A 139230-nucleotide genomic window follows, 5' to 3' on the forward strand; every position below is an offset into this window, starting at 1 on the left:
GGAAAATATTGCACAGAGCTGATCAAAGAGTAACAAGGAAGAGAGCTCCAGATGTGTGAATCTCAATGAGCTCCACACCTGCACCTGGTAAGCACATCAATTAATACGCCTGAGATTATTGTTTGGGTATGTTGGCCTCTACCAAAGTAACTGTTTGAGAGAATGTGCCACGCATCAAAACACTGATTTGGTTTAAGTGTAAATGAACTCATCATGAAAAAAATGGGTGAAGGTGTGAAGTGAATCCACGATTTTCACAGCACTAATCACTAGTAAGCTTCATGGGGAAAAAACTGTCCAGAAATTGATTGTAAATCCTTCCTCAAGTCATATAACGCCCCTCATAAAACGGATGCAACCGTTTCATCATGGCCTTTTTTTCTGAAAATATACCAATGGTGTGTCACAAACCTTGAGCTCATTGTGAAAAAGCAGGGGAAGGGGTTGAAGAAGCTAAAAAGGTAAGATGTTGAAGAAGCGATCTCGCTCCCTCTGCTGGTTGAGTTCATAGACAAACCACAGTAAAGGTCATGGGGAGTCGCACCCACATGCGGCTGACCATTTATAATAAAACACTAAAATGCAAACGTCTGGAAGATTTGCGATGGCAGTGGGGCACTGATTGGAGATTTGTGAGTAATAAATAGAAGGGTATAAGCAATCAACTTGGGAAAAAACAGCAGCAGCTGGTTGGCCTCTGGCAAAAATTTAACAAAAATAACAGAATCCACTGACTGCCAAGTCTAGCGCTCCATTCAGATGTTTTACAAATAGGAAGCATGCATATGCAAGACCTTTTCTTTTTGTTCGCGCCTTTACATTCTAGCATATAGGCTTGCTTGGTCATATCCATTTTTTCATTAAGCGTGATCGGGGAAGAAGTTTCTTTCCCATGTTGTAGAAGCAGGCCTACTACACAGTGCTCCAAATTATTATGCAAATTGGATTTAAGTGTCATAAACATTTATTTTTTTTGTTTTTCAATTAAACTCATGGATGGTATTGTGACTCTTTGGATCATCGAAATCAATCTCAGACACCTGTGATAATTAGTTTGCAAAGTGTGCCCAATCAAAGGAAAACTACTTAAGAAGGATGTTCCACATTATTAAGCATGCCACAGGTTTTAAGCAATATAGGAAAGAAAAAGGATCTCTCCGCTGCTGAAAAGCGTGAAATTGTGCACTATGACAAGGTATGAAAACATTGGATATTTCCCGAAAACTTATGCGTGATCATCACGATACTTACTCGTACTGTGAAGAAATGTGTTGCTGATTCAGAGCACAGGCGGGTTCGTGCAGACAAAGGCATAATAAGGAAGGTTTCTGCCAGACAAATTGATAAGATTAAGAGAGCAGCTGCTAAAATGCCATTGCAAAGCAGCAAACAGGTATTTGAAGCCGCTGGTGCCTCTGGAGTCCCGCGAACCTCAAGGTGTAGGATCTTCAAGAAGTTTGCAAGTGTGCATAAACCTACTATTCGGTATACAAACAGTTTTGTTTATGGATGAGTGCCGTGCAACCCTAGATGGTCCAGATGCCGTGCAACCCTAGATGGTCCAGACGGTCATGTTTTGGGCCGGAATCATGGGGAGAGAGCTGGTAGGCCCCTTTAGGGTCCCTGGCAGTGTGAAAATGACCTCGGCAAAGTATGTAGTTTCTGACTGACCACTTTCTTCCGTGGTACAAAAAGAACTGTGCCTTCCTTAGGGACTGTACGATATTTACCGGGGGGGGGGAGGGCCGGTCGTCGGGGGGGGAGGGCCTAAGAGAATTTTTAAGCCTTAGGGGAAGGCCCAGGAGAATTTGCCTGGGGGGAGGGCCGAGGAAAATTATTTTTTCCTGATCCATGATCCGTTTTCGATATTTTAAAAGGTTTGTAGGCCAAAACATGATTCACGTCTCTTTGACAGAGTGGGCGAGTCCAAAAAGTCGCAACCCTACCTGAATCTCCCACAACCCCACTCGTAAGTTTGCAGGTTTTTAAACATGGCGTCTAGCAGTGTTGCCCAAAATGAAGCGGTCACTTAAGCCAAAGAGCAGTATCTGCAAAAATGCGGCACTAAGAAAAACAGCTTTTTTGTGTTTTTCTTACACCAAGTATAAGCATCAAATTATATTCAACAACAAGGGGTATCATTAGATAGATCAAAGTGAGGTGAATATTAAACATTTTGTTTTTTGACATTTAGGCAAAATTTGTATTGCATTGCTGCACACCAAAACCATTGACAGCTTTGCACACTGCTGCTTATATTTGTCAAAATATATGTTAATTACTTTTTGTAAAATCTGACTGACTATTTTGAATGAATATGATACTTTCACTGGCATTTAATATCATGATAGACACCTAATGTATGTGAGTGTAAATGGTAGTGTGCCTTTTTAGAAGAAAGTCCAGGGCTTTTTTTTAGTCCCAGTCTGTCCCTGTGCACACACACACACACACACACACACATACACACACCCTATAAGAGTAATGGCAAGTGAAACAAAGGCAGAATGCAGTAATGGCATGTGAAATCAAGGCAGTAAGGGCAGATACTGCACTCTGCCTTGGTTTCACTCTACTTCTATACAAACTGCAAACTAAAAATGTAAATTTAGCTAAATTTATATATAACAGATTAAAGAGCAGACCATGTACTTCTTATTTGTGCAAAAACACTTTTTTTTTTTTTTTAAAAGTGCAGATACTGCTCTTAGCCTTTGTAGGGCAGCGCGGTCACCCGCGGTTATGAGTCATAAAATATCTTAATGATATTCGGGTCATTTGCGGGCGGGTCAGTTAAAATTAATTAAATATATATTTTCTACAAATAGGCCTACTTAAAATATCACGAGAAGACTAGCATCGATACAGTAAAGTCAACAGTAAAGAAGCTGAAGATGCGAGTTAAAATAATAAAGACACCCCTTCAGGAAAAGCGATAGGCTATATATTTCCATTCTCTATGTGAAGAACGGATTGTATGGTATACAATATGTTGGTGAATCTATTTTCACACCATGTGTACCCTGTTTATGCAATAAATCAGTATATCAAATGGAATTCCATTGTTTTTCTGCATTTTTTTTACCTGTTACAACCTACCTCAATAGGTGTTACAATCTACCCCAGTAGTTGGGTAGGTTGTAACAAAGGTACACACTGTATTTGTCATAATCTCACAAATTCTGTAATATAGTTGAAGAGATTTAAATGGTTGCCACTTGTAGTAGACAAATGTGGGTACTTTGCTAAAAAGTTCCAGAACTGTAGCTTTAAAAGAAATGGTAGTTTTAGGTGCTGAAGAAAAATGTGTTACAACCATACCCGGTCTCCCCCAGTATCCTACAAATGAGTCACATACACATGCACACATACACTTTTCCTTTTCTTCATAGTGTCTCTGTGAATAAAATCAAATCCTAGTTTCATTAAGATAGCCTAGTATCAGGGTCAGATGAAACTACATTTATTGAACTAAAAATATGAAATAATAGAATCTAAAAACAATAGGCCTACTAAACAATTAGGCTAAAAACAAATTCAATGCATGTACTATTTAGCCTAGGCTACTTGGCTCTTTTTATGTTTCCACAGGTTTCACTGATTATATACTGTTATACAGGCTTAACTTCATCAGACCCTTTTGTGCATAATATAAAAACAACACAGGATCTGTGCCAAACTAATTTCAAAAGGGCACAATAATTTATTCAAGATAAAATTAGAATGGACACCTAGGCTATGGACTGGAGTTAATCTCCTTGGAAATGACAATCGATTTTACCTCACCACAATGTAAAATAATAATAATAAATTATTTAAATAGAGAATTATCTTGCTAACTAACCTTGGTAACTAACCAAGGTCCACTTTACTAGCCTCAGTGGGTAAGTAGCAGGTATAAGACTTGACATGAGTTATGAAAGATCAAAACACGTGAAGGCTGTAAAATAGCACATTTTCAACAAGCTAAACGTCTGCTAGCAACTTACATTTACACATGCACGTCAGCAGCAAACCGAATTTAGCCTACTGGAGGAATCTACGTAGCGTTTAGTCATTCAACGTTGACATTTGCTTGAGAAGTTGAAGTCGTTCGTTCTCTATCTCCGTTGCTTCTAGCGCCACGGTGGTTAAAAATGGTAAGGTCTATAATAGGGGTGTCTGAAATGGCTTTACATTAAAATGTTCCTACAGTGAAAATAGAGTTGACTTGTTGACTTGTATTGTAGTTGACTTGTATTGTAGCCAACTGTAATGATATTTTTTCACAATATCAGAAAAAATATCTGATCCCCCCAAAACTGATATTCCTGTCTCTTTGGGGGGTACTGGGTCTTCATTGGGGGGTATAGTACCCCCCAGTACACCCTGTAATTCAAACTATGAGTAGGGGGGAGGGCCTAGGAGAATTTTTTGAGCCGGGGGGAGGCCCCTGGAAAAAAAATTTGAGGCAGAACATTTGAGGCCAGGCAGAACATTTTTAACCCGATCGTCTGGCGACCGCCCCCCGCTAAATATCGTACAGTCCCTTAGCAAAATCATGACAATGCACATAAAAGGAGAGAAACTCATGGTGTGGTCCCCATCTTCCCCTGACCTCAACCCTATTGAGAACCTTTGGAGCATCATCAAGCAAAACTTAATACTCTGGGAGGCTATTCTGACATTTTGGCAGCTCTGGGAGGCTATTCTGCAAAGACATTAAAGCAGAAACTCACAAGTTCAATGGCTGCAAGTTAAAAAATTGTGAAGGTGATATCAATGAAGGGGTCCTATGTTAACATGTAACTTGGCCTGTTTTTGATTGAAATAACTTTTGATTTAATTTATATCATCTCCGAATGCTGCAAATTCAACAAATTACCATTTTTAGTTCTTTACAACCTATAAAATGTCTTGAAACTCTGTTGTGCATAATAATAATAATAATAATAATAAGTTTATTTTATATAGCGCCTTTCTCAAACCCAAGGTCGCTTTACATAGTAGGAAGGCAGGGAAACACAATAACAAACAAACAAACAATACAAGAGACAAAGGCAGGGAAACACAATAACAAACAAACAAAACAATACAACAAAGACAAGTTATCTGTATGGAACTATGTGTTGGGTGTGGAGGAGAAGTGTTCATTAAACAGAAAGGTCTTGAGATGTGCTTTGAAGAAAGGAAGAGAAGGACAGGCACGAAGGGGTTGGGGGAGGGAGTTCCAGAGTTTGGGGGCCAAGGCACTGAAGGACCTGCCACCCAGGGTGGAGAGTCTGGAGCGGGGGATAGCCAAGAGGTTTTGGTCAGAGGATCTGAGTGAGCGGGAAGGAGTGTAAGGGGTCAGGAGGTCGCAGATGTAAGGGGGAGCAAGGTTGTGGAGGGCTTTGAAGGTGAGTAGTAGTACTTTGTATTTGATCCGGGACGGAACTGGTAGCCAATGGAGTTGATGGAGAATGGGGGTGATGTGTGCTGATCGTCTGGTATGGGTGAGGAGCCTGGCTGCAGAGTTTTGAATATATTGTAGTCTTTGAAGGGTTTTAGTGGGGAGACCAAGGAAAAGTGAGTTGCAGTAATCTAAACGGGACATAATGAAAGAGTGAACCAAAGTCTGTGCATCACTAGCAGAGAGGAAGGGTCGGAGGCGTGCAATGTTACGGAGGTGAAAAAAAGCAATCTTAGTGAGTGATTTGATATGAGGATCAAAGCTAAGGGTGGAGTCAAGCTGAATGCCAAGGTTTTTAACAACAGGGGTGGAGTGGACAGATGAGCCATCAATGTTGAGAGTGAGATGGGGAGATTTGGTGAGGATGCTTTTAGGGCCAATCAGCAGAATTTCGGTTTTGTCTGTGTTGAGCTTGAGAAAAAAATTTTGCATCCATAATTTTAAGTCAGAGAGGCATTCAGTCAGTGAGGGAGCGTGGTGGGGGGTCAGAGGGAGAGGGAGTGGTAAGATAGAGTTGGATGTCATCTGCATAGCAGTGGAAGTTGAGACCGTGGCTGCGAATAATCTGGCCAAGAGGGAGGATGTATATGAGAAAGAGGAGAGGCCCAAGTACAGAACCCTGGGGGACACCACGAGTGACAGGGGACTTGGGGGACTGATGTGGACCAAGTGTTACAAACTGCTTTCTGTTGGTGAGATATGACTGAAACCAATTGAGGGCTGTGCCAGAAACACCAATAGCAGACAGACGGGAGATTAGAACATTGTGGTTGATGGTATCGAAAGCAGCACTAAGGTCAAGGAGAATGAGAATGTTAAGTGAACCAGAGTCAGCAGACAGGAGGAGGTTGTTAACTATGCGTAGAAGGGCAGTCTCTGTACTGTGACATGAGCGGAAGCCAGATTGAAAGGGCTCATACAGGTCGTGTAGTTGTGAGGCCACCACTCTTTCCAGTACCTTGGCCAGGAAGGGGAGGTTGGAAATAATAATTTGGAACAGTGCATTTTGAGTTTTTTATTTTTGAAAAAAAAAAAAAAAAAATACTCTATCATTGGGAGGTTTGTTCAATAATTCAAATTATACTCTTAACGGTTGATGACTTACAGACTGTCATGTGCATCAACTAGGAAAATCTGAGAAAAATGTAGGCTAAATTGCATAATAATTTGGAACGCAGTGTAGGCCTACACTCAAAACACAGACTAAAGTTATTGCCATTAAAATGCACCCTACACAACAAACAAACATAGGCCTACATGGACATAAACAGAGGGAGGAAGTCTGGCAATGAATCGGAGGCATCAATCATTAACTCCGTTACAGCTCCAGTCTCCCTTTCTTGCGCGCCTCCTTGCCTGAATTAATTGAGTGGCACGGAGAGGACGCCGGGTAGCCTCGGGCTTCTTTCACTCCACCGTCTGTTCCTGAAATCTCGGAGAGGTACGGGCAGGAAATTGCTGACACAAAAACACCCACACAGCCGGCCAGAGTCTGCGTCTGGACTAGCACATAGCCTACCACACCACGCCTGGCACAAAACACTGATTACTTGTCAGTGCTGGGGCATTTTCAGCCACTGCTAGGAAAACAAGCTGCTGGTTTGACAGATGAGTTTAATTTTCTTCAAATGTTTTCTACAAAAAAGGGTTTAGACAAGCATAAGACACACTGAATTGTTCTGCTCCTTGGGCCTACTAAATCAGCCACATCAATATTCAGTGGCATGCCCCAAGAAAAACAAAGGATGCTAAATTCCACCTAAGAGGGGAGACATATGGCTTCGCAATGAAATTACAATCTATCCCTTCCCTGCAGGTTTTATGCACTTCTTTAGATGCAGAGATCAAGATTCTTTTAATCAGCCAGCCTGGTTCCAAATCAAGTTGCTTGATGCAGACTGAAACAGTAAAGATAAAGGCAGGTTGTTTGTAAAATGTGAGGTGGGGCAGACTGGCCCTCTGTGTTTACATCCTGACAGAGCCTAAATATAGGGCCTAGCATAGCGGCTTAAGGAAGAGAGCCCTCATTTGAGCGCTGATTAAGATGCAGGTGAGGAAGTATGGAAGAGGAAGTGAGGAAGAGATGAATCCACTGAGAGCATTAGTCAGACCCACAGGGGGAAAACACAGAATGATGATAAAGCAAGATCACCATGTCACAGCAGCAATAAAACTCAAAAGCATTCACCCTACCATGAGGTTGTATTGAGGACTTGGTTTGTGGGTCAGATGTCTGTAGACAAATTCATATATATTCAGATATATAAGTCTGCTTATATAACTGTCAATTTACATTTTAACATTAGATTAGGCCTGTATGGCTAAACTCGGACTAAACTATATAGAGTAGATGGCAAGCATAATCAACTACTAGGCTTCAATTTAACCTTTTTATTCCAGTTTTTTTTTAACTGTATTTCTTCAGTTCAACTTCACACCATTTTGCACTAAGCTGATAAGGTCACAGAAACCAGGTGAGGCCCAGACAGACAGAGCCACACTGAGTCTCTCTGTCTCCGTTAAATGCCACCCCACCTACCTCAACTCATCCTGTGCCGCTAAGCGGATTTCTGGCCACGTTTCTGCCATGAAGATGAGGCCAGGGCTAAGGGGATTAGCACAGGGAAACACAGGACACAGGTGGCCGACAGTGCGAGACAACCGAGGAGAGGTGTTCCGGCAGGAGCCCAGCCATGGCAAGCAGGTCTGGGCATCAGAGCCGCCTGCATCGAGTTATACTCTAAGCACAGAACAGTGGCCTGAGGACACAGCACAACTGGCTTTTGTCTTTGACTGGATCCAAAATGAACACGCAGAGCTAAAACAGAGAAATCAGTTACCTGGTTTATTTATTCAGCGCTAACGTTTAACAACATGATGCTCAAGTATTAAACTGCTGTGGCTTAAACAAAAAATAAAAAGCACTCTCATGCACTTGAAAAGGTCAAAGGAGGAATATCACATTGATCATTTCGTCATTTGAAAGTCATAAAACAAAGCATGACGCAAAAGTTTAGCAACCACTGTCTGAGAGAGAAACCGTTACGGATGTTTGAACATAATCGAAGTTATTGCTAGGCTAAAACAGTATAACATTAGCATTGAAGGTAAAAATACCACAAAAAAAACTGAAAAAAAATCTATCTATAATTTGGTTCATAGACAGTGCTCCATTATTATAGTTCAGATAAAGTCTTGATTAAATCCAATTCTGCAGAGGGTGAATAAAAATGATGACCTGAAAACATTTGACAATTGAACAGTCTGTATGAAACTCACTACTTTTCCCCTCATGTAACAGTCCTCAGTAAGAATCTAACCACCAGAGAGAGTGACATGGCTGACTGATGCAGATTAGGCACAACATGAAGGTCAACAAGGTCCTGGAATGCCCTGATACTTCCCCTGGAATGTCACCATTAACTTAGACAGAACCTAAGAGAACAGATCACCTTCCATTTTCAATGAGGCAGCTGGATCATTTTCTTAAGTGTATCTTTTTGCAAGGAATCGGTTTTATTTATTGCACAACTGTAAGGTCACGTCCACAACGGCAACAATATTGCACAATTTGGTCCATGGTACGGTTACGATTCATTGCATCGTTCCCCAGATAGGAAAGAGCAGTGTATTTTCATGTGGTTTTCCTATGCCACAAGGGTTGCAAAATACAGTACTCTTCAACCACTGCTCCCCCCAACCAATTTACTATAAGTAATGAATGTTTTGTTTTTCTGCTCAGAATGTGACGTGAACAGCTATGGCCACGTCAGCGTGTCCGCTACCTCTGATCCGACAAAAACTGACAGGTGCAGAATGGAGCCCAGCACAAGCTAGTTCGTATTACAAGATCCCTGGAAGCTTGCCCTCACTTTCTCTCGGGCGCAGGCCAAACGTTGGCATAATCTCATTACCCTGTGACTTCTGCTCAATGAACGTGGCCTCACAGTGTTAGCAAACAAGTGCAGACAGTCCAGAGAAGAGAGCCGCAGAGACAGACATATGATCAAGCATTTCCAAGAGGTCTCTGGTTGTACTCAACATCAATGATGGAATAGAAAAAGCAGCCAGCAAAATATGATGCACCATATATTGCATAGATAAGAGGAGTCATTACACCCACTTGTACCAAATTACCGATTAAGGTTGCGCCCTTTACGTTGAAAAACCAAACCAAACCAAATCACATTCACCCACAGACTAAAAGTGGATTTTCATCCTCTTAAAATGGCTGGCTTTACAAGTGGTTTACACTTGTGTCCATATGCACAGCAGCAGAATTTGTCATGAATGATGATGAGCTGTTGCTCCCACTGAAGACTAATAAATTAAAAAGACTTCGCCACAATCACTGCGGGTGTTTACGGCGAGTGAATTCACTATGGAAAAATGACTAGGGTTTCAAGCCACCATGGTGGAGCAACTGGAAAGAAGCACCATACCCAAACCCCCATCCCCTCTCCTATTACAGCTTAGAGTGGAGGAGAGGGGATGGGCTAGGGGAATGAGAGCCAGAGATTGGAGTTGTTGTTGTTGTTTTTGCATTGAAACATTGCACACCATTGCACATTTATTGCCGTTTGGAGTGGTGCATCAGACATGTTGCTAAACTTAAGATGTCAACGCATTGTCAGTGTGAAAGCGAGGGGAGGGGATGGGGATAACGGTAGGATGTGTGGCGGAGCCCTGAGTCCTGAACCCCATGGCATCACTCTAGAAGCCGTGCACCTTCAGCTGTTCCTCCTTCACAATGTTGATCTGAAGCAAACAAAGAAAAGGGAATTCAAAAACAATAATAATGTTAGAAAAGGCAGAGGAACAATTGGGCCACACTTCATGATTACTATTACTACTCCTACTATTTCATGTCTTCTCTGTAATAACACTTTGTGTAAGGTAAATACTGTTGCAGGCATGTTGAAGTAGCTGTAATGTGGTTCTCTAGTTATACTTTGGTACATCTTGATGCTACATAGCCCAAATTCCCAGCAATGCGGATGGGTTTGCACAGCTCACCTCCAGAAGGAACTGGCAGATGTTTTTCCTCTGGTCTCCCTGCAGCTGGATGACCTCCCCGTACTCCGGGTGCTCAATCACAGTGCCATTGCAGGCAAATTTCTTTAGACACACACACACACACACACACACACACACACACACGCACAATTAGCTTCCTCATGCAAGTCATTCCTCAGGTCCACACTCAACATAACTAAACCTCAGCAATTTGTTAGTTCATGTCTAAAGATTAATTAAGTGCTCTTTTTGCTAATTTGTGCAAGCCGAGCACAAACTAAACAATGGCCAAACACAAGCAAACACCAGAGGTCAGACTGACCCCTTGACCCCTGGCTTAGTGTGCTGAGCAGGCCAATGGCAGCCAATAAGCTCAGGCGTGTCTGCTTCGTTTTATGACAGTAAGCCTTAAATAAACCCTACAAGGGAGACAGACAGGATTATGGCAGTGGACGGACGCCCTCAATTCGGAGCCTTGCGGCAGAGAAGTGTTACCTTTTTGAAGGCTTTCACCAGTTTCTTCTTGTCGTAATCATTGGCGATGCCCTGCACAGTGGTAAGCGTTTTCCGCCCGTTCCGCTGCTGAATCCTTATGTGGATTTTATCTTCAGTCCCTGCCGGGAGTAAGTCGTCACCCTTGGTTGCATCAGCAAAGGGATCTAGAATGGGGAGAGAGGGTGAGACAGACACACACCAGATTATCAAGATGAGCTTCCAGTGTAATTACAGGCTGAGGGAAAGTCATAATAAAACTGTTTCAGAGGTAAAATGTCATGGAGGATTAGGGAGTGGTGTTCTGTTTCACTCAGCCCAACTCATAGCTGAATGAACAACATTCATCGATTAAACTATTGGTCAATCAAACAGGTTATGGTTATGTACCAATGCGCTCACCCTTATCAACAAGCTATCACAGCCTAGGGAAGAAAACTCCATTCAAGCAATAATCAGGCAGAAAAGCAAGAATAATATAAAAGCCAAATAGAAAGGAACTGGCTGCCACTCTCACACATTAACACTTATTCAGGAATAGCAGAATAGGGGATTTGGGGAAAATATCTTATTGCCATTTCTCTGACAGATATTCCGATTGTGATTTGTTATGCTACACAAGTCAAGCATCAATTCAAGATTCACTAGGCTATATAATATTTTTAAAATATGTGGTTAAGCATTATCCATTAAGATGACATCGAAATATTAACTATACTAATCCCAGGATGAAAATGAAAATATTCAAATTACTACGACATTGTTGAAATGGGCCACATCAGTGCTTCTGATCGATAAGCATGACTATCACACAAGGACATGATTTCAGAAAGAATGTGACAGGCTACGTGACATTATTGACTATTGTGTCAGTCACAAGCTGCACCATTAATCGAAGCCTTTGGGATTTGCATTGGTTCAAATCGAGACTTCGATTCAGCCCTAACGGTATGTCTGAACGGTAACTTAGCAGCTATCGAATACAATGGCATAAACTGGCCTAGATCCTGTTACTGCAACAGTTGACTCGCCTTCGCAATAACATTAGCTGCTAGTTTGTTGTTGATGCTACTTGGGCCTTAACATTAAACTAATGGCACCAGTGAATTCAATTAAGGTTTTATCAAGTCAGGTGTAAATTCAACTGGTTACCAACGTCACCTAACAGACGAATCTTCCAAGACAACTATCAAAATAGCAAAGCTATCAAATAAACACAATCAATGTAAAAGTTTGCATAGCTAGCGAATGATCCAAGTAACGCTAACGTTAGCGTCTCTATGTCAAGGCTAGCGAGCAAACACAACAAAACATCTTCTTTTGACTGGCTGAAGGATATCGGAACTCCCCCTATTACCGTCGGTCCCGTATTTCCACCGTCTTGCGTGTATGCGTCACTTAATATCAATTTCTATACAAACCAAGACACCAGACTCCTAAAGAAACGCAACCACCCACACCATAGGTGTATCTAAATTAGCTATGTACCAAAAATGACATTTTACCGTCACTCAAAGACAGTGTTGTAAGGCTGCGTGTACACAACCGCTTGGAGCTCCAGTGGAATTTTAATTTCACGACGAGAATTCTCGGTCTAACCGTTCATGTGCCGTTGAAACGGTGTAAATAGGCGACCCATCAGGCCAGCACTATAACTCCGAGCGTGCTAAACAAAATCGGATATTTCAGGCAGTAAATGCTCCCGTTAACAAACAAACCAGATTTTGTTCAAATCTACAGACCTATGGCTACTGAAAAATGTCAGGTTAATTTAGCAAATGTTATTCTGAAGTGTTAAAACACATCGTTGTTTTAGAATTTCTGAACAAAAGTGGTGATAATTGGGGGTGTTACGATAACTGGGTGACTTGCACCACACGAAGGCCACAAGCTTGCTAACGTTTCCGAACATGTTAACGGTAAACGTTAATTGGCTGTTAACATAACAGCCAAATTAAACGTAACGTTAGGCTTATTATCGCTATAACATAGACTGGCCCAATTTAATTAGATATTTAACCTTTCAAGTACACCTTTCAAGAACTATAGGTCTGAACTTCCGCAAATTTGCCGGTTTAACTTACACAATAAGCTAGCTATCGCTAACTAGCTTTTAGTCTGGCTAACACTGTTCGTTCTCTCCAAAACAAAACAAGGGGCTTTCTAGACGACATCAACGGTTAGCCATTTAGCTGGGTGGCTAAAGAGGACATACTTACCGAAAGTTTGGAGGTTCTGAATAGAGGACATGCGATATTAGGACGATTACTTTGTGGAGATGAAAGTCTCAGCGATCTGGGCCGCTTTCTTGGCGTATACAGGAGCTCCTTGGCTTGATAATAAATTTTATATGACTGGAAACGGCAGACAAACTGCTCTTGCGTCCAACCAGGCCGGAGTGCTCGGATAGAATGCCTGCTAACAAAAGGCTAGATTCTACTGCTTTGCAGAAACGTTACTGCCCCCTACACCAGCGGAGTGGAACGAGAAATACAATAAAATAAAATAACTCAAAAATCATACAAACATTTCAAGAGACTATTTCTTATACATTTTAAGACGAGATTCTCTATGATGATAATATTGCTGTGTGAGTTGACTTTTCTACTAAACTACACACTGAAATGCATTAGGCTCTATTAGGCTATTAATCTCATTAATATGACCTGGGGCAATCCTAGGCTGGTTACATTTTCAGACGTTTTTGTGAAGCCATTTCTAATATGGTGACAGCTACAAAGCTGCTGCATCATTTTGCAGCATACCCTTTCAAGAAGATATAGACCGCCATCTAGGGGACAGAATTCATTTTGACAGAATTAATCTGACAGGAGATGTTTACAATAAATTCACATAATCTGTTTATTTAGGCCTAGGCCTAGATAGATTTATTGACAATGTTAATGATCACAATGACAAATACCCAGACATTATGGCACAACACCAACAATAACAGAGTTTATAAATCATCTATTTGAAATTAAATTTGGCAGGATGATGTAGCCTACGTGATATTTAATAAACTGACAAGTTGGTAGCCTAGGCTAAACTTCTGTGTGTGGTCTTCTCTGCTGCTTTGGTCATGCCTAGGCCTACGCCATTCCAATACCAACCAGCAGGGCTACAAGAAAAGTCAGATTTCCCAGGAAAAACACTAACAGGAGAATCACCTCGATGTGTACCTACAGGACAGAAAAAAATTGGACTCTGATATGACCTTTGATCACAAAACACATGCAATAACATATGCACACAAGTAGGCTAATCTACACAGGCCTCTGCAACTGATAAGCTCACACATTTTTCAGTGAGTACTTACAAATCCTGAGACATCTCCATCTTCATCTGTAAGGATGCAAAAGCATCAGTAAGCTACAACTAGCAGAATTTAGAATAATCAAACAGGATATCCAAATCACCTCTCTCACTAAACAGCATAGAGCTGTGCTACCTTACCTTTTCGTTTCCACCTCATGTGTAGATCTTGCAAGGCAAACAGCAGTGCCTCCCAGCCCACAAACCCTGCCATCACCTTTTGCATCCACCTGTCCTGGGAGCTCTCCATTATTTGCAAGCCCGTAAATATGGCTGCCACTGGGGAGAGGGAAGGAAGGAGAGGTGGAAAAATGTTTAGACCTTCATGTTCATACATGATATTTTGCCAGTCGCTTATCCATGATATATTATTTTTCGCTTGCAATGCCACTGTAAAGATACTGACTTTGTCAGACAATTCAGAACAACTCAAACAGTACAAAGCTGAAATATGTATTACCTGCCAGGCCTTTGATTGCTACAGCATTCAAAACGTGGAACCAGTTGAAAACAAATCTCCTGGGGGAAAAAAACAAAGGCTAATAATGATGTAATAAACAGATGCGGATGCCCTCCAAATCATGTGAGAATTAATTTAAGAATAGAGAGCACATATGTTTTGTGTACATTCTAAATATTTAAATATTTGCTTACCATTGGTGTTGTGGGCCACAACGAAAAAGAGCTGCAAAAGGTTGAATAAAGGCCAAGATCATAACCAAAACGCCAAGTACTGGGTGTGCCCCCTGTGAAACACAAGCAACCCCAACACGCACGCACACACACGCACACACACGCGCACACACGCACACACCATTATTACAGGTAACTTATTCACATTTTTGTTTGCTTTCATTTTTCGAGAGGTTAATTGAACTACAAATAACAGCACAGAGGTCACACTCACCCCCCTCCAGCCTTTGAAGTAAGAGAAAGCCAAAATGAACGCAATGATGGTGGCAGCCACAGAGAGCCCCATCAGAGATACATGAGCCTGAGCAGAAACAGACATGAAGGGTAGAGCCAATCACAACTCATAAAACACCACTCTGATTCTCAATATGCAACAATAAGCATAATAATAAGCCACAGGCAATCAATACCAGAATACACTGAGACAATTTTACTTAAATGCTCCTGTATGGAGGTCATCTGGATGAATCAGTGTTAGTCACTGTTGCAATCTCTCTTTAGTATCTACAATAATTGTTTTGCCAAAGAAGCTCACCAGAAACCACAGGTCTTTACCCAGGCACCCTCTTCCCTTGGTGACAGCCTTCAGATAACGTGCTATAAGCATGCCAAGGCTTCCCGTTGTCATCCAAGCGATCAACATCAAAGCACCTGAATGAGAGGAAAACATGTAAACAGGTAATCCCTCTAAGGTTCAAGAGCATTACATACTTAATTTTCGCTCACCGTGTGCTTTCATAATTTGAGGTTTCTGTGCGGTGACGACTTGAGGTCTGGTGATGTTAATTTTTTGATCGCTGGCAAATCTAGACGTTCCATGATACTGAAGTGCACCTGTGATTTAAGAAAGTGTTGGAGAGAATTTTTAAGTTATTGAAGCTTGAAGTTCACTTTGCTACTGTAGTGTTACAATGCTTATGGTCTGATCCCATACCATTATTTGTACCGCCATAGGCAAACAAAATGTAGTAGATGGATCCAACTGCACTCCTTTGGGTACTGATGACATTCTTGGATACAAAGCTACAGCTGATAACTCCATCCACAAATGATGTTTTAATGTCAGAAACATTTCCCTTTCAGGAGGTAAGCACACAAGACTTCAGTTTGGATAGGCCATCCTCTCTGGTTTGCTAAAAACATTGAACGCAGTTACAGAGATGTCAGAAAAAAATAAGAGAAGTACCAGTGGCAGGATTTGTGGAGCCCTTCTTCCTGTAGAATAGGCATGCTGTACTTGAATAGTACTGTTGCTATCCATTCCGCATATGTAAATGTCATCATTTCCCTATGAGAAGAAAAATGGGAGTATAAACCACAGAACCAAGAATATTACCAAGAGGACAGAGAAGCCCACTCTTCAAACATGAGTTAAGTTGGTATCACGTTAGTTTAGGTTCAGTAACGTCTGTATTAAGTATCATTACACAATAAGAAATTGTTCAATAAACACCTAATAAATGGGGGTGTTGAGCACTAGTTTGTATTAATACATATACTAGTTTGTATATGTATTAATAGTTAACATGTGTTCCTGTGGGATCATTTTTATATGTTTCTCATTTACTGAAATGTTTAGTTTAACCATGTGCTACGAGAAAATGGTTCCCTTCATCCAAAGTCTCTCTCTCTGGAAATTTCCAGAGAGTGAGAAGACTGTTTGCTGTAGGGTGTCTGATTGTCTTCACCCCAAGGACACAAACATGTTAAGGGTATAAGAACTGGCTTCACCCACAGATGTGTGGGATTGTTACTTGACATTTGCTCTGGGTAACAGTCTTCCGGTATTGTGAATAAAGCTGCAGTCTCACACCTGTTGTCTTGGAGTAATTTTGACCACATTCCCTAAAATGTTACTATAACCTTCGGTCATGAAACATTTTCTCAACAGGAAGGTATAATTTAGCATTTAATGCAAATGAATAAGAGAGTGATAAGACAGTAAATCTAAACTGAGTCTCAGGTATAGCCTACCTTTAATTAAAGTCTTACACAATGACCTAGACAGTAAATTGTGTTTGAACAGAAGTGTTCAGCATACACTGGCATGATCAGCACTGCAAACATCTATATTCAGGCATATGGACAGACGCACACAGTGTGGGTTATGATCGTACCATAAGCTGATCATCAGAGAATCCAAAAGAGATGTACCCTGTTGATCTACCGTATATCTCAAACTTCACTGATGAATCAGCAGGTGATGTCATGGCAGACATGAAGTAACAGTCAGCGCTACTGGCAGGGTCACAGTCATTGGGTTTGCTAAAGCAGACCTTACTTTCTCCACAGTCAACACTGGAGATGGGTACCTATAGAGTGAGAGACATACAGACAGAGCACATTCTGATACCTAACACTACTGAGCACAAGTAAATTCCTTTAACTTTCAACACAAATATGACTCCAGGATAGCATATAACACTTTATCAAAATTATTTATTTATAAAAACCCTTATGCTTTTAAAAAGGTGAGCAGCTTGCAAACCCTAACATTGTTTCTAAGACCTTTAATTATAGGGAATTACTATGTTTCACTCAATGATCACATAATTTTCTTGGGATCAATCTAAAGACAACAGAAGAGATGGTCATAGACTTAAGTAAAAACGGAATAACAATTCCACTCTCCAAGAATGGTGAACTAGTGCGGGTCTCAAAACAATTTTGATGTGTCTATACACAACCTGCCAATACAACATAAAGCTTCTTTATATATATATATATATATTTAAAAACTATAAGAGAGAGAGCATACCACTTAGTATCTCTCACAGGTGGTCTTAACCACAATGTTCCATAACCTTTGTTGCCCAAACAAGTATGGAGGGGGTAACAAGAGTCCTGCATAATCTTAGCTGTCATTTTCTCCAGGCGGTCATAATATACTCTATCCATTGTAATTGTCAGCCCAGCCATTTTTCCTGCCCTTTGTTCAGTGTATAAATCTTCTCAGTAACCCCCGCATTCCCTCCCCATCCCACAACACAGTAGCTCTACACACTACATATCACAGACATAGCAAACATTTTCATTACATCAGAATTAACATTGAAAGACTGCAACTTCCTCATACAGTACAGGCGTGCACTCAATTTGTCCAGCAGTGATGAAAGCTGATCAGTCCATATCAGCGTATCATTAAAAACAACACCCAGGAATTTGGATGTGTTTGCTCTTTCTACAGTTGCACCTTTAATTTCCACTGCCTGCAGTTGCTCTCTTGTTTCTTCTAAAGTCAATCACTAACTTGACATTGAGCTCCAGAGAATGACTTTTATGGCTTTTATGGGATAGGGAAGGGGGCTTATGAGGAAAAAGGAGTGGCTCAGGGAGCAGTTGGACCCGGAAAAAGAAGGTTATTATCCACACATTATTGCATCACGATTTAACAACCGAGTAACAGCAGCTAGTGTGTCATTAAATTGCATTATCCAATATTATTGACTTCCGCTGTAGGTTCTTACATTTGAGAACAGACTTAATGCTGGTGGTCCAGAAGGTGGAGAAGGTAAGAGGGTGGAGATGGGCCGAGTTGTGCTTCCCACTGGAGACCTGCTGCTGTTGTAGACAACCACTGGACTTTTGATCCCAACCCAATAGTCACGGAAATTTTGCACAAATGTGACACTGGAAAATAATATCACACAATACAACTAGAGAATGTAATTCCAGGGAATTACGAGTGCATGAAAATGCAAAAATGGCTGCTGAATGAAATATAGTTGAATATTGTCTAAAATATAATCTAGGTAAAAAGATGGAGGTCAGATAGAGAAAAAAGCTGGCGGGGAGTCATAGTTGATGACAACTGACAGTTGGAATGGACGAACAGTTAAATAGTTGAGTAGTTTAAATAGTTAAATTACTTTAAAGCAAATTATTGTATTGAGGACTTATTTTGAAGTTGAGGACAGAAGAAACAGTTGGCGGGAGTTGTAGTTGATGACGACTGACAGTTGGAATGGCTGAACGGTTAAATGGTTGGATTGTTGCTAGGGTACTTGAAGTCGTTGCTAGGTTGTTGCTAGGGTATCCATGGTGGCTAAGTATCAGAAATAAAGGAGTTACTACAGTGGTTTGCTAGTATAATCATCTTGGTTGCTATGGAAACTGACATAGATGCTTAATTTCAATGGTTGCTAAATTGGTTGCTAGGTAGGTGGTGGTTTAATATAGTAGGCTAGAGGCATAGTTGATGATAACTGACAGTTGGAATAGTTGAACAGTTAAATGGTTGGATAGCTTAAATGGTTAAATTATTTAATAGGGAATTATTGTAGTGGAGACTTTTATTTTGAAACAGTTGTGGGCAGAGGAAACAGTTGAACAGGATCTGTAGTCTTAAGAGAGCCAGATTGTATGCTTAAAGCCTGAGACAGACAGTTGCTGGAGGTGGCCGGAACCATAGACTGTATATACAGTCTATGGCCGGAACCATATGGCTCTGGCCGGAACACTTGGCATAGGATTCCAAGTGCCCTATTGTGATGCCATAATCGCCAATGTTAAGTCTATAGGAACATTTTTAATAGTTTTTAATTAATAGTTCAAAAAGTATAAAAGTTACAAAGTTACGAAAAATACATTCCACACCTGTCTAAGTAAGACCTACGTAACACAGTTTGAATGAAGTTTCTACGTTAAACGGTTGAAGCCGCATCAAACGCGGAAAAAGCGTTAGAAGAAGAAGAAGAAGAAGAAATCGGATAACAGTAGATTGCATTTTCATGCACTCTAATTAACCGCATTAATCACAACAGACCAAAAATACACATCCCTATTTGATCTTGACTATAGGTTCTGGAATACGTTCTTAGATTGGAGCATAAGGAAAGCTTCAGTCTGAGCCCATTAAATCATGGGATCCTGAATCTGTGGCTTGATGTTAATAATTCAAACTCACTGTTTAAAACATTATTAGGATTAAAGACAATGTTGTTAACCAGTGTTATACCATATAGCTTATTCATAGAGGTTCTGAAGAGGTTGGCCTACAACAGGGGTCACATTATCATTATGGTTGCCCTCAAAGGGCCGGTTGTAACTGAAAGACTATCATGATATGTATAATACACATTATTGTACAATTGCCTCTGTATTACTTTTATTGATTACCAACAAATGAGCCAGCTTTGAAAGTAGACTTACCATTACCATGACGACAAGCATATATTCAAATGTACAACTATTTTACAGTTTATTATCCGGGGTCCGGTTCGCCCTGTCGGGACTTATTTTCCCAATAATGACCAGTGTTCTATACATTATCCCTTACTTTTAAAAAAAATAGTTTTGTAACATTTTGTAATATTCTGTGCATCAATATATATTAATTTATATACATGTAAAAATATACTGTGGTACCCATTCACATTTCTCTTTGTTATTATAACATCATTTATCAGATTAAGAAACCCTCATCATCACTCATCCATCAAATTTTCAAGTGCATAACAAAGTGTAGGCCCCTCTAAAAGCAGGCTCTCGCAGGTCACATAAAATGATGTGGAGGGCCCTGAGTTTGACACATACAATCTTTATGATCTACAATCAGAATTTGATTTAATCTGCAGGCAAAAATCCATGGCATCAATGGCACAATATGAAGCAGCTGCATCACCTGAACTCTATGTCTTTGAGCTGTCCCGACTGAGGAGTCTTCCATTTGCTCTGAACTGAGTTTTTGTTGTCACCAGATGAGTGAGAAACAGATGAGTTCTGCAAGTAAGAAGGACCAAACATATCATTGATTGTCAGTCTTGTAAAGAAATCACAGTGGCTCCCTCCCATTGAATTGCTTGTTATGATAATGACACTTCAGACTTGAGATGAGAGGGTTAGGTAGCCTAAACAAACTAAAAGGAAACTTTCAAGGTGTCATAACATTTGTATTGGTTAATTCAGTCAGTCAGTCATTCATCCGTATGGTGTATCTGTTTGGGCCTGTGATGCCAAGACACATACAGACAATCCACCACAATCCAGGAGTCTATTTTCAGCTCCGAACAAAGAGAAAGCCCCAACAGGACTGCTTCCTCCAACTTCTCTTGCTTGTAACAGGAAACCCTGGAATGGTGTTGAGTATGCCCTGAGAGACACTGGAAACACAAATCCATCTATGATTTTTTTTCTTTAAAGACCTAGTAAACAATTTGCCAAGCCAAAATCATAAAATAGTCCACCCAGATTAACTAGTATGAAGTAGCCTACTTCAAATTCAAAGACAGAATTCAATCAACTAGGCCTGCCACTTATTTGAAAGTAGCCTAGGCTTCCCACAATATCAAAACTTGAATCACAACCTGTGATTTCATCTCCTTCGCTGTAATCATATCGATCGATTGTGATGGTGAATGGTGGCGGACTTGACGATGGGCTTGAGTCTTGGTGTCGTGGCGTCATGTCATCGCAGCTCTCCGTCACTAGACCTGAACTATAGCCGTTTACTCGCGCACAGGCTAGGAGGAGCAATAATGGAGAGATGCGCATCTGAAAATAAGACACCATGTCAAACCACAGAAAAGTTTCTATTGGGGATGTTTTGCATTACATTAAGCTGTTCCTTTCAAGAGAGCTACAAACCCATTCTAGACAATTCTAGACAAACGTTAGGCTGTGTAATTTAGCCTATAATAGTTCGCCTACTGGTAGTCTAAACAAGTTTCACTTAGCTTAAACAAAGATGAAAAATGTACCTTTATATCCAGTTCCAACGAAATAAGAGTAGCCTACATGAAAGAAAGCACGGACCTTTATTTTCTCAAATGAATAGTCATTTGTGCTTGTTGTGGGCGGAGCAGACAAAATGCATACCCTCAGGTGACTCAGGGGGCAGGAACTTTACGTAAAGGTGCATCATTCTGGGTAATTGCGCATCATGGTCCACTTCTATGAATTTATGAAGGTAGAAAGTGTCCTTACAATCAGACAGCCGATGATGAAAATGAGGCAGCATTGTTTTAAAAAGCAAAGGAAACAATGCATTTTTCAACCAATAAATACAGCCAGGTGGTAATGGTGTCTATTGTAGGATGTACAAAACACGAATCCCCACTCCCTCTACACATTCCTACTGGAACTTCAAACACAAATCCTGTAACATCCTGTAAACTTAGCCTACTCTGAAAAGGGATAGGGGCTAGAAATAAACAGGGCAGAATAGAACACAATCCATGCGTTTTGATATAAAAAAAAAAAGATAAAAAAATTAAAAACACGATACAGCATGAGTAGGCTAATTCTTCAAATGCTGACATTGGATTGGCTATGGCACGTTTGTGACACCTTTGTCTGACAAACCATTACCAACACAGCTAGTCACTCAAGGCTACCACTGTTCCTAAAGGCAGTTATAGCCTAGATAGATAGATTGCACAAGGAGGGATTGCACACGTGTGTTTAGGCATTCCACCTTTGGCCAAACCGCTTTCTCAGTGAAAACCTCAGAGTTGTGGAATAGCATTCCTGTCATTATTAGACAAAGCACCACATTCACCATGCACATTTAAATTAGGCCTTAAGAAATGGTTGAAAGCAAACCAACGTTGCGAACATTTCTAGTCATTGATTCTTGTCTCTGTGTTTATGTTCATCTTATTTCATGTTTTATTTTCTATCTCATTACTCAATTTTATTATTCTGTACATATCACTGTGATGTGTGTGTTGGGTCATTGGCCCCACTCATACACTTTGTCTTTTAATTTGATTAACATCAACTCCTGTTCAGGGACAACAGATGTAAATTAGCCTTGTGGCTATAATCTGGCCCAATTACTGTATATATTGAGCATTGTCCCTGTCAAATAAACATACATACATACATACATACATACATACATACATACATACATACATAAATAAATAAATAAATAAATAAAAAAGATACTTTATTGATCCAAGGGGAAATTCAAGGTCTCAGTACAGTCATCACACACAACATGCACTTACAGCAGAAAAAGTAATATAAGTATGTAAATATAAAAAACTCCACTGCACAATAGAGACAGTAGAAGATAAAAAAAAATACTAAAATACTAAATATACTAAAAAAAAAAAAAAATAATCAAATATCCACATAGTGTGCTTGTAGTTCTATATGCAGGGTAAGAGTGAGTGTCACGAGAGTGAGTGTCATGGTGATGGTGTAAATAAGTAAGTCCAACAGTACAAGAATAAAGTCTAGAGACCAGCATAAAATAAAATAAAAATAGCTTGTTGCTACTTGGGAATTTGTCAGCCATCATGCCACAGACCACTATACCATCATGGAGATCCAGCATAATGTGACAACAGATCTTGTTACCTGCTTGTTTTTGTCATAATGGTCTGCAACTCCCCTCCCACCTGCCACACCTGTATTAACCTGACTCTCGCCAGATGAATTTCGCGGAACGAAATTCATCTAGCGAGACTCAGGTTACACCTGTATAGCCTACCTTTAGAGTGAAAAAAATGTAATCCACAGGATTTAATCCGCAGGAGGCCACAGAAGGTTTACTCCATTTCAGAGGACATGCCCTATAACACAGATAGCACAGATCTGAGAGTAAGCCTAAAACAGTCAATGATCTTAGACTTGCTACTGACTTAAACAAAGTCGCAATCCTTATTCTTCTAGATTTGAGTGCGGTAATCGACACCATTGATCATAACATTCTAATACACCGCTTTGCGAAGTGTGTGGGTCTCTGATAATGTCCTAAACTGGTTTCAAACCTACATTACTGGCAGAGATTTTTATGTTAGTCTAGGAGATCATGTGTCTGTAAAACATGACTTGCCTTTCAGTGTACAGTAGCCCAGGGGAGCTGTCTTGGTCCTCTGCTCTTTTCCCTATATATGTTTCAGTTAGGAAACATCATAAGTCAGCATAATGTAGACTTCACAGCTATGCAGATGATACCCAATTATATTTCTGCGGAGACACAGTCCAGATGGCCCTTGCTCCCTTATCACATGCTTAACCTCCATTAATGAGTGGATGAGCAAAATGTTTTTAAAGCATGATAACAAAACATAGATACTTTTGGTTGGATCAAAATCAAAGCGAGACATCGTTCTCCGTAATCTTGGGAACCTGGCACACCAGGTCAAACCAAAAGTAATAAGCCTAGGTGTCCTCTTAGATACAGAGTAAGCTTCAAGGCCCATATCAGTAACAGCTTATTTCCACCTGAGAAACATTGTCGTGCTGCCCTTTTTAACTACATACAGAATACAGAAACACATACAGAAAAACTAATCCATGCCTTTATCACTAGCAGGTTAGACTATTGCAATGTACTTTTTACCGGTCTCCCAAAAAACATATAAAGAAATTGGAACTCGTACAGAACTCTGATGCTAGAGTTTTAACAAAGACCAAGAAGAGAGTGCGCATCAACCAGCGTTAGGTGAACTGAAGGTAGCCTAATAAGGTGTTAATCCCCATAGAGAGTAAAGAAGTTATGCAATAGATTACATTTTTTTTACAGTAGCGAGTAATGTGTAGGCTTAATACATTACTTTTTTGAGTAACGACCCCAACACTGAGTAGCCACCTGCAGGCGCCAATGACTACAGACGCTAATAATTTCAGATAGGACCACACACGCATTTGCCAGGGGTTCAGCACCGCATGTCATTTCAAAAGTAGACAGACAAAGCCTATGCTATTTGAAGTTAAACAAAACATACCGTATTTGAGGGCGGTTTATGACGCTGCTTATGAACGCAGTAGGTCTCTTTCAAAATGTCCTGTTACAATTGCAGCTGCTTCCGATGTTGAATATTTAGAAAGTAGCCTACATGACGACATTTTTGAGCTAGAGTCAGATTTTTGGCTTATGGTAGTAATTTGCTAAATAACTAAATCAAGACTTGAGTGATATCACACAAGGCGCACAGAAGTGAATTAAATGAAATAGGTTAACATGCTTCATTTAAACATTGCAATAGGCCTACCCACCCAACAAACCCAGAGAAGGCTTGGTAGATGTTTCGGATAGATGACAGCACCTTGTAACCGATTAATAGCCCAATTCTCAGTTTTGCAATAAGCAGTATCATCATAGCAGTATTATCATATAGGCCTATCATCGATAATCGTTCACATTTTACTATAGGCTAATAACAACCACTGCACCTCAGCTGGAGTTGCAGAGGAGTCTCAAAAGTACAGGGAGACAGAACGCGAATGACTTGAGTATGAATATCACACTTTTTGAAAAGGGGAAAAAGACAACGAGTAAAGGGCAAGGCTAGAGTTGGCGAAATTGTGTCTTGTTGCTGTGAAGGAGAACGCGAGAATGACCTGCCGCTGTAGGCTCACAATTAAGAAGCATAAATCAGCCTTAAACTGCATTAAGATGTCCACACATAATGCAGCCTCATTTTTGTCAGCTGAAGTTCGTATCAGCAAATGTGGTTTGGTAAACGGGGACACAGAAGTGAAATAGGTTAACCTGGTCTATTTGAACATTGCTGGTAATCTTAAGTAATAGGCTATCATACAAACCTTGCGAAGGCTTGGTAGCTTACATGTTTCGGATATATCACGTTGCGCATGATATTAACTGAATCTCATGTCGCGCAATAGGCTAAATGTGGTTATCCAACAGATTCATAACTTCAGTAATTGTCATTAGCCTTTATTAATGGTGAACAAACCATACTAAACCAGAATAAAATTTTATTAGATTCGGCTACATTTCAAATCAATCTCATGTTGCATTGATTGAGAATGAACATCCCAGAGTGGAGCGCTGTCTGCTCCCTGGGGGTGTAGCCTGGGTGCTCTGCTGGTGTTTTGCTCATCGGTTTTGACCCATGGGCAGAAAGCTTAAGGTTTTGCAACAGTGACGCTGCAAAAATAGCTCTAGGCTATATTAGATGCGGGCTACTACCGCTATAATGGTTAACACCTCTCCGTTTTTTGCGCGGACGTTTTTTTATTTTTTTTTATCGTGGATGATTTTGTTTATTAAAATATATTTTGAGCCAAAAGTGGAGGGACCATTGGCTCCCTGGCCACTGTGCTTCCGGCGCCTATGGCTGAACTGCAGTGGCTCCCCGCCTCCTATAATTGATTTTAAGGTTATGGTAATTACTTACAAAGCTCTGAATGGCATAGCACCTTCATATATCTCTGAGCTTTTAATATCTTATCAACCACAAAGGAAATATTTTAAGATATTAAGATTTTCCAATGGTTTCTAAAGAACTTGCAGGAAATTGTTGTTACATACACACTGGAAAAGACCACATGCGACCAGAACCAAAGTACAATCCCGTTTCCAAAAATGCATGGCTGTATGGCTTCATTATCCTAACAAAACAATGCCATAGGGCTCTTGTTGTAGGAGGTTTAGCACTTACTAGGAGTTAACTTACCCAGATTTGTTACTTTCTGATGACCATTGTCTATGAACAGTTTGATGTTCCTTCCACAAATACTGGTTAAAACACTTACATGCAAATAATTTCTCTGTTTTAACAATAGATATGTTGTCTTGTGTGCTATTGTATACTGATTTACAAATCATTGGATTCTGTTTTTTGTTATATTTTTCACCTAGTCCAAACTTTTTTGGGGGGAAACGGGGTTACGTGCCATCAACCAGGGATAATACAAAGAGGATTCCTAAAGAATGACATGCAATTATATGAAATTCAAATATTTATTTTCTTCACACAGATTTTGACAGGATGCAAAGGAAGGTCTCAGTTCTCCTGTAGTAAAAGCCTTTGACTTTGTTATTCCCACATACCACGATGAGACCGGACAGGAAATTATACCTGGGCGAGTACGGCATTAAGATTCCATTCTGGAATCAGTTTCAGCTACGCTATACTCACAAAAATCACATATTAAATGCTTTACAGGCAAAATTGCATTCAATAGTAGCCAGACCACACAGAACACTTAATTCATAAGGACACTCTATGAGGACTAAATATTACATATGAGTTTTATTTTTTAATTATTTTTTATTTTCTAAGCTCACACCAAAAGCAGTCATATTGACTTCACCCAACCAGAGTTATACAGGAACAATGGCTTGTTACATACAAGTGCACAATTATAACATAATCATGTGCTAGACTGATGTGCGTACATTTGTGTGTTTGCGGTCTGTCTGACTTTCCTGCCACTCAACAACAACAGCGGCGGAAAGTGGCAGAGGTGGGTGACTGCCTCTCACATCTGGCCAGCTTAGTGACTTATCCAGCACTTCAATATGATACGTGACAACAGAGTATCACTGCTCCATTCAGCACCAAGGTTGCCTTGTTGCTAGATATCCTCATTGTTCTTCTTTAACAGGGGAGGCCCATCATCACTGGTAGGGAAAGTCTTCTTGGTGCGCTTTTGCACATGGTCCTCGTTCCTCTTCTCCAGGGCTTCAATCTATGGGCAATAAAGTAGCATAGGCTTAGTAGAACACTCATTGATGTCACAACTAGGAAATTGACAATGTACAGACCTCTAAATTAGGGAAACATTCCCAGTGTTGTACTGTAAACTTCATGGTGCGACCTCTAGACACAATTGCATGACCTTTGGCTGCACCCGTTTTGGCAGCTAATAGTTATGTTTGTAATTACATTGTCTTAAGAAGCACATCAAGAACAATGAACAAAAACTGCATTCTGACCTGAGCCAAGAAGTCTGCCTCGTTGTCACCGTTAATCTGGAGCCCAGACACGGCGTTGAAGAGTTCATACACATTCATGACATCTGCCACACCTGCCTTATCAAAGAACTGCAGCACAAAAAGGGAGATAGCTGATTAGAACTGATAGAAACCACACCACTCATTCACAATGTTCCTGATAAATTCAAACCCATCCTTTATTCCACAATTTAGGTTCTTACTGTACATTACAAAGAAAGACAAAATTGTCTAAAGGAAGGGGAACATTTTGAATCCATTACTTACAGTGGAAACATTCCTGCAATCACGGAACAAGAACTCCAGGCCATGGGGATGAGTAGGCTCCACGGACTGGCTCACATCAATCAGCCATACCTACCACACAACATACATTCAGATGAAACATTCAACACATGCTGGGTTTCTTTGCAGCTCATTTGCATACTTCAAGCACATTCTTAAAAAAAAATAAGGTAAATTCAATGAAAATACGTAATAAAACCATAAAAAAAAAAAAAAAAAAAACAGAGGAAGATGAACATAAATCTGTTTCTTACAGCAACATCTAAATAACCACACCAAGAACAATGATAAGCAGTTGGCTATTAGAAAAACTCACCTTCCGATCATGCCAGAGCATGTTATATTCACTCAGGTCAGCATGGACAAGGCTGCACTCCCGATACAGCTGTTGCATCATCTGGGACATCAGGGGGGAAAAACATGTTAAAACAATAGTAAAGAACACCACACAGAGCTGTTGTTGTAAAATGATCATGGACAGTGAAACCGTATTTGATGGCTTTGAATGTTTCCATAGTTTTGTATTTTAGTTTTACTATTTGTACCATAGTAAAAGTTAAATGTCATCTCTAATAGACTGTAACAATAGTTCCGACTATTTATAGAAAAGAAAAAAACAGAAAAAAAACAGACAAATAAAGCCATCACACTCACGACCGCAAAAGTTTTCACTCCGTTTCCCCATTAGGACATTTACTTAATCAAAGCTCCAAACTTTTGGTATTGGCACCCTACGTTAATGTTATCATGCAGTATAACTAGAACGAGTTCCTGCCTCCAGCTACTCACATCCAGGACTTGGTAGTAGGCGAGCTTCATGTCCTCACTGCTCAGCATGGCATCCTTCAGCTTGGGAGCAGGCACATGGTCCTGGCCAATAAAAGACATCACCAGGATGTGCTTTCTCAGGATCACAACCTCTGGGCACTGGATGCCTGCCTTCTTCATTCTAAAAGAAGCAACACAGCTTGAGCAATTTTGCCTTCATTCCGAGGGACACACAACTGCTATCGCAGCACGCAAGGCAGCTGGGACTTGCATTAGGGTTCCGTTTTTGAGACTTATTGCTGAAAAATTACTGAAGCGTGAACAGAATTTTGTCTAGGGATTGTCTCAGAAATGAAGTCTCAGTCAGCCAGGAGTGAAGTCAGAAATCTCAGAGAGCTTTATTCACGAATCCGGAGACTTACGTCGTGTTGCCAACAGACGCAGTCTGATGTTACAAACAAGGAAACATTTTTTATACCCTACTGACAGTTCAGACAAGACATGACATCTCCATTAATGGTACGCAAACTTGTTTACGACATAATTACCACAGAGTCAACCATATCTCTAAGGCTGTATCTATCCCATAACAACCAAGGCCTATGGAATCCAGTCAAGATTGACCCCAAGAGAGTAAATAAGGTCTTAGGGGCGCCAGCTCGTCGAACTGGGCCTACCCAGCCTTCTTGGAGGACACACATACAGTATGGCACACACACACAGCACACATACACTCAGCATGAAACACACACAGCGCACACAGCACTCAGCATGGAGCACACACACACACACACACACAGCATGGCTGCGCAAACACCTTGAACATGGAATTCCACAGTTGTTAACTCATAAATCTCTCCTTCACTTTCTGCTTACAGCAGCGCCTCTTTCTTTACCATTTGCACAGACCATACTAAAAGAGTAAATGGTTAAATATAACACACACTTATATGGGAGACACCTTTAAGGCCAGAATTTCTTACTACACGTGGAACTTGTCTCAAGATCAGGTTGCCTCTACTCGAGAACCTATTATCTAAAAATGATCATTTTGATCAGAGGTTCTCAACCTTTTTGGAGCTAAGGCACACCAAAGGTCAAATGAAAACGCCAAGGCACACCAACTTATGGTTAATGATTATGAATACCACACACATTATTAGAGGCCAGGGGTGTTCCCTCATATGCCCATATTTTTTCTATACATGCAAAGTTTCTGTTACAGCTGTATAGGAACGTCACCTATTACCAACCATCCCGTATTCCCGACCTCTTACGTGTATGTGTCACTTAATATTCATTTCTATACAAACCAACCAAGATGGCGGATTCCTAAAGAAACGTAAGCACCCACACCATAAGTGTTTCGAAATTAGCTATGTACCAAAAATTAAATTTTACCGTGACTCGAAGAGCTGTAAACAGTGTTGTATGGCTGCGTGTACAAATCTGCTTGGAGCTCCAGTGGAATTTTGATTTGCGACGAGAATTCTCAGTCTAACCATTGATGTGCCGTGAGAAAGGTTGGAAATAGGCACCCACCAGCCCAGCACTAAACTCTGAGCGTGGTAAACAAAATCAAATATTTCAGGCAGTAAAAGCCCCGGTTAGAACCAAACTAGATTTTGTTCAAATCTACACACCTATGGCTACTGAAAAATGTAAGGTTCATTTATCAAATGTTATTAAAAACATCGTTGTTTTAGAATTTTTGAACGAAAGGGTTGGTAATTGGTGGTTTTAGAATAGTGTGCTTGTGTGTTTTGCTCTCCTTTGTGACCTGGTCCCGCCTACTCCTGACTGCTGCATGGGGGGTTCTGATAGGGCTTTTAAAGGCCGCCCAATTAGCCCAAAGACATCATACAGATGGCTCCTTGGTGCCAGGCAGCAGATTGGTGGTCGTGTGGACTTTGGCTTTTTTGCTGTGTTCTTGTGTTGGTCGCTAAAATAGTCTTACTGTGTGTACACTGTGTTGGCAGTTGTGTGGCTTTTCTTAAGTAGACCGTTGGCCTGTGTGTGTCAGGGCTTATGTCTGTGTTTATTTTCCTTCTTTAACTGTAGCAACTGCAACCTATACTAACAACCATGCTTAATATGGGTGGTAAAGTAATGTGTATTGTATTGTTGTTTGCCTAGAAGGAAGAAGTTGTACATATCTGACTTCCTAAAATGTTTTTAAATTCAGAAGTTGTGTCATTGTTGCATGTAAAAATAACATTAAATTCCTCAAAAATCCACAGCACACCTCACTTTGCCTCACAGCACACCGGTTGAGAACCACTGATCTAGATCATCAACAGACATCCCCAACCCCACCCTTTTCAATACTCATTAGCTATGAATACAAATTTATTATGTTTATATGTACTACTATGAATATCAGAGGCTCAACCACAATGTTGTCCACAATATCCAATTCTGGTTTAAGAAAAGCCACTGTACATAAGACAAGATCCATTTGTGACACACCTGGCTAAGTTGTGCATCTCCTTCTCTGCCCACAGGCGAATGACCTTGCGGGGGTTCAGCTTGCTGAAACGGTCCTTGAAGCGGTAGTCATCCTTGATGTACTTGTCCCGGTTCTTGAACTCATTGAGTGTGGTCTTGAAGACCTTCAGCACAACCTCCCCTGGAACTGCTTTCTCCTCCATGCTGGGATCAAACAATGACAAAACAATAATAAAACACAGCAGTCTCATTTCTACACTATGCAAGATTTTCATCTTTGTATAACCTTTACGAAGCCAATTTCATGGTAAACGAACTTGTAATAGGAGAACCGTTCACCTAGCATAGGCATACAGCATAGCCGTAGCGAGTCGATAAAGAGAGAACCAGCCATGCAACCTCAAGAATAAGTCAAACCGAAGACATCTTGCGAGAATCGTGAAACATTACTTTGTCAGTAGATATAGCTCTTTGGAGATTGTTTTTGCCTGTTATTAATCCTTCGCCTCAAACAAAAGCATTTTCATTGTGTACAGGGGTAAGCCTCAAGAAGTAGGCTATTTACAACGGCAGAGTAAAATATAAATATATCGCGACTTCAAGGGGGAGCTCTACAGTCGCCAAAAATACCCGAAACTGCATAGTATACCTTTAATAAACTGCATAGTATACCTTTAATAATTTTTAGAGGTCCAAGCAGAAAAGCTGCTCTGATACTTCCTGTTTCCACAGCAAAAGACATTCTACAGCAAACCTTTTTTTAAGAACTCACTCTCACATTAAAAGCAAAACAGGAAAAAATATAAAATATGAATGCAGTTTAATAACTGAAATTCTTGTGATGTCACCTTTGCTAATAAAGGGTGGGTTGCAGCTTTAAGGATAGAGCTGGTGGTCATGGGAAGTGGCGGAATTGTGAGAAGTATGCTTCCGTAGCCTACGTGTAAGCTGCAACATAATTTAGCTTCATCCTCTGTCCCCTTACTAAAAGACGACTAAAAATAATGTTTATGGGCTACATCGCCCGTAGTGAGAGATGCACTTAATACATAGAGAGTTTACAAGCCAGTGAGCTGTAGGTCAGTCATGTTCCAAGCAAGACTAAAGGTAACAATGTCTTCAATGAGCTCAAAATTATGAATCTTGAATGGCTGAATAGATTAAAAGGCTGAAGACATACCAGCAGAACAAAAGTGGTCTTTAGCAGTGTTTTTTGTTGGTAGACTTAGGTTTTGTTAGGACATCTGTATTGGAGGAAATAATCTAAAATGTTCTCACCTTCCACCATCAGCATGGAACACCACAGACTCTTTCCCAGTGCTGATGCAGCCATTAATATTCTCCAGGATCCCAGCATTCACCATCTTATACATCAGCAGTCTAGTCTTTGGGTCCACTGCTTGCTCCTGAAAAAAAAGAGCATTACTTATTGATTACACAAGTGGAATATGGTAATACTTCAATGCAATGTTGGCTGTGTTATTTACATTCTTTACCAATGAACTGACTACAGACTCAAAAAAACAAAACAAAAAAAAACTCTTATTCTCTGCTCTAGTCATAGAGCAGTTACAAAACCTTAAAAGGTCGAATCAGCGATTTCAGGCCCAAATAAGGTCCAAACATAAATGATCACATTCATCTAATCTTTCCTAACGATCCGCTAGCTGTCTGCCCCATAAGCAGGCCGTCAAAAAAACACGTCTTTGTAGGCAGCCTAGGCTCTGAGATCTGTACACAAAAACAATTGCCATCAACAAGGGTTGGCAACCCACTCAAAGGCAAAACAAAGTGTTTCAACCGACGAGATGCACGTTTTGTTTAACCGACGAGATGCACGTTTAGGAGAGTATTAATTGCACGGGAGGGAGGGGGAGGGAGGGAGTAGCGAGCTAGCTCTAACATCAATAGATGTGACGTATCCCCGCTATCACTGATACAACCTTTAAATGTATCTTGTGTTTAGAGGTTGTGTTTACGGAATCAGAACAAAGAGATAAGAAAATATGGGCAACATATCAGTCAATGCACACACCAAAAACAAATAAAGTGGCAGTGGTGGATATTCAACATTGAAGTAAGAGTTTGCTGTTGAACGAGCAGCATGCACTCACAGCAGTGGAATGCTCCTTTTTCTCATGCAGCCGGGCACTGCGGCGCTGCTCACTGTAGCAGTGTTGCTTCAGAGCGTTGTACACCTGGTTAGAGAGCTTCAGGTCCATGCCAATCCCGTCACCGACCTGCACCTCTGGAGCAAACTAAAAGGAGAAAGAAAATTCATAACATTTCCATTGCTAAAAGGGATAGTTCCGATCCTTGATTATGATTGGCTGAATCGTGCTAGAAAAGCTATAAACCACTCGAGTCCGTAGGTTACATTGATTTTAAAAAAGTTAAAGGGGGTTTTAGGCCCTCCACATGCACATTGTGCCTAACAATGCGCCTTAGCTGTTCTAAAATCAGTGTAACCTACTACCTCTTGGGAATTATTGCTGTAACATTTAGTTTTCGATGAACAAAACAAGTACTGACAGTTTGCAAGAATACTGTGCTTAATCTCATACATGAATACCTGGATTACAAAGGAACATTCAAAACACAATACATTGGGGGGGGGGGGGGGGGGGACGGGCTCACATGTTCCATGCGTGCGGTGTTCTTCCTTCCACAAACCACCTCATCATGTTTAGTGGTGATGTTTTTGCCTTTCCCAGTGAAGCCCTTTTTGGGGGTGGTGGTTGGTTTATCTAGAAGGGAAAAGAATCCATAGAGGGATAAATGTTTCACCTAACCCTAACAAATTGTTAAAATTGAATATTGTAGACGTAGGATTGTAATGAAGGTAAGCGTTTATACCAGCTCGATAGGGGTCATTACGGGTGTCTTGCCAATCAACTTCATCCTCAGAGCTGTCACTCTCCTCATAAGGGTGAACCATGCGGTAGTTTTCAAAAGATATGGACACTGTAGACACAAGACAAACAAAAAATACAATGTTTGGGCTTATTTTCAAAAACACTATGGTGCACATGTTGTGATTCCATCTCATTGTATGACTGGAGATGTGTCAGTGACTGTGACCATTTTCCAAAACATTCACAGGCAAATGACAGTGGGTGAAACTGTGGCTGAACTGTAATGCAGGAATTGGATTGTCAAAGACACATGTAGCCCAGTCATGACTCTGGACTTCCACTTTTGACGTAACAGCTGACTAGGAAAACTACAGCCGTCCCAGGTGCTATTGTGGATCTTTAGGAATCTAGACCTGTACACTCACCTTTGCTGTCTCCATTGAACTTCTTCTCCTCTCTGCGTAGCTGTGAGTCAAACTCCCTGTCAAACTGCATCTGTAGCATCTGAGCCAGCATCAGGTCACTGTCTGTGTCAGCCTCTGGAGAGGTCATAAGTTCCACATCCACCCTAAGGAAACAACAAAAGCGGATCGTCATCCTGACAGTGCAACAATCCTCTGACCTTTGTTACTGAACAACAGTTTAATACCAGAGGTATGGACTTGAGTCACGATTTTGATAACTTTAAACTCGACTTGAAAAAATTAGAAATGACTTGCAACTCGACTTGGGACTTTCATGCTATTAACTCAAGACTTGATTTGGACTTTGCCTCTTTGACTTGTAATGACTTGTGGCATGGGTGGCATATAACTATTTCCTACCCATACCAACTTCAGCAGCCTCAAGTTCATCTAACGTTACACTAGTGTTGCACGGTGTATCGATACTAAAAAGGTATCACGATGCCTTCACGCAAAAAACGATACAATTTCCGCATCTAGGCAAGTGGGCGTGTCAAGCAGGCAGCTCTGATTGAGTGCGCAGCCAACGTCAACATACAGTAGTTCTTTAACGACCGTCCTCGGCCTTGTGGATAAAACAAAAGGTGAAGTGAAATCTGCAACTATTTCGGATACATCAGCCATCAGGTAGGCTACACAGAGGCCCGTTTGTGAAATATGTTTCAAAGTCATTTAAAAGCAGTAGGCTACGCATGGAACTTGGCTAAACACCTCGCAGACATATCCCAACATTTTTGTTCAAAGAACGACAGGTTAACGAATATGCTATAGAAAACACGACTACATGGTTAGTCCCAAGTTATTCTCTAAAAATAAAGGACTTAATCACACAAAGTAGGCCTACTATTTTACTGACTATAAAAATAATAATTATGTAGGAAGTTTTGAACCCAGAATTGACCTGCACACTACAAAAGTGCACCGAATTCAACACAAATGACTCAATACACTTGGAGGAGGTATGAGTCCTTTCTTTTCCAGATATCTTAGGATTTCGCCGTAGTATCGTTTCAGTATCGAGCATCGTGATATTTATGGCAGGTATCGTATCAAAGTCATAATTTTGGTATCGTGACAACACTACGTTACACCTGGGGTCTCTTACCTATGAGAAGGTCTCACACAGAGTTTAGAAGAGGAAGGAGGAGGGGGCAGGGGATAGCTGCACCTCTGGACCTCAGGTCTCCGTACTGCAGCGGGGGAGCAGGGAATTGCACGCAACTAACGCAATTAATGGGCTAAAATCGATCACACCACAGGCAATCTTTGTAACATGTCTGAGTGCAGTTTGTGCGCTCATTGTGCAAAGTATTTATCAAACCAGCAGCTCATCAGGTAACCAACATTTCTCCGCCCCCTACCGCAATTTACGAGCGTCTACAACTGAGCGGCATACTTCAATCACAAGTGCAGTTGAATAAAGTTCGCTGATGACAACATTAAAACAAATCAAACGTTTAGCGATCATGAAATAATACAATACAAGCAGGGAGATAATAAAGAGCAGTAGTTCTACTCAAACTACTTGTAGCAGGTTATGGAAGAATGGTCAAATCTAGCAAGTAGGCAAATTCAAGTGGATAACTTAAAAGTGAAAGTAAAACATTCGAAAGCCCAACAGAAATTAAGACTGCTTTGAATAAAGTACAAAGACGCGCAACTGATGCTCTGAATAGCAATTCCGTTGTTTATCAAAGTTCTTTTTATTGACGCATTTAACCGTAATTTGGATTAACTCCTGCTTTTATCAGGCGGAAATGTTTCACCGCAAAACAGACATGTACTTTCATGGGCAGTTTTTATACAGGGGAATACGCATTTTACACTCCCACCTTTTAACATGAAACTCCCACTTTCCCCTGACCCTCCTCTAAATGCATATGCATGACACGGGAAAGTGCAATTTGCCATTTTCAACTCCTGCGACAGGCAGTCTGCGGTTTTACCCAATTGCAGCCTGTTTTTGCAAACCATTAACGCCTGGAAACAGGCGCAAATATACATCTAGCCCTCTGAGTGTTAAAGGATAATTCCGATATTTAGCACATTAAGTCCGTTTTCTGGGTTGTTTTGGATGAACTAGAGTGGTGGACACTGAAATTTTGACGATGGGTCCTGTCTCGACTTTTCTGACTCGTTTTGAATCGCCTTTACTGCTTCAGAGGGCTGACTACAGGCATGCATAAACATGTCCTTAAAACAACCTTTAACGTTCGTTTTCAAAACTGTGCAACTCACCGAGTAGTTCGTGGTGTTCGTTGATAATTAAAATCAAATCAATCTCGGCGCAATGTATGATTTCCAGCCGTGTTATTTGCTATTGTGAAACTATTTTTTCAGACACCTAAATACCGGAATTATCCTTTAACTACTTGGGTGTTTATACTACACAAGGGGGACTATCGAGCCCTGTGGTCGGGCATTTTGGCCCTGAAAGGAAATATGTGTGTGCACGCACAGTTTGGGACTACTTCAAGAATCTCCATAGAGCGCTGCCGTTCACTGGGTACTTGACTAGTATAATCACCCTGTTGTTTTTTATGTTTTAATTATTACTTTTTAAACTATTAAACTATTGCCCTTTTATGCTTTTATGTACTGTTACCTTGTGTTTTATGTTTTCTTCTTATTATTAACTTTTTTTAACTATTCTTTGACTATTGCCCTTCTATGCTTTTATTAGTTATTCCTGTTTGCTTTTGTTTATGTAAAGAACATTGAATGACCTCTGTGTATGAAATGTGCTATATAAATAAAATCGACTTGACAAATTGCCTCTAAAAATCACATTTCATTCCTAATATTCATAAGAGGCCTTTAGTCTCCCATACATGTTTTATGCACTCACACAGCCACACACCGACAGAGAGACACACATACTAGGCCTATATGTTTAGACTTTTTAGACAATGTCTTATGCATATGTTTAGAGCAGGAAGGATTACTGTTCATTTTTCATCTCCGTAATGGGACATTTAAAGGTGCTCTAAGCGATGCTGGGTAACGTCACTTCTGTTGACTTTCAAACAAAACAGAGAGCTAGCTCGCTACTTCCTGCCCCTCCCTACCGTGCTGCTCCTGTGCAATTGAAGCTCTCCTAAACGCGCATCTCGTCTGATTTGCTGGAACAGTTTGTTATGTTTTTATGGGCTAGGTTTGCCCAGGTTGTTTTTGTTGCCGTTTTTGGAGCCTGGGCTATCCACAGAGATCGCGTTTTTACCGTTTTTTTACAGTGTATTCAGGACACAGACAGCTAGTGGATGGTTAGGTGATGTTTGCAGTAAGTGACATGAAATGTTTTAGCCTAAAAACGTGTGGCATCACTTAGAGCACCTTTAAAATGACAGTTCTCCTGTTGTTGTGTGTGCCTACTGCAGTCTAGTTTGCCATTGCCATTCTTATGATGATTGAAAACATCACACACTGTAAAAGCAATTCACTCCCCCCATCCACATAGTCATCCACACATTTTCCTCCCTAACTCACACACCTCACATGTGTACCTCAACTCACATTAAAGTTGCTTTATTAGCATGACTGGACATATTACTGCCTGTTAGTAAATTCTAAACCAGTATTGACTCTTAGCTTTCCTCTGTAAGAGAACAAAGGCTACTTTGTTTGTCTTTGGACTTTTTTGGTGTTTTCATTAGGGTCATTTCACGTCAATTCAACGCACTTAGGTCTCAAACAATTCTGAAAAATTTACCAGGTGTACCTATGTTACCCTAGCCTGGGTGCCAGCTGAACTTAGTCCCACCCACAACATTTGAGGTCGGGAAGTTCGGTCTGGCATTGCTCCATTGTAGAGCAACTATGCTTGCCCCAGACCTGGGTGGACCAATCGAATCGGGCTTTACGATGGACAGGTGAGCAACAGCACCTCGTCCATCACGTCACCTGAGCACATTTTGGTTGATTATGTTTGCAACAAAAACGCTGTGGCTAGAAGGAGACAGATGGCTTTTAAGACCCCATATGGAAAATGCATATTATTTCAATGAGGTTGTATCGCTGAAAACGATTATTTCTGAACCAAAGTTGAAATGTGGGAAAACTCATGGTTTCACTTTCATCAAGGGAAAACAGCAGTGTGTTGCATTGACAAGTCATTCCCTCGTTCGTTTGAAATCTGATTGACCACCTGTTCGAGGGATTTACGACAGCCGTCTGTTTATAACATGTTTGTAGCATATCAGTGTTCAACTGAATTATTTTTAAAAACGGAGGGGATATAGGCCATCAGTTTTTTCCTAATAGCCTACCCTACTACGTATCTTAGATTTCGCTAATGAGTGTTGTAGGAGATATTGACGGCACAATAACTTTTACAAAAGACCAGAAAACAATGTTAAGGCATTTGTGGAGAAGAAGGATGGTTCGTGTTTTCTTCCTACATCTCACAGTAAGCTATTTCGTTGCTCTGATTGGTTAGGTCTATCCAATTGAGTGCAGAGGCATTCCCCCCTCTGTATCGGTTGAAACACGCCCCATAATTGACCTGTCGCTAAGCGCCACCCTTAGAACACTGATGAGCCAATGACAGTCCAGCCTCAACGGGACTCGGACATCAGCTCGGACAACTCCATAGGAAACAACAGGGAGGAGGCATAAAATGACAAATTAATGGTTATTTATGGAGTTTATTAACTCAAAAAACCCAGACGGATATGGTCAAACGTTTTGCATGGGGGACGTGTAATACTGATTTTCATCAACAGTACCCTACAGGACGTCTCTCGCGTTTGCAACAGGCTACTAAGCCAACAACGTGGGCACAGGTTCCCTGTTAAATCCCAAGATGAAAATGCTCATTAACCAACTACTATATTCTTACATCAAAAATTAACGTAACCTAACATATCTTAGTATCAATCTTCCGCTAGCTAGCATTAACGTCAGTGGTTTTTGCACGGTGATTTGCACAGCTACTCGCCACAACTGCTTGTCACCTTGTATGTATTCTAAAGTTTTGAATACACCCCTCCATAGCATAATTAAGTCCCTTTTGATAGCTTCTGGAGGAAAGTAAATCCCTTATCGACCAAAACGTCCTCAAAGCCTGCTTTCATATACTGTCAGCTGCCAATGTCCACAATGTATTTCTAATCAAGTCTGGTTTGTTTGTCCGAGTTTTCACACGGTAACAATGGGGGCGGGGCTTAGTGACAGGTCAATTACATCCCAATGGAGCAGTATCAGACTCATATTCTGACTAGAATTTGAGTATGACAACGTCAGGCTAATGTTACCCAGGAGACACACTGTAAAATTACTTTTATGTAAGATCAATACTTTCCAAGATACAGCCAGTTTTACGGGGGGGGGGGGGGGGGGGGGGGTCTATTTTGTTCGGCCTCTTTTTTTTGTCAAAGTTCACAAGCCCATAGCGCAAGAACTAAACCATGTGGGAGGCTCAAATTGTGCATGATGGTACATAAATAGGAATAGTATGTAGCAAAATAGTCACGTTTGGTCTGGATGATCCTGCATGGTCATAGCTGTCCCTCAAAGTTAAACAAAATTTTATTGGAGTTTTTGGCCTCTGTTTAGGCCTTCTGAAGACATTTGTCCTCAACATACGCTCTTGATTTATTTTCCTTATTGAGATAAGTAGAAACACTCTCACAAAAAGCGATGAACAGAAAATAAATTCCTTCAGGGTCTGAAGAGCAGACCTCACAAGTCTGAAAAATCATTTTGGTTCTCATTTTCAGAGCAGCCTAACACCTTGTGGGAATATAAAAAGATTTTTTTTATATTTGTTTCTTTATTCTCCATGATCCCTTCCTTTTAAACACACCCATTTGACTTGTCTTATGCAAATCTTTCTTTTTTATTTTCCACCCTGAACATGGGCAAAATGCACCATTGAGATCGATATGTCTTAGAGTTACCACAGTACCACCTGTGGTTGTATAGAGTAACTAAATGTGACGATTTTGCTACATACTATTCCTATTTATGTACCAGCATGCAAACATTTGAGCCTCCTACATGGTTTAGTTCTTGCTATGGGCTTGTGAACTTTGACAGAAAAAAAGAGGCCAAACAAAATCGGACTTGAGACTTAGTTGTTACTTTCCAAACAGTGACTTTGTCCCAGCCCTGCATATCACACGCCCAGTCATAATTGTTTTGTTTTGTTTTATCCATCAATGCAACTATCATACTGAGTGTGTGTATGAGAGTGTAAACTGTGCCCCTTTAATGTTATCTGCCAGTAAGGAAGGAACTACTAATAATGGTAAAGATTGATTTTCTTATCACTCTTTATAACCTAGTCTGTATAACTTTCTTGTTATTTAGTTCCTTATTGGCTCCCGATGACTAAAATGGAATCATGAGAACTTGTGACATTTGACCCCCGGACAAAACTGGTGAGTGACTCACTCTGGACAAATTGGGAAGGCGTTGTTTTCGTCATCCAGTTGCTTGGCCAGCTGTTCACTCATAACGTCGGATAGGGAGCAGGGAGTCTGAACAGGTCTCACAGTCCCCCAAGGACTCTAAATTGAGGGAGAAACGTGTCAACAGTTAACCTGTCTGATAAGAATATTCCTTCGAAACAAGTGCTGCCTGAAAAAACACTTGTCACAATTAAGCTCGCCTCAAGTCACCTGCTAGTAAAAGCAAGCTTGTTTGCTAACCGAGCAGAATCTCATAACATCGCTTTTCGGGAGTTTACAGTGATAACAAGTGGCTAACAAACTGACAGGACGAACAGAACTACTGTCATATCTAATCGCTTAATAACAGACAACAGTATTTATTGAGCGTACAGTTGTCTAGCCAGCGTAAATTTTCAACGACTTCTGGTGACGACCAAATATAATTGTTTAGGACTAGTTCTAGTTCGAAGCAAGCCGAAGCCCAACCTTATCAGTGTCATCTTGTTAGCTTGCATGCTAAATGCTTACATTCAATCAGTTAGCGTTAATGTTGGCTTGTACACTAGTCAGATGACTTACCTTTACTTCTTTAGGAGATACTTCAACTTGATCCATATTTTCAGTCAGCAGACAGGTTGTTTATGAGGTAATTGCAGTTTATCAAGTAACAGAAGATAAGTTCGTAACTTGGCACGTTCTCGGAAGCGTCAAGTCGATTGCTAAATAGGAAAATAAGTGCTGAGGACTATCGTTAGCTGAAAATAGGTAACGTTAGCTGTAATAAAAGGCTGAGTAATTCCCTTGATAGGACAAATACGACAAAACAATCACGACACGTGATATAATATGTATATATCTCAATGTCACTGTAAAAAACAGTATAAACGATATTAAAATACCACCGATACGGTCGAGCGAGTAGCTATCTCCAATGGCTGAAGTCGAAATAAAATGGAAAGAGAAGGACCGAACGAGCAGCGTATCAGTGATTTTGAAACATAGATCTACTGTGTTTGTACCGCCATCTACTGGTATGGAATATGAATCTCTAGTCTAAACTATACTGACAAGATTTAGGAAAGATTCTTGAAAGATTGGAGTCTTTTAACTAATGCCCCATTCATTCTTTACCTCAAAAGACCTTTTCAAAAAAATCTTTCAAGGATTTTTTCCAAATCTTGTCAAAGTTTTCTGGTGTAAGGATGGCAGTGTTCCAATCTGTCTGCAGAGGAATCAGTCGTTGCTGGTCTGCATTAGCAACTTGTCAGTGTCACTTGACACTATATTGTTCAGCCTTTGATATAGGTACACTAAGTATAACCATTTGATAAGTCACTAGTTGTGCAGAAACGCACTGCAGTAGTAGCCTAAGCCTATACTACTATTGGCCAAGAAGGAAGGTGGCGGTCCCTCTTTGGCATGATTGCTCAAAGGTTGATAATCACCTTTAACTTAACTCAAGGGCCTTTTTGAAGATTTAAATGTAATGGGTTTCTTAATCATCCAGAGACCTTTTCCACAACCACACAAGCGTGCATGCACGCACACACACACACACACACACACACACACACACACACACACACACACACACACACACACACACACACACACACATGTTAGATGCTGAATGGACCAGCCCTACACCAGATTGGTGATTTGGTTGTCATCATATGAAACAAGGTGAAGCAGCAGGGATACTGCAGCTTCTCATCCAAAACTGAATTCCACCTCAGCATGAACCTAGACTTTTCTGACAGTCAAGTGTTTTTAAATGCACAACTTTTGAGACTTTATAATGTCAGAAAATATCTGCTTTTACCGGTAAATGTATGGCTTTCATTTAATCTCAGAAGATGTTTCTCTGCATTTTACCACTCCTCCATTTTTTTTTTAATACAATGGCCCAAATACCAAAGAGTATATAGTCCACTCTGTGCTAATATGTCATCGCACAAATGCATGAGTAGGCAACCTGTTTAAAACAGCAGGGGAAACTATGGCAGTCCCTGCTCCCCTCACTCGAGAAGTCCAGCTCTTCAATATCTGACTCCTCCCATGTGTAGTACCAAGAATATGTGCTCATGAACTCAGGAAGGATGTACAGGGTCCCTTTTTGTACGCCCAACCGCTATAAACATTAATTTGTCCCCGTCAGTCAGAATCATCAATGGGAAACATGGGCAGAAAAGTGAAAATGTCCCAAAATGACAATAAGTGCTGAGTAGGGGGCTGTGTCTGAGGGACTGAACTGACTGTAGCTGTGGTGTGTGATTGTACTGTATGTGGCTGGAGAGTGCAGAGTCACTAGCACAGAAGTAGTGCTTACTGCTGCACTTACCTGTCCTTATTGCACTCTACCTTCATTGGAAGTTGCTTTGGTCAAAAAGTGTGAGCCAAATGTAATTTAATGACTAGGCCTACTTGTGACTGTGCTGAATTGTGGACTGCTATTTATAGGGTAGCCTATTTATTGTGCTATTTAGAGATGTGCGAGTGTAGGCCTAGTTTGACACGACGGATGGTTTTGAATGTGTGAACATTCACAATGTATTTCATATTTACTCTGTATATCATTATGTGCTCCCTGCTGAAAAAAAAAATAACCTGACCAGCGTAAGGTGGTTTGCTGGTTGATCTTGTTAGCCAGCACCATGCACCCTATGATGGCTGACCAGCTAGACCAGCAAAACTCTTGCAGAAACATACCTCCAGCTGGTTTACCCAGTTTAAGATGGTAATTCAGCTGGTTTTACTTGTCGAACCACCTCAAGTTGGTCATTTTAGCCGGTGTTAGGCTACTGGTCTTACATTGCTGGTTTAGCTAGCAATGCCAGCTTATGTTGGTCATGTTGTTTTTTTTCAGCAGGGCTATGTCCTGTGATGTTTTCTGTATGGTGGTTGTGGCAGTCTATAGGCCCCTGTATTCGTTTTTCCATTGGGATACCTCATAAACTAACCTTGAACCGGATCCCTGAACACGAAGAAAGAACAATTTTAGGTCTATCAGATTTTGTTTAGTAGGGTAGGTCTACAAGTGTGTTACTAGCCTACTACACCTTTAAGAAAGTACCGTTTCCTCAAAAATGCAAACTCGCCCATTGGGTGAAAAAGCTGGCAACGTGTCATGCCCGTCATAGCAGAGGTTTTCTTACAATTCAAAAACGATCAGTTATCACGGGGGGGATTTGCATGGATGAGAGACTCTCCATCATGATTGATTATTTCATCATTAAAACGAATGTTTCGGGAAGGCGTGTAAACAGATGAATTTTGGTCTTGGTTCAGTATTCTGCTCGTTTTTTGTGGTGTCATATTTCATAAATAAGGTAACGTTAATGTAAACATTAACTGTCCATATATTTTGTTAGAAATAGGCCTAGCTACAGTAACACCTCCCTTGTCATCGTTAACATAATTTTAATACGTGATCTTTAATAAACTGTTACTAACGTAATGCTGTCTGCTTGTGTGCGATAACACCAGGATTTCCCGTTTTCGTATGCACACACAGATCCTGTATAAGGACTTCCGTGTTTCTTTTGCGTTACTCAGTTGTGTATTTAGATTAGCTCACTTTATCCAAAATTAACCATTTTGTGGCATTCGTTTCAGCCCTTATTAACATGCGCCGTTTTATCTGTAAATATGCTTAACGTTGGTGTTGTTTGTCTTACAGTATGTCTTGTCTGTCCTGAAATTCACATATCCAACCTTATTTCAGGGGTGAGTAATGTTTAATGTCTATGAATGTCATTCTGTATGTCGTCAACTTCTTCCCCATCAGAATATGAGAAGCCTATAAAACATAACAGCGCGCTCTCGTGTGTGGGGGCTGTAGGTGGCAGACCTTCATTGGAGCTCTTTTGCTCTTGGTGTCAGGAAAACTAGGATGGGTAGAAATCAGCAGTATTCCCAGGTAATCCATCTACACATCATCACATTTGCAATGTTAGAGCAGAGGAGAGGTTTGCATGAAGAAGGGACACTAGTGTATGATGATTCTTTGTCAGAAATAACATCAATCAGTAGGTTCTCTCTGTCAACAGGGCGGCAGCTTTGGCCTGGCTCCCTGGTTCAGCGTTGTTTGTGGGCAACATCTATGCTGGCTCCAGAGCCCTGTCTCGCCTGGTAACAACATTTCTTAGCATTTAATGGTACAGCAACATGTCCCCAATGATGTCTGTCTTCAATGTTAACTTCAACTTAATGCTGTGTTTTTAACCATCTGTACAGCCCATACCTTTCTTCTTCACACTCCACAATGCCTCTGAGGTCATCTCATTCTTGATTCTGAAAGTGACTCAGAGAGAGGTATGTAAAGCCGTGCATGCATGATACATGGGGCACCTTTTTGAAGAATTTTGCTGGACAACCACATCACCAGTTCCATTCATTATGATTAGATGATCATGGCGATTTTCCTACTCATGATTTCTCCCGAAAATAAATTATTGCCCAATATTAGTGGAAACATGCCAGAACCACAATACTTAGGAACATTGCCCAGCAACATTGCTCAAAAAGTTGCCCCATGTGTCATCAGCTTAAACGTAGGAAGAAACATGCAGCAAACTGTCTGCCTGCCATTTGAAGCTGTTGAGCTGCCTGCACTGGTTTAGCAACAAAAAGTCTTGTGAAAGATTTCCCACACTTGTTTTTGTAATGCATGCACGCTGCTTTTGCTGTCCAAAACTGATTTGGCATTATTACAATCACACGCAGTGCTCCTCAGAGCTTGAGGAGCCAAGCGACTATCAGTAGAACACAGTGCTTTTATATAATCTTATCTTCACGCCAACAACACGGGCATAGATAAGACAGTGTGTCACAAGTGAAGCACTCCCTAGCAGGATGTTTGACACAATTATGCACCCTAGATTATGGGTGTCTCAGAAACAGAGTCTAACAGCAAGTGATTTTTTTTTTTACCTTTTCCTGATAATCAGAATTTTATGAAAATATTGATCATGTTGTTACATTCTTCTCATCCGTCTCTGTTCTTTATTGTTTTTATAGCGGATGTCTTGGATGAAAATATTCAGGTACGGCAACTTGAAATGACCAATGTGCTTAAGTATATATACTCTTTTGATCCTGTGAGAGAAAAGGGGTGCTTGGGTTAGTTGTGCCTGTTTTCAGTGTAGTGATCTGACCCCTGAGTCAGTAAACTAACTGTATAGGACCTAAAACAATGAAATTGAGATTTTTTAAATTGTTTTCCCCCCTTGGTTGTCTGTTTCACAATATTCCTGTTGGGTGGGACTGGGACAAAACCTGTCACTAAGTTGAGCTGTTTGCATTTCATCAGTGTGAATATGTTGCTTGCATCTGCAATCAATCTTCCCATCCACGATCCGCAGGTCAGTGTTAATACACACATCCACAAACCTTTGGACAGCAGCCACATTGTAGCATGTGTTGTTAACCTGTGCTTTTTGTGGCAGTATTCTGTGTATCCACAAGGTGGGGATGTATGACCTCCCATAGTCTGTTTGCACTTTACCATACATATGCATGGAAACTGTTGATAAAGGTAATTACTTGGGCATTTCTAGGTAAATGTATTATTTCTCATTCTCAGTTTGATCCTGGTGGATATGTTTGGGCTTTAATTCACATTTTCTGTGTTGGTAAGTCTTTTTCATTTTACAGTGAATTACTATACTGTATTTGTGTCAAATGTGGCTGCCTAATTTTAGTTTGCTTATGTTTGAGTAAATAAGTAAACACATCTTAACACTTTTTTTATCTTGTCCCAGGAGCTTACAGAGTGTTCCAGAAGAAGACCAGCCACCTAAGGTAGCTGTTTAATTTAGAGTGAAGTGAGTTAAGTGAATGTCACGTTTTAAGTAGAGGATAAGGAACTTTTCTTTCAGCTCTCTACTGGAATTTTGCTCCTCTTGTCATGAAATGCTCATTCTCAAGTCTCAGTCAAATTGTTTGAATGTCCAATGAGAAGCATTTTTGAATTTGTATTTACATTTCAGTGACCTGGAACAACAGTATATCAACTATGTGTTTAGGTAAGTGATCTTAGTTTTAGATGTTATTTGTAATATCTTGGAAACTGTAGTCTGTCCCCCAGTATTGATGATGTGCATTTTCTACTTATTTTTTATTTTTATGTTACTGCCAATTGATCCGGTTTTATATTTGCAATTGATGTCCCCCAGTGTTCTGCTGTTGACCTTTGCTGCACATCCTACAGGTAATTTACTAATAGTCTCACAGAGTACTATTCTCTGATGTGTACTAATATAAAAGCAAGAACAGTTGTTTGTGAAGTTTTATAGACCGCTTGGTAAAGTTACATTTAGTATTTGTCATATTATTTTGACTTAAAACACCCATCAATGCATTTTGATGGACTTCCAGGTGACCTTTTTGGTGCCCTGGACTTCCCTTTCCTTATGTCCTATCAGTTCCACAGTGGGTGCTGTGCCAGGTGAGTCAGCATCAGGATTTGTGTTGTAGGTCCTCAGTTGTTTTATATGATTGCAATTCCTTACATGACACGATAAAAAATAATCTAAGCAGTAGTGTAAAGTCTAATCTATATTTAATAACCCCCTATAGTGCCTTGCTTGGCTTCTTCCTTCTGCTGGCTACAGTTAAACTGAGGAGTGCCTTACCTCTGGAGCACTGTGGAGCTTGGGTCTTCTTGGCCAAGGTACTCTGTCCTTTACACAACAGCATACCATAGGGACATCTTGCTATATATTCTACAGTAAAAGAGACCTAATGGTAGGGGCGAGAAAAGGTAAAAATCGAGTAGAAGCCTGCAAAGAAACAATTGAAGCATTTAGCAGACAGTAGTACATGCTTAGCATTTCCTTTGAGACTGCTTTTAAATTGATAGTATTATCTCTGCAAAATAGCATCTCTTATGAAAGATGCTGCCCTGACCAGACAGAGAGAGATCATATCTCTCATAGATTTGCTCGCTGTTAACATTTTCCATTTTGTTCTCAACCTCCTCGGAAGCATAGGTGCTGACAACAGGACTGTCACCCCTTGTGTTCCAAATAGAGGTTAATCCTGAAACTCTCTGCTGGTAAGCGTACAACTCCTTTTTCAAAACATAGATCTCCCGCTGTTTGTCAAGCAGCTACTATTCTGTGTAGGATGTGGGAAGAAGTGAGAGCAAGCCAGTAACTAAACAAAGACAAAAAAATGAAACTAATAGTTAATATAAGAGAAAAAACACAATAAAAAAACATAAAAAAATAAATTAAATAGTTAATTTAAGAAAGAAAAACCCATATAAAAGGCCTCATCCCCATATGCCATTGCCTTCCCCAAGCATCCTCTGCAGCCTTGGTGGAGAGGCCCTGTTGGTGTACTCTGAAAAGGCCTGACTTTCCTCAAGAGATTTCTGAAGTGCATCACCTAAACACGAAACAAGAATCACCTGAACACCTGCTGCTGAAAAGAAGATCCTAGCGCTAAGCACATCTTTCTCCAATCAGATCAGTGAGGAGTTTCAGGCTGCTTCTCTTGAGACATTTTATTTATTTTTAAGGGAAGACATTACAGAAGAATTCATATGGAAATTCTGCTCTACAACATATTTATATCATTTTCAGTTGTACAGTCTGGTCCAATTACATGTGCTCGACATGTTCATTGAGGTTCAGACCTTTTCAGAATTCATCTAGTCAAGAATGACAGGTGTTAAATGACTATAGATGTTGGTTGTTTATATTTGTTTCACTTTAGTCTCTCTGTTTACTTATTTCTTCTTATTATTTACTTTGATATTGTCATAGCCTTATGTGTAGCCCCACACTTATCTGTAGCTCTTTCTCTCTGTATATGAAAATATGCACATATAGACAGAGTTAGTGCACCAAAGATGAGTTATTACACGATCAAACACAACCATCTATCATGGTAAATATATATATATGAACGTTCTCTGAATTTACTGAAACATATCCATTTCATTATATGTGCCTTGTTATTTATGAATTTGGAAAAATATTTGAGAAATGTTTACTCTTTTGGAGAATTGGATCTCTTTACTTCTTATGGAAAGTAAATAAAATGGCATTTCAAGCATTGTAATTAATTGGTGTAAGCCTATGCATTTGAGTATCAATAGCTTAGAGGTAGAAATGTTAAAAAAAAACACTTGTTTTTTTAGATTTAAAATGCTTGGAGTAGCTTTAGTTCATGTCATTAATAGACTGATCGGTACTATTGTAACAATGGAAAAGTACAAGTACAATAGAGCACATCATGAAGCAAAGTTTGTGAGCAAATGTGTAGTGTCTTACTGAATTGAGCACTTCTGAGTTGTCTCCCTGTGAAAAGTATAGCAAAGGAGCAGTAGGTCAGGACCTCATGCTGGACTTTTACACACTGATGTGCTCTTTAGTGAAACTTACAAATGACATGGACATTTTTGTAATAGAAATATAAATGGCTTAAATTATTTAGTTTAGACTGAAAGCTTCCACTCATGACTGGGAGTTGTTAATTTGTTTGTTTGTTCATTTGGAGGATTTAATGGGCAAGACAGAGAGATTTGGAAACCAATAATATTTCAATTCAATGAATAATAAAGAAGTTTAAGGATTTACTTTTTAAATCTGAAACTGTCATGTCATACAAGTTATTTTGAAAGTGTCTCATTGTGTGAAAGACAGATTAAAGGTGCCATGTGTATAAATTGAGGTAAAAATATCCCAAAAAATGAGCTACACGCATCAAAAGAATGAGAAGAAATAAGGGTGATGATGTCATTAAAAAAATGACAAGGTATAGTGCTGCAGAGATATCAACCTGAATTAGCATGCTAAATTACTAGCCACAGCCCGGCAGGTGTCATAATACCAGTTTCGGCCATGGGAGGCGGTATGCGGGCAACATAACCGTCAGCCAAACTGCAATATACGTGCCTCGGTTGTTACTCTAGGGTAGACCAACTCACTTTCTGGAGGTATAATGCCCCCATCTTTTATGAAATGTGGAGTATGAATTGATTTTTTGGCGGACATTACACATGGCACCTTTAAGGTCTAGAATAAGGTGGTTTACTAACAAATATCTTCACTGTCCCATACAGAGTTAGGTAGTCAGTAGTTTAAAATTCTTGATGGTTTATGATGATATTTACTCTAGTGTCCACCAGTCCTATGTAGAAAATGGTGGTGAGGTTTCCTGTTGTGTCAGGCGGTCTGTAGAAGACGCCTGTAGTGTGGCAGCAGCTCGTGGTCAGACAGGTAAAGGTTAAACTCCAGCGCCACCAGCACAGGAAACTCAAATGCCAGCAACTCCCTCCTGTTCAGCCTCAAACGCTCCTCTAGCCTCTTAAGGACACATAAAAACACACACAAAACATTTCCATGACATTCCATCTATGAATAGGTCAAAAGTGTTTGCAATACATAGGCCTATAATACTTCACAATGTAAGAGAAGACTCAAGTTGCAATGTACGAGAAACACTGCACATCTCACACTGTCACATGGGTACTCACATCAATCAGCTGTTTGACCTCGAACCTCTTGAGATCACTGCCGATCTTGGCGGCCAGGAGGATGCAGGCACCTGCACATAGCTTTCGGTTCTCCTTGTCCAGCTTGCCTCTGAGAGCCAGCTTTTCAAAGTACACAAATGCCATGGCCACTATAGGCTCCTCATAGCCACAGTCCTCTTGAGCCAACTTGCGGATTTCTTTCTTCAGACTGTGAATGTCACAAAGGTAGACAAGAAAAGAATACTGGATACTTTTCTTCGCTTCAACATCACTTAACTCATTTCACCCAAACTGATTCACAAGTGTGGATTGATGTGAAATTAGCAGTTGTTAATATTATAACAGTGTAACGAACCAAAAAAAAGCACTACACTCGAGAAAGCACCTCCGAATTTTGCTGAGGGTCAATTGAATGTGTGGAAACTTCTCTCTGAAAGTGTCATTCATGTCCCTCTTCAGATCACTGGGCTTGGTATATTCAATGACAGTAGTCTGAGGGATGGAGGGTGGAATGGGAGACAGATTGTCATTGTTTGCTGACTGTACTTCGTTCTCTGTTTTTAGTCATGCTTAACTATAGAACAATGTACCATGTAAGAAGGGAAGACAAGCACACGTTTGTGTTTGCCACATGGCCAGTGGGGATCATCCAAGAGGTTGGGGTCATAGTATGTACGGTCTCTTCTATCAGCTCCTGCTAAGGAAACATCACACCATAAATAAAAGCCTCTGGGTCCAAGTCATTTGCATTGTCATGCATTGTGTGTAATTGAATCCAGCTGGTACACTGACATTTTGAAATAGGCTACCTCTCTGGGCTCCTGGGGTGAACCTCCCTTTGACAAATAGTCTGAAACAAACATGCTAAAATATATCCAGTGCCATAACATGGCAAAATGTGGTCAAAACACTAAAAAAGAGTAATTAGCAAAATTCCTGGAGTCCAGGATATTACTCTTTCACATTGTTTTGTAAGTCTCTGACTATATGATTCAGAGAGATTCAGTGCTGACCTGTATGCTCCTTACAATTGGTGCTGATGCTCCACATGGGGCGGAAGCCGCACGGAGCAGCAGGGTAGACAGGGTCTGAGGAGCTCTGCTGCCCCATGTCAGAGTCTCTGCTCAGTGCATGGGTGGGGTACAACAGCTGGGTGTATGAAACAGTCTGGAGGGATACATCAAACACAAGCATGCAACATTCAGAGTCTTCTGATTATGGCATTCAATTAAAGAGCGTTTGTCTGAAAGCAAACTAACTTGATATGAGATAAGAGATGGGTTACCTTAACTACACCGTACTGACATGTATGCATTAAATTACATATTGAATTGCAGCTTGTCAGCAGTCAATCGGCCATTTTTAAAATCACAGCTTTACATTTTTAGTAGCCTGGTACTGCACACTGAATCTTGTTGTACATGTACAATGTCAATAAAGGTAGTTTTTAAATACCACAGTGACAAAGGTATTTGTGTTTGTATTCATATTCCAGGTTTTACGACTGACCTTGCCTTTAGCACCAAGCTCGACACCTTCCAGTCCGACAACCATCTCTTTTGTGGCGATAGCTCCAGATGGGTGCTGGTGTCTTCTCTCCAGTGCCACATCGCTGCATAGCATGACAGACATCATGCGTTACCTGCATACTGTATCTGATATCTCTAAACCTTTGTAAATCTCATTGGCATTAAGTATTATGAGAGGCCTTCTGTACAGCAAAAGAAACATACCCATCATGGCTGTATTCTCGGTAAGGTATAAGAGAAAACACACAGAAAAGAGCTCGTCTGATACTAATCAGAATTATCCTGTGATGAAAAAACATCAGTTACAACCTAAAATGTCATTATTATTGTACTTCAATGTATAGAAGGTATGCATACACTGTACATTACATTACAAAGCTTTGTGTCATCTCAACTCCTAAGTATCCCATTGTTTAGCTTAGTCTTTTGCTGTGTTTTATTTGTTTGTGTGTGTGTGTGTGTGTGTTTGTTTTATAGAGACATGTTGTCCCTTAAAACTCCTCATTGGTGTCCACAAATACTGAGGTGTAATTTCTGTCGGGACTTTTGCAACCTGTTTAGATCTTGTAACATCTCAAAATGAGGTTTGAGGTGTCTTGTTCTTGTAATAAATCTGGGATTGTCCTCGTCTCTTTGTTAGTAGTCAACCATTTGCAGCAAATGCTTAGGCCTAGATATTTGGCCCACTATATTTTCCCACGATAGCATTTATTAGATGCAAAGACAGTGCCAGTGGTGTGTGTGTGTGTATGTGTACAAAGTACCTGCCATTACTTGTATCATGCTGTCGCATGTTTTTTATAAAGTGGACCCTTTTAGAGCTTTTCTGTTGACGAGAGCTTGATGATGAGCATCTGAACAGAAAACATAACGGTTTTAATGAGCTGTTTATCTTGACCTGGGGTTTTATAGCATGAGCAAAATTATACCATGAAGTGTTCTAGTGAGGAAATAAAAAATGTTGTAAAATGAAGCACCTGAATTACCTGCGGAGGGGAGCATTTTCCTCGATGGCCTGCAGGGTCTCGAACCGCTGCAATGTGTGTCTGCGTCTGTGACAGATGACAGATGATATTGGTGTCATTCAGACTGCAACCACTCTGATCATGTGTCTATCTGAAAGTTACCTTGTCCTCTGCAACTCCAGGGAAGAGCTGCCCTGGCTGTCTGAAAAGCTGTGTGTTTGCTTTTTGAGGGATCCGGAGTGACCTCTCTGGGCTCCTGGGGTGAACCTCCCTTTGACAGCACCAGAGAGGAGATGAAAAGGAGGAGGATGGCTGCTGATGTCAGATGCAGCCTCTGCAACAGTCCGTGAGTTTGTGGTCACCTGACCTACAGGTGCATCATCACTCTGAATCAGGTCTCTTGCTCCACTGTGCACAATCGCCGTTGTGATCCCACTGTGATGCTGGCGTGTTGACGTGGCGACCTCACTCCTCATCTCTGCACCCAACAGAACCTCCCCGTCGGCACGCTGTGGTGGTAGACCGTCCAGAGAGATGTTCCTCAGGAAGTGCAGAGCGGCCTCTCTGATGACCGGGTCCATGTCCAGACGAGTCTCTTTTGCCAACAGCACTGATAGAGGGTATCTGTGCAGCATGGCACCTGGGGTGCACAGCTGTAAGTGGCAGGTCTTGAGCTGCTCAAGTGGGCTTGACACACAGCTGACAAGACAGGGCTGCTTTAGCAGTCTGTTACAGCAAGAGGACCGTCAATCAGAGCATCAGATTGTCTAATACTGTGTCAATACGTAATTAATAAGTCCAGAAGAACCCTGCATTAGATGGTACACAATGGACCCTGATTTGAATGAGTTGCAAAGTGCAAAGTCTTGCAAAGTGCAAAGTGTCAAGTCTAACTGAAACTAATTTAATAATAGGCAAAATAACTGTACCGATTTCAGACCATGGATAAGACCTCAACCACAAACACTGATGAATCAGCTCTATGCTCCCACCACATGATAGGTACACTAGGGGTGCATCATCTGCCTTGACATATGCAAATTAATTTGTCCCTATGCTTATTATGTTCCAATGAGCAAAAAAACATTCCTGGTAAATTTTGAAGTAAATTGGATAATATTTAGGTGGCCCACCATTAACCTTTATGAATGGTCGAAATTGTTGCCAAATTCAGGAAATCGCCTGGCAATATGGGGGACTATGAGGGTATATTTCACATTATTTCACTATTATCAATTTGTGAGCCAGTAGTTATTTGAATAATAACTGTATTAAGGGCATAAAGCACACAGCTCACTGGATAAACATTGGGTTTCTTTATGTTGTCATACATATTTTGGTGATTTTTCTCAGAAAACCTGTCACGGTTCAGACAGACGACCAGAGGACCACAATTGCGTCACACCAGAAAGTTTATTAAACTTCAGGGAAAAGGGAAGTAGGGAGTGAGTGAAGGCTCCAGGGGTTATTCCAGGGGAATAACAGGGATACAGGGGTTCCGTCCAATGTGCTGTGACTGTGTCGCCCCCAGTGGCACCGATGCGTCCTATGACGCCGGTGGTGGGTGGTCCGGAAGTCCTGGGGGGGGAACACAGACACAACAGGGCGGATGAAACGAGGCAGAAGTACAGTTCAAGGGAGATCCAATTTCGTAGTAGCAAGGCAGAAGGCTGGTCAGAGTTACCGGGATCGAAGAGTAGTCAGGAGACGTTACGGCAGAAAGCAGGTCTGGTTTTCTGGGGCAGAAGAGAATCCAAGATTCAGGCAGGTCCGGGGTCACAAAACAAGCGTGAGCCAGAAGCGCGAGCAAACAGGTTCCGGGTGTGAGCTTTGCAGACGATCTGACAAAGGAGAGCTGAAAGACAGGGCTTTAAATACTGGGAGAGGTTAGTGGGTAATGCAGCGCAGCTGGCAGAGTAATTAGAGCAGAGCAGAGCAGGGACAGGTGGAGCTAGTTAGGCTGAGTAGAGAGAGAGTGGTGAGCAGAGTGGAAGATAATGGAAACCACTTAAGGTGGTAACCCGGTGGAGTGAGAGGGCTCATGACAGAACCCCCCCCCCAAGGGACGGCCCCAGAAGTCCCAAGAGCAACACCACGCCGGGCGGGAGGAGGGGAGCCGGAGGAGGGCTAGAACTCCTCCGAACGGTCCGAGTGAACGTCCTCATCCTCGGAGGAATCCTCATCCCCATCGTGGTCGGGAGATGGGACAGGTCCCGAGACAGGGTCAGGCACAGGACGGGAAGCTGGGCGGGCAGGACGGTTAGGGACCCCTCTGGGGCGGCCCCTACGGATTGCAGGTTGATCAGGATGCCGTTGGTGGAAGGCGGTGATGAGAGTCCGATCCACAATCCGACTAGCCGGCACCCAGGTCCTTTCCTCAGGTCCATAGCCCTCCCAGTCAATGAGGTACTGGAGACCCCTACCCCTCCGTCTGGACCGAAGCAGGCGGCGGACAGTGTAAACTAGACCACCATCGACGAGCCGTGGAGGAGGAGGAGAAGGCGCAGCAGGGACCAGCGGACTCTCATGAATGGGCTTAATCTTAGACACATGGAAAGTGGGGTGCACCCTCATGGAATTAGGCAGTTGGAGCCGGACAGCAGTTGGGCTAATCACTCTTATGATAGGGAATGGGCCAAGGAACCGAGGTGCCAGCTTTTGCGACTCCACCCTGAGTGGCAGGTTCCTCGATGACAACCACACCCTTTGACCAACATGGTAGGTGGGAGCAGGAATTCTCCGACGGTTGGCCCCGGTAGTGTAGCTGGCAACGGATCTGAGGAGTGTGGCTCGGGCTTGTGACCAGGTGCGGCGACATCGACGGGCAAAAGCAAGAGCAGATGGGCAAGTAACCTCCCCTTCCTGGCTGGCAAATAGAGGAGGCTGGTATCCATAAACACATTGGAAGGGGGACATACCGATGGCAGAGCAGGTCAGAGAATTGTGTGCGTACTCCACCCATGTCAATTGCTGCGACCAGGAGTGGGGGTTGCGTGAGGTCATGCATCGCAGTGCCTTCTCGAGCTCCTGATTTGCCCGCTCTGACTGCCCATTGGATTGGGGATGGAATCCGGAAGTCAGACTGACTGTGGCTCCCAGCAGGTGACAGAACTCCTTCCAAAAGGCGGAGGAGAATTGTGGGCCACGGTCAGAAACTACATCCTTTGGCAGTCCGTGGATCCGGAAGACGTGTTCCAGGACCACCTGGGCGGTCTCCTTGGCGGTTGGGAGCTTGGGGAGGGGAACGAAGTGTGCCATCTTGCTGAATCGGTCAACTATGGTGAGAATGACAGTCATGCCACTTGAAGGGGGCAGCCCCGTGACAAAGTCAAGGGCGATGTGAGACCAGGGACGTCTGGGCACAGGCAGGGGCTGCAGCAATCCGGCTGGGGGCTGGCAGGACGACTTGTGTTGGTTGCAGATGGGGCAGGCTTGGACGAATTCCCGTACATCCCTTCTCAGAGAGGGCCACCAGAACCTCTGGGCAAGCAGGTTGTAAGTGCGGGTGGAGCCAGGGTGACAAGCTAGGCGGGAGTCATGTCCCCACTGAATGACCTGGGACCTCAGGTTTTCGGGGACAAAAAGGCGGTCAGCTGGGCAAGCGCTGGGACCTGGCTGGTTACGGAGAGCTTCCAGCACCTGTTCCTCAACAGCCCAGGTCAGAGCTGCTACGATGCAGGGACTTGGCAGAATCGACACAGGATCCTTGGAGGGGGTGTCATCCTTCTGGAATTGACGGGAGAGGGCGTCTGGCTTGGTGTTGCGTGATCCAGGCCGGTATGACAGAGTGAAATTAAACCTGGTGAAGAACAGGGCCCAGCGGGACTGCCTGGAGTTCAACCGTTTGGCCGTGCGGATGTACTCCAAGTTCTTATGATCGGTCCAAACGAGAAATGGAATGGTGGACCCCTCCAGCCAGTGACGCCACTCCTCCAAGGCAAGCTTCACAGCCAGCAGCTCTCGGTTCCCTATGTCGTAATTGCACTCAGAGGGGGACAACCGACGTGAGAAAAAGGCACAGGGATGGAGCTTCCTATCCTCCGCAGCCCACTGAGAAATCACAGCACCAACTCCCACATCCGAGGCGTCCACCTCCACAATGAATTGCCGGTCCACATCAGGCATCTGGAGGATGGGAGCGGAGGTGAACCTTACCTTGAGGGTACTGAAGGCTTTGTTGGCTGCTGGGGTCCAGGTGAAGGGTTGCTTGGTGCTGGTTAGAGCAGTGAGAGGGGCAGCAATGGTACTGTAGTTCCGGATAAACTTTCTATAGAAGTTAGCAAACCCCAGAAACTGTTGCAGCTTCTTTCTGTTCTCCGGAACTGGCCATGAAGTGACTGCTGATATTTTGGCAGGATCCATTTGGATACTTCCCTCTGCCACTATGTACCCCAGGAAGGCCACTGTCTTGACGTGAAACTCACATTTCTCTGCCTTGGCGTAGAGGGAATTCTCCAGGAGACGATGAAGGACTTGCTGGACATGGCGGGTGTGTTCAGACAGGTTTCTGGAGTAGATTAAGATGTCATCCAGGTAAACGAAGACAAACTTGTTTAACATGTCCCGCAGCACATCATTCACTAGAGCCTGGAACACAGCAGGAGCATTGGTGAGGCCAAAAGGCATAACCAGATACTCGTAGTGGCCTGTTGGTGTATTGAATGCGGTTTTCCATTCATCTCCCTCCCGGATCCGCACTAGGTGGTAAGCGTTTCTGAGATCCAACTTGGTAAAAACAGTGGCTCCCTGGAGCAACTCAAAGGCAGAGGTGAGCAGAGGCAGAGGGTAACGGTTTTTCACTGTGATGTCGTTGAGTCCCCTGTAGTCGATGCAGGGGCGAAGAGATCCGTCCTTCTTCCCCACAAAGAAGAAGCCAGCACCAGCAGGAGATGAAGATGGACGGATTAATCCTGCGGACAGAGAGTCGTTGATGTAGTCCTCCATGGACTTTCTTTCAGGAGCAGACAACGAATAAAGACGGCCCTTTGGAGGGGCTGTTCCAGGGAGGAGGTCGATGGCACAGTCGTACGGTCGGTGAGGGGGCAGAGATGTGGCTCTTGCTTTGTTAAACACTTCTCTGAGACCATGGTAGCATTCTGGGACATTGGAGAGGTCAGGAGCGGAGTTAGTGGGTATTGGCCGAGGGGGTAGTGCGGCAGCAAGCAGGCAGGTTCGGTGGCAGTCCTCTCCCCACTCCCTGATCACCCCGGTCACCCAGTCGAGCTGAGGGTTGTGCCGGCGGAGCCATGGGTAACCCAGGATGAGGGGTTGGCCTGGAGAGGGGAGCAGGTGAAACTGGATCGTTTCTTGATGGTTTCCGGACAGACCCATCGAGACCGGGGCCGTGACATGAGTGACCGATCCGAGTAAGTGTCCGTCCAGTGCCCGGGCAGGAATAGGAGGTGTCAAACGGTGGTTCTCCAGTCCCAGTTGGCGTGCCAGCTTGATGTCCATTATGTTGGCTTCGGCGCCAGAATCCACCAGAGCAGCCAGGGTGTGAGTTGAGTCAGAGAGGCGGAGGTGAACTTGCAGCAGGGGTTTGCGGTCGGAGGACTGGATGGTCATTGAGCTCAACCGGACTCCCCCTATGCCTGGTGAGCTTCGGCTTTTTAAAGGGCAGGTTACCACACGATGTCCATCACCTCCACAATAGAGGCAGAGGTTTGAGGTGAAGCGGCGCTGGCGCTCTGCAGGAGTGAGAGAGGCTCGCCCAATCTCCATGGGCTCAGACTGGTCAAGCTGACTTGGGTGAGTGGCAGTAGATGACAGGAGCCCAGTCGGATCTCCCCGAATGCCGGTAGTTGGTGGACCTTGGCGCCCCCTCTCACGACTACGGGTCTGTATCCTTCTGTCGATCCGGACAGTCAGTGCGATGGCTTCATCGAGAGTGGAAGGCAGTTCATGGGAGACCAACTCGTCCTTGATATAGTCGGCCAAGCTATGGAAGAACGCGTCCACCAACGATGGTGTGTTCCAAGAACTTCGTCTTGCCAGGGTTCGGAAGTCGATGGAATGGTCTGCGACTGTACGTCTGCCTTGCCGAATACTGAACAGTTCACGAGACGCCTCTGCGGTTGGTGAATCCAGGTCAAACACCTTCAGCATCTCCTCAGCAAACAGGTCGAAGGTTGCACATGCGGGGGTTTGACGTTCGAACTCCGCTGTTCCCCAGAGTCGAGCTCGGCCCGTCAGGTGAGTGATGGCATACCCAACTTTAGCCCCTTCCGTGGCGAAGGTCCTTGGCTGCAAGGAGAACTGAAGTCGGCAGCTAGTCAGGAATGGCCGGACCTGGGTTGAATCACCGTTGAACCGCTCGGGGTTTCCAATCTTGGGTTCCGGAGCAGCGGCTGCAATGACCGGGGCAGGTAACTCGGGGGCAGGGCTGGTGGGCAGACTGCCTGGAACTGGGCCGGTGGGCGGAGTGGCTGGGGTAAGGTTGGTGAGGAGTTGGATGATCATGGAGAGTTGTTGCTGCTGCTGGAACTGCTGCTGGTGCTGGAACTGCTGATGCTGTTGGTGGCCGACCTGAAGCAGGGAGGCGATGTCGCCGCTCATGCGGGCTAGCCCTCTCTCAGTGTGTTCCAGGCGTTGCATGGCGGTGGGTTGCTCAGGTTCGTCGGTTTCCATGTCGGGGGAAGTGTGCGCTGAGTCCATGATGGTCAGATCGTACTGTCACGGTTCAGACAGACGACCAGAGGACCACAATTGCGTCACACCAGAAAGTTTATTAAACTTCAGGGAAAAGGGAAGTAGGGAGTGAGTGAAGGCTCCAGGGGTTATTCCAGGGGAATAACAGGGATACAGGGGTTCCGTCCAATGTGCTGTGACTGTGTCGCCCCCAGTGGCACCGATGCGTCCTATGACGCCGGTGGTGGGTGGTCCGGAAGTCCTGGGGGGGGAACACAGACACAACAGGGCGGATGAAACGAGGCAGAAGTACAGTTCAAGGGAGATCCAATTTCGTAGTAGCAAGGCAGAAGGCTGGTCAGAGTTACCGGGATCGAAGAGTAGTCAGGAGACGTTACGGCAGAAAGCAGGTCTGGTTTTCTGGGGCAGAAGAGAATCCAAGATTCAGGCAGGTCCGGGGTCACAAAACAAGCGTGAGCCAGAAGCGCGAGCAAACAGGTTCCGGGTGTGAGCTTTGCAGACGATCTGACAAAGGAGAGCTGAAAGACAGGGCTTTAAATACTGGGAGAGGTTAGTGGGTAATGCAGCGCAGCTGGCAGAGTAATTAGAGCAGAGCAGAGCAGGGACAGGTGGAGCTAGTTAGGCTGAGTAGAGAGAGAGTGGTGAGCAGAGTGGAAGATAATGGAAACCACTTAAGGTGGTAACCCGGTGGAGTGAGAGGGCTCATGACAAAACCTTTTTTTTTTCTATTTTGAATAATATGTTATTTGATGAATGTGTATTGTAACACTTGCCATTAATTTTTTATTTTAACTGTTGTTGCTATGGTGTTATAAAAATTCCAAATCATGATGTAGGCTACATGCGTGGGAATCTTTTATTTAGTGAGTAGTATTTGTATCACACAGGACTACATGAACTTTTTTTCGTCTTGGATATTTGGTTTGGGCAGTGGCCTTGTTCAGGATGACTCGATTTTCACTGGATCCTGTCTTCCAAACTGTCGTCAAGTTCTCAGGTGCTTCATGTGGTATCTTTTGGATGGTTCATCAAAAAACAGAACAAAGTGGGAATCAGCAAATATTGTGTGAATGTGAAGTGATAATGACTGATCAGATTATAGCATAAACGGCAACTTTCAAAAATCGACTTGGTGGGCCACATATTGTTTTCCAGCTTTCAAATTTGGTACTGGGAAAACCCATGACAGCAAACTTTTATTGATAGTTTACTTTCATGCTGTTTATTGAAAATGCCTGGCAAAGGCCATTTTTATTGCATCTTCCAAAAACATCAACATGTTACATTTATATAGCGCTTTTCTCAACACTCAAAGTGCGTCACATGGAAAGGGGGACCTCACTAACCACCACCAATGTGTAGCACCCACCTGGCTGATGCACGGCAGCCATTGTGCGCCAGAACGAGAGTGAGGGAGTGAATGAGCCAATTACAGTGGGGGATGATTAGGGGGCCAGATTGAATGAGCCAGGTTGGAAATTTAGCCAGGACATTGGGGAATCCCCTACTCTTTGCGATAAGTGCCATGGGATCTTTAATGACCACAGTGAGTCAGGACCTCAGTTAAACGTCTCATCCAAAGGATGGCATCTCCTACAGTACAGTGTCTCTGTCACTCCACTGGGGCATTGGGATCGATCTTTTTGGCCAGAGGGAAGAGTGCCACCTATACTGAACACCACTTCCAGCAGCAACCTAGTTTTCCCAAGGAGGTCTCCCATCCAAGTACTAACCAGGCCCACACCTGCTTAGCTTCAGTAATTCTGCTAAGACAAGTAATCTGTTGGTCTGGCTGCTTCCCCCAAAATGTACACTACTGCCATATCTCAGGAAATAATAAAGATAGACACACAACCCACACCAAATGATGCGGAAAGTCCATATTTGTATTCAACTTCCATTGACATTATAGGGCTAGACCCATTATTTTTGGCGTTATTTAAGAAAAAATGATATTTTCAGCCTATAACTTTATGGACGTCTTTAGTTAGAAACTTCAGAGGCTCGGTGGGCCACCTAAACATCAATAGAATTCAATAAAATTATTTGGTTAATGGAACAAAATTATTCTAGGGACAGATCGATTTTCAATTTTTTTTCAAAAAGTGAGGCGGATTCATTCATGAGTACTTTGATTATTGATAGACTTTCCACTTTCCCCACCATTTAAATTAGGGCTCACAGAGATAACAGTGTTGGTATTTTTTGCAGGAAAAGGCTACAACTGTGGAACTAAATAGAATGTTGAGTGAAAATCCGCAAAATGTGTGTGATTTAGAAAAGTAGAATATCTATTTCAATATTGACAGAGAACATTATACAGGTAAAATAACAAATGAGATAACATTGGACATTAAACTTGTATGAGGCAACAGTGTAATTCAAAGGGAAAAAATCTCCCTTTGACTTGCCCTTGAAAAATTAACACATTGTAAAGTGTTGACCTTACTTTACAATCATGGGGCCAATTTTCAAGAAAGTGCAAACCAGAAAGCACCCCTTACATGTAAAAGTGATGTAGCATAACTATGCTGACCATGTGATGTCTCTGATACAATATTGCATCAGAGACACCTTTGTAACAATATTATCTTGAGAATGGCCTTAGAACAAGTCAAAGAAGCTCAACCATTTTAATGGGAGGATTTACTGTTATATCTCAGGGGCACACGACTTGCCCTTATCTTTCTGAAAAGACCTTCCTCTGAACACAGACACCTGGTTCATAAGGTAAGAAGCTCATTTAAATATATAAGATAAAGGATTGCAGGTTGTAGTAATAATTAGAATGTATTGATTTGTTTTTGTCTGAATTTTGTCCATGTGAATTATATTTTAAAAGTTTTGAAATGAATCACACATAAACATTATTGTTCTGTAGCCTATGCATCATGTGTGTCTCTTTGACAGAGGTAAGATATGTTAAAGCATCTGATTTAAACCTTACTAAAAGCTTATTTTCATTAACAGACTAGTAAGGATGACTGACAATGGTCAAGTAGTTTTGAACCAGTTCTCAGAAAATGATGCCGAAGCTGTTCATGAAGTTCCTTTGCTTCAAACATTCCTTAGAAGGAATCCGAAAACCCTGGGGGTAGGAATGATCCTTTATTGACTTTCTTTTGCAAGATATGACAATGACTAGGGTGGCAACTGAGACTTTCCAGTGCTCCCTGTACCACACACACCACATGATACTTTCATTTCTGCACAATGGACTGCTCGTTGCTTGTGGTTGCCCGTCAATTAAATTAGAGCATATTGTCATAGTAGTTTCCCACACTCCATAATATAACATAATACAATAGCAATGAACAAAAGGAAAAAAACTCAGGCCTATTTGATAGTCCATTTAAATCAACCTTCTGAGGCTATGAAAACCCATATCAAATACCTTATCTTTGTATTCCTTACAGGCAGTTCAAATTGTGGTTGGTGGAGTGATGCTCATGTTTGGTGTGGAAATGACAATATATATTCATGCAATGTCTGCTCGCTCTGGTGTCCTCTTCTGGGGTGGCCTGATGGTAAGATGTATGTGAATTGTGAATATGACAAAAGTGAAGTCATAGTCTTCTTGACCTCTTGTTTACAGTGAAGGTTTTATGCATGGTAAATATTTTGAATTAATCTATAAATAAATCATGAACTTTCCTCTTTCCCCAGTTTGTAAATGCAGGTGCCCTCTCCATAGCAACTGACAGAAAGCTCACTGTGCATTTGGTGGGTATTAGGCAGAGGTCATCCTATAGAGAGCAAATCCAAAATGTTGAACTGCACAGCCCTTTTGAATGCATTAACTGCTTCCAAAGAAATGAAACCAGACCACATATATATATATATATATATATATATTTGGTCTGGTTTCATTATTATATACATATATATACACACATACACAAATATTTTCCCCATAAATCAAGACTGCACAAAACAAATAACAGTTTCTTTTGCTGGATTAAGAGACTTGGGTTAAATACATTTTTGCCTGGTTGCTTTTTTTCTCTACCAAGATGTGGCAACACTGATTAGGAGACACATGATCACTAATTTCTTTCAATTTATTTTATTACTCTGATGCAGGTCAAAGCCACATTTGGAGTAAATATCTTCAGCTCCATATTTGCACTGATTGGCATTGTTCTTCATTCCTTCGATTTGGCAATGTTCGCCTATTTGCTCAAATCTCAACTGTCAAGTAAATGTGTTCAGTCAAGGACACTTTATCTGGTATGTCCCCCTCAATCACATTACGCCAATATAACAATGCGCATTCATGTATATTTTTGTATAATGCTTTTCAATAAAGCTCAATGTTAATGCCTAATACCTCAGGTTAGCAAAGCTATGTAAAATTACTCGTGCTGGAAGAATAATTTCTGCCCGAATACTGGAAAATATCACTTTATGGAAATGGTCTATAGGCTCATTATGACCCTAAAAGCTTGAATGTGACCCGTTTCTGTGTCCCCAGAGCAGGACAGTAGGAATCTCAGCAGTCATGCTTACTCTGTCACTGCTGGAGCTCATCATTGGCATCTATCTCTGTGTGTTTGCCTACAAAGCTACCTTTTCTTACAGCTTCCATCCAAAGGTGAGGATCATTTTCAGTAGATGTTGTTGATTGCTCTGGTCTTTGAACATTCTCTACAACCATTGATTGCTACAATACACTTATTTATATACACTTATTACACTACATTTATTGCTAAGATACACTACACTGTGCTTGTAGTGTAGTTGTGCTTGTAGTTGAAGCATTAGGGACTTCTTCACAGAGCAAACAGATCCAATAAAAATGTATTTCCATCTAGCCAATATGGTTTAATTACATGTCCTAGTGTTGCAGTGTGTAAACTGAAACTGTCTATGTGCAGGTTGAGTTTGTTCCAGATGCACCAGGCCTGAACATTTCAACAGCTGAAAATTCAGCTCAAGGTCAAGGTCCACTGATAATGGCCAATAATAATCCCGAGGAAGAGAACTAAATGAACAACACAGAATTATTTTCTTTAACACTTACATGCCATTTGATTTATTTATTTAACAATTTTGTCAAATTGAAATATCCAATGTCAATAACAGCTTTATTATTTGTTAAAAGAAGTATGCTGGATTTGATTTTTTGTGCTGTTACCACGATGCAGTACCAGAGCACCATATCTCAAGATAGGGCTCTTTTAGTCCTTGATACTGGAACCCTTTAACCTGTGGTGTCATTTGTGCACTCTTTATAATGTGAGGTTTGCTTTGTTTTGGCATAATTTGTTTCAAAGACATAAACAGTGTAATAGAATTGCTGAGGTATACCTGGCTGTAACTTGTCAACTATAATATAACCTATTGGACCAAATGTTATGCAAGTTTTTTTTTTTCTGCGTTAATCCAATATTCTCATTATTTCACATGAGACATGAGACATGACATGTCTCAACCATTATCATGTCATTTTTAGAATTCTAACTTGTATTTGAATAGCTGTAAAATGCCTTTGTTTTGCAAAATATACAGCGCATAACTGTTCATTGACTGTGAACAACACAGAAGAGCAGCCTACTAGATTGAGGTCATAAAAACAAAAATGTCCTTACACACATGGTTACAGGAGGCCTTTTATTAGACTTTTTTAACAGGTTACATTATACAGCTATTTGTGTAGCTATGTCCTCTAATCTCCGGTTTGTACACTAGGTCAGTTATGCAATGTTACCGTTATCAAATGTGTCTATTGCTGTCAATTTCATCTGTGTAAACTTTTAAAACACCAAAAGTCTGTCATAGTAAAAAGAAAAAATGCCAAGAAAATATTTCTCTTTTAAAATGTTTAACAGTACAGTTGTTTAAAGGGAAACTTACCTAACTGACAAAAAAGATCACTCATTGATGTTTTGGAACCTGAGATTCTAAAAGTAGTTGTGAGGGTCTCCTCTCCCGGCCAGAAGGCGGTGCCCACAGCTAGCGTCTTGAACCGTTGGTACAAAGTCTCACGACTGAACTTTGGAAAGAGGAAACCAGTTTGGGGTTGCTGATGTGCTTGGGGGGGTAAATGACACCTTTTGGAAGGTCCCAGCGAAGTTCATGATCCACTCAAAAATTTTAACCTGAGTGAACATCATCAGACTCTCACAGAGCAAAGTGATAACATAACATGAAATGCTGTTCAGACAAATTTCATTGGCCAGCCTCAGTGGTTAAAACACTTGGCCGATCTCTCTCAGTCAGAGGGACAGACAGCGTCCTGTTCGCGTGGTTCTTTCACTTCAAACCAGAGGCACCGTCCCACACATGTGAGATTTGCTGTGCAGTGTCCACTGCAGTACTATGTGGTCAAGCCCATTCAGAATGGACTTGAGACATAATTGCCATTTGTTTTAAATCCAGGCCATGATTTCTTCATCTCAAAACTATCATGATTCAGTCAGTGATCTGGGGAGTACACACATGAAGGGGGCATAGGCAGGGTCAAGTTGAACGGTTCCCACTGACAAAGTTATAGACCAGGAATTGGGAAGTGCCGCAGTAGTGGGTGGCAAAGAGTTTTCCGTCAGGTGTGGGGTCTGAAAAGGCGATCTCTTCTTTGCTCAGGTGTGAACCATAGATGAAATTATTCCTACAATGCGATACAGACAATTGTTACTAAATAAAAATGATCTTGTTTCACTTTGACAGAGCTTTTAACACCAAGTAACTTTAGTACACTGAGACTTGAGCCATTAAATACATACAAATCCTCTGCTGAATATATCTTGATGAAGTCAAGAATGCTAGCTTGTCTTTTTGAAGCCAGGGAATCGGTTCTATTTTATTCCCTTTGAATATACAATAAACAGACGAAAAACGAGACTACCTGACAGGGCTAGGACTCACCTGAGACACTCAATCATGCGCGAGGCGATGCCTCGACGTCTCATCAGGCTGAAAACCCAGATGCGGCTGATGCCGCAGAGAGCCGGCTCGGGGTTGGTGGAGCAGCACCAGGCGCGCTGCCGCTCAAACATCACCTTCTCCCCCTCCGAGCCCTCCGGCACAGGCTCCACGATCACCCGGTAGCCCTGGAGGAAGGAGACAGCACAAAGCAAGACACATATCACATAGGCCATAAACGAGCAGGGTAAACCATAACATTATGGGTAAGGCTATTTGCTCCCTTGGTACAATTAGCAGTATATGCTATTCGTACCCTGGTGCAATTAGAAGTGAATTCTATTCGTACCCCGGTGCACACAGCAATGTGTCCTATTAGTACCCCGTCTGGTACAAATATCAATGTATGCTATTCGTACCCCGGTGCACACAACAATGTGTTCTATTAATACCCCGTCTGGTACAAATATCAGTGTACCGTATTTTCCGGACTATAAGTCACACTTTTTTTCATAGTTTGGCTGGTCCTGCGACTTATAGTCCAGTGCGACTTATATATGTTTTTTTCCTGCTCATGACGCATTTTTTGACTGATGCGACTTGTACTCAGGAGTGACTTATAGTCCGGAAAATACGGTATGCTATTTGCACCACTGTGCATTAATTCTGGCATATTGATCACACAATTTAATAATAATAAAAAAACAAGCAACATGTTTTTTTGTTGTTACGTAACAGGGTGTGAATAGCTCAGCTGTGTAATAGACACTCTGAATAAGGTATGCTGTTTGCATCCATGTATAGTTAGAAGTGGATGCTATTCGTACCCTGGTATAGTACTGTATGCTATTTACACCCTGGTGCATGAACTAGCTAATTGTTGCAATCAAAACTTCCGTTTGAGAACCGATTTCTTGTTCAAATTGCGCGCCTTCTCTCCAGAGACGTTGGTACACATGCACACTCACTCTGCCAAAACGCATCACATGGGAATTGAACCCCGGTCTCCCACACGCTACCCCATGTCTGAGACCACTACACTATCTTCTTCCACAAGCAAGCCCGAACATCATATTCACGAAATTTCTGTTAACTAACAAACTGATGGTTGTATGTGTTCACTGAACCAAGATTATGAAACAGATATTTGTGCCGAAACCTTTCAGAATTCTTCACTTTCTGCTGACGAAAAAACTAATGTCTGCCATGTTTTTTGTGCACGTGAGCAACATATTTTTGTTGTTATGTCACAGGGTGTGAATAGCTCAACTGTGTGGCCAAGGCTATTCGCACCAGGGGTGTAAATAGACACTCCGTAACATTATTGTTGTCTTCATTGTTGTTATTATCATCAAATGATTTGCAACAGGCTATTACAGATTAAGTCCTTTGACCAACGTTTTTACTTTTTCCATGGCTGAGAAAGTTCATAGACAAACAGAACTTTCCTTTGGACTTCTAACCTTAAGGACAAACTTTAATTTCTTGTCTTCAAATGATAAAATTAAAGCCACATGTCCTGTTCTCTGTGTGCATGATGATTTGAAGAAGATCTGAATAGAAAATGATTCATCTATGCTACACTGCAGCCTGTAGTTTAGGCCAGGGGTTCCCAAACTTTTCCACGACAAGGCCCCCCAAATACCACTAGGTTCTGGCCAAGGACCCCCTTAATGTGTTATTAAACCCATCGACAATACTACGGAAAATGTAAAAATACATTAAGCTAATCCTAATAATTGTTTAAGCCACAAGCACTTCGCGATGGAGCATACAGTGTGTAAAAATTGCATTTGGGGCTTTCTGTTATATGAGCGGTCACTCTACTATTATTCCCAGTCATTATCATGGAAAATATAATGTTCAGATATGTAACAAATTATTATAATGGCATTGTATAACAACCCTCATAGTAATAGGTATATTTTACATTTTTCAAATATAAATATATATATAAATTTGTTGCTTTTACTTTTCCTTCCAACTTGCTGAGGCCCCCCTGGCACTCCCTCGCGGCCCCCACTTTGAAAACCACTGGTTTAGGCAACCACATGGAATGCTTATTTGGCATGAGCGCCTCAAAAAAAATAAAAAATAAAAATACACAGTGGAAAAGCAGCCCTCTGAGCACTGCATCTGCAGACTCTCAGACATCTCTCACCTCCTGGATATGCTCCGCTATGAGGCAGCCTGCCACCTTCTTGTCACTTGAGATGAAGAGAAAGGTTTTGGTCTGAGAGGGGCACTTGGTCTCGACCTGCTGAAAGCCCAGGTCATTGTCTACCATCTCCCTGATCTCCTCCACCTAGATAGAGATATGAGGAAGGTTTCAAACAGTTACGCAAAGCCATCATTATAATCTTAGACACAAAATTACTATAATCTCATACCCTGTTTAGTCTGGGTAATTACATCTCAATAAAGGCAACATGCAGCTCCTCTATAGTAGGTCTAAGGGTTGTAAAAGTGAAAAATGGAATGGGACAGAGCCTTTCATAGACATACCTTTTTCAGTGCATACTTGGGGTCATCGGGTAGGACAAGAATGATTTTGCCATCTGGGTACTCTCCCAGAATCCTCTCTTTCTTCCATCCCTGTGGGAGGCAGAGGGTTTAGAGTCCATGAAAACGAGACATGACTGATGTGTACTGTACATGGCTCTTTTGAGGGCCAGAAGCTATCTTACAGACTCATTCACAATTCAGATTAAACATCCAAATAAAGTGTACATTGGTGCCTTAGTTAGTAAGTGTAAGCATATCTGCATGATTGATTTGATGTAATCTATGTGCATGTAGCACTGTGTGCGCACATGTGTTCTTCCTCACCACGTATCGAACGGCGCTGATGAACTGGTTGTGGAAAAGCAAGTGCTGAGACTCATCCTCTGGACTGGATGCAGAGTATAGCATCCCGCACACACTGCAAACCGTAGCTCCAAAGGACTTCTGACCAGACTCCTATACACACACACACACACACACATTACTTCTTAATTTCTGTCCAAAATTCAGAGTGAATATGCATAAGGACACACATTTGTGATAATTCCTTTGACAAGATTAAGTCATGTGACTGCACAACAGATGTTATGGACACACTAGACACCTTCTTCTCCAAATATAGTGACTTCCAATAATGGATGAGATTGAACAGTACTTAACCAGATGCTTTGCTTTCACTTTTGAAAATTGAGATATCCTGAGACCCCTAGTGACCAGCCTATGCACGTGGCCCGAATGACCAAATATGAGCACATTTGTAGCCAAGACCGCAAATTTGCTATACAAGAGGCTTTTATTTCACCATCTTTAATAAAAAGGCTTCCGCCAGACATGGATCAAAACACAAACACACACACACACACACACACACACACACACACACACACACACACACACACACAGTCGCTAGTGTCGAGTCTACAGCACCATTCACATCAGTTTAGTTATGTGCAAGGAAAAATTACACTGCAGGCGTGTTTCTTTCCAGTAGACAGAAGCAAGACTAACTTTGTAAATTCTGTGTCTGGAAAAATGCAAGAGATGTCTCCTCTGCACAATCCATCACACCATTTACAGCCAGAAACGACTGTGCTGGTGAAAAGCCCAGCGCGGCCACCTGGGGCCTCTTTCGATTCAGGCTGTAGCAGAAGCGGACATTCAACATTGACATTATATTAAGACTCACGGTCGTTGTCTGCTGGCCTCCTTTGGTGGCCTCTTTCTTGATATCTTTCTGGAGCTTTGTGTCAGACGGTGGACCACAGTTAGCCCTGGAAAACACAAACATTCAAATCAGCAAAACATGTTAGAATGACATTCCATCGTAATACACATATTGTTGCACAGTTGGGGACACTCACATTAAAAACACAGCTGATGCTGTGAATAAATAACTAAAAGAGAAGATTTTCATATCTTACTGGACAATCTCTCCGGCTGGTGACTTTGTCTGATCTGTTTGAGCTGGTGGCTTTACCTCATTATCTACGGGGTTTGATAAAATGTGGTTAGTGTATTACAAAACATGCTTCAGAGAATTTTAAGTATTGAGACAAACATATAATTTACAAACAACATGTTTATGACTAGACTTAGATTGTTAGAGTGTGATGAACTAGGATACATGTTGGCCCCACAAAGCACTTTAAGATGGCTTTACCTGCAGGTGACTTAACACATAGCTGCTTCTCAGTAACGTTCACCGTGGGGCCTTTGGACTGTGTGGAAGTAGTTTGTCCTGAACTACCCTGTAAGGTTTAATAAAAATAAATACAAAACACATTTCAGAGAGATTCCACATGGACAATAGCCACGGAACTAGATGATTCTGAAACCTAATTTTATTTGTTTTGCCCCCTCTTGGATTCCAACCGGCCTAATCACAACCTTTTGATACAGTGCAGGCTTTATACAAGGACAGACAGAGGAGCACTGTTGAGGTACTTTTGTAAACAACCAAAGGCTGCCGCTGACTGTGTCAGTAAATCACAGCTAGTTGCACTTAAAGCTTTTGTTGACAAGGAAGATGTGTTTATTGTACATCCAACAGGATTGGTATGTTTAATCTAAGAACTCGTTGGCAACACCCCTTGTAAATAAAAGATCATCTTAAAGGGTCCAGACCAATTCTCAACTGGGAATTAGTCTGGCACCATCAAGGCTACATTGACAAACTAATTCTTATAAGAGTAAACAAAACATGACATATTAATGATAACAGTGTGGGAGGCACACAGTAATGTCCTCATTACCTCATGTTTCCCATTGCTGGGTACCACTGGCTTAGGGATCTCGTCATCTAAACCATCCAGCACAAAGTCGTCCGCAGAGTACTTTGGCCTGGGAGTATAGGGTTTGTATTCTATTGGAGGGCGTGCCTTTGGGCCAGTCACTCCATTTGGTCTAGGAGGGGGGGCTGGAGGGAGTACCCTCTTGGCTTCAGGTTTACTGGGAGGTTTTAGGGTATTCTCCTTTGAGACGGGATGCTTGGCGGTCCGGTCAAGTCTAGATACATTTGAGGCAGCAGCTGGTGGGGGAACAGTAACAACAGAGGCAGCAGCAGGAGCTGGAGCTGGAGCAGGAACAGGAGAAGGAGCAGGAGTTGGCGCCAGAGAGGAAGCAGCAACCGGTGTAGAAGATGAATCCCGATACCCCTCTCTGAGAGGCTGGTTCTGACTGGCCTGATCGGACTTCAGTTTCTTGACCCGCGTCCACGTCAGTTTGTCCCTCTGGAGCTCTACCTGCCGAAGTCGCTGGTATCGTGACAGCTTCTTCTTCTCATGGACCTTCAGTGGCACCGTTATCTGGCTCAAGAAGAAACGTCTCTTAGGCGTCTCTGCCTCCGGCTGGGGCATTGGTTCTGGGGCCTTCTGCTCAGGCTCACTGGTCTGAGGGGGCTCTTGGGAGCTGAGAGGGGGCTGAGCTGTTTCTGCTTCCTTCGACTCAGCTTCATTTTTCTGTGTCACAGGCATTGCAGGCTTTTCATCCCCAGCTGCTGGGGCTACTGCTGCTGGTGGTGATGATGGCAGTGCTGCTACAGTTTGGGAAACGATGTCTTTCTCTTTCTTCATCTCCTTGATTAGCGCAGTGTCTGACGCGATGTCGTCAGCTATCTCCTCACACAAGGCCAGCAGGTTCAACTGCTTGTGAGCGGCTCTCTTAGAGGCTGCAGCCTTCGCTTCTGCTTGCGCAGCCAGACGGGCTTTTGTCCTGGCCTGAGGGTTCATGGCCTGCTTCTTGGGCTGTCCTGGGCTACTGCCGGCCACTTTGTTCCCACTGACTAAGTCCTTTGAAGAGGCCCTCACCACACCAGACGCACCTGAAGATCTCAGCAGTCCAAGCGCTACCTTATCCAGTGCATCATGCTGGTTATCTGTTGAGCCCAGCAGGTTCTCACTCACCACTTCAACCACACAGTTCTCAATTTCAATCTCCATGTCGTCTGTGTCCAGCATCGGCTGTGTGTCTGAAGAACAGTCCAGTTCTGGTGAGGAGGGTGCATTTGTTGGTCCCTCTGGAGAGTCAGCACCAGTGCTTGATGCTGTCACTTCTGAACTAGGTGGATCAGTACAAGTACTAGGCTCTTCGAGGACTGGTCTCAACTGATCAGTGGGATTTGTGGCATCTTCCAATGTTCCCTGCGGTTCAAGAGTAGAAACAGCAGGGGCTTCCTTGTGCTCTTCCTGACAATATTCACTTTGCTCTGCCATCTCTGAGGTAGACACCGGAATATCCTTTAAGGATTCTGTAGTCTGATCAGTCGGGGCAGCAGTTTCTGGATTTGGGACCTCCGCTTTGTCAACAGCAGTTGACAAAGTCAGTGGCTCTTCGTTTACATCTGACACTTTTTCAATTTGCTCCCCAACCTCTGATGCAGTTACTGGACTGTCCTTAAGAGATTCCACATTCTCGCTGCAAGCCACAGAATCTGGTTCTTTATGCTCTTTTGGCTCACCTTTAATTTGCTGCTGTGATTCTGTTATGGCTGCTGTATTGTCCTGTGTAGGTTCCACAGACTGGTGCTCCAATATGGCTACCTCCTTCGGTCTTTCAATTACTTGGGTTTCCTGTTTCTCATTTGAAGAGATTAAAGTCTTTATTGGTTCGGGCTTCCAAGTTGTTAATTTGGAGGGTTTGCCATAGTTGTGATCTATCTGTATAAGATCCAGTATCAGCTGTAAACCTGTAGATTCCAATCTGACAGAAATATTGGTCTCCTTTGGGTTGTACTTCCTTTTGTAGCTCCCTAGCCCATTAGATGGAGGGCGACCAACAGGACGTTTTATCACAGTCCCCTCACCATTTTTCTCTTTCTTCCTTCTAGTTCTCTTTCTCGGAATTGACTCTCGGATTTGTACAGCCATTCCAGAGTCCTTTGAGTGCTCTGGCTTTAAAGTCGCTCCTTGTTCAGCTGTATTTTTCCTCCGCCTCCCTCGCTTTGCACCCTTTGCTGGTCCCCTGCGCTTGGCTGATTGACGGGGGCCACTTGTGTTCTCCTCTGTGGAGGGCGATTTCTTAGACTGTTGATCCTCCATTTTTTTCTTCTGGGATGCGGCAGCTCGCAGTGACCTGCGTGGGGTTTCAGGAACATTGCTGGTCTCTGACTCTGACTGCTGGTCCAGCTTCCTCTTTTTAGTTTGGCCTTCAGCTGTTTGTACCCTTCTTTTATAAGCTGGCATTCTGCAAAAAAAGAGACATTGAAAACATTCACTTGATGGTACCAGTTATTATTATAGGCTTGAAGGTACCAGTTATTATTATATTATAATCATATTAATTACATTAACAAGTGTTTGAGTCACTGAATGTTAAGCTAACTTTGTATCCATAAATCTTCAATATCATGAGAACACAAGACTTGATCATTTTAAATGACATATCATTCAAAAACACAAGGCCTATGTGGCACTGTTTTCACCAGAAAAATCAACGACTCGTCTCTGGCATGTTGCCATTCATTCTGACGGCTCAAATTATACATCAATATGAGCAGGTCCAAACACAATAATTAAAGAGAAATAAAACTGAAATACACTGGCTTTGTAGTAACTATCGCATCAGTGGTCAGTAAGCTAGCTGGCTAGCTAATAAGGTGACTGGCTGAGTGGCGAGCATAGCTAAAAATAATAGCCATAAGCTAGCTCGTATCAACAGAGGTGGTAGCAACTTCATCATTCTGCAGTCCCCTTTGATATAATCGATAGCGCACAGAAGACACTCACTTTTGACACCTACTGTTAAGGTGTACTTATCTGGCTCAATTCATAGGTCCGCTTTAGCAGACTAGCTACGCTTGCTGCTAGCTAGCTAGTCATCTTTCAAAATTGCCATCATAATTGTTCAACACAGATTACTTTCTCTGCATGCTGTTTGGCATGATATTTTACAAAATATAGGATGCACATATATTTAATTGCAAAGGATGTCGCGTAACTATTATAGATGGCTGATCACAAATGACTACTTCTAGTTCTTTTCCCCCGACAACTTATCATCAGCTAGCTAACCTGGTTGGCTGGCTGGTTGGCTGGCTATGTCAGTCATCTAGCAAGTCAGCAAACAAACGAGGAATAAGAAGCTCGTTTAGCAGTAACAGCTAATAACCGATGTGCAGTGTTCACTGATATTACAGAATAATACATCATTCTTAAATAAACCAATTATACATTAGAAACTCACTTTATGGTTTACTTCTACTCCCCAACAACAGCTGTTTTCTCCTGTGAAGTAAAGTTTGGCTGTACTTCCGGAGCTGGCCAAGCAAAGGGAAGTGAGAAAAAAAGGGGTTATGCCCCCCCTCTCATTTAATATGAATATGATATCGGAAATATCTATATTCCTTTTAATTACATGTTTTTGTGAACATAATTTATTTCATGAAATTATCATTGTCGTTGGTTGGAGGGATTCAATAAATATATCACTGCTTTGTGTGACGATCTCTAAATAAAAAGGAATATGGACATTATGATCAAAGATTGTCTAGATAGATAGATAGATAGATAGATACTTTATTGAAAAATTCGAGGTCTCAGTAGCATACAGACAACACACACACATTCACTAACAGCAGAAAAAGTAACTAAAAGTATATAATATAAAAACACAACTAAGCAATAAGGACAGTAGGAGATAAAGAATATACCAAATATACTAAAATATAAATTATACTAACTAACACTTAATCTAAATCAATTCTAAAAACAGTATCCACATAGTGGTGATTAATCAATCAAGAGGCGCTTGCAATGACTGAGTGAGCCTGTGATTCTCAGTGCATAGTAAGGTAAGGTAAGGTGCTCTGTGTGATTGAGTGTCATGGTGATAGTGCAATGGTGATAGTGGTCATGGTGATAGTGCAAATTAGTAAGTCCAACAGTGCAACAGTGCAAGAATAGAGTCTATATCTATCTATATATATATATATATATATATATATATATATAACTATTAGTGCTACCTACTTAGCTTAATCAACCGTCTTTGTTATGATCTCTATGCAGCCTATGATTATGATAAATGTAGCCTATGCTATGCACGTGACTAGTCACCACCTTCTCAGTGAAAATTGTTAAATTGTAGCTATCATTCATAGACCTCATTCTTATATGTCTGGTATCCCAAAAGATAGCCAACACATTGTAGAACTCTTCTACAACAATCGACCATGGAACGGTTGCTTGCGTAACGTCTGGCACATAGATAGATGTCAATTATAAGGGTAATTAAGTACTTAGAAATGGTTATCCTTGCACATTTGTTGTTTACAACGGTTTAGATACTGCCGTGTTACCAACGGAGAAACATTCAGCCCTTTAAAAAAGTCCCACTGAACCGGAAATCCACATAGCCTTCTATCCCACAATGCCATACGGCGCGCGCTCTATGAATCTTTGTGGAAAGGTAGCAGTTTCTCTTTTGGCGGGTATTGTTTGTTCTTTACACTGCATTTGCATACATCTTCACATTGGAGTTTAACTGACATTTGCTTGCTTGCTTATATTTTACGGAAGTGTCTCATAAAACATCGTAGGTTAGCTGTTGGTAGCTCACTACCGATATGTTACCTTTCTTCCTTGCTATGGTAGCAATGTGCCAAATAGTGCTACTGTCAATGCCAAATGCCAAAAGATGCAGGTTGACTCGGTTGTTACCTTAACCCGCATATCATTTTACTGTTGGTGGTTATTTGTTTGTTTATTCATGTAGAGGATTGATTGAGACGCAAAAAATATCTTCAGAAATGTAACTTGTCTGTCATTTTTGTTTTTGTCAGTTAACCTCAACGTTAGTCTACGTATAGCCTAACTAACCAGTGTTAGCAAACGTTATCATTTTTGTTGAACTTTTATTGCATTTTGACGCCAATGTAATTCAAGGTAACTGTAAGTAATTTCCCGCACTCTAGGTGGTGCTCACGGAGGAGGAATCAAAGACTATGCTAGGAATTCCCAGAGCTCTGGGAATTCCCTTCCAACACCGCTAGGTACGTCCCCCCCCTTCAAAGTTGGTCAATCCATAGTGAAAAGCGGCGTTTTATACTGTAATAATTGTACTGTAATTATACTGTGCCAGACACTACACTGATGCAAGTAACTTAAGTATCAAACAATGCTTATTTGTTGTAGTCTGCTAACTAATATACTGATTTATGGAGCTGTTTGTTAGATAGATAGATAGATAGATACTTTATTGATCCCCAAGGGGAAATTCAAGGTCTCAGTAGCATACAGACATCACACACAACATGCACTAACAGCAGAAAAAGTAATAAAAGTATTTAATATAAAAAACACAACTAAGCAATAAGGACAGTAGAAGATAAAGAATATACTAAAATACAAATTATACTAAATAACACAATCTAAATCAAGTCTAAAACAGTATCCACATAGTGTGCTTATAGGGGTGATTAAGCATGAGGCGCTTGCAATGACTGAGGCAGGGACTGAGCCTGTGATTCTCTGTGCATAGTAAGATAAGGTGCTGTGTGAGTGAGTGTCATGGTGATGGTGCAAATGTGTGTTATTTATTTTGAGCTGAAACTTTGTTATTGTTCAGCTGTTCAGGTCTTAATATGATATTAGTGTATGGCTGTGACTTTGGGATGTGTCACTACTTGACATTTGGCAAACATAATGAAGACGTTCTGGAGTTATCGAGACAGGGTGATTTGATAACTTTTTGTTCTCATGGCTGTCAGTGGGGACCCTTTCTCATTTATTGGCTCTTAAGCATGTAACCCTCTTTATATAAACACAAATAGAAAAACCTTGTCTAGGATGGAATTTTTCTAGTGGCATACAAAACAGGTTTCCAAGCTGATAGCTGGACCACTTTACTGTAATAGCTGGTTCTTGCCTCAATATAGAGGCGTGTGTGTGAGTGTGTTTGTCTTTGTTTGTGTCTCGGCAATACATCAGTATTGGCCTTTCTGCAGATATGCATGTCTGATGGTCGCCATGACCAGTGAGGTACTGTTCTAAACTTGATCGGCACAATGAGATTTACATTTTTATTTGAATATGTTAATTAGAAATGGCTCATATTTTACATGTAGACCAAGAAAACTTTTCTTTATTTTCACATTTCTTAAAGGATACATTAAGGGGTTAATGAAAGGAAAAATGTGTATCCGTATCAACCGTTACATATTGAATAAGCAGACATCCAATATTACGTATCCCTAGTCGGTATACATTTTGGTTTGCTTTTTTAAATAACACCCAGAATATGTCAAAGAAACAAGAAAGAATAGGTTCAGTGTTTGTATTCAGTTGTATTAAGGTTCAGTTTGTATCACACTTTGCCAAGCATCAAAGGAACTCCAAGACACTCTCAATTAAAAAAGTTAAAAAGCCTTTGTTATTCATCTTAAAAGCTTTTATTATTCAAGTTAAAAAGACTTTATTATTCATGCCTTCTTCTGGCTTCGCTTATCTCCCAGAAGAAGGCATGTAGCTGAAACACGTTGGACTTTTTTAGAAGGTTAACTTGACCAAGCCATAATAATAAAGGCTTTTTAACTTTTTCAAACTTTTTCAATTGAGAATGCCTTGGAGTTCCTATGATTCTTGGCATTTAGTTTCCCATCCAAAGAGCACCTCTAACCAAACTTTTGAGTCCAGGAAGTGCTCCTCTACCTCCCTTTGTTGTTGTATCACACTTTCTTGAGTTTTGTCAGGTTAGTCTAGTTTTGGACATATCCACATCCACACACCACCAAAGTAGACTGTTGAGGTACATAGTGTTCACAATTTACATAATGATATAGATCAGGGGTCTCCAACCTTTTTGGGAATGAGGGCTACCTGAAGACCCGAAATCATATGGAGGGCTACTCGTTTAAAACAAACATACCCTCACCCCTTTTTTGCGAGGGTAGTCCTCCTAAATAATAGGCCTATGTGATTTTTACTTTTAAATTATCAATATTGTGCAGGCCTATACGTCTTTATTAAGCAACTGTATTTTCAAATTTAATATCAATAACCTATGCAACGCTACCAACATTTTTGTTCAGTTTGTTCATTTCAAAGTTTGCATGGGGAATCTAATCTATTTTTTTTTTTTTTTTACAATCTTTTTGTGCAATTAATAATTTGGGTTACAATTTGTACCCAATTTATACCCACCCACCATTATGAATTCAGGGGTTGTTTAAGTTCTGATTTTAGTGGACAATTCGGCCACTAAAAACGCCCACACCACCCTAACATATGAAAACTCCTTTTAAAGTTATTGCACACCTGAAATGATCCATGATCTGACAAAAAAGGGCAATGCACAGTCCTGCTCAGTCATGCATGCTATACAATTTTCAGCACTATTATACGGCAGTTGTAGCCTGGTGGGCCATCCTATATCATTGAAATGTATAGTCTGGAATCGAACCATTCACCTCGCTTAATCCAAGGGGCGGGCAGAGAATTGTCTTTCAAACTGCCTATACATGCAATAGGCCAGCGCTACGACCATAGCCGTATCCGGTCAGCAAAACGGCAAATACATCATTCTTCGAAAGGAATGACTTACTGTAAGTGCATTGTGTTGCTCAACTTTCAAAAAAAAAAAAAAAAGTCCAACTCCTCCAAAGTTGACGCCAACGCCGATTCAAACAACCGCTCTTCGTTCGCCATAGCCACCTTCCTTGTTGTTCACCGTCGCAGGACTGTCGTTATCCTGTTAAGCCCGCCTTAAGACTCTCTAACAAAATAGAGCGCTGTGATTGGATGACGTCCACAGCGTCAGCCAATAGAAATCCCTATGGTTTGATACTAGACGTACAGGCTGAGCAAATTAATTTGCCGCAGCTAGGGTGCGTCTAGATTTCTAGGCTACGGCAGTTGCCTTACGGAGGAGAAAAGGCCTGTGAGCTAAAGCAATTGTTTTTCAGTCCTTGAACAATCATGCAAGAACCGTATTTGACGAACATGGAATGGCCACAGAACTTTTGCAAAGATATGCTTCCATTGGCTACACCAGACTAGCAAGTTTTTTCCCCCTTTACTGTCTATGCGTGCGAGCAGCGTGTATGCGCTCCGCTTCCGTTGTTGTTTTAAAGATTGAATGGGAAACGGATTTGGAGCCAAAGGCTAAAATTTAACGCAGCTACAATTTGTAAGGTATCACCAATATCCATTTAATGTTACAGATGTATGGCTACATACATTCTTAAAATGGTTCTGGTCTAGACTTAAATATCTATTGAAAACTTCACAATGGAGCGTGTTTTTAGAGCATGATCTGCAGACGACCTGTTGGCTATTTTTAGAAAGTGCGCTGGGGGCGCCTCATAGCCGTCCCGCGGGCTACCTGGTGCCCGCGGGCACCGTGTTGGAGACCACTGATATAGATATTCAAAATTCACTCACAATTGTGTGAAGTCACTCTTCTAAACTTGATGGAAATTATCAGATGTATTACTTCTACTTAAGGTGTGAGTGTGTAACTATGTATCATTCTAACATGACAGAAAATTTGGCGAGCTCCGTACATGTATGTCTTAAACTAATAATTAAACATTTTGTAGATCTTCCTACAAAAGCAGAGTATACAAACAGTTTTGTCATGATTCATGAAACACAAAGCTAGTCCGCATAAGTTTATATTTTTGTAATTTAGGCTATATTGCATAATTTAGAAAAAAAAGCCTGTATCTCAATTAGAAATTAGTAGTTTTGTGATTGACTCAAGGGGTTAGTTTAGAGTTGGTAAGTTGTACTGATGGTGAGATCCCCCCCCCCCCCCCCCCTTCCCCTTCCTGGAATGCCTTTTGCTGGCACAGGCTTGTCCCAAAGCATGTTTTGGATCATATGCCACACCCAACAAGTCACTGCTTGTGATGTTGGAGATCCCCCCCCCCCCCCCCCTTCAATGCCTTCACCAAATCCCCAATATATTCTCTATTTCTGCTATAATGGCCCAGTTGTTTACTTTGGCGACGATTAAAGCACCATGTTTCAGCAGCAGATTTAGAACTGGGCTTTGCGATCAAAGCTGGTCCTGGATCAGTGATATGACTGATTTGTCAGAGTCTTGGCAACTGTATCGTGTTCATGCACTTACTTACAGGTAGATGTTTGGATTGGTTGAGTATTTAGAGTCTCTAAGACAGGTCTCACGAGATGATCATGTGCATGTCATGTCATGAGATACTGGCCTGTGAACAAAAGAGAAGCTGGTTAAGAGACTCTGCCCCTGTCTTTTTTATTTTTTATTTTAGTCCTCAGAATCCTTGGCCATGAGGCTTTATTTGCCTCGCCTCACTTTTAGCAGTCATTTGTGTGAATCTTGTATCTCCATTCATGCTAGGCAATACCCCTATGGACTGGGCGAGTGTCTGCAAAAGTGGTATTAGTTTGCAGTACAGTTTGTTTCACAACTGAAAAATATTTCCTGTTAACAGAGGTGTGATCTGAATGGAAATTGAAAACAAAAAGTTAAATGGCATTTACATAAGATTCAAGTTTGATAAAAAAAAACACTTTGAGTGTGGTGAGGCACAGGCAGTTGTGTAGAACCTTTGGTCAATGAGGTGGTTGAGTTGGGGAGGGGGGAATGCTGTTGACAGTTCAGAGTTGTGTAGAGTTGAGGGCTCAGGGTTGAAGGGCGTGTTTGTCCGGAGATGGCTCCATCAGGCCCTGTCATCACCCTGTACTTTTTGTGGCCCTCCAGCCCTGAACAGTGACACTGGGGATTTCTCTGCCTCCAGGCTATGGCTTCTCAATCTGTCTGACAGCTATTTAATAGAAGAGTTCTGTGTATCTACACGCCCAACTTTGCCTGGGAAGATTTAGTCATCAGTTCGTGTGTGTGTGTGTGTGTGTGTCAGCTAATAAGACACAGTGGGAGTGAACTGGTGAAAGAGATAAATGGAGTGAAAGCCAGTTTAAAAAGCAAGAGCGGTGGCAAGCAGCTCAGGGCCTCTCCCTCAGCACCAGGCTCCTACATGCTGTGCCGGCTGCCCTTTGAAACAGGACAGAGGGGGCGGGGGGTGGACCGGCAGGACCGGTTTTCCTCTGATGGGCAGAACCTGTCGGACCAGTTGTCTGAGCCAGCCAAGCGCTGGTATGATCCCAGGTCCCGCTGTATGTGCGAACCTGCCCTGCCAGTCAGATGGAACACAGTGGCGTATGGGTTCAGAGGTATGCAGGGTGAATGTAGGACCACACAGCCTGGTGTCCTCAACAGTATCTCTGGATTTCTTTTCCATCTCATTTGACTCCACTAACCCAGAGGTGAGTACCAGGAATGTAGTGGCAGTAATGTCAAGGTATTTCAAAGGCAGTTGGAGCACTCTACATGGTGGATTGCATAAGGGTTCTGTTAAGCTGTTTGCATCCAGAGGCAAAATATGTTTAAAGAAATGGCAAGTACTGTGTTGTTGAGAGTGTTCTTGTCCTTTCTGCCCAGTGATGCCAGCATTATTCCAGGTAGGTAGCTCTTTGGATCTGAGTACGCTAACTCCTTGATCCTTGTTCTTGGATAATATGACCAGATATAACTCTGCACTTCAGAAATTGGGATAAATGTTGCAACGTCGTCTTGCTTCTACAAGAGTAAAAAGGAAAAGTCTTCGTCTGATTTTTATTACGTTATGCATGCAGGGATCCAGTTTCTCATTCATTACCGCGTGGCTATGGCTTAATTTGGATGCCAATAGTGTATTTGTGTAGATTTCAGTTTGGGTAATCCATGACAAAACAAGTATTATGTATTGGACAGGAATCCAAAATGTAGATACAGTAGAAATGAGCAGAATGCTTTGACGAGAGAGCAGGGTTATGCTTCAGGTTTCCCTGTGCTCTCTTCCAGAAGGCTATGATTATGATCATCACCAAGACTGGCTATAAACACACTTAAACATATTTTTGTTCAAAATACTTGTAATGCCATTTTTTCCTCAAACACCTGAAAAGTAATACACATGTCCATATGCATGTCCAGGCAAAAGATCATTTTAAAAAGTTTGGTTAAACAAAAACTATCCAAATAACATTTATTTTGCAGGGACAATGGCCAAACAAGACTGTAGCCCAAGGGCTAATTTTCCTTCCCTTTTGTAATGTTGTGGAACAGGGAGAGATGCATGAGCATCATTATTGAGTGAGGATTTAGTTTAATGTGTGTGGTTAAGAGGACACACAACACCTATAAAAGGTTGACCCCCTCTCACCCCCCCCCCCCCCCCCCCCCCCCCCTCTGTCCCTCCTCCAGTTGCCGGAGATGATGAGCAGCCCTGACCTAAGCGGGGGCAGCCCTGGCGGCAGCAGTGTGCTCTCCGACTCTGGCGCTGCTGATTTGTTTCACGAGCTGTGGGGCCGTCTGAGGGAGTGCCACGACAGCGCACTGCAAGGTAGCGATATCAGCAATACTACAGCAGCATGGCTCACTGAGCTATACACACACACACACACACACACACACACACACACACACACACACACACACACACACACTCACCAGATATGTGCATGTGTTATACCAGATATGGGCATTGATGAATGACACTGTCCTGTCACAAAGCACTGTCTTGCCCTAGCGGACGATAAATGTCTTCATTAAATTTCCGATTTGACATAAAAAGTTCGTAAAAGGTTGGTGTATGTATAATTTTAGAATAGATTTTGTTGCCAAAGTGTCACTTCTGGTACTTTTTATGTGAGGGTTCTGTAGTGGGAATTGTTTTACTGTGTATGGTCTGTCTTTGACAAGTATCTAGATCAGAATTTCAGCTCCATAAGACATGATGGCCGGTAGAATAAGTCTTTGGGATAAAAGGCCAAAGTGCTCTTTTTGGATTTTTTTCCCCCTAGTTGATGCGACTGTGTTCAGATAGTTATTCAACCAAACAAATCCAAGAAATGTCTCAGTTCAGAATTCAGCCCTTTCCCAGTGCACAAAAACACCATTGTTTAGAGAGGGGTATCTACAAGCAACTCCCTAATGGATATGGTGAAAGGGCAGGCCCCTCTCTTTTTTTCTCTTTCTCTCATTCTCTCTCTCTCTCTCTCTCTCTCTCTCTCTCTCTCTCCACAGTTCCCTGGTTTCTTGGGGGGGGGGGGGGGGGCTACTGAATATCGTTGCTCATTCAGACATTCCCCCCTCACAATCAGCTCATTCAAGCCTGCTGGCAGGATTGGGTTCGCCGTATTGATTTTAGTTTCTGAGGTTGATGAAGGCATTCAAACCCAGGGTGCTGTCTGCTCGCAGGTTGGCCAACAAACAGGACTGTGGTCACCTAGGATGGCAGACGAAAAACAGAGTAGTGAGGAAGGACAATTGGTAACAGGATTGTAGCCAAATGTGTGTAGGTCTAGAGCAGCGTCTCTCAAAGTGTGGTCCGGGGACCACTGGTGGTCCGCAAGCTAACCCAAGTGGTCCGCAAGCTAACCCAAGTGGTCCGCGAGCAGACGTGGTAAAATATAATATAGATGAGTTTTTTTTTGCAATATTGAACCAAATTGTATGTAAATCCAGACGGTTCTGCAACACTGCTTATGTAAGCTACGCCATTTTAAATGAATCTTCTGACACAATAAGCAAGGTGCAAATACAATAAGCAAGGTGGTTCAGTGAGTAGGCCTACTGTGTAATATACTGTTGAAGTATGTCTACTGTTTTTTTTTTTTTTTTTTTTTTTTTTTTTAGCTAGGTGATCCTTGAGGTTTTTTTTTATTGGTAAAGTGGTCCTTGGTCTGAAAACGTTTGAAGAAAACCAGTTCCCACAGTTCCAACAGGTGGTATTTTGTTGTTGTGAGCAGTGATGCAGGCCCACACAGTCTAAAGGCTTCGTTTTGTCTTCTCTACAGGTCTGCAGGCAAAAGTGACCAAACTGAAGAAAGAGCGATGCCTGTAAGTTCTCTCATTTAAATCGTGATGATACAAGGGATTGTGGATACTGAGGGACAACACCTCAGTATAAGAACTAAAGTGAAATAACAAATTAACTTTCCCCAAGTTACCTCCACAATCTGGCCAAAGCACTTTACAGTATTACATACATAAGTATTCAGCCATTAATCAGATTTGGCTCAAAGTTTTCCACAGAGCTTGACATTTGTTTAGCACCCTAACAAAGCTTTCCGCTTGGCTGTGCAAAGTGTTTTTCTTGGTTCTGGCTGAAGACTCCTATTCCAGCTGACTCCCTCAGTGTGTTTGGCGTTTCAGGTGTCTGGGCAGGGAGCCTGCCTTCCTCACACAGGGCAGAAGCCAGACAGTTCTATGGTTGTGGAGAGCTACCTGTCTCCACTAGCATCAAGAGATTAGCCTCGGAGCTCTTTTAATGAAAAGTAGAACCTGTTTCTCTGACCACATGTCAGGGCTTTGTATCAAAGATTTAAGTTCACAGGGATGTTATGGTGCAAGCAGCAAAGGCCATAGTACAATCTGGTCCCAGTGCGCACAAGGACCCAGCATTGAATCCAACCAGTGGTCATTTCCTAACCCCCACCTCTTCTCTTTTTCCCTCTTGCTTCCTGTCACTCTTCACTGTCCTATCCAAATAAAAGGGAACCCCCCCCCCCCTGCTGTTTTGATGGTGTGGGGAGTCCGATTATAAATGTTTTTCTCGATCGCTTTGATGCCTGTGTCAGCTCTGACATCACATTTTCAAAACAGTCAACACCCGTGTCTGAACAAAAAGCACTCTGGCCAAAATGACACATTTTGCTTGCAAAAGGCTATTACTCTCTCAAAACACTTAAAACATGAGCAACAAAAGCAAATTCTGCCTTCAAACAACACATCCTGTCGTCAAATCACTGTGTGATTTCAATCAATCATTACACACTGGACAACAAAATGCAAAATAGAGTTCTCAAAATGAGCATTTAGCAACATAGAACAGACATGGCATCTCTTATGGATAATGAATGATTGCTAATTGAAAAATTCTGCAAAGGAGATTTACACAGGTGTATGAGAGATTCAGACTAATGCAAGGAATCTCAACAACCTGTGAAGAGATGTTTTCCTTTTGTTTAGCATGGGGAAACCAATAGAGTTTTGGGTCTCTGAATGACATCTGTGTTAACTGTTTTGCAAAAGGGTGTGAGAAATGTGTGAACCCAATGAAAACGTATGAACACATTCGCAAGAGATGAGGTCTGCTGTACAAAGAAGGTGTTTATGAAGACCAAGTGGATCCCAGTTTCTTTAAGCAGGTCAAAAGCAATCGAGAAAAACTGTAATGGGCTGTCTGTCTCTCCTTTTCGATGTAGAGATGCCCAGAGACTGGAGGAGTTCTACAACAAGAACCAGTTGCTGAGGGAACAGCAGAAGGTGCTGCAGGACAATGTCAAAGTCCTGGAGGACAGGTGGGCCTTCACTAAATGCAAGTCTCTCAACTATTTGGAATGCACAGTAGTTGTCCTGTGGTGTGAGTCAGACTGCAATCTCGCTCAAAAACACTGGTAGTATGTGCTGCAATGATGGACACTTGCATGTTTATTTGGTTGGTCTGTTTTCGTCATTGCTGTTGGCTTGCTCTTTCACCAGCTCTCATGCATCTTTTAATTTCTCTCTCTCTCTCGCTCGCTCTCTCTCACACTTCAGGTTGCGTGCGGGGCTGTGTGATCGCTGTGCCGTGACGGAGAAACATATGAAGAAGAAGCAGATGGAATTTGGGACCATCTGCAAAGAGAACCAGCTGCTCATCTCCGATCTTCGTGAGCTTTACACTTTGAGACCGTACCAAATGTGTAGACCTATTCCATCAAACGGTTGTAGAACATTAACACAGAATGTGCCCAAATTAATCTTAGTTTGAAGCTTTCTCTCTGACCTCATTTGGCAAGAGAATCACATGTGTTCAGTTTGTTTCTTTTTATATCAGACTACTTGAGGTTGAAGATCATTTTCTTTGGTTTGCTAATGTGTGTGTGTGTGTTTGTTTCAGGAGCGGAGAGAGACTCCCTTCAGGAAGAGAACAAGAGGCTTAATCTCCAGTTAGAGCGTCTACAAGAATGCAGGTATATACAACTATATGCACCGTTAAGGTGCAGTCCAGGATTCCAAACCAATACTTCTAGTTTATATCTTGCACCACTATGCCAGTGCCCTGAAATGACACTCATGCCATAGGATGACTGTGGCATGATTTCTCACTTTGTTGATATATCTCGCTTAAATTTATATATCTGAACTTAACTGCCAAGTGCGTGTGTGTGTGTGTCCAGCTCTCCTCAAGCTGTCTCCTCAGAGGCAGAGGATGGTATGATCCCTGACTCTCCTCTGCACTCGGTCACCCTGTCCGCCATCAGCAAGATGAAGAGGAGGAAGGAGCACAGCCATGTCCGCTACGCAGAGCAGCCTCTCTCACAGTCCACTAAAGGTAAGGCTCACGGGTCTGGACCCGGCCAGAGCTTTTCACAAGACTGCACACACAATCAGTATGTTATGCTGTATTCCTGGTACAGGAAGCCAATTGGTATATAAAGTGTGTGTCAGTTTTCTGTACTTTTCAGTACTTTCTCCATTAGCACATAGACACTAAGTAAGACTGAAAACTGAATAGGATATGAAGAAGCTTAAAAACCCTAGCAAGATGATTTATGTTCAGTTAAGTAGCTATGTCTGTACTACATTAACCAATAGCAATTTATCAGTTTTTTTACACAAACCAAGGCAGATGGTTCAAAGTGAACGCAGTAAATGTACTGCACAGTGAAATGTTTCTGTGTTTGTCTTCATGTCCTGTAGGATTGTCTTCCTCACTGCCTTCCCGTTGCTATGGCAAAGGTATCCTGGTGCCTGATACCTGTGAGATGGATGTGAACCCAATAACAAGTACAATTACGCCCACTTTATTTTTTTACTACAAATTTCTTCCTCATTTGAGCTCAAATATTTTCCTTAGTCATGACCTCTGCATGCGTTTCTGAATGAATCGAAAGATAAATATATCTTGTTCTGGTAGGTGCTACAAGACAGTGTGGAAAAGCCTGTGTATCAATATATTTTTCTTTGTGTCTTACAGAACTGGGTTCAGTAGGCAATGGCAGGGTAGTGGTTGCAGAAACCTGTCATCTTGACATACCTGAAGAGGTGTGTGACTGCTCTACTACTGTCTACTATAATCCTCTCTACCCATCAATCATTTTCAGTTTGTTCACATTCAGTGTGTTGCTATCTGCTCAAGGCTCTTTTTTTCATTCTACAGTAACATGTCAACTGAGAAGTAGATCCAGAACTTGACTGTGTTGTAATTGGTGCGTGTGTGTGCATGTGTGTAGGACTCTCATAGTGTGCTCGACTCAGTTGCTGGCTCAAGCGCTGCACCGAACGCGTCCCCAGATGAAAACAAAAAGCCTTCAAAGTGAGTTTATACTGAAACTGCCAACAGATATTTGGAAGTTATAAAGTTAATTCATACCTCATAAGATAATTAAGGTAGTCTTATTGTTGCAGTTATGCTGTTCACGTTGATTACAGTGTTTGCTAGATTGTGCAAAGCTTGTACTCCGCTTATACCTCAACAGTGGGTTGTACTGTATGTGTAGAGGAGTGGATTTGACACAGCGGTTGATGTTCTCTGTGCCTCTACCCAGCCTAATCAAAGCAGACACCAGCTCCCCTTCCCTCCTGCGAAGGATCTCTACCTCCCCCCACCACCTGCACCGCCCGCAAGCAGCAGCTGCCCCCCGCATCGCCCCTCTCCAAGCCCCCCGCAACCTCCCCTCAGAGCCGGCCAAGAGAAAGCCCACGAGCCTTAGCAGCGAAGAGGAGGAAGAGGGCGCTGACCGACCCCTGGATCTGTCCCCAGAGGAGAGACTGGAGAAGAGGCCTCGCCTGGCCCCCCAGCCAAAGGCCCCCAGCAGGACAACACGGCCGGAGGAGTCGCAAGATGAAGACGCGCTCTTCAAACAGCCCACCATACAGGTACTCACCGTGTGTGTGTGTGTGTGTGTGTGGTCTTGTAAACCTTAATCTGCTATCTTTAGTTATAAAAGTATCATACATGATTATTATCAGGCAATTATTCGGACCTCTTTCCTATGTGTGTTGTTTATGAGGGTTTGTAGCTCCTTAGAAAAAACTGACTTTCACTGGGGATTTTTTTTTCTCTGTGTAAAAAGCAGTTATCACTTGCCTTAAACTATGAATAACATTTGGCTACTACCTGTTAGGCTCCTGTGAGGAAGAAAATCCGAGAAGTACTGCCAGACTCAGAGCAGACCTCCGTCCTCCAGCCGAACCCCTGCGCACGTGTCAAGAGCCCTCTGCAGGAGACAACAGGTACTACACCTCAGTTAACATCAGACATCCCAGGCTCATGTCTGAACAGCATGGGATAGACAAAACATACAGATAAGAAATTACATGGTTGTGCTTGTTCCACAGAGCAAAGTTGGAGTCTAGACCCAGGAGCTGCTCTCTCTCAGTACCATGGCGACAGCCCTCCTCTGCCAGAGGTACAGAAGGGTGCATAGGTCACGCTGTGTCTATGAAGGAATGTGCTACTACCATTGACTTAAATCAGAAATAACGATATTTTTCAATATATTTCTCATTATTTTTAGAAATAACTAACAATAAGAAAATGTGGTGTACATTAGAACAAAATTTACCATTGCTTTCATTTATTTTGTATTTAATACACAAAGGTGATTCAAGTCAAATATGCTAAAACTATGCTCATTGAATTTTTGAAGAACCATTGTAATATCCATCCTTTGACAAAATGACTGTGGTGGTTGCTGATTTTGTGTGTATTTGTGTGACGGTCGATAGACCAGAGCAGAACCAGACACTGTGGACACAGACTGCACCTTCCTGAGCCACAGTATGCTTATACGGGCCAGAAATGGGCATAACGAATCAGGTACAGTTTCAAGACTCACTCCCTCTTCAAGATCCAAATCCACTCACACACAGCAGTTTTCTATTGCTGATAGGGTCTTTGGGAAATTATGCCTAAAAAAAAAACTAAAAACATAACCTCATGCATGTTTGTACTTTGAGTCCACGAGGAACAGACCTTCTTAGGATGAATATCTGTAGTTAAATAAGAGATGTTGGCTTGTTGTTTTGATGCAGGGATTGGTCTGAGGGCTAATGACAGCCTGGCTGAGATCTTTGATAGAACGGCATATGGGGAGTACGAGTCGTGTCCACGGGACATCAACTTTGAGGAGGAGGACAAGGAGGGCTATGAGGACAAGCATGATGAAGATGAGGGAGCAGAAGAGGATGAGGAGGAGAAACCTGGACATGGTGAGTGGAACTAGTGTAAAAAACATTTAGATATGACAATACGGGAATGTTTTCATCATATAGAAACAAACTGCCCTGAAAAGTTCGGTTTCTCAGCTTTTCCCAAAATGCGATGCACACAAAAGAGAAATGTGCCTACGCCTGGCATGTGCAGGGTGCCTGGAAGTAATGACTTTTATTTTGACAACTGATTTGTTTCTTTCAGAAAAGGCCTGTGATCCTGTAACTACCGCTGCTAGGAAAGTCAAAGGAACTCCAAAGAAAAGGTGAGACTGTGTCCCTAGGTTTGACCTTTCACTCTACATGTCCGTTGTCAGCTGTTCAGCAGCTCTTTTGTTTTCACCCGCAGTGGGGAGCCTGGTTACGCTTATGTGGATGTGGTGCGCAAACGAGATGAGAGGAGAAAACTGAAGGGGCATACCTGTAAGGAGTGTGAAATAGTAAGTACTGTCAGACCTTTTGTTTATTATTCTTTTGGGGAGGGATGCTATTATTATGATGGGTGCTGTTAGGAGAGGATGCTTGGTATTAGAGAGGTATTGGTCTCAAATACAAATTGGGTGTTTTTTTGTTTTGTTTTTTCTCAAAGTTTTTCCAGCAAGTAAATTGCTAGGCCTTTTAAAATATTTAACTGTGAGAGGTGAATGCAAAATATTATTTTTATGTTCTCTTTTATTTTATGATATTGTAACTGATGGATAACCAATTTAATTGTACCAGAATTCACTTACTTAGCCTACTTAACCTATCTCACCTCCGATTACCCTTTCCTTTTGGTAATGGATCATAAGATCAAAGCTTATGCTCTTAGATATAGAAACAGGTCCGAGTCCCCTTATGTTTATTTGTGGATCTGACCGTGCACTGTTGGCTTGCAGTACTATGCTGATCTTCCAGAAGAGGAACGAGAAAAGAAGTTGGCCTCCTGCTCCCGCCACAGATTTCGCTACATTCCACCCTCAACTCCAGAGAACTTTTGGGAGGTTGGGTTCCCATCAACTCAGACATGCGTGGAGAGAGGTAAACTAGCCACTGTGTGACAATAATAATAATACCAGTTAAAAACTACTGAAAGAGCTATGGGATTGCCCATATCTGATGTACCCTGCCATTACCAGGTTACATCAAGGAGGACAAAGAGCCTGACCTGCGCCTGAGGAGAAGACGGCCTTATGTCGCCATGTTCTCTCCAAAGGCCAAGGACTGAAGTTGGTGGAAAACAATGAGGTCTTGGTTCAGTCACAACATACTTTCTGACCCTATCTGTACATTTTCTTGTTTAGATTGCACTTTCATCACATTTTGTCTGGTTGTAGATTGATACTGTTGATTTTGATACTTAATTGTAATAAATATTTACTTAACCAAGTATTTGAAATACATTGTGTCATTTTCCCAGTAAGTTGATAAATGTTTAACATGAAAGGTATAGTGTCCAATTCTTCTCTTATTTTTTGTGAAATTAATTGAAATTCAGCTCCTGACGACTGTACAGTAATTGTCCCTTTGTGCTAAAATAACTATATGACAATGAAGTGTTTGTAATCCACTAGATTGTAGGCCTAACGTGATATTAAAGACACAAACTGCACATTCCCATTCCTTAGGGCCTCTCGGTAGATAAGCCAGAGGCCACAGGTTTAGCTACACTTTCAATGGTTGCAGTGTGAGACAGGACGCCCCTGCAATAAATGTGGGGAGTGAGGCTTCAACTCCCTAGAGTCGACCTGTTGGATGTCAAGATAAGGATGTTTTGTTCTTAGCAGTGAAGGTTGTTCCAGTGCTGAGCGAACACAGTCTTTGCCAGGTACACTGTCTCATAGTATGTCTCTTTTCCAACTGCTGTGTAATGTGTTTTTCAAAGGGACTTGCCGGTAGTTAAGATTCAAAATAATCTGTTGATATTCTTTTCTTTCAATGTATGCCTTTCTATTTTTTTTTATTTTTTTTTTGAAGATTTAATTTCTTAAGAAAGATTTCATTTATTTCTCATGTTCTCTACAAATCAGCATATTAGCCAGGAATTAACTCATTGGAATCTAAATACTGATTGCGACCACTGGATTAAAATGTTAATGACTAATGATCCATTTCCAATAATTTACATAATCATTTACATCAACTTGAGAGGGTTTATTTGTAAGGGAATATTTAATTGAGTATTTTTTAATAATAGACACATCATCTACATGAATGAAAACATTACTGAGAAACATTCTGGAATGCAGAATTTTCAGAGAAATTCTAGGATAATTCTGTAAATTAGATTTTCATCAAAATTACTTTCATGATACACTAATAATAGACTTTCTGGATTAATGTAAACATGAATGAAAACAATTTGTTGCAATCATCTTAAGCAAAGAGAAACATGAGCACATTGTCTAGGACAAAGAGGCAGTCTTCTCAGACATATGAGGACGAACAACAAATTGGTAGGTAAGATCATCTGGGCATGTGTTATGAATGGTGTCTGAGATTTTAGCTTCATTGTTTTTAAATTCTTGCACATGAAAGGCATATCTCCCTTTACAGTATAATACTAGTCTGTTGCTGAACTGGAAGTGACTTTCATATTCTCCCAGATAGATTTCTATTTGAAGGCGGCCAGAAAAACTCTGATCAGATTTAGTGAGGATAGCCCTCCATTGGAGATATCTAGATGAAAAAGTGGATGTAATGGGTACTGGGGTCTTGAGTATCTTTTCAATTTGAGAAGAGTAATATAAGGGAAAGTCTGTGCCATTTATACTAACGCTCCAGGGATCGGCAGTGTAAATCCTGGACTGGAACTGTTCGCTTTGTCCTTCCACATGTCCAGTCAGGACAGAGAAGCTCAGTGCGTGGAACTGGAACCCTTGTAGGATTCCAGCGGAGAACAGCTCTTTGTGACTGCTGTAGAGGCGGGCGGTGAAGGGCACCTCATAGAGCTGCTCGGGGGTCATCATGGGGAAACGCAGGTGACCCAGCAGAGCTGCCTGCTGTTCAGGGGTCACCGCCTCACCTTGCTCCAGAACCCAGGCCTCCAGAGCAGCCAGCAGCCAGGCCTCGTCTGGCAGCACCAGGTCTGTGCGGACCAGCAGACCTTTCAGGAGGTCCTCTGATAGGCTCTTCCACTGGGCTGAAGCCACCAGCGGCTCCATGTTCCAGCCCAGGTAACGCAAGACGTTGTCACGGAGCAGGCCGTCACCAGACCGCCCAGCGTACTTGAACAGTGCCACCTGTGTACGGAAGGATGTATCTTCAGGCAGCAGGGGCACAAAGAGACGCCCAATGTCTTCCAGCAGACGCACTGCGCCGAACTCAGAAGCCAGTTGATGAAGACACTGCATGGAGGAGACAGTGACTGTGACAGTGCGTGTGTAGAGGTACCTGTTGGTGACAACAAGGTGGTTATGAGCCACTCAATCTACATACAGGTGAGACAGCATGGCTGGATGCAGGATAGATATACTAACTGACATGAGAGACTACTTGTGTGGTGATATTGAAATCATACCGTGTGAATTCTCTGATGTAAGGCAGGCAGTTTGAGCTGATCTCCATTTCATAGCTTGAGTTGATTAAAACAAACTTTGGGAAGAGAGAGAGTACCAAGCGATGTACACAGATGTTCTCTTTTGTGTTATTAGCCGTGTCCGTAACTGTCTCCACCTCCAGTGAATCCTCCGGGGTATAGGAGAATGTGAGGGTGAAATCACAACCCTTGCCACTGTCAAACAGCTCCCCCAACTGGTCAGTGAGCTCAATGCTGTGATCCAGAGAGTAGCTCTTGGTGATGTTAAAAGCTGGATCTGTTTAGATAGACACAGTCCATAGAATGGCGGTTATTATTATCCATGGTACCCCGCTTTTTCATTATCAGTATATGGACAGACAAGTGAATGCTGTGTTGCACAGGTATAGGAAATGATCTACACATTGAATTCTAAAGTTGTTTATAGGTGGCAGTTTGTCTGTGTTTTGGAAGAGCTTACCAACATCACACACCACATTGGCATCCTCTGAATGGGAGCAGTCTGTCACTCCCCAGCCCTTAAAGGCACAGATGCTCAGGGAGCTCTCACTGCCTTTGCATCCCAGATCATCCAGCCATATTTATCCAGAACCTAAGAGCAACAAACATGCAAACTTAGAAGTGATTAATAGCTGGTGGAAAAACACTCGTTCCAAAATATCCTAAATAAAATACCGCCGCTCAGTCCAGCACATTTTTTCCACAAAAATAAATCACGCTGAAAGGCATATATGATTCTAACTGTCTCACTAAATTGCATTATCCACACTCAATTCTCACTGGTATCTGTCAGACAACAAGTACCAAAACATGATTTAGTTCATAGATTTCACATGTAAAATTCATTTACATGTGCCTGTGTTTGTGCATGTGCATGCATGCGTATATATGTCTACTGTGTGAGTATGTGTCATACGTATGATTACTGTGAATGTATGTGTGTGCGTGTGTATCTGTTTATGCACATGTGTGCATATGGAATGGGTTAACATGACCCCTGGAGCCAAACATACGGAAAAAATTGGTCATCCTAGGCCCTACGGTTCTCAAGACATTCACAGATGCTACAGATCAAGACGAAAAACGATTGTTCCATGCTATCCATGTGGGGTTACATGTCCACCAAGTTTCGTGTACCCCGGTCTTTCAGTGTCCCGGGAATCCTTGACGGAAATTTGGACATTCGAGAAAAAAAAAACAAAGAAAAAAACGTCCAATGCAGTAACATATCTAGTCTAACAAATGATTGACTAAGAGCGGTCAGATAAATATCTGAGCAGATATCATTGGTTAAAAACGTAAACAAGGCTCTATGTGCTGCTAAGTCATATGTACTCCGGCTTCATTGACAGAAAGTTAGCGCTTCGGACTTGTAACCGGAGAGTTGCCGGTTCGAACCCCGACCAGTAGGAACGGCTGAAGTGCCTTGAGCAAGGCACCTAACTACACCTACTGCTGCCCGAGCGCCGCTGTAGCAGACAGCTCACTGTGTCGGGATTATGTGCTTCACCTCTCTGTGTGTTCACTGTGTGCTGAGTGTGTTTCACTAAATCACGGATTGGGATAAATGCAGAGACTGAATTTCCCTCATGGAATCAAAAGAGTATGTATACTATACTTTACACACACACACACACACACACACACACCACAATATATTGAATAAATACAAATACTGTGAACAAACACGTTTTGACTTTCATTCATATGTTTCCTATTCAGCTACACAAACATCATCTTTAAACTTTAACGGACACCCCCCCCCCTCCCATCCCCACCTCCTCCCAACATTCAAAATCAATTGTATGCACCATATTGCTATGTAGCACAGTAATATTATACACCATGTGAAAGCTTGGACTCTTGGGAATCCAAAAATGACCATTTTTATGTACAGTCTGTATAGTGCTTTACATTGTCAGATTGATCATAATATGATCATAATATTTCTTGAATTTTCCCTGGGGATCAATAAGAATTTTGTGTAATTATTCCATATTTTGTGTAGTCATTCTAAATCAGAACGCCTGACATACAATCCAAATAGTCTACAAGAAACCTCAGAGTGTTACCTTTCATTTGAGACCAAGATTAGGCTTCTAGAGAGGTTGCTAAGGCTTTTATTGTCACTATGCATTTTGGGTATGTCGGGGTAAAATCCTAGAGATGGCCCGTTTGTAATAGTTTGTAATAGTAAAATCCTAGAGATGGCCCGTTTGTAATAGTTAAACCACACAAAATTGTATTGTAAATGAGAGTATACCATGACTATGTACACCATAGTCATTTATTGATATGCCACATAATGTCCTGCTTTTTGGTGTTATGGAAATGGTCACCCTACTGGTGATCCAGAGAAGACTAACCTTGCCCGAACTTTGCTCCTGGTTCTGCTGAAATGGCTCCACGGAAACCCAACTGCCTGCACACCACCTGCGCCTCCTCAATTCCCCAGTCATCATCACAAATTGTCCCCCAGCTACCAGCGTGGAACACCTCCACCCGTCCTTCGGATGGAGATTTCCCTCCCACCAGACGAGCATCACCCTCTTTCACTTCCTTATGTCCACCTGAAGAGGGAGACAAACACAGACCACTAGAGATTATAACATTGGGATGCACACACTTTTAAAGGAACCGTATGTAAGAAATGTATTTCAATTAATCATTAAATGGCCCTGATATGTCACTAGACATTAAGAAATCATGTTCATTTCAAATACTTATATCACTGACAACAGTAGTCCGGCCAGGATATTGTCATTTAAAAAGTAAAGTTGCAGCCCTCAACTGATGTTGATGTTGTGTTTTGTCATGTCATGTTATGTTTTGGCCTGATGCGCCACCCTCCACCTATCTACTAATCACAAAGTCAGTAGTGTTTCGGCATCGGGGTTGGCAACCTCGAGTCAGGGGAGGGGGAGGGGATACACCACTCTACAGTAATTTGAAAGTGATTGCAGTACCAGTTTTGGCCACAATCTTACATATGGTTCCTTTAATACATATTATATTTGCTAAATTCACATTTCTATCATTATCATTCTTGATCATTTACTCATCTTAGTGTGTGTCAAATGGATTTATATAGCATAGTTTACAAGGATAACCAAAGTGCTTTACTGAGTAATAAGGAACATATAATATAGTAATAAGGAAGGAATATTAGAGCTAAAAAGGAAGAAAAAGCAATTAAATGAAATAAAAAAATAAGTAATGTAGACAGCAAAAAATCCAGGAAAACAAGTAACAAAATAACTATGGCCAATAAAATCCATTAAAAGCAAGTAAGAGCAAACAGGTGGGTTTTATGGTTTTTAGCCTTGATTTAAAATGGAGGGGAGGAGTTGACTGTTCCACAGTTTGGGCCTGGCCACAGAAAAGGGATGTGTATTAGCAGAGACTTTCTAATGTGGAGACACAGCACTCAAAAAATACTCCATAGAAATGCATGGGGCTAGTTTGTCACGCCAATATGGCCGTTGTCTACACATATCCCACCCCTTCCTCGGCAAAACGTCGACATGTGAATACATTGAGCCAATCATGTGGTGTGTTGTGAAGACATCGTGCCAATCATGTGTTGTGATCTCGCCGCTGGAGCAAGATTGGTGTCGTGAAGCCTTGCGCACGCGCATTTCTACCGAAATGGATGCCCGACGAGTGCCCAAAAAGCGTTGTCAAATGGCCACCGAGTGGAGGGACTTGCCTAAAAGGACTTTGGTATTAGTAGTTTATCAGATGACCTGAGTGCTTTGGGGGGGGGGGGGGACTCATTTATCTGAGTAATATGGCATGATTATTTTTAAATTAAAAGACGTACGCCGGGCGCTGCAAGTGCCCCCCACGCTGGTCTACATTTACACTTTACAGCAACAACAGTTCAGTGAGAATTGCCTGAAAATCTGTGATTTTGTTCAGAAGACTGGAAATAGCGTATAAATAAGAAACTTCATACTGACATATTTGAATGTGGACATAAATTGATTGGAAGTGATAATATCCGTGATTTACTTGTACTGAGGAAAATATGCATATGATGTAAGTATTGTCTAATGAATTAGATAAAGACACAACTTGTATAATGTACTGAAATAACTTAATGAATGGAACTTAGCCTAAAGATGTGTATTAATTATCTAAATTGTGGTTGGTTCATATTCAAAATAAAGGCAATTTTACTGAATGCAATTGTGTTTGATATGGATGCTGGTTGTTTTGTAAATTTTGTAATTTATGTGCACTCTTGTTTTCGGATAACTTCCTAATGATAGGCTCTCTTTGTATGTTGTAATTATTTGCATCATAATGCAACACCGGGTTCTTTAAAACTGGGCTTGCTAGTATCCATTTTAGGAACCTTGACACGTTAAATAAAAGTAAAAAGAGATAGAGTGCAGTGACCAAGTTTTTTACAGAAGACTGCAAATGACGTGTTGAGAGCCCCAATACTATAGGCTAGTTAAACTCGGAGTCTGTCCTTTTACATTCCCCTAAGCATTTACTTTAGTTTAGTTAGTAAATACATGGTAAATTAGAATATTTCATTGAGTAATTATCACAGGGAACATGTAGGTAAATTAAGTACTAAGAAATACCTAAACTATTATTGTAGCATATTATTGGGTACACAGGTCATATGTACAGAAATACAGAAAAATTACAACACTAATATCAAAACAAACCTCCACTATTACCTATCAACTCAACAAAGAATCATGTAGTTGTGCATGGTTTAGGCTTGTGATAACTCAATATGTAATTGTGTCTGAAACTAGGTAAGTCCTTAAAACTTTCTGTATTACCCATCAATTCATGTAACAGTTGTAGTTACCCAAGGTTTGTGTTGGTAACAGGAACACAGACAAATGGGTAGAAATGAGTCGCTATAGAGAATCAAAATGAGTAGTCTGAGTTGGCCAGTTCTGAAACAAGCAATTGTGATAAACTGCTTTATGGGACACACAGTCAGGTAAGAGGTGTTTTTAATACAATATTACTGGGGGAAAAAACATTAAATAAACTCACCGTCCAGCCAGTCCAGAGTCCTTGATTCCAGCTTACTGAGTAACAGGCACACCACAATAAGCCTGTACAAGCCTCTTAATGCCAGCATTTTGATATGTAAAATATACAGTCCCTGTGGAAAAGGCAAGCATATGGGCTGCATTCAGAAGAGATCACCAAACTTCCTCAACTATATAAATTATAGACTGCATATATAATGATCAGCTACAAGCTGCAAACACATTTTTAACAATTACAGAAATTAGGCCTACAATGATGCTTACAGATGTGCTTAAAAATTGCAACCAGCCACGGCATATCAAAAATAATAATAGCCTAAGATTATTATACAATGTCCATTTATGAAGTGTCATCTCATTCTTACCTCAAGCAGTCAACAAACATTGTAAAGGACAGGACTGCATTTATAGGATGGGTGGGGAGACGAAACCTGATCTCCAGCCCTCCCCTGGCCAGCCATAAGTTTCATTTTCCGGTAATCCACGACAATCAAAGGATTTGGGAGCTGCGAGTGGGGGAGAGTAGACTATGTTTCCAGGAAAAACTGGATCCTGGGACAAAAACGAAACTCTAAAATACAAAATTTGAACAAAAGATTAAGTGAAATAAGTCAATATAAGCCTGCGCCTGGATATTACGCCAATCTCACACAATTTCCCCATCTTGATTTCTGTTATTTTAATGATTCTTCACTTACTGACATTAGAATGGGTTTCCAGTTCACTTGATAGGTCACAAAGCGACAGATTGTACTCAGTTACTGTTTCACAGACACATCCACTATATGCCATTCCTTACAATTTCACCCAGAACAAGATTTACAAAAACCTTTTTGTCATCTAAACACACCCTTCCTACACACACTTACTTTGATCTGCATAACATTTGTTCAGGTGTAAGGCTGTGCCTACTGTTTTACACTGTTTCTTAAAAGATATTGTGGCAGTTCCTTTAACAGAGTTGTCTCATACATATTCATGTGTGCAGGGATGTAGTGGTAAAATTAGAGGTGGGTAAACTATGAATTCTGTGATCTCAGTGAGGTGGACTGCGCCATGCGGTATCAGATTTTTTTAAAAGGCATTCAGAACATGTTTGATGATGGCAGAGGTTATTGTACAATGTTTATAACAATACCAGTGGTATTAAATGGTTCCTAGAGTGTTGATGAGTGTACATATTGGGAATGTGGATAATACAGTGTGATTATTGAATGTTAAAAGTTACAATAGGTGAATAAACTCTTTTGAGAGGTGGATAAACTCCTATAAGAGGTTGAGAGAAAGTGGAATAGAACATTATGTCCAATATTCCAATATATGGTTTAATGTTCTGCATTATACCCAATATTCTAATATGTGGTTTAATGTTCTGCATTTCTCATTAGTGGGTCACTTTGATACTAAAAGTATGATTCTATGTAATGACTGTGAGGTGATGACAGTGATGATGTAAGTGTGTGTGTTTTTTGTGTGTGTGTTGGGGATGTGGGGGGGGGGGGGGGGGGCAGAAAGGCTAGGCAATCAAGGACATGGGTAGATAGATGTCAAATCAAAAATAATATATAAAAAGTTCTATGGAGATGTGCAAAAGTTGGAGAAAGTCAGATGTGTGTGTGTGTGTGTGTGTTTTGACGTGTGATGAAATAAGAAAATAAATAAAAGGTCTGTAGCATAGGGAGAGGGATGTAAAAGTGCTAAAAGTCATGTAGGTGTATGTGTGTGTGTGTGTGGGGGGGGGGGGGGGGTCATGAGTGCTGAGGAGTGAATGAGTGCAAAGTCAGTATAGTGTGAGTTCAGGGTTGGGAAATGTTTGAGAGTGCTGAGGAGTGAATGTGTGCAAAGTCAGTATAGTGTGAGTTCAGAGTTCGGATGGCCTGGGGATAAAAACTTCTCCTGAGTCTCTCAGTTCTGGCTTTGTGACTACATAGACGTCTTCTTGATTTCACCGGTAGGAATAATCCATTGTTAGGATGAGAAGAGCCCTTCAGAATCTTTTTGGCTCTTAGGAGTACTCTTCTGGAATCCACTACCATTTCCTTGGTTTTATTGACATTCAGTGTCAAGCTGTTAGATTGACACCACTGTGCCACCTCATCAACCTGATCCAAGTAGAGCTGTTCATTGTTGTTACTAATCAGGCCCAAGATCACTGTGTCATCTGCAAACTTGATGATGCAGGTATGACTACTGTTGGCTTTGCAGTCATGTGTGTAGATGTTGTACAGCAGTGGACTCAAAACACAGCCTTGGGGAGCACCAGTGCTGATAGTTAATGTCATACCCCCCACTCTAACCACTTGTGAACGGTTGGTGAGAAAGTCAAATATCCAGTGACACAGGGTGGTGTTCAGTCCTAAGGCCTTCATCTTTGTGACCAAGGTGAGAGGAATATCGTGTTGAATGCTGAACTAAAGTCAATTAACAGCATCCTCACATAATTCCCATTCCCCTCCTCCAGGTGAGTTAAGGTGGTGTGCATGAGGTTTGAGATGGCATCCTCTGTAGACCTGTTGGCTCTGTAAGCAAATTGGAGGGGGTCGAAGGAGGCAGGGAGGGATGAGCAGATAATGTTTTTCACAAGCTTCTCAAAACACTTCATCACTGTAGACGTCAGGGCTACAGGGCGGTAGTCATTCAGACATGATGGACTATTGGATAAACTATTTCTAAAATTTCAGAGGTGGATAAACTGCGTTTACTTGTGTTTAGCCTCCACTACATCCCTGCTTGTGTGGTTTGGGCTATTGGTTAACACACTTTCTTTTGTTGAGGATACTTACAATTTGATTGTTAAATTAGGGAAGCGTAGAGAGGCTTCAATTGACTCTCCAGCATGAGCAGACACTGGAGACAAGAAGAAGCAAGCCCCTCACCTCTCCCCAGAAGTTGTTGAATATATGAACCGTTGTAAATAAGACTTTTTACTGACATTTCAGCCATGGGCTGAGTTTGTTTCTTTATTTATGGTAAAAACTACCATCCTATAGCTGAAAGAAAGAAAGCAGAGAACAAATGGACCAAAGAGGAATCTAAAAATAAAAAACAAAAAACAAATGTGAAGCAACATGAGAGAGTACTCCAGAAAGAATCTTACAGCAGTAGGAGGAGATTCTTCAGTGCCTGTCTCCAGGTCAACTCAAGATAAACAGCTAGGAGAACAACAAGGAGGACCACCCTTGCTCCAAACCACCAGATACATCACAAACACAGCACTAGAGAAGGAGTATGTTTTGAAAAGCACTTAGAGATAAGCACTTAGTAACAGCTGGAGGAAGGGCTTTTTCACAATTTAAGGTTAAAATATTTATAGGCGTAGGCATTTCAAAAATCTACACTACCAAGTGTTTTCTAGGGTCCATGTCCACTGGGTCTTTAACAGCTCACTACTCCTTCCTACTGCAAGCCTATCAATGGTCATTGGTACCTATATAGAGCTAGACCATGTTTAATAGTATTTCTCACAATATCATTGCCTGCCCTCATGTTTGGACCGAAACCTACATTTTAAGCTCTCTATGTGACCTTTCTCCCTCTCCCTCTGTCTGCCCGCCTCTCCTCACTTACCTCTACCCCGTGTGGTCTGGTTGGAGCTAGTGATGTAGTACTCGAGTCCGGTCTCGGACTCGAGTCCGGTCTCGAGACCAATTTCTGCTTTCTCGGTCTCGTCTCGGACTCGTTCCTTCAAAGACTCGGTCTTGACTCGGTCTCGGACCACAGTGGGAGGAGAAGGACTCGTAATTTCAGACCGAGTCCTCGAGACCAACGCATTTTTTATGTTCATATAAAAAAACAGACAACACATAACAACAATAATAATAAAATGCAATGTTGACCGGCATTATTTGAAAATGACATCCCATGGTGCAATGCAAAGATACTGCCGTCAGAGCCGTTTATTTATCTCTATGGCTCTGCTGCCGGTGAGTGTCTGTAGGTCAGCATAGTCCATATTAAGACGTTAAGACTGCTCCTCTAAACAATTCCCAATCTAGCTTAGTCTGTAGGCCTAACTGTTGATTATTAACTGGGGTGATATTAAATTCTGAATATTAAAACTGAATTTTTTTTATGGTCTTGGTCTCGACTCGGTCTCGACTCCTAAAGGACTCGGTCTCGACTCGGACTTGCTTCTTCAAAGACTCGGTCTTGACTCGGACTCGACTGTATTTGAAAACCAACAGACTCGGTCTTGACTCGGTCTCGACCCTTCAAAGACTCGGTCTTGACTCGGACTCGGCATAGGTGGTCTCGTCCCCATCACTAGTTGGAGCTCTAACCTTGACTGAGCTCAGGTTGAATGTCCTGCGCAGTGGAGCAGCAGTCACATCTCTGATTGAAAATGACTGGCTTTGGTTTGAATGAATGTCCCACATATCCACTGTAGCCTACATCTTCAGCTTACATACGCACTGAGTGACAAAAAGAATGTTATTGCTTCATATAAAGACGGTTATACAGTGCCCACTCTACAATTATTGCACCCCTGCTAAAGTGAGTAATAGTGGTATTTTGAAAACCAGTCAGGCGATTTACCTTCTGAGCCCGTGGTCCCTGTGTATTCTCCTCTTTACCTCTCCTAACTATGGGGTTTAGCTGAGGGGACTGACACGACTATGAGAGAAGCTTGATTTTGTGTTGAGTTAACTATTTCTATGCTGATCTGGACATTTGTTTTGGATCCCTGTCCTGCCTGAAGATGTAATAATGACCATTTACAGTTTAATTTAATTTCATTTAATTGATTCTGCAGAAAGCTACAGGTATAAATCCTACATCATTCTGTAAACAACTGAAAGGAAAAACACTACATATACAGTCAGGATCGAGCACACTTGTATAAGGACAACTGATGTGTGGATGATCATCTCTACATATAGTGGATGTGTGCAAAGCCATGAAAGTGCTCTGAATATTAGTTATGACAACTGAGCAACAAAACCTGTCATTCTTTCTCACATCTTCTCCACTTTAGTCTTGCTGTATTCAGGCTAGATTTGTTTTAATTACTTTTTTACTATTAAAATAATTCTTTCACGTTTCTATAATAATTCTCCAGTATTCAGAAGGGATCATTTTTATTCATCAATGTGCATGATGATCAACACTGAAAGAAAACATTCTGTGATACAAAAATATAGGATGATTCTGTAAAATTTGATTTTCATCTAAATTATTTTCAAACAATACACATTCTGGGATCATCTAAACAATAAAAACAATAATGATCTGTTGCAATCACCTAAAGCAAAGAGAAACAATCTGCACTGGATTACCAGAGAGGGAAATCAACACTCCTGGGTCAAAGAGGCAGTCGTCTCAGACATACTGAGGACGAACAACAATTTGGTAGGTAAGGTCATCTGGACATGTGATCGGAATGACCATGCTGTCGTTTGAGATCTTTGCCTCATTGTTTTTGAATTCTTGCACACTGAAGACATAACTTTCTCTACAGGCTAACAACAATTGGTTGCTGAACTGGACGCTTGTTCGTTGAGTGGGAGAAAGGCGGAAGGAATGTTTGCACTGTTGACCTTTAGTGGTGCAGCTCTGATCAGGTGAAAAGACCTCAGCCAGCCATGGTACATATCTAGGTGAATACGTAAGCGGTAGAGGGGTGGTGAATCTCTTTTGTTTAATAGGACTATATCTGTCATAGCTCTCATAGCCATATCTGCCAGATCTCCTTCCATAAGCATCATAGTAGTCATATCTCCTGATGTGCAGGTTTGAGGCATTGAAGCTAATGCTCCAGGGATCGGCAGTGTAAATCCTGGACTGGAACTGTTCGCTTTGTCCTTCCACATGTCCAGTCAGTACGGAGAAGTTCAGTGCGTGGAACTGGAACCCTTGTAGGATTCCAGCGGAGAACAGCTCTTTGTGACTGCTGTAGAGGCGGGCGGTGAAGGGCACCTCATAGAGCTGCTCGGGGGTCATCATGGGGAAACGCAGGTGACCCAGCAGAGCTGCCTGCTGTTCAGGGGTCACCGCCTCACCTTGCTCCAGGACCCAGGCCTCCAGAGCAGCCAGCAGCCAGGCCTCGTCTGGCAGCACCAGGTCTGTGCGGACCAGCAGACCCTTCAGGAGCTCCTCTGATAGGCTCTTCCACTGGGCTGAAGCCACCAGCGGCTCCATGTTCCAGCCCAGGTAACGCAAGACGTTGTCACGGAGCAGGCCGTCACCAGACCGCCCAGCGTATTTGAACAGCGCCACCTGTGTACGGAAGGATGTATCTTCAGGCAGCAAGGGCACAAAGAGACGTCCAATGTCTTCCAGCAGACGCACTGCGCCGAACTTAGAAGCCAGTTGATGAAGACACTGCATAGAGGAGACGGTGACTGTGACAGTGCGTGTGTAGAGGTACCTGTTGGTGACAACAAGGTTGTTACGAGCCACTCAATCTAAATACAGGTGAGACAAGATACATATTACTAACCTGCAATCAATTTATAATGGCTTAAGAAAACAAAACAATAATGGTAGTGACATGAGTGCTTGTGAAATCATACCGTGTGAATTCTCTGATGTAAGGTTGGCAGTTTGAGCTGATCTCCATTTCAAAGCTTGAGTTGATCACGACAAATTTTGGGTAGAGAAAGAGAACAAGGCGATGCACACAGACGCTCTCTTTGTTGTTATTAGCCTGAGCCTGGGCCTGAACCGTCTCCGCCTCCACTGAATCCTCTGGCGAGTATGAGAATGTGAGGGTGAAATCACAACCCGTGCCACTGTCAAACAGCTCCCCCAACTGGTCAGTGAGCTCAATGCTATGATCCAGAGGGTATCTCTTGGTGATGTTAAAAGCCGCATCTGTTTGGAAGACATTGAGACTGGTTTTGAGACCAATTGGAGATTAGTCTAATTATCCATGGTACACATTTTTGTATTTTGTATATTTTCAGTATATGGACAGACAAATGAATTAGAGTCTTCATTTATGTGTGTGTGTCAATATCGAGAGGTGAGAACCAGAGGTCACATAAGTGACATTTTTGGTGAAATTGAGATATGTACATTAAATGAAAGCTCTTGATTAGTTCTTTCTACTGCCACAGGACACAATCATTTTAAAAATAATTTTAGAGTTATTAGTCAAAAAACTAAAGTTTTTAACACTGAAAACACTAAACCAATTGGTGTTGTTTTGGCCCTCCTGTAAAGTTGGTGAAATATGACTTACGCTCCTCTGGTTATAAGCCCTCGATATGATGAAAACTTTGTGGCACACATAATAATTTTTGTGGAGCTTACCAACATCACACACCACACTGGCATCCTCTGAATGGGAGCAGTCTGTCACTCCCCAGCCCTTAAAGGCACAGCTGCTCAGGGAGCTCTCACTGGCTTTGCATCCCAGATCATCCAGCCATATTTTTCCAGAACCTAAGAATAACAAACATACACACTTAGCAGTGATGATTGTGTAATAGCTGGTGGAAATACACTTTGTGAAAAGCGTGGAGGAGGGATGCACTCCAACAAGAGGTGATGGCCAGGAGGTTTATCAAATTAAGAATAGGGCAGACGCACACTCTGATCTCAACAAAAAGAGAAAAAGAAATCAGTGTTCGGCTCCTCTATTCTTAATTTGGAAAGACACTTCATCCCAAAACATCTTACATTGCTGTGCTGTTTTACTTGCTATCATTGATTTAAAAAATGATCTCATCTCAACGGAACATACATCTTTAGAATTTGTCTCATGAGCATTGCAGTTGAATCACACGTGCATGCAAACACCGTTTTCATCCTCAGCAATGGCAGAGTTGGGTGACAGGTGATCCAGAGAAGACTAACCTTGCCCGAACTTTGCTCCTGGTTCTGCTGAAATGGCTCCACGGAAACCCAACTGCCTGCACACCACCTGCGCCTCCTCAATTCCCCAGTCATCGTCACAAATTGTCCCCCAGCTACCAGCGTGGAACACCTCCACCCGTCCTTCGGATGGAGATTTCCCTCCCACCAGACGAGCATCACCCTCCTTTGCCTGTTTATGTTCACCTGAGCAGGTAGACAAACAGTGCCGGGTCAGACATACAAGGGCTCCTAGGCAAAATCCTGCCAAGGGGCCCTCCTACCTGAACTCTGAGGGCCAAAATGTAATCATTTTTTATATATATATTATCTGAAACCTCAGTGCTCTCAATACAATCATCCCACCCCATTTTGGATGTCTACGGAAGTTATCAAATATAGTGTTTTTCCCTATAAAGGTATATTCACAGCTATACATGCCCAGTTTTAGGGTCTGGGCTGTTTGCTTTTGATGCTTGCTGTACATATACCCTTACAAAAAATAACTGCCGTCTTTTTGAATTATAGTTCAGTTATAGAAGTCTGCAGTGCAGCAGCCTAGTATTTTCATGTCCACAACACTGCATTTCTGTAGTAAATTACAGTACTATGCAGTACAATGCAGTTTTTTGTGTCCAAAATACTGCATTCCCTGCATACGAACTGTAAATATTTCCTCCAAAACTGCGGTTTTGATAATTAGAAATCTGCAGTTTGACACTAATGTAATGTAGTTATTTTTTGTAGGGTCTGTTTGTGCTAGTAGCCTACTGGCTGAGGCTGTTCTTCACCTGCTAGGCCTAGGCTACTTGCCGACTACTGAACTGGCTCTCCTGATTCCCTTCAATATTTTTTCAAACGTAGACTATTTTAAACAACAATGTTAATAGCCTACTTCATATAGGATTAATTTACGATATGCATCTATTGCCCATGCAGCACAGCGAATCAAAGTTAATAGGCCTACATTGGCTACTTCCCATTTTGCATACGTTCAGTTGTAGCCTAGGCTATCTAAACCAACTAAAGCTTGACTGAAATATTGTAAAACCATTTAGGCCTAGCCTACTTATTTTAAAATGTATGAGACGAGTGAAATCACCGATTAGTTTCGACGGGTTCTCGCATGTTTCTGCTGAAAAACTGCTAGTTTCATCCACGTTATCATGAGCGAATTTAAAGATGAGGATATTTATTTATTTATTTATTCAAAAATGTAGCCAGTCGCCCGCATTCAAAAAACGGAACATGCGATTATATTTCACAACTTTGCGAAGTACTGTGACTGGGAAAGGCTGGCAAGCAAGCCGCAGACAGATCAGGGGATTCACTTCCCTGTGGACATTCTCTGCTGTTAGGCCTCGGCTAGGCCATCAACACGCGCTGGAGAGATGCGTGTAGACATCAAACGATGGAACTAACACACGTTTACCCGACTGCTGTTCCCGCTGTTCATTCTTGTGAAGTTTCTTTATCATGCCCTGAATTCTAAGTCGGTTTCATGTTCATCTTCCTAATGTATGAGGCACTGTCGCTATAACTGTAGCCTACTGTCAAGGGTTATTGGTATACTGTAGGCCTATATGGTATATGTCTGTCAGCTTGACTCAAGGGAGGGGGCCTTCCTTCATTAACTTGCGGGGCCCTACGCAACTTGCGTAGTGTCCATATACTGTAGGGAGAACCAGCCCTGAAGACAAAACCTAAAACAAACAATTGGAGACAGACTGCACAATACACAAACGTTTACTGACCATTCACTCACTGTCTGAGTCTATATGAGTCTGTTAATATCTAATCACACATATTAACATAAAATATTTCTCACCCAAGAATACAGACAGGTCGATGTACCTGGTCTCACCCAAGAATACAGACAAGAATGAGCATTTGCTACATTTCATCATAGAGTCAAATCTGTGCAATGGTCTCTGAGTAGTCCATATTGGTAAGTTTTAAAACATATTCTACTATACCAAACAATACCTGATAGGCCTACATATAAGCAACTGTGGCAAAAATAAGAATGGATTAGATTTATTGAAAGAAGGACCTGAAATAAACTCACCAGTCAGCCACTCCAGACTCCTTGATTCCACCTCACTGAACAACAGACAGACCACAATGGCCCTATACAACATGCCTCTTAACAGTGGCATGTTCATCTGTGAAATACATACAAAAGTGAACAGGGAACATCCCACATCTACATTACACTTCCAGAGACTAGAGAAATATTGGTCTGAACATAGCATAGTGTGTAAACTATGTACAGTCATGTGATACAGTTACAAGTCCTCTCAAAACTACAATTAGGCTACTACATTTATAAACTTAATTTATATCGGCGATAGCATAAATGACAATGATAACTTCATGCATTCTCTGCTATATAGGCCTATGTGAGTTTTCTTGCAGTAACTATCATCTTGTGTTTACTGTGGGGCATAATACAAATTAACACTTTATACTCAAACAATAAAAGACGCTTAGGCCTATTTCACATTTTTTATGCAATATATCATGTAAAACATAGTAAAGTTGTAAAGTTGTAAAAAAAGTTGATGTGCAATTGTGAAGTCTTACCTCGCTATCTGACCTCAAGCAGCTGATGAACTCTATAAAGCATGGGTGTCACTGCATTTATAGGATTCGCTTTGGGGAAGGGGGGAGCAAGTCTAGCCTCCAAACTATAGCTATAGCTTTCATTTCCCCAGAATTGGGATGTTTGGGCTGCAAGCTGATGTTGCAAGACTCGAGTGAAAAGTGGAACCCCACAGTCCGGAGACAAAAAGAAACTAAAGTGAAACATTTTATCTGGGAAAGATGAAGTGAAATTTGTGGCCTAGGTCTGGACATTTGACATTTTGCCCTTTATTTTGATTTTCATGATTTAGTAATTTTATTCTCTCTCTGAATTTTAAAAGAGGATAACTGCATAAATGTAATGTAGAACCCCATGAACCATGTCCAGTGGGGATGCATTAGAACATGGACAGGGGTGGAACCCCATGAACCATGTCCAGTGGGGATGCATTAGAACATGGACAAAGGTGGAACCCCATGAACCATGTCCAGTGGGGATGCATTAGAACATGGACAAAGGTGGAACCCCATGAACCATGTCCAGTGGGGATGCATTAGAACAAGGGTAGGCAACCTGCGGCCCAAGGGCCATAACTTCATAGTTTTTGTTCATTTACCAGGCTCCAGATTTAGGTGGTGGGTTAAAGGGGGATTTCATGTAGGCTATTTGAATGGTCCCTGTCATGGAAGGACCTAATTTTTTGTAAATAAGATCTACTGTTTTCATCAAACAAGTTAAAGAAATTGTTGCCACTCACACTTATTGCACATTTTTGTATATCGCTAACCTTCACTTAGTTACTTTTCCTGGCACATTTCTACCAGGGGCGCTGCTAAAAAATGTGGACCCTATGACAGAAAATAATTCTGGGCCCCCCAAAATGCTAGGGAGTCCGGGGGCAATTGACAAATTGAGACTTAAAATGTATTACATTCATTGATTATAGCATATTACAATACAGCCCTCAAAAACCTACACTGGTATTCCAAAACAACAAATCTACTGGGAGTTTGATCTCTTCACATAGACAACATCAATAGAGTAGCTCCTGAGCAACTATAGTCTAGTAGCTTTGAATAATTCATTTGAATAATGTCATATTAAACTCACCTCAATATGACATTTATTGAGAGAAAAAACAAGTATGTGTGTGTGTGTGCGTGCGTGCGTGCGTGCATGTATGAAAGAGACTGTATATCTTGTTATTGCTCTCTAACTCATTTAACAGCTACGTGACTACATGCAAATACTATGTAACCGCATGCACGAATGAAAGTAGACATAGAACCACAGCCTTCCTATTTGTGTGGAAATAGGCTGGACTAGTCCATGGAAATCTTTCCACACTGTTAAAAACAATCTGTACAGAGTACAGTATATATAATTCTCATCACATTTACAATTATTCATTTAGCAGACACTTTTATCCAAAGCGACTTACAAGGGCTATTCTCATCAGAGCAACTCAGTAGGCTATGGTGGCCGACGGGTGCGAACGACCTGCAATTTATGACAACACATGCAAATAGACAAAACACAAGCAACTTAAGAAAACATAATCAATTTGACAACAAAAAGTGCATAGCCTATCTATCGTCCTGCAGGCGGACTAAACCATTTCGCACTTTAGCAAGGTGTGTGTGTGACTTTAGACAGTCTTCACTAGATTTTATATACAAAATTCAGTCGGGCAGACTTCCCCCTTGGAGACCTAGTAATCAGTTCCACTTTCCCCCCCAGTCCGACGCCCCTGGAGGAGGCAGTTATGTTTATGAGCCGATATGCATGACATTTTGTAACTTTCACATGTCATTTTCATACGCTTCTTATAGAATATTCCATTTGCATTGTGCAGAGTGTTGTATAGTTGTCCAATGGACTCATGTCATGTAACTCACATTCTGAGTAAATTAATCAGAAAACAGTGTACTCTTATTCTGTGTAGGCTAGGCATATGGGTTAGTCTTAATAATTAATAGGGTAGGCCTACTGTAGGCTAATATTGCGGTCCTTGTAAAAATAGCTGCCAATTACAAACACACATTTTTCAAATAAACTCAAAGAACATTTTTCATATGGTCTTTGGCCTCTGCAAAAACAGGCTGAGGAGAAACTTAACATTCATCATTCATTCATTAATTATTCATCTTTATAAAATGTCAGTAGGCCTAGGCTACTCTACAGGTGTGCCAGTGACGGCCATCCTATACCCTTTTATGTGAAAATGTACATCTTCTCTTATTACAGTGTCAACAAAGGTTGCTGTGCACATGAGAGTGCAGACACTATTAAATAAAGCCTATATCACACATTTGAGGTCTATCTTTATTGGGAACTTCATCGGTCAGTCTTTTGTCAAAATAATGACCATAGAACATCATAAAAACAAGCCATCCACTTGGCTACTTTGTTCCCTAATATAAACGGTCATTTTGTGTTTTTAAATCTGTGTTTTAAATTTGGCATCCTCTGAATCACATACACTACTCGAACACAATTCCCATAAAAAGAATATAGAATGGATTCACAAGGAAATAGTTGAAGGAAGAAAAGACCAGGCAGCTCAAAGAAAAAACAACTGAGAGCAAATGGAGAAAAAGAAAGTTAAAGAGCAGACAAAGGCAGAAGTGGAACAGCAGTATTTTGAACTCAGCGCTTCCCCACTGCAATTATGCAGATAAACTCCCCACTGAAGAAACTGTCAGCACTCTTTGTTGTGATGTTCTGCTGTGGTGTGTGTGTGTGTTTGTCTTTGTGTTTGTGTCATTACAGAGTACAGAGGACACACTGATGCTCTTAATTCATTAATCTTTATTTATTTATTTTTTAAATTAAAAGGTGCTGGTGATCTGTAGGAACATTAAAAATATCCAGGCACGAGGAACACACAGACACAGGCAGACACAGCTCATGTAGTTTAAGGACTAACAGGTTCTTGTGATGGAAAATCATTTTGAAAGTGTCGTTCTACAATAAGAGTGATACTTCTGAGGAGTTTACGGTATACTTTTGGAGCTATAGCCCTTGGGCACAAGGAAACAGCACTCTTGTAGTCTACACAATGATGTAGGCAACATCTCTACATGTTATGGAGGAGCAGTGGTGTGTGGATCATCCCTTACTCATTACGGATGTGCACAAAACCATTTGCTCTACAGAAATAACACCACACACGTGTTTTGAACACTGGAAGACTATGACAAGCAGCTCAGGGAAAACACTGTGGTAGACAGTTAGGTAAACAAACAGTAGGACGGTGAGAATGTGCTGACAGACCCCTAAGGGTGCAGTAGGTGGGATGCATATAATAAGGGAGGTTAGGCCCTCTTTTCACAGATCATGGAGAACCTCCAGGATGGTGGCAATGGACCAGGCCTGGGTTTCACAACTGAAAGGACAGTACTGTCCATTCTCATTGGTCAGTTCTGGCAGACCCTTCCAGGGAGATCTGATGAAAGGGGGAAAAAACATTATTAGAATTGTCAGATTTACAATGCATCAACTAAAAAGGAAGATTGACTGAAATACTATGACTATTATCTGATTGCAATCTGGTAAAACATGATGAGTGTTAACTCAAAATCTCCATAACCCAGAAGATTCATTTGATTTACTTAAACTGATTTCACTTGAGTTTGAAAAAAAAAAATGAAATCACTGATAAATCATTAATTCTTTGTGATCAGATGAACCAGTACCTTTCCAAGTGGACGTAATGCCGAGACAGTACATTCTTCACTAGATACACTGTCTTGTCGTGGGCTTCCTTGCCCAGCTTCTTTGCAAAGTACAGTTTAGCACGGAGGAAATAACCAACAGGCCAAAGCCATTCCTAAAAAAAGAAGAACACATGAATCTGTGTCTACCATACCACACACATTTTGTAGATTACAAAGAAAGAACATAGTGCTTACTGGTCCTTGATGGTAGTTGAAACCTCTAGCCAAATTGTAATTGTCATTGTCCAGGGCATTGTCATATACACCGCAATACACCATGTCACTAAAAAGAGAAAAAGCCAGTTAGGAAAAGTTGGATGACAAGGAAAATAAGCCTTTTACGTGAGGAGGGGTGCAGAGCAGAACATCTGACACAGCTGGTATCAGCAACACTCACTCAGGATCCAGAGTCTTCATTCCCAAAGGACCCAAAAGCTTCTTCTCAGCCACTTCTAAAGCCTCCCAAGCTCTCTTCACACTAAACAACTCAGGAGCCTGGTAGACACAGAATACAGACCTCTGAGTCAGCTCAGATTTACAGTTTCATATATATATATTAAAGCTATAATATCATTATATATTGCATCATATTCATTTTTGAGCCACCTGATGGCCACAATAGGCTTTTATAAAAGGAATGGCTGGTTGCAATTCAGCCACCTCACCAGATGTTACTAAAAACTACATACGGCAGTTTTAAATTGAGTACAAATCAAACGTCATGTGGACGAGAAAATGGATCCCTGAATGGCAAAAATAAAATGAAGAGACATCTTCGAAAGAGAACGTACCACTGTCATGGCAATCGTGAAGTTGGGCCTGAGCTGGTAGTCACACCATGGACTGGAGGCCCCGTAGCTGTCCTTGTATATGCCTCTCTTGTGCACCAGCTCTGGGTGCTTCTCGTTGGGGTCTTTAGGGTCATTGGACACATAGAACATCTTTTCAAAGTTTTCCTGGATCTTTCTGTTCCACTCCTCATAGGACACAGACATCTCTTTCCCTGCAACATAGAAGAACACAGATGTGCAAGTCATACAGTTACCTACACTGTTACAATGTTATAATGGACCAAAAAAGCTAAATGCAATAAATGATAAACATTATGATTAACCACATATGAAACAATATAATCTGGCCTAGTATGAATGAAGTATAGAGAACCGTTTCTGTGAAGAGAACCTACCATCCCTGGTGATGGTGACGGAGGAGTAAGGGAAGAGGCCAGCCTTGTGCAGCTCCACCACCCAGCGCACGGTGGACTTGCTGAGGCCAACAATCTCCACTGCTGATCCATCCCTGGAGGGTAACAAACCGTGACTCAAACAAAATGCAACTCATTGAATTTTGCCACAAAACAATCAAATGTCATAAAAATGAAGGGGAACTAAGAGAACCAAACAGTTGTTATAACAATGGTATCTATTTAACTAGTTTCATTGATACAGTGAGCTTCTAGGTTTAAGCATTATTGTGATCCAAGCTGTAGTTTCAGTACATTTCCAAAAGTCACGCAAGCAATACCTGGGAGTGGCTGGCATGCCTGTATTGCGGGCTTTGTCACTCTCTCCCATTTTGTCCATCCATGTCCCGCAATTAAATCTATTCCCACCATACACAAATCCAGTGTCTGAGTTCACTTTGGCCACGACATTAAATCCTGAGAGAGAGAAAGAAAACAGGTTTTAAAAGCAGTACAAAAATCAGCACTACCAGAGAAAAGAGATTGTATAAGTATATATACTCTTTTGATCCCGTGAGGGAAATTTGGTCTCTGCATTTATCCCAATCCGTGAATTAGTGAAACACACTAAACACACAGTTAACACACAGTGAGATGAAGCCCACACTAATCCCGACGCAGTGAGCTGCCTGCTACAGTGGCGCTCGGGGAGCAGTGAGGGGTTGGGTGCCTTGCTCAAGCACACTTCAGCCATTCCTACTGGTCAGATTTCGAACCGGCAACCCTCCGGTTACAAGTCCGAAGCGCTAACCAGTAGGCCACGGCTGCCCCTGAGTCTTCTAAGTTCAGTGACATCAATTTCAGCATTTCCCAATGAACTCATCACTGTGGCAACCGCTGGCCTGTACAGTAGTTGTTTGAGAGTGGGACTGACCTTCGTCTCTCATGTTGCGGTCGATTTGAGGACCAGCGTTCCTCTCCCGGAACTCGATCCCCTGCATGTGGCGCTGCAGTGCCTCATGGATGACCTCATACAGGGGCTGGTCCTGTAGAAATGACCGCCCCCCAAGAGCATAATTAGTCAGGAAAAACAGCACACAGCACATGTGAGTGAGTGACACTTGATGAACAACTGTTTTCTATTGAATCAATTTTTGATTCTTTTGAAGCTTGTTCATAGACATTAGGACTAGGACAATGTAGAGAGACAGGCAATTGATGGGGGAGAGACAAGGAGAGGAATCAGGAAATGACTGTGGGGGTTGGACTTGAGCCCACTCGCCCATGGCCACTTAGACCCGTACACGTGATGGCTGCACCCCATGCACAAACTTTCTCTGACAGGCTCCCTGCCTCCCTTCCTAAAGCCTCACCTTAGTCCCTGCAGGCTGGGGCGGGGAGTCGTCGGTTGGGTACATGCGCGACACGGGGCACGTGAGGATGTTGACGCCCTCGGGCACCAGGGTGCAGTAGTCCTGGATGCACTGGAGCCACCACCACACGGCGTCACGGCAGTTGAAGCGCGCTCCCACTCCCTCGCCCAGCAGGTTGGGGATCAGCCCGTGGCGCAGGGTGCCAGCAAACGCCAGAATGATGTTCCTGTGGAGAGGACAGGACACGACACAACTATGTACTACGGTTCTAGTGATCAATGGTGAACAGAAAATGCAAGGACAAATCTGGAAAGGACAAATACTTCATAACAGAACAGCTTTTTCTTTAAATTCAAGGAGAGTCTTAGTCAGAGGCTACAAAGGCAACATGGGCAACAATGTACTCTCAAATTTTTCTTTGAATTGAGGTAAAAGATCTAAGATTTCTTCTATGCACATAAACTGCTTATGTCTCTAAATGTTGTTCACAAATTTGTTAAAATCTGTGTGAGCACTTTAGCTTTGCCAAGATAATCCATCCACCCGAGACATGTGACATATCAAAGATGGTGAATAAAAAATTTGCACTTCAAAATGTGCTGTTTTATCACAAAACACAAATGCCCCTGATATCAAGTTTTGAGGGATCGTGCGATTGGCATGCTGACTGCAGGAATATCCACCAGAGCTATTGCCCTTGATCTGAACTAATAAAAGTTTTACCAAATTTGTAAACAAATACACCTTTGTGTAAGTCTTAGATCTTTTACTTAAACTCGTGATAAATAGCAGCAAGAACTAACATGTTGTGTTATTAATTTTGTGTGTGTGTGTATTAAACACACCTAGCCTCTAGGTGGCGCCCAGTGACCAGCATGAGTCCTCGCAGGGCAATGAAAGTGTCCCGCCCCCAGCAACGGAAGATTCCGGAGGCGAAATGAGGCAAACCTGTTCAGACGACACAAGACACCACACCAGTGTATCACAACAACAGATTCAGTACTGTTTCTTCCGCCTTTTTTGTCTTCTCAATTTCATCACTACTAATTCTGTTCGTGCTGAGCTTCTTCTTATTCATGACCTATGTGTTGATCAGGGAGGGTACACATGGAACCATGAAAAACTTATTTTTCTCTTCCTGTAGAAAACTGGCCTGTGTGTAGGGCCACGCTATGTTCCTGGTATGCTATGATGTGCAATGTTCCCTAATCATCCAGCCCTGCCATTATTTTAATTGAAAACATAAAAAGCTAAGAATACACTTTTTTCATGATGTGACAAATGTGAAGACTCTTGAAGCCCATCCAAAGATTGAGTCAACATTTCTGAAAAGCACGGTGGTGTATGAATCACCAAACATGTCTTGCAAGTTTGTCATTAAAACCTGAGGTGTGTTGGTCAGTCTAGACCAGTCCTAACCTGCTGCAAGGGACACACAGCACTGCTCCTCCTTCTTGGTGTTGGGGTTGATGCGGACAGGAACATCCTCCAGCGCTGGAGACACAGGGGGCAGAGCAGGGAAGCGTCCCACCCCACACATCTGCACCGAGCCCAGGGACAGCTGCTTCACCAGCGTGGAACCATTCTGCACGAAGCTAGAGAGCCATGTGGGGGTTGGGGGTGCATAAAAGAGGTGACACAGAAAACACTAAATACATCAGATGATTACCAGAGCTTCATTAGGGTTGAGTGAATGCATGAAAAAGATGAAATATGATTTTAAGTTAAAGATAAGGTGACTATGTGGTCTGAAGGGTATGTTGAAAAGTTTTGTTCAAAGTTTTGCAACTGACCTAAGTTCTTGTTTTTTACATTAACACGCTGTGGTAACTGAGGTAAATTTCCACTAAGTCTCTGATGAGTACATCAGTGCAGCCCTAGGCTGTCTTCAGAATTGCACTGAATTATCTAAACAACCATCCTGGCAACGATCCTGGCAACAATCCTGGCAAATGTCCAGATAAATTAATTAATTCATTAAATAATTATAATTATGATATAGTACAGTACTCACTTTAGCTTCCTATACATAGATGCAGTACTTCATACTTTTCAATATGTTTTCCATACAATAATCTGTCATCTGCATTTGAAGTGAATTAATAGCTATTGAGGACACTACAGTGCAAGGCTAAGGTGTCAAAAGAAATAAATGTCCTACAGGATGGAACACTTCTTAATCTGTTATAAGAAAGAACACTGTCAGTTATGAAGCTGAAAAGTTTAGAACATATGAAAATATATTGCAGCTACCTTGACATCTGTTTGAAGACGGAGTCCAGAGCTGCAGTGTAGGCCCCTACAATAATGGCATCAAAGTAGCGTGGCACCAGATAGCGGGGAATGTGTTTCAGGTAACCAAAAATGGCCTCGAACCATTTGCCCACCTGTGAACAGGTAACACTGAAAATCAGCATAGATGTCACAGCACTACTGACTTTCATCTAGTACAGTACATCATCCTCACATTTAAAAAAGTTGTTACATTTCACATGAATTTTTAAAACATCCAGGTTTTACACATTTTCTATCTATTGCAATTACCGTTCACATACTCTACATAGATGTCTTTGCTGAAACGGAATGATTCACTAGAAGGATCCACTACATACAGTAGGTTATGTGGCCGAGTCAGTCCAATACTGGATTGTGGGAGGTGGTAGTGTAGTGGTTAAGGAGCTGGGCTAGCATGCAGTGGCCTGAAAAGTTGTGGGTTCAATAACACCTTTGTGCCCTTAAGCAAGGCACTTAACCCCCGAGTTGCTCCCGGGATAGTGGCCCTTGTAATATTATTGACATAAGTTGCTTTGGATAAAAATGTGTTTGCTAAATGAATAAATGTATATGGCCTGGAGGACACCACTGAGCCTGCTTAACACAGAGCCCTGAGAGCTTGTGTTGGTGTGGAGAGTGCAGGCACTGGCTGAAGGCCTCGGCAGCTGACATGACACTGACCTCTCTCAGTGGTCCTTCTCTCTTGATCAGGCGGTTGCTCACATATTCGATCATCCAGTCACCCTGACGCAGGTTGTCACAGAACGGATGTCCCAGATCGTTTTTAGGACGAATGTCCGCCATCACAGAAATTAAACCTGCGTTCAAAATATAAGGAAATGGATAATGTACTAATGTGAAGTCGCATAGTAATCTTTGATTGCAAAACACAGCTATTTGTTTCAGGACAATTCCATGGAAAATTATGTTTTTTGTAACATCCATAACACCAATAAAATGTGATGGTATGGTATGATGTGAATGATTACATGAAATTTGAGCATTTGCTATTTTTGGCTGAAGAATGTACATGAGAAAAAATGCACAAAAAATTAATGTTATCATTCACATCATACAAATGCCAAGGCATTTCACTGGCGTTATGGATGTGACAAAAAGTAAATTTTCCGTGGAATTGCCCTTCACGCTTGTATGTACCTTGCAGGCCAGCATACTTCAGGGGTATCCAGGAAGGAATGTTGTAAACACCTCCACCATTCTCCTTCTCCTCGGCATCGCAGCAGAACAACAGCGTGTTCAGGTCAGCCAGGCTCAGTTTAGACATCAAACTTGCACAAGGAGAGAAAGCATGGTTGCTTAGTTATTCATGTCATATTTTAAACAAGCCTTAACAAGTCATCAACTGTGATATTCCCATGCTGGCAGCATTGTGTAATCTTATGGTGTATTGCAAAATGCTTCAGTTGACAATTCAACACATACTGTACATGAGGACTGCCTCTACAGAGAAATTTACTTTGGTGATTTGAAAGGACATGAACCACAGACTGTATATATATAGAAATATATAATATATACAGTCTATGACATGAACAGATGATTGGTTAAGGAATGGCAGATGGACTCACTACTCCAGGTCAATCTTCAGGATGCCGGGACCCTGAGGGTCAGTCAGGCTGCCAGCTTTGTATTGCCGACTGAACTGGGCTAGGTGACCACGCAGAAGCCCCACCGTCTCCTGGGACTTGGGGTCCAAACTCACCCTGTGTGTGTGTGCGTGAGACAAGATGACACATTACAACTTGCAATGTGCAAAACCAGAGCTCTGCTACATGTTTAAGTTCAACAATGTGCAATTTATGACAATGCCTTAACCACAATGAAAAGAGTTTCTGCAATATCAAGACAGCTTGCCATAGATATGTTTCATGTATCTACCCACCTGAACACGATGACACTTCCTGGGGTGAGGTGCTCAAAGACAATCTCCTGCACAAACTCACTGCGGCCCTTGGACGTCACATCTGCCTGCCTCACAATCTTGCTTTCCTTCAACTGTGGGTGAGAGTGGAAGAGGCAGTACTGTTGTGTCAATTACATACTCACAGATCAACAGGTTACAACAGAACAGATCAACAAAATAAAGAAAATAGCCTTAGCTATTAGCCCTTAGCGTTAGCATTTGTATGCAGCTGTTGTGATAACTATGTGGCTGCGGGGATGCGTGATACCTGGATGTGCTCTGTGATCTCCACGGTGTAGTTAGGCAAGCCATTGATGCTCTTCCCATCTTTAGCGTATGGCTCAGCGCTCCGCGGCATGGTGCGAGCCTCCAGAACCACCTCCTCAATTTGCCCTACAGACGGAATATTCCACTAACATCCTTACCATGCCTTTATAAGATCAAAGTATATCAAGACTCAAAGTATATCAAACTTGCTTAAAATATTCCTGATTATTCAAAAATCATTACAACTGTGCACTAATTATGCACAGCAGAAAAAAAGGTTTATGATCCTAGTCATATTGCTAAGCAAACTTCTCAAATCTAGTGTGTGTTTTAAAGCAAACTTCTTAAATCTTCCAAATCAGTGTGGTAGTAAAACGTATCCTCACACCTAGTGTGTGTTTTAAAGCAAACTTCTAAAACCTAACAAATGAATGTGATAGCAAAACATTGTTCATACATGTGTATGAGGCGTACCTGGGATGCACATGGACGGCACCTCGTTGCTGTAGTGATGTGTCTTGGGGTCCTTGAAGGCGGTGCGAGACACGGCCACCACGGACTGGTGTGTGCTGGAGCAGTGTCTCGTGACGGCCACAATGTCCACATCCACCTGGTCTACATACACCTGCCAACACACACAGACATGCAAACTGTAAAACATGTTTTGTTCATCACCATTGCATTAATTGCATGTTGAATAAAAAAACCTCACACACACACACACTCACACACAACAAACACACACACACACACCTAATGCATGTCCTCCTGCCACACCCTATGAAAATCTATACAGAATCCATGAACTATGAACAACAGGAATCTTCCCCTAAAGCAGATATGATTTCTGTAGACCACAGCGGTCACCAGACCTGATTGAAGCCTTTGGCAGCCAGCTCCTGATGCAGCTTGTTGAGGGCCAGTTTGCCCGCTATGATTCCCGTCTGAAGGTTGGTCTGTCCAGGAGTGTCAGGTTTTGCATCTGGGTTCCATTTGGGGTAGAAGCGCTCCTCCGACACTACTGAGATCTGAGCAGAAAAAAAAAAGTTTATGTGTAGGAATATTCTGTTTGAATAACCATCTTGGTTGTCATGTCAAAGATGGCTATGCTCTGTGTTGCACTGGTATCAACTAAAGTTAGAATGCTAACCAGCTAGCTTCAGATCATACTTTCTTGTAATATCACTTTGTTTCAGTGTATCGAATCAACTCGAATCTTACACATAGGTAACGTGAGGCAAAGTTCAGTTTCAGACAAACTGGCATAAAATGCACTGTGTTGTTTGTTGTTCTTAAGGTCTGTTCCCTTGCCAGCACCTCAGTATAGCAGCTCAGAGTTTGTTTATTCATGGCTGTAAATTATTGTTAAGTGTAACTTACTAGCTTTTTCCTCAATTGAGAAATTCTGCTATTGACACATTAATTCATGTCATGGCGTGTTCGGTAACACTTTACTTGACAGTGTCGACATAAGCCTAACCCTAATTCTAACCCTAACTTGTTATGACAAAAACCGAATGTCACTGACATAACAGAAGCGTTACAGTATGTCATAAACGTTTATGACTTGTTTATGACACATTCATGACAGTGTCATGACACTCTTATGTCGATACTGTCAAGTTAAGTGTAACTGTGTGTTCTTTCTTCTGTAGTCCTGCTTGTGTGTTTTTTTCTTTCTCACCTGGTGTGGCACCAGCTCGTCATATCCTCTAGTGCTGCCTGTGGCACAGCAGGCCATGGAGACGATGGCAGAGCTGGGGAGCGAGTCGTAAACCGAGCGGAGCTGAATGGGACACTCGTTGTCGTGGGTGACGTCCAGGAACATGGCATGGGCGATGGTGGGCATCAGCGGCCTAAGGGTAGGCTGCACGAAGGAACCCACCGGCTCGCCCCCGTAGCGGTAGACCAGACGGCCCTCCTCATGGCTGTCGCCAGCACTCATGGCCTCTGGCATAAGAGAGCAAAGGCCAAAGGTGAGATGGGGCTTACCGCAAAGACCCTGATTTACTGAAACCTTTTGTAGATGCATAAATAATTGACATATCCCTGAATTATGTTTATTTGTCTGTTTCTAATATTAGATGAGGCTAGGTATTATGGTATAAATACATAGCAAGCAATAACAATATGATTATAGCATACTATTGTAGCACTGTACTGCAGCAATGTAATATTGGTGGTGATTATATGAAATGCCTTTAGCACCTGCAATAGGTCAGCAGTAAAATTGGGCCTAAATATAGCAAAAGTCTGCTTGCAACAGCAAAACCAAAACAGCTGAAATCATAGCTAGTGGCATGTTAAGAAAACACCAAACATCCAAAGCAACTGAAAAGACAGAGAATGACATGATTAAACAAATGTTCTGTGTGATGAATGGTCATTTCAATATTGTTTATTATCTGGTTTGGGGACAGAGGTGTTCTGTGCGTAGGGTGGGACCTTACCTCGGATGAGAGAGGTTATACCAAGTCGCGTCACAAACACATTGTCCAAATCCTCACTGCCAGTGAAGAGCTCAGCCACCACATACAGATCAGCACGGACTTCACGCGCCACCCCAAGCATGTACTGCAGCCAGCCATAGCAACACCAGCGACAGCAGGGGTGGGGTGGGGTAGTTGGAGGGGTGTAGGAGAGGGCAGTGGTGTGGAGATTAAGGAGTGTTGAAAGAGTGTGTGTGAGAGAAAGAGTGCAGAAAGAGAAAGAGTAAGTGGGGAATGAGAGGGGGGTGAGGGTTGGTGGGAAATGGACAAAGCAAGTAAGGAAAGGGAGGTAGAGAGGGGAAGAAGAAATACAAAGAAGAGAGAGAGAGAGAGAGAGAGAGAGAGAGAGAGAGAGAGAGAGAGAGAGAGAGAGAGAGAGAGAGAGAGAGAGAGAGAGAGAGAGAGAGGGAGGGAGGGGGAGAGAGAGAGAGAGAGAGAGAGAACGTGCCATGAAAGTTGAGTGAGTATGGGACAGCAAGGCAGTGATGTTTTTTGGTACAAGCCCAGTGCGATGAACCAATGGAGCCCACAGTGGGGGTGTGCACAGGGGAGAGAAGCAGAGGGAGCAGAGGAAGAAATTTAGGAGGAGTGGAACGAGGAGTTAAAGAGTGGATTTGGATGAAGAGGTTAGTAGAGTATTAAGATGGCGTAAAAAATAGGGAAGGGGGAAAAAAACACATAAGGCTGTTTTAGGATAACATTCTTCAACCTCAACACCCAAAGCACAATACTGCATCTGTTACTTCTTAAAGTGACATGACGATTTTCACTGGGGTTGAACATACAGAACATAGTGAGATTGATACGGTATTCTACCTTTCATGTGAACATACAAGGCTAGGACAGTTATTTCTGGTATGGGGAGAGGAGTTGATGAATCTGGGGTTTGTGTTTTAAAACACTAGCTGGAAATTATTGTTAAAGGATGGTCAATTTCTTGTTAGGATGGGCCAAGTTGGTGATGATCCTCAAAACCCACAGAGCAAGAAAGGAAGGCCAGGATATTACATGATATCAATGTTTATGACACGGCTCTTCAGAATGCTGCTCCACGGCTAAATTTTTCTCACACTCTACTTGCTGTCTGTCCAAAGCACAGCAGATGACTATATACAGTGCTTATAAAATGTATTCACCACCCCCTTGGATATTTCAACTTTTACTGCTTTTTTAAATGGAATCTTGATCAATTTAATTTGGCCTTTTTTACAATAATTAACAAAAAATCCCCTCTTTAACGTCAAAGTGAATGCAGATTTCGACAAAGTAATGTTAAAAATTAAAAATATATCATGCGAAATAAGTGATTGCATACCAATATTCACCCCCTTCAAGTCAGCATTGAGTAGATGCACCTTTCCAATTAAAGCATGGGGTCTGCATGGATAGCTCTCAATTAGGCTTGCACATCTGGATACTGCAATTTTACTCCATTTTTCTTTGCAAAACTGCTTAAGGTCTGCCAGATTGGAAGGGGATCGGGTGTGCCACGGCTTTTTTAGATTTAAAAAGAGCTTTACCACTCACCCATAGAGCTTTGACTGGTGAAGAACTCAGGCAAAAGTTGATGTATGCATAGTTTCTCCCATCTCAGCTACTGAAGCTTTTAACTTCTTCAGAGTTGTCATAGGTGCCTTGATGGCCTCCCCCACCATTATTCTTCTCGAATGGTCACTCAGTTTCTGGTGACGGCCTGCTCTAGGCAGATTTGCACATTTGCCATATTCCTTACATTCCTTAATGATGGATGGTATCCATCCCCTTACTTATGCTTGTCAATAACCTTTTCTTTGAGTTGTATGGAGTGTTCTTTTGTCTTCATGGTGGAAAATAAGGTAATTGACAATATACTTGTAAATAACCTTTAGTGTGTTCTTTTGTCTTCATGGTGGAACATGGTGGATTGACCAGTGACTGGACCTTCCAGACGCAGGTGTCTTTATATTACTATACACATTCACTGCACTCAGGCGATCTTCATTTCACTAATTGTGAGACCATTAGCACCAATTGGCTGGAACACTGTTGATTTAGATCAGTTACTTTAAGGGGGGTGAATATTTATGTAATCGCTTATTTGGCATTATATATTTTTAATTACCGGTAATTAACATTACTTTGACATTAAAGAGAAGATTTTTGTAAATGATTGTAAAACAGACCAAATTAAATTGACAAAGAGTCCATTAAAGGAATAAAAGGGAAAATATCCAAGGGGGTGAATACTTTTTTATAGGCACTGTATTATCCTGAACTTAAATCGCTAGTGGAAACAAGAACAGTGGTGGAGTACACATTCTAACAGTAAATGGAGATGGTGGCTCAGTTTAGACAGAGAGGGTCTGGAACAGGGATAACTTTGGGGAGGCTTGTTTCAACCAATAATAGACTAAACATTTAATAGATTTTATTTTATTTGGCGTTCAAAATAGTTTCTAAATGAACTTAAAAGTCAAAAGTCTTTTTTCCTCTCGCTTTAAGACAAAAACAGGTGCAGGGTTGATGCCGTGGGGGTTATTTACTAGCGTAGCCATTCTGTGTCTGTCTGCAGGGCCTCAGTACCTCTGATCAGGCTGGTAATCCCCAGCCGATTCACAAACAGATTGTCAAGCTGCTCACTACCAGTAAAGAGTTCAGCTATCACATAGAGATTGGGTCTGACTCTCCTGGCTCGAGCTAGCATGGCCTATAGAGTACATATATACATACAAACATACATAGATAGATACATACATACAAATAGGAGAGGTCAATGTTTGTTTTACATCACTAAAACACAATACCAACACTGGATCTTTTGGGTTTGGATTTGGAATCTTTCATTGAAGACAATTTAAGTTCTTAATGGCAACTTAGTTATTAAGAAAAAACAGGCAGAGTAGACACCACATATTCACATATTGTGGCAAACATTTTGACAAGCATGAAATTATATTTTCCCATACGACTACAGTTTTTGGTTTGCAGGTTTGCATATTACACACTGGTTCCGCAACCTAACGTAACCACCATCACCAAACAACAAGGCATTTGAAATGAGAAGGATGCCTCCCTCTCAGCCTACCTCAGCCACATGAAGTGGTGTCGAGTGACAGTTATCCAGACGAACCCCGGCGAAGTGTTTGGCGGTGATCTCGGTGTACTTGCTCATGTGAGCCCACAGGTAAGGGCAGTCCTCCGGCTTCTCGCCGTACCTCAACTTCACGCTGTCCCCCCAGCACACCAGCTCCCTCCTCAGGTACACATTAGAGCCTGAGGCAGGAGACGGGAGGAGCATCTTATTAAAGTGCTCAATACGCTACCAAAAATACTGCATTTAAAATACAGTCCAACATTTAGGGACAACTCAACTGTGTTATCAAACAGTAACAGAGGCTACCTGCTTGTTTCCATACCTAAATTGTAAAATTTGATTTGAAATAATTACTTAATTGTGACGCCTAAATAAATAGAACAATTTCACATGTAGGTAAGATGTATTGCTGCCATTGTAAATTCAAAGGTCTCCAGCTGCTAGCAGAAACGGCTCTAACCTGGCTCAGCAAAGTTCCTGAGAGGGTCATCTCCCATCACCCATCCGTTGTGAGCCAGGAAGTGACAAGCTTGATCTTCCTGGTGAATCATCTTCATTTCCTGTTCCAAGGACATCTCCTCAAATGGGAAGGTGAAGTACCTGTATGAAGGTAACATAATCACTCAGAACAATATATAAGCAATTCCATGGTATATATGATTACTGTACTATTACCTACTATTGCTCAAAGGTATTACCTTGTTAATAAAGGATCCTTCCTAGTAACAGCCCCCAGTTTAGGCCCGTGACCAGCAAGACGATCATAAGTTATACTTCCCATCATGCAGTTGGTGGCCTTAAAAAAAAAAGAAGACACTGAGAAGACTATTTCATGGTGAGATGGGAAAAGTTGGATATTTAAGCAAAACGGCATGTCATTCATCTTGAATCATTTTTGTTTTGTTCATCCTCTGTCCCCCAAAATAGTTCCAATCAATAGTGACGTCTACGAAAATGTCACTCTGCAACCAAATTGAATGATAGAGGTTATATGTGCATAATAATTTGCATACACTCACTTGTCTTCACATTACATGGTAACATGGTAATAGCATTCACCCTACTCCATTTACTCCATTTCCTCACTGAATTGTCAACTGTCAAATGTGACATCATGAAATCGATGCGCTACTGCTTTGATTGAATGGAATGTTTGTGCTTGTGACAATTCAATGCAAAATGTGGAGTGATTGCTAGCGGCAAAGATTCTGAGAGGGAATGTCCTGGGATATCGCCACTCATTGAATGCCTCTCGTCTAATCAGACATTAATAAATAGTTCCACTGGACCTACTGTAACTGTTGCATAATGACAGACTGAGGGTTTTTTCCCACATATAATGTCCTACCTGTTCCTGATGGCGGTGCATCTCCTCCAAAAACTCCTTGTTGATCTCCTCCAGTTTCTTACGTAATCTATTGCAGCAGTCCACAACATCATTTCTGACAGAGGAAAATAAATCAATATAATTCATATTAAAGCACTGTGCAAAATGAGTCCATTTTGAAAATGAATCAACAGTCAGAGCACACCCATTGCTGGAGCTTAAGCAGATAGTGGTGGTCAGTGGCTGTGTCCACTCACCCATTCTGAGCAAAGTGCTCCAGTGCTGTGTTCAGGTCCACAGTGTTGCCAAAGCGTCTATGCTGGGGGTCCTGAATGATTCGAAGCTTTGACTTGCCTTCTGTACCACTGTTGGCCGGTTTGTTGCCTGAATGAAATGGACAAAAAATGAGGGACAGCCGGCATGGCTAGCAGAGAGTGAGGATAACTTCTATGAATGCCCTAAGTGGCAAAAGAACATTTTCATTGGAAGTTCCTTTGTGAATATTTTCATCCCTTCTATAGTTTCCATACTTCAGTCAGGACCAACATGAACAGGAAGCGTCACAGGTTAAGGGTCATGTTCTCACCTGACATCAGCAGCTTTTTAAACTGTTCCACAGCTTTGTCCACATTCACCTGGAAGAACTCCCACAGCTTGACCCGAGGAAATACATCCTTCCAAATGATATTGCGCAATGTCTGCAATGGAAGTTCAGGAGTTTAAGTAAAATTATCTTTCTATGCATACTCTCACTGTTACTAACTGATTTACTTAAGCAGTCCCTAAAGAGAGCGAACATGATGACATGATTACGCTCTACCCAAAGTGTGTAACACTGCACACTGGGCTTGGATATTACAGATAGTCTAGGACTCACGCCGAGCTGCGCTTCGCTGGTGATGAGCGCGGGCATGTTCTTGTACTTCCCGTCTGCGATGTCGCAGGTGAGGTGCCAGAGGGCGCGGTCCAGCACCCATGCGGGCTTCAGGTGTGGAGAGTTCACCAGGTTGTAGCCGCACTCTGGATGCAGACGGATCCATTTGCTGTTGGCAGCTGCCGCCAAGAAAAAAAGAGACATACAATCAGAAAAAGGCCTTCAGACGTACAGTCCCTGAGGCATTCTCCATGTTTACACCTTTACCATGTTGTGTTTAATCAAACACATGGCATCTGTGTTTTGGGTTGTAATGATCTTCTCAGTCTAAAGGAGCCGAGCTTGAATGGAAGACATGAAATCAATAGAACAACACTGAAGACCTAGTATGCATGAGAATGTTAAGCATCTCCAATAAAACACATGAATAGGAATATAAATAACGATACATTAATTTCTATTCTTCACAGAAGTTAATTTCTGAAACCAAATGTGGTTGGTAAGATAACAGAAGGGTCCATTGTGGTATTTCATCCTACTGTATATATGTCATCTATTTCTGTTATTGACCTGACCTCACATAACTTGTGGCATCATTTTTGATATTGTGCTGGCAATTGGCAACATCTCATCTTTTAACATCTTTTGCATATCCAACATACCCTGGAAATCCAGAGTTCTCGCGAGAGCACAATGGAATTGTCTCTGCGAGACACTCTGGCAAAGAGCAATGATGCACGTTACTTTTTCCCTTTGCATTCCGGGGAACCAGCTAAACTGATAAAGACAGCTGTCTCCTACCGGTACAGAATGTACAGAACAGAGTGTACTGCTAATGAGCACACTTTGTTCAGAGGATGCACATGACCATACTCTGTTCAGAAATCAAGGTGTTGAATGATTGTCTGCTAATTTGGTTTAGTTAGCAGACCTTTTTCATTTGATTCTACTGTATGAAGTGGTGAGAGAGCCATCAGAGATGGGTGAGCCATGAAAGAGTGGTGCAGCTTTGACAGCCTGTCTGACTCTGTGGTATACATTTCACAGAGTAGAGCAGAAGATCAGCCTACTAATTTTAGATCAGTACTGATTTATTAAGATCTATAGACAACAGCATACTCCATATAACATTTTACTGACATTCAATGAAATCCTTAATTTAACAGGAGTACAGTGCAACAATAATCATTTGGGATGGCAAGAGGGTATTGTTGTTCTATTGTCAATTTGACAGATGACAGAACTGTGTCAAAAGCATCACTAAAAACACATTACAGGTAATATAAATAGTATACCATAAGGATCATGTCAAGGATGGCTAACATGAGATATACAGGGAGTTTCACATCATGAAGGAGGTTATTCTCAAACATTCAGACCCCACTGGATCATCAGTCTGTGGTTTCCTTTCCTTAGCATCAAAACAATTGTCAGTGTGAGCAGGAGGATCCTAAAAGTAGTGTGGGGCCTTAAACTGGCGAAAGTGTCGAAAGGTGACTTGGCAGATCTATACTAACTCTAGGCTCTTGGCAGGGGCAGAATGAAATGTTATAATGTCACCAGCCTCAACTTCTGTGATCCCATTCATGCTCCCCTAGAAATGTCAAAAGGTTGCCGCATTGTGACTCGGTCACGTCCACCATTGGTCTCATGTGTGCGACCCGTGCGCCCTTTGGCTTTTAACGGGCAGCAGAAGTGCTCTCCCGCAGACCTGCAGACCTGACCTTCAGACTGACTCGCGGATGATCCACATGATGTAACTCAGACAGCTGCAACTGCAACACAAACCAGCTGTACCCTCCAGCCCTCCAACCACACACACACACACACACACACACATGGGAGAGGCATGGGGGCGGGGGTCCTCTCACCAGCCTAGAGATTCACACAGTAATGTGTTCTGTCTACCTGTCCCAGTAAGCCACACTCATTGCTGCTGACCACATCATGTCCCCACCCAGAAGACAAACACTCAAACAGACAATCACCCACCTATTTATTTATCATTCTGTTACTACCAACTATACTGCTGAAAAAAAAATAAGGGAACACTTCAATCATATACTGGATCGGTACTCTGACACTGTTTGGTTCTGAGCACAAGCAAAACTTTTGAGGCGAGTGTTTTTTGCAAGAACTGTCAGACATTCTGCAAATGTAGTTTGAGATGGAGAAAAGGGTGGAAGGTTTAAAAAATTGTGATTTAACAATTGTGGAAAATTGTAAGTGTTCCCTTAATTTTTTTGAGCAGTGTATAACTTCATTGTTTCCCGTAGTTCCTAATAGTGGACAGTGGTGGAAATTATGTTTATCTGAATGATGCCTTTGCCCTTGGTCTCCCTTTGTATATTTCCCTGATTCTGCACAAAACAACCCAGATCAATTCTTTGCATGAGTAAATCTTCTGATTCTGATTCACATTTTAAATAGTGTAAATGAGGCAGACCATCATTGATCATTGAAAATGATATACACAACCAATCATACTGACACACAAAAGCCAAATGGCTGCTTCTACTCTCCAACTCACAGCAGTCAAAATTGACACACCTCTCTGACAGAAGACTGGGGACCTACATACCTGTGTGATTGTATACCACGTCCGTGATGCAAATCATATTCCACTCGGTCTTCAGCTTGGTCACCAGGTTGCCCACGTCGGCCCAGGTGTACTTCTTCCCCGGTGGAGAGAAATCAGGGTTCAGCTCCAGCTGATCAGCCAGGGAGTAGCACGAGCGTGACAGACCCAGCACCTGGAGAGGTGTGAAGTGAATCATGTTGTATCCTGAAGTGAAAAAATAAAAACTTTATTAGAAAAACATTAGGGTCACTTGGAAGTGTGTTGTATTTCTTTGCTAAATTTTGGGTGGGATTTGTATGAAATTATTTTAGCAAAGCTCCATTTTAAGTAATAGTTCTGCTATCATGCACCCATGAATCCAGTATGTTGGTGCTTCAGTGAAACATTCATAATGAATACAACTGACAGATTTATGCAAACACCAGGCTTTTCCATGTTGACAATGCAACATGCAACATGATACCATGTTTGTATGTAGTGAGCAATTTGTATGGAATGGTATGGCCCACTAGGCAGGGGTGCACAAACATAGGAACACTCCGTACTCTTTGGAAGCAACAGAAACTACAAACAGAGAGAAAGGACATCGACCCATGAGGACTGTGGCCTTAATGATGTTCAAAGGCCATTTCCATCAAAGGTTCAGACAACTATCCTCTCATACCTCAGACCTACTAACTGACAGAGAATAGAGAGCCTCCACAGCATTACATCGGCAACAATATTGCCGAAAGAGGCAAGTAATCATGTTAGCAAGCTTTCGTTAATGTTTTTCATTGTTGGTGTTTTCAAGGTTTTTGTATGCTTTTTAGCTTGAATTTCCCCATGGGGATCAATAAAGTATCTATCTATCTAGGTTTCAAACAAGAACTCCACAATTTTAGCTGTTTTATAGTTATTTTTGATTACTTAAACGCATATCTTGAAATTATGCCTCCACTTCCCAAAATTCAAACCCTAAACACAAATCCATAACAACTCACTCAACTCCCAAAACGTCCTACATTCAGGTCAAAACCAAGCTTTCCACTCCAAACCGTTAAATCTGTCCGGAAACTCATAAGCCCTCCCAAGTGAGATCAATTCAAAACTACCGCAAAAGTTTTGCTGCAAAATTTCAATCATGTGTTTAAACAGGAGAATAGTGTTTATAATTTGGGGAAATGTGTTGGTCTTTTGGTAAAAGGCAATTTGGCTGTGATTACAAAGGGTCACGGCACAGTTGATTGCTCGTGTCATTCTGATTTTGTTGACAGTGGACAGTCATGCACGCTGGGCCTCACCAGCTTCCTTCGCCACACGCAGTCTGTCTAGCCACTCGTCCAGAGGGCCCAGGCATTTGGACAGGTATGTCTGGATGGTGATGCAGTCGAGGGGAACCACCTGTCTGTCTGGGCCCACACGCAGCACAGGATCCACCACAATGAAACCACTGCCAGTCTTCTCCTCATGTCCTCTTAGGGGGGAAAAGACATAAGGTTTCTGATAGCTGCTTTTGACTGTGGACATTTTGTGTCATACATTTCAAACAGATGTTTTCTTTTTCTAAGAGAAAAAGCATCTGGATAAACCATGCCTTTTCAAATCCTAAAATTATTTGAGGTCAAAACTTAATGATAGCACAAATGGCTATCCATGCGATCTACCACAATCTACAAAGGTGATAACTGCAAGTATGTGCAAGAACACAATAATATGCAAGAAGAAATATTTCAACATGTCCAGGAGGAAATGATGTAACAGCTCAACACAGGTCTGTGGGCTGTAGAGAAAAAAGTCCCCAGTGCAAATCCAACTGTTACTTCCTGATAATAGTTTGGACACCTGAATTACAAACTGGGACAAATCAGCGCCAACTCACAGCCCCTCGGTCCCCAAGGTTGTACTTAAGAATATTTATGCATCTTTCTTGATGCCATCGTAAAGAGGAAAAGCCCACACACTCACCCATGGCTGAAGTAGTACTGGTAGGAGCCCGCTACCTCCAGGTCGAGCTTGCAAAACTTGTCTGAATCGTCCTCACGTCCTGTTGGGTTGATCCAGTCTAGGGCATGGAACTTCAAACGATCAAACTTCTGCCCCTCTGGAGGGTAGTTGGTGTAGACCCGTACATGCTTGCCCTGCAGCGTGGGGCCCAGTCTGAACTGGAGCTCAAAGCCTGGTTTAACACAAATAATGCACAAGTAATCATTACAATCCACAATACAATGCACGTAGGGTGCAGCAGCAAGTTATTATAGCAATTCAGAGAAACACGGAGGGATGATATAGAAATGAATATCACTTTTATTTATCTATGACGGCAAAAAAAAACACTTCTTAAAAGAAAGTACAAGTACTCTTCTTGACCACTGAGAATGACAGACAGTATACAGGACCAGCCTGAGAATGCTTTTGTGCTGCTGGTCAACTGTTAACTTTTGTTGAGATAAACGGTGACCTTGTACCTCTGTAGCACAACTATGCTACAGTGTCCACACCAACGTGTTGAAACCATGACAGAGACAACAGTGAGTGCACAAGCCCCCGTTACAGTGCTATAAATAGCCATATTTTAACCATGACATTTAGTCAAATGGCAAAGGTACATTGCTTTCTGGCACGGACTACACGGACACATCTGCAGAGAACATCACTAAAAGACATAATCTAAAACTAAAATTTGCGGATATATTTGAAAACCCTTTCCCCATACGCACGCAGCTTATTTCTGTGACCAGTGACAGTAATTTAGGACACCAAATATGCAACACTGGTTGTAGTACTTTTCCCTACACTTTACTCGGTTGTGACATGAAGTGCAGGGTGCACTAATCGAGGTGATTATAACATGCATATCGTCGCCTACCTTGCTCCAGACGGAATAGGGTCCTCTCCAGCCGCTCCATGTCATTCAGAGTCAGAACTCTGGTGTGTTTTGTAAGGACCATTTTGGGTTTCCTTTTTTAGGATGTCCTTTGCATACGGGGACTGCAGCCTCTGGATTCCGACGTAGGCTACCACCTTCTAAGACAAATAGAGCATTGCTATAGGGTAATTACACAGTGTAAACAACGTGTTGACATGACATGCAGAGTTATATAGCAAGAGGTAGGCTACTGATACGCCCCCTAAGTCATCTAACAGTTTACAAGCTATCGCTACAGTAGTCACAGGCTGTCTTTGTACTGGGCATGGGCTACTTCGTCCATCCAGTAGCCCCCATTCGGAACAGCAAGCCACTGCACGAAACCGCGTTTGAAGCGTTCCGCGTTCCAACCAACATACCCCACAGAACTATATTACGTAACGATAAAGAACAGAGACGGACAGAAGAAGAGAAGAAACATTTTCCTGCAACAGGCATTGCAGGAGCGGTCAGCCTACCGCTTAACGCTCACCATCCACTTGTCTCAAGCCTTTGCAAACGACCTGCATCACATGGGAAAACAGTTCTACAAACTGAAGTAGGCGTCTAATAAGGCTAGGAATCCAACGCGGGGTCATCACACTCTAATGTCCCTTAAATAGACAGCATCATCGTGCGAATTTGGTAGGCTATCTGTCCATCCTGGCATAAGTGCAATGAAACAATGCTAAATCGCGCTCTTTCCTGATAATGACAGCCGATATAACACAATTGTGGCTGTCAGTCAAGCCCTTGGCATATCTATAGTCGACAAAAATCATATTCGACCTATACAGGCTATACAATAGAGATTTCACCTCTTCCGTGTTGGTTCCTTCTCCCGTCTGGCCAGACGCTGCAGTGGGGGAGGCGTGGCGACGGGATATGTGCACATTGGAGCATTTACCCTTCCCTTTCCGCATGTTGCAAAAGTGGTGCAGTTATGCTTGACGAGAAAGCGGGTAACCTACACGTTATATAGCCTACACAACTACCTTGTCGCAGTGAGATGGGTATGCTAAATTAGATTAGCCTATTTCCATGATGCATAGTCTAACTAGTCTATCTCTTGCTCTGTCTCTAGGCTACTGATGGACACAGGGTAAGCCTACTGTATGCTCTCAACTCTTTTCCTAATTTATAAGTGGCATACAAAGATCCCCAGGAGGTAAGAGGCATACAACAAAACAGAACGACCGGAGGAGGATATCTGAACTAGACCGTCTTTATATATTTTAACAGCCCCCCTTCTCTTTACTAAGTAGCCAACCAAAGCACCACAAATGTGGGTGTATGTGTCTATTTTTTATGTGAGGGTCGCTACATTATTTTTTTTTATTTTGTAGCCCCTGCGGAATGTTCAGAAACGTTTGCCCCTCAGAAAGATTATCCTGCCCTCCTGTGATTAACGTTGGTATTGCAGCGACCAGCCCTGCGTCACGTAGGCCTACACCTTGCACACCCTCATATTATCACATCAACAAATCCAAATTCATAACCATAGCTTTCATAGATGACACATTATTATAATACAGGTTTTCATCACAGCTCTGTCCCACACCGAATAAGCACACAGTACAGACGTTTCAGATATAATTTCCTTTTTTATTAAAACCATACAAACATTTGTGGTCAGTTAGAAAAGAGCAACAGGGCCCTATTGGCAATATGGATGTGCTATCTTGTCTTGCCATTCTCAACAAGGACCTGGGCCCTGAATCCCTGTTTTGTTTTATTTTTTTGTTTTTCAGTCACTTTTCATTTTTCCTCTTTTTTGGCCTCTGGTGCCTCCTCAAGTCTGAGCTAAACCTACAGAATGGATATATATTTACAAGTATAAAAAACAATCAAATCAAAAAGGCAAGAAATGTGATAACTGAAAGTTTTCAAACAACATTTTTAAATGTTTTTAGTTGATGTTTTCTTTTTTCCAAATAAAATGGATCTTATTCATCATATTCCCCCGGCACACACACACACACACACACACGCACACACACACTCAGAGAATCCACTGTTTTCCTAAAATCTTTGAACAATTAACTCTTGTTTTGAAAAGCGAAAAAGAAAATACGTAGGTAATGCATACAGTATATCATTTTTGATATGATAACTCACTATGGAAGAGTGGCAGTGATCTGTTTCTCTTTTTTGTATGTTTTCTAATTTGAACAGGTTGAGATAAGGCACATACCTTACACCCACCCTCAAAACCTCTCCTCTGGGGGTGGGTCATGTCACTTTTTAAAAACAACAATAGCGTGACACACTGTTACACGTCTACAAAACAAATGACTCAGACTACGATACTGTAAATGAACACAACCAATCTGGCAGACAGTACCTACAGTAATTTGCTACAGGATGGTGCTCATGACTGTACACAACAAAGATATAGACCGATGATAATACTGTTAATAAATCTCTCATCGTGGTATACAAAACTGGTCATGTCGGGCCTACAAAGAAATCTGTGGGATGTTAGTACCATAACAGAAGTTATTTAAGCAACAGGACCAGGGTAATCTTAAAAATCTGTCTCTCATGTCGCTAGTCACAATAGCAAAATCATAAACTACCAATACAAAGGAAATTGTGAAAAAGAAATCAACATCATGTTCCAAAGTCCCACTCCTGGCTGGAATCACGTTGTGCCTGCTACATCAGCAGTGACAGCGCCCCCTGCTGACGTGCAATCATATCACCTGTTCGTCGTCCTGATACACTCTGCCCTGTGGCTCAACACCGAGCACATTCTTGCAAAGTCTCTAAAAGATATTTCTGATCATGTACAACTTGACAACACCGATGGTCCTGATATCAGAAATAGTAAGCATGATTTTTTTTTACAATGTAAAAAAAAAGAGATCAAAAGTGATATATACATGTAAGTACATACAAAAAAGTGATAAATCAAGTAATACACAATTGACCAATACGATTCTAAGAGTACCTCTGACGTCGAAATGGTCCTACATATTTGGACTCAATACGTTACTGGAATACTTGCTCAAGTATACACACTCACACACAAGCACACCACTTGGTGAGACCAAGTTAAATCACTAAAAAACACCATCTTTTACATATTGCGCAAACATAAAAAGTACTAAAACAACAATGTAAAAAATGTAAATACCGTATCAAAATGTGACATAAGCGCCTGCTTGTTGTGAAATTTGACCCTGTATTGACCTGCTGATGGTGGGGAGGGGTCGGGGGGGCCAAAGTTCTGGAGTCAGTGTGGTTGCACCATGTGTATACTACAAATCATGGTTCTCTCAAGTTACATTGGCACATGAGCTAGCCTACGCACTTAAAAAGACAGTGTGTACATTTCACCATGTGAGCAACATGCATTTATACCAACAGTGTACAGCAAAAAGAACGGAAAATATACAGTAAACAAACAAAAAAGAAACACAAATAGAAAAAAAAAACAATGAAAAATAAAGACAACACACAGAATACTGTTTTAGAATGATGTGTGGGAGACGAGGCCTCCAACCATCATCATTATGAAGAGATAGTTTTATAAAAGGGCTTCAAAAATAGCCTTCATTCCACAAATGGAATATATATTTATATATCCTTATATACGTTTGGCATATCTCTGCTTCTATGTGGAATAGACAGAAAATACATCTGCTCGACCAACACTTGGTGTTAACATCCTTTCCTAAACCAGCAGTCAATAAAAAACATCAACTCCCCCCCCCTACATTATTCTTTTTAAAAATGTTTATTTTATAAGTCCCTTTCTATTTCCACTTTTTTAAAGCAATTCCTTTCATGTGTGGCCATATAAGAGAGCTTCGGGGGGAAAGAGAGAGAGAGAGAGAGAGAGAGAGAGAGAGAGAGAGAGAGAGAGAGAGAGCTACTGCATGATAGCCAGGAAGCGGCTCTCTTGGGCGAGGGTGGAGAGGAGCGAGCTCATGTCACCGATGGCCATGTTGTTGACCCCGGAGGGCACACTGGCGAAGGCGGCCGAAGCATGAGGGGTTGTGAGACGAGAGGAGGTCCGCGACATGCCCTGGAACACGCTGGGACTGATGACGTCCGACACCAGGCTGCCTTGGTCGTAGTTGTCCTCTAGGATGGGAGTGAAGTCCAGGCCCACGCTGTCCAGGACCTCGCAAGAGGGGCTGCCGTCCACCGTACTGGTGACCTGGTCCACGCCGGGGGACAGGAGTGGGGCCGAGGGAGCGTCTGACTGAACTGCTTGAGTCTCCATCAAGCACCGCTCCCCTGGGTTGAGCAGGGACAACGGCTTGGCCTCAGATGGGTCAAACACCTCGCTACAGTCTCCAAAACTTGGCGGGCAAAATCCTGCTGGTCGCTGCTGCTGCTGCTGTTGCTGTTGCTGTTGCACTGTACAGCAAGAGCTGGCCTGGTCCTGAGCTTCTATCTTCAGTCCAGAGATGTGGCCAGCCAGTGAGCAGTGGGCCGTGCTGGCATTTCTGGAGCCGTGCTGCTGCTGCTGCTGCTGGTGGCAGGAGCTGACATGATTGCCACTCGTCAGGTGCGGCTGAGGTCGGGCAGAGCTTCTGTAGCTGCTGCTGTTTGGTTGGAGGCTCGCAGGTGGGTGTGGACGTAGTAGTGACCCGTGAGGGAGAGCATCCTGAGAGGACCTCTGGAGAATCAGGTTGTTCCCGACCAGCTGCGCCGTGGGCTGATTTTGTTGGAAGTTCTGCTGCTGCTGCTGCTGGCTGCAGCTCTGCCGGATCGGACCGAGGGTTATCTGGGAGAAGTCGGGCGCTCTTCTGAAGCCCGGCACGCTTGTTGAGCTGTTCCTCCTGCTCTCCAGACAGGACGTGTTTGAGGACTCCGACTTCACGCCAGCGTTCAGCTGGCATGACTGGAGCTGAGGGAACCTGGACGCAGAGGTCCTGCGGGAGGCACTCACACTGCAATCTGGGAACCTGGAGCCGCCGCTGGGATTCGCCAACGATGCCGGAGCCCCTCTGGGCTGGCTGAAGAGATCCCCTGGGAGCTGAGACGGCTGTTGCTGCTGCTGCTGCACCACCATGTTGCCAAACTGTCCGAACGGACTCCTGCCGATGACGCCACGCTCCGGCCACCTTCCGCAGGGCTGCTGAGACTGCTGCTGCTGCTGCTGCTGCCTGGCGGGTGACAGGTGTGCGCTCCCTGAGCTCACCTCGTTCCACTGGATGGGCTGCTCCTCACAGCCGATTCCCTCTCCTTCTGCATTCTGCTGCTGCTGACCAGGTGAGTTCACCTGGAAAAGGTCGACGTCACCTCCGTTGCCGTTATGTGGATGGTGAAGGTCCCCGTTGTTGTTGTGCTGCGACTGCCTGTACAAAGCCTCTTGCTCCTGGGAGCGGATGTACTGCACCAGGTCATCGGGCAGCATATCTTCGTACCCCAGCAGCAAGCCTCCGTCATCCTCCATGGCCAGGTCCTCCAGCGCCGAGTGTTCCTCTATCCTGGGTGGACACGGGGAGTGCAGGCTGCGCTGCAGGTTCCCCTCTGAGCGAGTGTGGTGGTGCAGGCTGACGTGCCGGGCCTCTCCCTGGTGGCTGTGCTGGTTGGAGAGGGGTGGTAAGGAGTGGGAGTGCATGTTGTTCAAGCTGATGAAGCGCTGCATCTGCGGCAGACTGGAGGGGTCCTGGACGTGCACGGTCCGAACGGGGTCGCTGGCCCGTCTGTTGACGCCCGCCATTCCTTCTCCTGGGTAGAGCCCACGGTGGCGGTAGCCGTTGTGCGCGGCGTAGCCGTTGGTGCTTCCGTCACTGCAGCGGCGCGGTCTGACCAGCGGAGGCAGTGGAGGGTTGCTCCCGTCCTGGGCGTCTCCCATCAGCGCCATGCGGGAGCGCAGGCTCATGGGCTCCATGTTGGGCAGTGGCGTAGGTGGGGGTCCGCCGGTAGCGGCGGCGTACTTCGCCTTCAGGTGGTACTGCTGCGCCGGCGTGAGGTTCAGAATGCCTCCTCCTCTGGACCCATCACCTCCTCCTGAGCATGTGTGACCTCCGACACCCCCTCCTCCTCCACCTCCTCCACCACCTCCTCCTCCGAAACTCCATCCGAGCCCAGACAGAGCTACTCCTCCCATGCTGCTTCCCCCGCCGTGGTGGCTGGCTTCGCTGGAGCGCCGCGAGGCGTCAGTGGAGATGGGGTCGTAGGAGTCGGTGGAGCTGAGGTTGTGCCGGCGGCGCTGGCCTCCGCCGACCTCCGGCTGCGAGGCCTGGCTGGAGCGGCGGCTGGAGAAGCAGGGCGAGATGCCCGAGGAGCGCCGGCTGCAGCTCAGGTAGGCCGAGCTGGCCGCGCTCCCGCTGCTGTCCCGCCGGCCCCCGCCCAGCAGACTCAGTACGGTCAGCTCTGTCCCGCAGGGCTCCGGACGGGTGGCGGGGGGAGCCTGAGGCGGAGGGACCAACCTGCAATCACTGTGGCCCTGGCACGAAACTGAGGGAGACAGAGAGAGAGAGGACTGGTTACATCAGAGAGAAAGAAACTGAACAGCTGCTTTGTTCTGTGATTGGATAGGTTTGTTGAGTCTGTCTGGAGGTTCAGAAAGGGAAATATCAGGAAGTGATGTAATAAAGAACTATATCTGTCAATGCGAATCAGAAATCTTTTCTTTCTAATGTAAAGCCCCATTCACACTCAAAGTGAAACCCAGGGTTCTAGTGGTGATTTCACAAACGGGTCCGATGTGTGAATATGCCTTTGTGTGTGAGGAGACCCACTACTTTATCATTACGGAGGAGTGTATGTGAATACAATCTGAATGAGGCTGCAGTCAAAATAGGTGCAGTCATAATTTAACCCTTAAAGGAG

General features: G+C 42.3%; 12 protein-coding genes across 31 annotated transcripts in view; 3 read left to right on the forward strand and 9 right to left on the reverse strand.

The window, feature by feature from the left end:
- Nucleotides 1–8262: 8262 nt before the first annotated feature.
- Nucleotides 8263–13364, reverse strand: eif1b (eukaryotic translation initiation factor 1B). The gene is made up of 4 exons (XM_042067710.1): nucleotides 13159–13364; nucleotides 10943–11106; nucleotides 10448–10549; nucleotides 8263–10189 (listed from the first exon to the last, which is right to left on the reverse strand). The coding sequence occupies exons 1-4, from the start codon at nucleotides 13187–13189 to the stop codon at nucleotides 10145–10147; spliced, it is 342 nt and encodes a 113-aa protein (XP_041923644.1). The 5' UTR covers nucleotides 13190–13364; the 3' UTR covers nucleotides 8263–10144.
- Nucleotides 13365–13798: 434 nt separating this feature from the next.
- zgc:163022 (putative ferric-chelate reductase 1) lies at nucleotides 13799–24556 on the reverse strand. Of its 3 annotated transcripts, XM_042067707.1 has the most exons (20): nucleotides 24457–24556; nucleotides 23733–23784; nucleotides 23388–23469; nucleotides 21646–21678; nucleotides 21253–21439; nucleotides 20915–21048; nucleotides 20571–20668; nucleotides 18474–18577; nucleotides 18415–18440; nucleotides 17065–17259; nucleotides 16134–16235; nucleotides 15882–16023; nucleotides 15674–15781; nucleotides 15483–15598; nucleotides 15162–15248; nucleotides 14909–15000; nucleotides 14715–14773; nucleotides 14396–14533; nucleotides 14259–14284; nucleotides 13799–14121 (listed from the first exon to the last, which is right to left on the reverse strand). In XM_042067707.1, exons 1-20 carry the CDS (start codon nucleotides 24545–24547, stop codon nucleotides 14032–14034), a joined length of 1962 nt encoding a protein of 653 aa, XP_041923641.1. In that variant the 5' UTR covers nucleotides 24548–24556; the 3' UTR covers nucleotides 13799–14031. The 3 variants fall into 3 exon arrangements, with proteins under 3 accessions (XP_041923641.1, XP_041923642.1, XP_041923643.1); XM_042067708.1 differs by lacking the exons at nucleotides 23388–23469; nucleotides 23733–23784; nucleotides 24457–24556 and adding exons at nucleotides 21764–21838; nucleotides 23255–23325 and having other exon boundaries at nucleotides 18415–18577; XM_042067709.1 differs by lacking the exons at nucleotides 23388–23469; nucleotides 23733–23784; nucleotides 24457–24556 and adding an exon at nucleotides 21764–21841 and having other exon boundaries at nucleotides 18415–18577.
- A 2039-nt stretch (nucleotides 24557–26595) lies between these two features.
- Nucleotides 26596–41773, reverse strand: riok3 (RIO kinase 3 (yeast)). The gene is made up of 13 exons (XM_042067819.1): nucleotides 41397–41773; nucleotides 40819–40934; nucleotides 34387–34529; nucleotides 33963–34070; nucleotides 33744–33853; nucleotides 33221–33364; nucleotides 32385–32512; nucleotides 31128–31310; nucleotides 28680–28839; nucleotides 28207–28287; nucleotides 27873–27962; nucleotides 27588–27695; nucleotides 26596–27340 (listed from the first exon to the last, which is right to left on the reverse strand). Exons 1-13 carry the CDS (start codon nucleotides 41430–41432, stop codon nucleotides 27227–27229), a joined length of 1521 nt encoding a protein of 506 aa, XP_041923753.1. The 5' UTR covers nucleotides 41433–41773; the 3' UTR covers nucleotides 26596–27226.
- Nucleotides 41774–43949: 2176 nt separating this feature from the next.
- LOC121688323 (transmembrane protein 241) lies at nucleotides 43950–48891 on the forward strand. Of its 4 annotated transcripts, none has more exons than XR_006024554.1 (15): nucleotides 43950–44146; nucleotides 44497–44543; nucleotides 44659–44736; nucleotides 44867–44948; nucleotides 45054–45131; nucleotides 45837–45862; nucleotides 46129–46180; nucleotides 46402–46450; nucleotides 46580–46619; nucleotides 46808–46843; nucleotides 46994–47028; nucleotides 47196–47265; nucleotides 47397–47490; nucleotides 47805–47874; nucleotides 48124–48891. XR_006024554.1 is itself a non-coding variant. In XM_042067821.1 (15 exons), the coding sequence occupies exons 3-15, from the start codon at nucleotides 44710–44712 to the stop codon at nucleotides 48176–48178; spliced, it is 726 nt and encodes a 241-aa protein (XP_041923755.1). In that variant the 5' UTR covers nucleotides 43951–44146; nucleotides 44497–44543; nucleotides 44659–44709; the 3' UTR covers nucleotides 48179–48891. The 4 variants fall into 4 exon arrangements, 3 of the variants coding, with proteins under 3 accessions (XP_041923755.1, XP_041923754.1, XP_041923756.1); XM_042067821.1 differs by having other exon boundaries at nucleotides 43951–44146; nucleotides 44850–44948; nucleotides 47810–47874; XM_042067820.1 differs by having other exon boundaries at nucleotides 43951–44146; nucleotides 47810–47874.
- Nucleotides 48892–49924: 1033 nt separating this feature from the next.
- LOC121688922 (CDK5 and ABL1 enzyme substrate 1-like) lies at nucleotides 49925–53433 on the reverse strand. The gene is made up of 10 exons (XM_042068834.1): nucleotides 52961–53433; nucleotides 52820–52885; nucleotides 52598–52687; nucleotides 52038–52115; nucleotides 51814–51916; nucleotides 51318–51471; nucleotides 50895–50998; nucleotides 50690–50796; nucleotides 50305–50512; nucleotides 49925–50134 (listed from the first exon to the last, which is right to left on the reverse strand). Exons 1-10 carry the CDS (start codon nucleotides 53431–53433, stop codon nucleotides 49994–49996), a joined length of 1524 nt encoding a protein of 507 aa, XP_041924768.1. The 3' UTR covers nucleotides 49925–49993.
- Nucleotides 53434–62075: 8642 nt separating this feature from the next.
- Nucleotides 62076–64953, forward strand: LOC121688537 (membrane-spanning 4-domains subfamily A member 4A-like). The gene is made up of 7 exons (XM_042068199.1): nucleotides 62076–62176; nucleotides 62417–62540; nucleotides 62863–62973; nucleotides 63113–63169; nucleotides 63530–63676; nucleotides 63921–64040; nucleotides 64324–64953. Exons 2-7 carry the CDS (start codon nucleotides 62427–62429, stop codon nucleotides 64432–64434), a joined length of 660 nt encoding a protein of 219 aa, XP_041924133.1. The 5' UTR covers nucleotides 62076–62176; nucleotides 62417–62426; the 3' UTR covers nucleotides 64435–64953.
- Nucleotides 64954–65045: 92 nt separating this feature from the next.
- Nucleotides 65046–74584, reverse strand: esco1 (establishment of sister chromatid cohesion N-acetyltransferase 1). Of its 2 annotated transcripts, none has more exons than XM_042068198.1 (10): nucleotides 74495–74584; nucleotides 71068–73495; nucleotides 70476–70563; nucleotides 70237–70300; nucleotides 70002–70086; nucleotides 69140–69271; nucleotides 68816–68905; nucleotides 68472–68615; nucleotides 66314–66498; nucleotides 65046–66056 (listed from the first exon to the last, which is right to left on the reverse strand). In XM_042068198.1, exons 2-10 carry the CDS (start codon nucleotides 73492–73494, stop codon nucleotides 65909–65911), a joined length of 3363 nt encoding a protein of 1120 aa, XP_041924132.1. In that variant the 5' UTR covers nucleotide 73495; nucleotides 74495–74584; the 3' UTR covers nucleotides 65046–65908. The 2 variants fall into 2 exon arrangements, with proteins under 2 accessions (XP_041924132.1, XP_041924131.1); XM_042068197.1 differs by lacking the exon at nucleotides 74495–74584 and adding an exon at nucleotides 74038–74227.
- Nucleotides 74585–75665: 1081 nt separating this feature from the next.
- Nucleotides 75666–90902, forward strand: rbbp8 (retinoblastoma binding protein 8). Of its 8 annotated transcripts, none has more exons than XM_042068526.1 (20): nucleotides 75666–75740; nucleotides 76224–76301; nucleotides 82535–82673; nucleotides 84130–84172; nucleotides 85540–85635; nucleotides 85874–85986; nucleotides 86217–86289; nucleotides 86497–86651; nucleotides 87020–87106; nucleotides 87297–87364; nucleotides 87553–87635; nucleotides 87868–88198; nucleotides 88447–88555; nucleotides 88661–88731; nucleotides 89051–89141; nucleotides 89357–89533; nucleotides 89739–89799; nucleotides 89883–89973; nucleotides 90412–90553; nucleotides 90652–90902. In XM_042068526.1, the coding sequence occupies exons 3-20, from the start codon at nucleotides 82544–82546 to the stop codon at nucleotides 90738–90740; spliced, it is 2010 nt and encodes a 669-aa protein (XP_041924460.1). In that variant the 5' UTR covers nucleotides 75666–75740; nucleotides 76224–76301; nucleotides 82535–82543; the 3' UTR covers nucleotides 90741–90902. The 8 variants fall into 8 exon arrangements, with proteins under 8 accessions (XP_041924460.1, XP_041924464.1, XP_041924466.1 ...); XM_042068530.1 differs by having other exon boundaries at nucleotides 75680–75718; XM_042068532.1 differs by having other exon boundaries at nucleotides 75718–75736.
- A 749-nt stretch (nucleotides 90903–91651) lies between these two features.
- Nucleotides 91652–98605, reverse strand: LOC121688742 (galectin-3-binding protein B-like). Its single transcript, XM_042068538.1, has 6 exons — nucleotides 98443–98605; nucleotides 98079–98190; nucleotides 95417–95620; nucleotides 93511–93642; nucleotides 93033–93327; nucleotides 91652–92905 (listed from the first exon to the last, which is right to left on the reverse strand). The coding sequence occupies exons 5-6, from the start codon at nucleotides 93077–93079 to the stop codon at nucleotides 91918–91920; spliced, it is 1035 nt and encodes a 344-aa protein (XP_041924472.1). The 5' UTR covers nucleotides 93080–93327; nucleotides 93511–93642; nucleotides 95417–95620; nucleotides 98079–98190; nucleotides 98443–98605; the 3' UTR covers nucleotides 91652–91917.
- Nucleotides 98606–103138: 4533 nt separating this feature from the next.
- On the reverse strand, nucleotides 103139–108550 carry LOC121688740 (galectin-3-binding protein A-like). Its single transcript, XM_042068534.1, has 6 exons — nucleotides 108461–108550; nucleotides 107943–108039; nucleotides 105878–106081; nucleotides 105332–105463; nucleotides 104590–104890; nucleotides 103139–104444 (listed from the first exon to the last, which is right to left on the reverse strand). Exons 2-6 carry the CDS (start codon nucleotides 108037–108039, stop codon nucleotides 103397–103399), a joined length of 1782 nt encoding a protein of 593 aa, XP_041924468.1. The 5' UTR covers nucleotides 108461–108550; the 3' UTR covers nucleotides 103139–103396.
- A 2702-nt stretch (nucleotides 108551–111252) lies between these two features.
- On the reverse strand, nucleotides 111253–133401 carry agla (amylo-alpha-1, 6-glucosidase, 4-alpha-glucanotransferase a). 6 transcript variants are annotated; one of them, XM_042068521.1, is made up of 33 exons: nucleotides 133251–133401; nucleotides 132394–132551; nucleotides 131493–131703; nucleotides 130829–131001; nucleotides 129546–129749; nucleotides 126968–127143; nucleotides 126677–126788; nucleotides 126348–126474; nucleotides 126112–126205; nucleotides 125462–125559; nucleotides 125224–125363; nucleotides 124755–124942; nucleotides 124253–124376; nucleotides 120886–121151; nucleotides 120074–120229; nucleotides 119676–119826; nucleotides 119203–119327; nucleotides 118914–119026; nucleotides 118600–118734; nucleotides 118169–118299; nucleotides 117692–117828; nucleotides 116990–117123; nucleotides 116156–116331; nucleotides 115582–115684; nucleotides 114737–114962; nucleotides 114298–114409; nucleotides 113705–113840; nucleotides 113367–113479; nucleotides 112972–113183; nucleotides 112578–112675; nucleotides 112376–112463; nucleotides 112160–112293; nucleotides 111253–111909 (listed from the first exon to the last, which is right to left on the reverse strand). In XM_042068521.1, the coding sequence occupies exons 2-33, from the start codon at nucleotides 132473–132475 to the stop codon at nucleotides 111792–111794; spliced, it is 4593 nt and encodes a 1530-aa protein (XP_041924455.1). In that variant the 5' UTR covers nucleotides 132476–132551; nucleotides 133251–133401; the 3' UTR covers nucleotides 111253–111791. The 6 variants fall into 6 exon arrangements, with proteins under 6 accessions (XP_041924455.1, XP_041924457.1, XP_041924456.1 ...); XM_042068523.1 differs by having other exon boundaries at nucleotides 132394–132548; nucleotides 133251–133388; XM_042068522.1 differs by lacking the exon at nucleotides 133251–133401 and adding an exon at nucleotides 132912–133069 and having other exon boundaries at nucleotides 132394–132548.
- Nucleotides 133402–134022: 621 nt separating this feature from the next.
- The window catches only part of gli3 (GLI family zinc finger 3), a 119120-nt gene continuing 113912 nt past the window's right edge, over nucleotides 134023–139230 (reverse strand). For both annotated transcript variants that reach the window (XM_042068517.1, XM_042068516.1), the window contains exon 15: nucleotides 134023–138855. In XM_042068517.1, the coding sequence (XP_041924451.1) occupies nucleotides 136310–138855 (2546 nt within the window). In that variant the 3' untranslated portion in view covers nucleotides 134023–136309. The remainder of the gene's footprint in view (nucleotides 138856–139230) is intronic.

The sequence above is a fragment of the Alosa sapidissima genome, chromosome 17 (genome assembly GCF_018492685.1).
Source record: "Alosa sapidissima isolate fAloSap1 chromosome 17, fAloSap1.pri, whole genome shotgun sequence".
Classification (NCBI taxonomy): Eukaryota; Metazoa; Chordata; class Actinopteri; order Clupeiformes; family Clupeidae; genus Alosa; species Alosa sapidissima.

Excerpts from the sequence above, each read along its gene's own strand:
- riok3 (XM_042067819.1), bottom strand. The coding sequence starts at position 41,432 with ATGGATCAAGTTGAAGTATCTCCTAAAGAAGTAAAG. Across the intron at positions 27,963-28,206 it reads TGCTCTGGCATGATCGGAAG|GTATGGCTGATTGATGTGAG; the intron begins GTGAGTTTTTCT and ends GTTGTGTGGTAG. Across the intron at positions 27,341-27,587 it reads AGGCAGACTTCTTGGCTCAG|ATTGAAGCCCTGGAGAAGAG; the intron begins GTCAGAATGCAG and ends TATTGCCCATAG.
- LOC121688922 (XM_042068834.1), bottom strand. The coding sequence starts at position 53,433 with ATGCTGCACAGATACCCTCTATCAGTGCTGTTGGCAAAAGAGACTCGT. Across the intron at positions 52,116-52,597 it reads CATGATACAAGTAATGGCAG|GATAATTCTGATTAGTATCA; the intron begins GTACTTTGTACA and ends TTTTCATCACAG. Across the intron at positions 50,135-50,304 it reads AGGTCAAACAGCTGATTGAT|AGGCTAGAGGAGCGTTTGAG; the intron begins GTGAGTACCCAT and ends TGTGTCCTTAAG.
- LOC121688537 (XM_042068199.1), top strand. The coding sequence starts at position 62,427 with ATGACTGACAATGGTCAAGTAGTTTTGAACCAGTTCTCAGAAAATGAT. Across the intron at positions 62,541-62,862 it reads GGAATCCGAAAACCCTGGGG|GCAGTTCAAATTGTGGTTGG; the intron begins GTAGGAATGATC and ends TATTCCTTACAG. Across the intron at positions 63,170-63,529 it reads GAAAGCTCACTGTGCATTTG|GTCAAAGCCACATTTGGAGT; the intron begins GTGGGTATTAGG and ends ACTCTGATGCAG.
- agla (XM_042068521.1), bottom strand. The coding sequence starts at position 132,475 with ATGGTCCTTACAAAACACACCAGAGTTCTGACTCTGAATGACATGGAG. Across the intron at positions 124,377-124,754 it reads CACCACTTCATGTGGCTGAG|GCCATGCTAGCTCGAGCCAG; the intron begins GTAGGCTGAGAG and ends TGTACTCTATAG. Across the intron at positions 114,963-115,581 it reads GGGCGCCACCTAGAGGCTAG|GAACATCATTCTGGCGTTTG; the intron begins GTGTGTTTAATA and ends TCCTCTCCACAG.
- rbbp8 (XM_042068525.1), top strand. The coding sequence starts at position 81,388 with ATGATCCCAGGTCCCGCTGTATGTGCGAACCTGCCCTGCCAGTCAGAT. Across the intron at positions 88,732-89,050 it reads ACAGCCCTCCTCTGCCAGAG|ACCAGAGCAGAACCAGACAC; the intron begins GTACAGAAGGGT and ends GACGGTCGATAG. Across the intron at positions 89,800-89,882 it reads AAAGGAACTCCAAAGAAAAG|TGGGGAGCCTGGTTACGCTT; the intron begins GTGAGACTGTGT and ends TTTCACCCGCAG.
- LOC121688740 (XM_042068534.1), bottom strand. The coding sequence starts at position 108,039 with ATGAACATGCCACTGTTAAGAGGCATGTTGTATAGGGCCATTGTGGTC. Across the intron at positions 105,464-105,877 it reads AGGAGCAAAGTTCGGGCAAG|GTTCTGGAAAAATATGGCTG; the intron begins GTTAGTCTTCTC and ends TGTTATTCTTAG. Across the intron at positions 104,445-104,589 it reads TACATCAGAGAATTCACACG|GTACCTCTACACACGCACTG; the intron begins GTATGATTTCAC and ends TGTCACCAACAG.
- LOC121688742 (XM_042068538.1), bottom strand. The coding sequence starts at position 93,079 with ATGGAGATCAGCTCAAACTGCCTGCCTTACATCAGAGAATTCACACG. Across the intron at positions 92,906-93,032 it reads TACATCAGAGAATTCACACG|GTACCTCTACACACGCACTG; the intron begins GTATGATTTCAA and ends TGTCACCAACAG.
- LOC121688323 (XM_042067820.1), top strand. The coding sequence starts at position 44,084 with ATGAATTTTGGTCTTGGTTCAGTATTCTGCTCGTTTTTTGTGGTGTCA. Across the intron at positions 44,147-44,496 it reads TGTCATATTTCATAAATAAG|TATGTCTTGTCTGTCCTGAA; the intron begins GTAACGTTAATG and ends TTTGTCTTACAG. Across the intron at positions 46,844-46,993 it reads TATATCAACTATGTGTTTAG|TGTTCTGCTGTTGACCTTTG; the intron begins GTAAGTGATCTT and ends GATGTCCCCCAG.
- esco1 (XM_042068198.1), bottom strand. The coding sequence starts at position 73,494 with ATGCCAGCTTATAAAAGAAGGGTACAAACAGCTGAAGGCCAAACTAAA. Across the intron at positions 70,564-71,067 it reads CCAGCAATGGGAAACATGAG|GGTAGTTCAGGACAAACTAC; the intron begins GTAATGAGGACA and ends TAAACCTTACAG. Across the intron at positions 66,499-68,471 it reads TAGCGGAGCATATCCAGGAG|GGCTACCGGGTGATCGTGGA; the intron begins GTGAGAGATGTC and ends TCCTTCCTCCAG.
- eif1b (XM_042067710.1), bottom strand. The coding sequence starts at position 13,189 with ATGTCCTCTATTCAGAACCTCCAAACTTTCG. Across the intron at positions 10,550-10,942 it reads TGGTGAAAGCCTTCAAAAAG|AAATTTGCCTGCAATGGCAC; the intron begins GTAACACTTCTC and ends GTGTGTCTAAAG. Across the intron at positions 10,190-10,447 it reads TCTGCCAGTTCCTTCTGGAG|ATCAACATTGTGAAGGAGGA; the intron begins GTGAGCTGTGCA and ends TGTTTGCTTCAG.
- zgc:163022 (XM_042067707.1), bottom strand. The coding sequence starts at position 24,547 with ATGCGTGTGTGGTCCTATCTGAAATTATTAGCGTCTGTAGTCATTGGC. Across the intron at positions 16,024-16,133 it reads CTCCACAAATCCTGCCACTG|GGAAATGTTTCTGACATTAA; the intron begins GTACTTCTCTTA and ends ACCTCCTGAAAG. Across the intron at positions 14,774-14,908 it reads TGTGGCCCACAACACCAATG|GAGATTTGTTTTCAACTGGT; the intron begins GTAAGCAAATAT and ends TTTTTCCCCCAG.